The sequence below is a fragment of the Camarhynchus parvulus genome, chromosome 2 (assembly GCF_901933205.1).
Source record: "Camarhynchus parvulus chromosome 2, STF_HiC, whole genome shotgun sequence".
Classification (NCBI taxonomy): Eukaryota; Metazoa; Chordata; class Aves; order Passeriformes; family Thraupidae; genus Camarhynchus; species Camarhynchus parvulus.
Genome location: NC_044572.1, coordinates 32,753,215 through 32,895,317, shown reverse-complemented (window position 1 = coordinate 32,895,317; position 142,103 = coordinate 32,753,215). Strand labels below are relative to the sequence as shown.

Here is a 142,103-nt window from a genome sequence, read left to right as displayed (position 1 = left end):
GAGGGTCAATAATTTCTCTGAATATTAGCTTTTAGGTCTGTATTCCTTCCAGTGGTATGTTTACAGGAAAGGTACCACATTTTTGATTCCATAGTGAATAATTTTAGTTCTAATTCTCATGTACAAATTGTCACTGGTTAGCTTGCCCATCTGGTCTTCCTCTTCTTCATTTCATGTGTTACTGTCACAACATATACTTTTCATGTCTGAACTGTATGCAGCATCTTGTACTTTACTATTCAAATGTAGTCTTTATTTATACATCTCATAACTCTGCAGTGGACTCTAAAATGTACATCTCTAACTCTAATGTAGACTCTAAAGGTAAAGACTTTACTTGAAGAATCCTTCTACATTGTTTCAATTTTTTTTTTTCTTTAATTTCACTGAAAGAGTTTCAGTTTCAACTGGATACCTAAGAAAATCTTTGCTTGTGATTCTTAGAAACATGCTTCCAAATAACAATGATGGAAGTGCTGAGAAATGTCTTTAACTGGCTGCACTTGATCAGTTTCTTGCTTGCGCTCAATGAACAGGAGAGGGAGCCAATGTACAAAAAAGCTGCAGAGGAGTTGTATCATCCTCTTAAATGTAATTTTGAAAAAAACTCAGTTTGAAAGACAAATTTCATTTGTACACAAAGCAGTTTTAATGCAAGTACTCAGCAAAAAATGCTGAAGGTGACTATCCAGCTGAATACAGTGATATGTCTGCAATAATCCGTGGTATTCTGAAGTCTTAAACCGATTCATGTTTTATATTTCATCAGGCGTGTTCAAGTTTGAAATAGTCTATATTAAATTTCAGCTATTCAAATGGTGAAAGATTCAGCTAGGAAGAAAAATGTTTTTTTCTAACTTCTCAAAAGAATCTTAAATCAAAGGTGGCAATCTCTAATGTGTATTCTGGCTTTGTTCCTACTCTGGAACTCACTTTGATGTCATCAGTTGAAGTATTAAGCGTGAAATGGATATACAGGTAATATAGATTCTCCACTAGCTGTTAGGTAGAAACATTGTGACTTTTGTAAGCAAAAATGAACTTTTAAGTCTGTTTTTAATACTGCTTTATGGGTGGTGTTCGGTGATAGTCTCAAATTGCCCTGAAAACCATGATGTTTTACAATACATGTGTATCTAAATACTTGCATTGATTCTATATAAGATCCTAGGAAAACTAAGATTTCTAACATTTAGTTAAAATTTTACTTAGCAGGGATATTTTTATGAGGATGTCAATGCTAATTTAACTATCAGTATGGATTTTCTGTCACATACCTGATCATGAAGCCTTTGCAACTCTTCAAAAGACCATGCTGCCTTTTGTCCTGTCAGTTCATGGTCAATGTTTATGTTACAAGTTAAGCTTGTTTTGCAGTGCCTAACTCTATCAGGAGCAGTCTGATCAGACATTAAAAATTTAGCTCATATATGTTAGCTCTCACTCTGAATTCTCAGAAAGATGACATCTCTCTCTGCACCAGCATCCAGTGACACATCAGAAAAAACTCCTCAAAGGGAGACGCAATCAAAGACAGAGCTTTGCAGATAAAAGATACTTCCACATCAGAAAATCTATCAAAAACATAGGGTAGTCTTCTACAAATGAACTGGATCATAGGATAGAAATCAAGATGACACAAATGAAGCAAAGAAAGGGGAAGCAAAGTGGAAATTAAGGTTAGTGCAGGGTGACATGTTATGTGTTCAACAAGGACAAAGAATGCACCTGTGATTTCACCTATTGCAGAACGAAGAGAAAAGCAGTGGAAACCCAGAAACAACAAAACCCAAACTTGTGTATCTTCAGTTGAAGTTTTAGAGGGAGTGGGTGTGTGTGTTCAGTGAGTATCTCTTTGGTTGGATGCATTTAATTTTGCTTCAGCTAATTGAAGTCATCCAGTTGAGGCCACCTGGCTCCAGCAGTCTGCACTTCACTTCCACTGGTTTTACTGATATATGTCCCACGTTAGCAAATCAGCCAGCTGAGAAATGGTGTGATGTTTACTCAGTGCACATATCAAATGATGTTTTGTGGGGCTGTCAACTCTGATTCTTCAGGAACACCAAAGCCTAATGTCCCCACTCACACAATATGCTTGAGTTACACTGCAGTTGGTGGCATAGCTTTAAATTTTGCTCTAGCTTCAGATCTTACCTGAAAAGTACAGGTCAGTAATCTTTAGTAGATGCAGTGAACATTATGTTGATAAAAAGGTAACAAGATGAGCTCTAGCAGAGGAGAGAGTAGTTATACAGTAGAATCAGCATGAAAAAGAGCCTTTGTTCCTTAGCCAGAATATATAAAAGGTATTGATGGGGAGCTTGGCTTAAATCACATTTACATTGCCGATATATTTTATTTTAAATTTAAGGATGATAGTTCTCTGAGCTGCTCTGTGCCAATCCAGAATGCAGTTGAAAGTCAAGTCATCATGAAAGTCTCCAGAAGTGAAGATAAAAAGCCCAGTGAATCCGCATCTATTGCAGTGCCATCTGTCTGGCTCTTTGCCCGTCTGGCTCTTTAACAGCAGTTTTCAGTTTCTAGGTAGAGCAGGCTGATCTCTGACTGATCAGGTTAGCCAAATTTATGTTTTTCTCTCAGAAAATGGTTTCCAATAATCTTTTTTTATCATCTCAAGACTTCAAGAAAACTATTCCTTTGCTAAAGCAGTTAGTTTTATTTTTCTCATACAATCAATTCAGTGCTGTGTTTACAACTGGTGATGTTGCCAGGAAAGCAGGAGAGGGAAAGGTCCCCATGAAGGCTTCCCCTGCTGCCTGAGTGAGCTGGGATAATTCCCTGCCAGGGCTTCACACCATGACCCAAGGACAGCAGTCTCCCAAATTTTGCACCTGTGACATTTTGGCGTCTGGCAGCTGGAGGGTTTTTGCCACAGCTCTAGAAAGTCTTTCTGGGTGCCATGCCCTCTGCTACTGTGGCTAAAAGGGTGAGGGATGGAGGGAGAGATGGAAACTGTTGTCAGTCTCTGCACTGTGGTTGCAGTTTGGGATGGTGCGCCAAGAGATGCTTTTCCACCCAGATTTATCTTTAATCTTGACCTTCCCACTGCCCACTACCAATGATGTCTGCTACCGCTCACATCCTCTCAGTGCAGCTTCTTTTCCTGCATGGCTGCAGCAGGAACTTCCAGTAACCTGGTCACAGACACTGGTTTGACTTCTTCTTCCAAAGTGGGGGCAGTTTCCACTGGTCTTCCAGGTGTGGGGAATTTTCTTTCTACCGTATTAAAATTTCCAAACATCCTTTCTTTTTCATTTTAGGTTTGCAGATTTTGGTTCTTACTTTAAAGAAGAGCACAGGATCTCAGGATCACTAAGAACAGAAATCTTTACATTTCTCCAGGCCTTTGGAGCAATCCAGTCACTTATCTGCTTTAACTGAAAGTGTTGGGATCCTCACTTTCTGTAAGGTCTTCTAAGATTTGGGAGTGTTTTTAATTTCTTTTTCCTGGGTGGGTTGTTTGTTTCTTTGTTATTTGCTTGTTCATTTGTTTTGCAAGAGCTACTAATAGGTTTTAATTTAGAGAGTCTTTGAAAGGCCCAGCCAGTCCTTTCCACGTGGGAGAAGAATATAATACCTAAACTTGAGGGCTTTCCTTTTATTTTCCTATTTGTCTATGTGCTTGAATTTGACCCTGAGGGACTTCAAATACAGGGTAATTATTGGGTAAGTATTTCTTACTACTTCATCTGCACATATTCACTTTATTGGTGCACATCATGTGCTCAATTTCTCTTTATTTATGGACCTAATGTAATACAAGAGCTTGTAACTTCACTGGAAGTAATAGTAAATATAAAGTCTACATTTTATGACAGCACTTGATATGAAAAGGTTTCAGAGGCAGATTTCTTAACTTTCAGTAGCACAGGTGCTTACTTCTAAGCAAAAGCTTTAGAGTAGCACGATGAGAATCTTTAACTTGGATTTTCATATAAAACCAAGCAAATATTAATGAAATTCTGAAATGTTTGATCCTCTGGTGACACATCCTGTTTTCTTTTGCTGTCTACAGCTATTACAGCTACATTTTTCCAGAGAATCAAATATATGGTTGTAGTGACTGCTAAAACATTCAGCTAGCAAATGCTTGGTTTAAGCTGTTTTTAGGAGACATTCTGCATCAACACAATAGCTTGTTCATTTTTTCTTTTATTTTTATTTAATTGAGGGCCTTGTCTCTCTCTCACACACGTGGAGGGTAGAAGAGGAAAGAGGGGCTCATGAGCTCTGACTGCTGTATAGAGCTCTTTCCCTTAGCTGTAGATGTAATCCATATGGGTGGGACTTTCTTTTTGTCCTGTGACTTGTTCATGCCCGCAGTTTCTTTCCAGTCACAGAGAAGGAGACCTTCTCCCTCTTCATGAAGCCACCTTTTAAAGCAAGGCCTGTTATTTTGTTACCTAAGCCCATCTTTTCCAGTAAATGCAGATACAAGCAGTCTGAGTTTGTACAGTCTTGTGACTTTCTCTGTTTCTGTTGCAAGTTTTAAGTGGTGCAGGAGTTTTATTTTATAAATGGAAGAGTTTTCACTATTCTCAGGAGTGGTATCCACTTACAATTGTAAAATTATATGCTTTGAACTTCATAACTGTGGGAAAATATACATTTGTCTAAATTTTGCAAGTAGGTGAATTTTTTCTGTCTTGCCAAGCTTTGAAGGAATTACATAGCACTATAAGCATTTTCTAAGTATTTAAAAGACTTTGGTGAGTTCAGAAATGCTGGGGCTTTTTTCTTGTGCTTTAATGCATATATGAGACTGGGAACCTGCCAATACACAACTAATTCCAGAAAATGCAAGTGCCAGGAAGTCTACACAGCATAAGCATGTCAGACGTATGAACTTGACTGTTTATTTCTTGTCAGTCCCAGGGAAGCCAAGGTCTTAAAACATTGCAGGTGTTGACTATAAATCAGTGCGGATGTGTGTCCCACATCTACCTAAAATTTGGCTCCTACACTCAAACTTCATTGGATAGGATTTACTCTCCATGTCTGCCTTGGTTTTATTTCCCTGCCGCCATAAGCAAAATTAAAACCTCATCTGGGGTAATTTCACATGTAAACACCACTTATTAAGGCATCTCAATAGGGTCTTGCAAGGCTGGTGTGATGTATATTTATTTATTTGTTTGTTTATTTATTTATTTATAGGTTTGGGCTTTTGTCTTTCAGCATTGATTGCTTCTGTGATTCTGTGTCTTTTCCTGAATTGTTTCTCTGTAGCTTCAAAGTCTGTCTCAGAAAGGCTTAGAGGCCAATAGTTGTATTTCTTGCTAAAAGTCCATGTTATGGAACACATAGAGGAGGCAGCCCAATAATTACACAGAAGTGAATATTTTGCTGCTCTTGCATTGAATGTCATATAGCAAGAAAATCTAATTTAATAACTGAAGCAAAAACTTTGGTTAAAAAGACTTCCTATATGTGGAATCCTGGATTTATGTCCTTTATATCCCTAGAGGGATCAACCTTTCATCCTTAATTTATCCAGCATTAAATAGTCCATTCAGGAAGAGCTTGTCTACCATGAATGGATGCTGAACTTTCCACCATCCCCAGCCCAGCTCCTTCTGAAAAAGTTGTGGTTTCTCCATTCTCTTTGAATGAACTCTTGTTTTTGTTTTGCTCTGCTGTTTCCTCATTGATTACTATCTCAAATATATACATATATATATGTGTGTGTTCTGTAGTCTCTTGCTGCTTCACAGTTTATAGAAGATAAAGATATAGAAGATAATATTTAGATAATAAGGCATTTAATGTCTGCAGCATATAAATTATTTCAATAATGATTACATCAGTGCATCAGATTGGATGCAGTGGTGGATTTTTTCTTAAATAATGATCCCTAGTAATTCAGAACTCATAAATAGGATGTGGGATAAAGATATGTAGCCTAGGACAATGTTTTCAGCAATCCTGTTTTTGCAGTTCCTTTCTTCCTATTCAGATGCATTTTCTTGATTTGTGTCTGAAGCTCAGGAGGAAAATAATCAGCTTTTGTGGGATTTAGGCATTACAGTGCATCTCTGTTTCTAAGCACTCAAGTAATAAAGGCTTTGTGAATTATCTCCAGCATACAATATTACTATCTTTCCAAAATTGTCATTGCAGTTGAGTTTAATGGCTACTCTACAACTTAGAGGTAGCTATAAAAATCAGAAAGGATGGCACAACAGCTACAGACTGAAATGCAGAAAGCTCTAGTTCTCCCTCCAAGAAAAATATCAAATGCATTAGCAGAACATGACTTCATTAGCAGCATTAACAGTTATCATTTACGGGAAGGCAAGGTCTACTTTGGCAAATATTTCAGTGAATGACAACAGCTTCTTCAATATTTCAAATAAAATGCATTGACAGCTGCTTTAGGGCAGCAGGTCTAAAAGCATTTAAAATTACAGGAGTGTTCCTTAGTATAAAGAATTGCTACTGCACTAATTTTCTTCATTCTAAAAAGACAATTTCTTGAGTTTTAAGGTATACTAATGCTCATATGTAAGTAAAGGCGCAGATGTGTCTCCTAGCCAATTATGTTGCCCAGTATGTTTCTAAAATATAGTTTTCGGGTGGTGGGGGCTGAGGGAGTGTTTTGGTTTGGGGTTTTTTTTGTTGGTTTGTTGGATTTTGAATAGGAAGGTTTCAGGTTTTTGTGTCACCATAGAAAAGGAAAAATATTCTACATTTTGCTACTTTGTGACAAAGTTTTGCTTACAGTTGACTCAATTTTGGGACTGGGGAGGGTTGTGTTTTTTCCTTCTGCTTCTCCTCTATCTTCACCTCTCTACATGAAAACTAAAAATGCTCATAATTCCTTCCTTCAGCCCTGGCAGGATTTGTTGATGATCTCTTGTTTCTATGTAGCCTGCAGTGAGTCCTGCCCTAGGCTGCTGCCACTGCCATGCTGAGGTTTAGTTTTTGTGACATTATCCTTCTGGGAACAGTAGGATAGATTTCTTGGATTGCTGCAAGCCACCTATCTGAATAAGAATATACCACTCTGCAGTTCAAAGACTGGTATTGTTTCCTGAGCCAGCAAACCAATATTGATAATATTTCTTAGCTGTTTTGACAGTTATTTTCTTTCTCTTCAATCTCATGATTGTTAAAAAGATAGCTGCTGTAATTTTGATTTAGGGCAGCATCATTCAATGTTTCAGAAAATCAAGATCAATTGTAATTAGTCTTTTTAAATTATCTTTTACTTACAAGAAAAGAAAATTAAAGTGGGTAGAAATGCTATTGTGTCTTTGAGGATTTCTTGTTTACACATTTAAGGCTTGATTCTCTTCTTTTTTATAGTGACACAAATGAGGTATAAATGTTAGGCACAATGTAAATGTAGACTGGTGCAAACCAGGGCGGAGGAGAAAGAATTTGGGCTTAAGATGGGCGAAACAGAGAATATTTAGATGCAGGTGAAGAGCATGATCTTCAAAGCAGAGAAGGCAAAGACAGAAAGTCCATGAATCTGAAGTGGACAGGAATCTGAACTCAAATCCTGCAGGGAAGTGCAAGAGGTAGCTGGTTTGATGCCTCTTTCCAGTCCTGCAGCAATTGTTTGTTTCCAAATAGGCCTCTTCAGACAGCAAGATGTACAGATAAGACATTTGACAGACAGAAGAGGAACATAACCACATCATGCAAGCCTTCCCTGCAGCTCCAGGGGCTGGGACAGGAGAGGAAAGGCAGACACGCTGATCCCATGTCCTGTTTGGTTCTGCCCAGCTGCAGAGACCAAATGCACCTTGCCATACCTGAGAGTGCCCAGGGGGTTTCTGGAAAACAGGAGAGCCTCTCAGCAGCTGCCATGGCTGAGGTGCTGCAGAGCCACCAGGACCTGCCTTTGCTGGGACCAGGCCTGGGAGAGCTGGCATAAAGGAAATTTCTCTCCCAGACAGTTAGAGAAGTCATGCAAGCCTCATTTGCTGTCACCACATCTCAACAGAGCCACGAGCCTTTTTTGTAATGGAGCTGGACACTCTTGCTGTCATATGAAAGGGGATAAAAAAATGAAATTTAAAGAAATTTGAGGAGAAAGAAGGAAAGTAAGCAAAGTCAAGGTAAAATCAAGCCTGCTTCTCAGTGCATGACAGAAAAGAGTGGGGACAAGAAATCAGCGGGTTCTGGAGGGAAGGCAGAGGGCACTATGCCAGTTAACAGTGGGAACTGGAAGTGCATGGAATATTCACTTGTTTGCTCACATCTAAATTTCTACTGATGTTTTCAGGAAAAAATGGCCATTAAGCAGCAACACATATAATACACAAAAGCTGCATTGTGGAAATGGTCACTGTAGACCACCCTGTGGCACTAAAGAACTGCCTGAGCAATACAAGGAGCCGCTTCCTCTGGCCACCTACTGGCACTGGATGCTGTGTCTGTCCTGGCTGCCACTTACTAACAGGAGCTTTGGCATCCCTGGCCCAGCTGCCATGTCACCAAAACAAGCAAAGTCTCCCTGAGTCACTGAAAAATCGATTACATAACTCTCACTTGGCAAGTGTGTGGAGAGAAAAGAACAACTCATGCAAGTGTTTTTGGTGTGTTCCTTATCCAGCACCTAGATGCATGGGCACTTATATAAATGCATGAAAATGCAGTTGCAGAAGGGAGTAAGGGAAATGTGGAAGGGGCTGAGGAGATGGTGAAGAGGCTTTGTGGTAGAAAGAAAGTCCCCAGGATTCCCATTCTTTGGGAAGAAGGGAACAAAAGACTGGAGATAAACAAGGGAAATGAAAGCTGGTGACGTGCTCACACAAAAATTAGGGAGGCAATCATGATTACATTCATCAGAGAGACAGCACTGAAGGACAGTCATAGGAAAAGCAGGCAGCTTTAAGAAGGAGCAAAGCAAATGCCATTTAAAAGAATGAAAGAATTTCCATGGAAAGAGTGAGACATGAAGAAGACTACAGAAAATGTATCCAGACATAAAAGGATGGTGGTGGAGAAAAAGAAGGTAAGAATCAGAGCAGGACTAGGATGTTATTGACTCTGTTTTATTGAGTGCTTGGCCCATCAAGCATTCTGCCCTGTAAGTGACTAATAGCTTGCTTCCCTCCCTAGATTCTACTTTCAATACAGCCTACACCATCCTCTTTTTGCTTCCTTCTAAAAAGCTGCCTGATCATGCACTCATACAGCTGAAAGTCCATAAAAATTCAAAAAAAGTAATCTTACAGCCAAAAGCAATATTACAATAGCGAATCACTGTGCCTCCACAGGCAGCAGCTGCAGGAATGGGGTCGAATTTTCACTCTGATCAGCTCTTCAGCTGAGCATTTTCATATGCCTATGGTCTCATTCTGTGCAATAACTGAGAGGTAACAACTGAAAACTGTGGAGAAGCTTCAAGTTATTAATTATGTAGTTACTTCATTAGTAAGTAGAATATACATAACAGGACTACATCTACACTGAAACAATTATAAATTATTCAGTTGAAACCATACTTGCCAAAATGCCTAGGCAAACTGTGTTCTATTTCATATGGTTTAAAACTTTGTATCTTATTTGTCCATAAAGATATGAATCCTCTAATTTCTTTAATTTGTTCTTATACAGAAGAAAAAGAACACCCATGATTCCCATTTCTTTGGAGGAATTTCAGAGCATAGAGTAGCACTGGTAGCACTAAATAGCTCATTTAGCTAAGACTTATTTGCAAACTGATAAAATAATAGCAATTTGTGGAAGCTTCTTTCATTGCTGAAATTGATAGTCCTGTAGTGTCATCTTCTGATAAAAGTTGTTTTGGAAATATGGAGTAGGGAAAATTACTACCCAAGTTCTCTTGGTGTTTCTTTTAATAATATTGGCCTACAGTTCAGTAATAACCAAAATATTGATTATTTGTAAATACATAGAAAGTTTCTATCCTCTGATAATAAATAAAATCTTGGACCATCTGAAGCATAGGTTTAATTTCAACTGAAAATGACATTTTAAAGTGGTTTTTGTGCCTGACAGGCCAGGAACATTACTGGGTCTTTGACTAGAGTATTTTCATTTCTGATCAGCTTCCTCTCTTCTTAAATGTGTGCTTAGGAAATGGCCTGGTTAAAAGGATGTTTAGCAGTCAAGTAAAAGCTGCTTTAGGAAGCAACATTTCTGTATTCCCAGGTGGCAGCAGAGTTGGGGGCTTCTGCAATTCTCTTCCATTCTAAGCCTGCTCATCTTTTCACTCTCAGAGGTAGGTGCACCTGTGCTGTACAATGCAGCACAGTGTGCAGATTTCCAGGCTAATTTTTACAGAGCTATCACTGGCAGCAAAGAGAGCAGAGATGCATTACCAGAGCACTGCATCAGAGCCAAGTCCTCCAGCTGAGAAACAACCCTGGATGCCTCCACTTGTTTAGCACTTAGCATCACATGCAGGCACTGTGTGCAGGCATGGAAACATGGGCAGTGTTTCTGAGGGGGAGAGCACTGACCACTTCCCCCAGTGATTCACCAGCTCAGCCTGCTTCTTAACAATCCATGCCTGGAGTCCTGTGGCCTTCCCAAGGACCTATTCAGTCATGGGTGACGCACAGAGGCCAAGAGACCTTTGCACCTTTGGCCCCCAACCAAACTCCTCCAAGGGAGAAGAGGCAGCGGCTGGCTGGGAACATCGATCTGGCTATTGACTGGTTTCTCTCTCTCCAGCCTAAGCAGAGCAGGATCCCTCCTTTCTAAGGGAACTGGCTGTGCGAGGTCCTGAGGCAGCAGCATGTGTCAAGTGCCCCTGGGAATGCCTGGGAAGGCTCTTCAAAGCAGAGGAGGCAAAGACAAGTCCATGAATCTGAAGTAGACAGGAATCTGAACTCAAATGCTGCAGGGAATTACAAGAGATAGCTGGTTTGATGCCCCTTCCCAGTCCTGCAGCAATTATTTGTTTCCAAATGGGCCTCTTCAGACAGCAAGATGTACAGATAAGACATTTGAAGTCATTATAGGCAGTGTTTCATCCAGCACCAGGAACAGTGCTATTGATTTTGCTCTGTTCTCTTGTCTTCAAGCTGAGTCAAGGTTCTGTTCTTCTAAAAGCTGCATCAGAAAAGTGTCAGCAGAGGATCTGCTGCACCTCCACATAGTGTTCAGGGAGCTCATGGGTTTAGCTAGGCCTGATGTGGCAGGACAGTGTATCATCTTTCTGATTGATTGCTGGAAATCTGTTGTTATGCCAGGCTCTGTCTGTCCTGAGAAAGAGGTATTATCGTGCCAAGTTTCATACTGAGTGAGTGCAATTCTACAAATCAGCTTTAGTGCTTGGCTTATTAGAACCAGAGGCAAATGAGAGGCTAAATGAGCAATACTGGTATTTAACTATGCATGAGATATGATTCAAACAGCACAAGGCCTGCTTGTTGGATGCACTGTCAGTGGACTCAGTAATGAAGTTCTTTACTGGGGAACACTCACTTTCCTCTAGCCAAATGACAAGAAATGCTTTTTGGCATCATATGACTGTGATACTGCAAGTTTTGCAGTGCAGAAATAAACTCAAGAATCTAATTTAACACTGAGCTGATAACTTGCTGATCACAGGCTGTTAGATTTATCTTTAGGTAAATCACCTTCCTCTGGACAACAGCAATTAATGTTTAGACATAGTGGTATAATGGGCAGTTCAAAAAAAAGAGTGATGTCTTCATCCCCATGTCTCATAAACTCATTGTCCAAAATACATGTAGCTCTATTTAACCTTCACCAATGTCCTCTGCGGGACTTACTGCAAGTGTTCCAGGCATTTGCTGCTTAAAGAATGATCAGAAATATGAGATAAAAATGGTTGTGATTTATTCTTGAAGCTGTTTGTTGCAAGATTTGGACCCAGATTCAGCCCTCCTTAGGGCAGTTTTGTGCTGCACCCTGGGCAGAGTGCCCTTGAAAAGGGCAGAGCTAGCATTGTGTTTATGGACTACACTCCAAGGTGTATTAAGCAGCAAAGGTCAAATTCTGCTTGCTCTGTGAACTTTTTTCAAAAAGACAGAAAAAGCTAAAGGCAAAAAAAGAAAACTACTTAGTCTGTAAAGAATATGCTGTCTAAAACCTGTGTTGAGATCATGTTTGGTAAACAGTGCATTAACAAGAAATCAATGTGATTCCTCCAGTAAATCTGAAATCAGACCTTATTGTTGGGAAAAAAAGAAAACAACAAAAGAAGCAATAAGCCATTCAAGCAATGTTTGCACTTCGGTACTGATGCCAAAAGTGCCAAGCTGTCACTCAGAGTCCAGCTTTACAAACGCAACTCTACCTTTTACCTTTTGCTGAAGTGCTCTGTTACATAATAGCATTCTCTTTTTTTTTTTTTTTTTCCTGAGAGATGGAATTTTGTCATCCTAGTTCTGCTAACAAACAGAAAGACTCATAGGAAACACCATTATGTCCACTGGCTTTAGATCATACCTGAAACTCATTTTTCTTCTGCCAGTCTGTCCTGTCTGCATTCTCCTTCCTCCCATCCCATTCTCATTTGTCTTCTTCACCCTTCTCTGTCTCCTTGAGCAGGTATGACCAGACACCTCCATGACAGCTGGATTAGAAAGCTGTGCTTTAAAGAGGCTGAATGCTAATGCCAGCTCACCAGATTTCACAGGCTGTGGGTTTAACCTAGCTGCAAGGGTGCAAGGAGTGCTGCAGCAGCACAAGCCTCATCTGTATCTCCTGCAGTTTCGCATTGCTGTGTCTACATTATTTTGTTTATGCAGAAACGCAGCTAATTTCTCAACAACTCTCTCTTTGTTAGTTCTTCTTTTCTAGAGACTCTTTCCAGACATGCTTCAGCCACTGGGATGATCAGCTAAGGGCATCAGTAAGGATTTCTGTCTCACTGCAGCTAGACCAGAAAAATTCACCTTGATACCTAGCAAACAAAGTTTTCGTTCCTTTTGGTGCCTTACACACATGGACATTAATACATGTGTAGCCTCCTACCTGATGTTCCTCATCCCTTTGGTCCTGATTATCACACCAGCAGGCTATATAGAATGATGGAATGAAGTTTCCATTCCCATTTGATTACATTGGCCAAGAGACATCCCATCCCATGAAAAACAGACAAGACCCAGAGCATCCCTCACAAATTGTGGCTGAGGAGCCCCACTGTGCATTGGGACTGCCAGCAAATATTTTATTCTCCAGTCTGTAAAGAACCTGTACTTCAGTGTTTTGCCTGAATTGTCTCAGTATCTGTCTTAAGGACTGAGAAGACTGTGGTTGTTGAACTCAGCGCTCCAAACTGTGTGTAACTGTTACTGTCATTCAGAGATATGAATATGCTAGACCTGCTCGTTCACCTGGCCTCTTTTACCAACAAAGTTTGCCCAGCACTTTCCACACAAATATCTTTTACTGAGAAATCATTATATAGTTACATAAGAGCACTGATAGGACACTTTTGCATGTCTAATAGAGGAGGCCAGCACAGCTGATCTGCAGAGCCTGGGGCCAAATTCTTCAGCATGAATGAAGCTGAGATGGAAATATCTTCCCACACTTCAGCTCATGCAGAAGTCAGAATGCAGAAAACCTTTGCTGTGACTGATAGCACAAGTAGACCATAGACAATCCCAAGCTGCAGGAAATGCATGTTACAAGCATGTCAAAAGAGTCAAAGACTGAGGCAATCTGTATGGCTTCTATCAGTGTCAGACTTTTTGCTTTCCTCATTGGAAATACATGCTTTTGTATTTTCTTCAATGGAAGATTTTAAAACAAGAGTGAAGTAGGTGTGCACGTGTCAGGAATAATCCCCATGTTCTCCTTGCTGCCAGTGTCCTTGGAAGCTGAGATTGGATTGAGATTTTCCTCCCTGAATTATGTCAATTTTAATTTGCTGGCTGTTCATAAGAAGCTGCTTGCCTGGAACAGCTGCTGGGGCTGTGTAAAATTAACCTGAGCCATGTCCAGGGTCTAGCAGATGGATGCTGCTCTGCACAAGCTGACGCATTTGGTGCTGACATCCCACCCTATCTTGAAGCTGAATGCAGAAGGCTGAAAGCTGGATATGTCCTGGAGATCAGCATGTCCTGCCTTCCTCTGGCTTTATCTTCTTAGGCCTGGCAGAGATGGATTTGCAGGGGGAAATCAGGAGGAATGTAATTCTCCTCATCTCTAAGTACTGCAGTGTGTTTTGTGTCAGATGGGGAAGTGCCCATGGCAGGGACTGCTTTCTCCCTCAAAGTGTCATCATGACTCTCTTACAACTAACCCTGAGTGGTGAAATATCTTTGGGAAGCCCTAACTCCCTCCTTTCTACCCTAAAGGACATGGCAAAGTTTCTTGAACTAAGGCAAATCTGCCCTGGTTGGCTACCTGCAGCAAAAACACAACGTGATTCCTAGGGGGTAAAGGTGGTTTACCCTGGGATCAGTATCTTGTGTGCTGCTGGCCCAGAGTGGCTACCTCTGGGCTTTTGCCTAGAAATTTTTATTTCATGGCAAGTCAGGTTAGTGTTTTTGCCCTGGTTTTACCTGGAATTTTACCTCTGAATTACATTATTCAGCCTCCAGTGCTCCCAATAGAGTCCTTGGCTGCAATTTTCCCAAGACTAGTTCTGTCCTGTCACTCTAAATGTTCATGTTTCAAATTAAGCTTGTGTTTCATGGGGAAAATCAGCAACATCATGGTGAGTCAAGGAGAAGTATGAAGTCAGTTGACATGACTTGAAGAGAGAAACCTGCACATTGAAATTCTATTCTACAAAATGCCTTTGAATCAATTCAGAGCACTCTTTCATCAAGGACTAAATCCCCAAGGATTGAGGACCACTTTAGTCACATTAGGACCACTTTAATCCTAAACGAGGACAGCCATTTGGGGCTTTAATGCATGTTGATTTTCCACGGACAGATAAATTGGCCTAACTTGGTAAAATGTGTCCCTTTGCTAACAAACTCCAGGTCTCCTTTGTTTTGCACTTCTGCCGTGTCCTACAGGAAAGGAATGCTGCATCACGCCCGCTACCCCACGTGTGCACAATCCTCTTTCCTTCTCTAAGTCACTGACTCATCCCTTCCGGCAACTCCTGACTCTCTTTGCAGAGTTTTGTATGCTGCAAGCTATATAAAGAAACAAATTTTATTCAACTGTATTAGCAAGTAGCCTGGAGGAGTTTTTATTTTGGGAGGGGTGAGGGGGGCTCTGTACGGAAACCAATTTTCCCAAATCTCCAAACTTTCCGATACACTTGACTCACATTCCTGAGTTGTCAGGACTACTTTGTGGTTGTGTTTTACTTCTTCATTCACTGTGTTCTTTATTCAGAGCTGATAATGTTTTCCAAATTTATTTAAATGATGCTACAATTACCATATTTCACATAGAAATAACAAGTCCATCTATTCTCTCACTGTAATTATAGAGTAACATAATGCATTTGAAAATAAATAGCCCAGGCATGAGGTAGTTTTATGGAACAATGCAGAACAAGTGGGTGAACAGGAATGTGGAAATAAAGCCAGGATTTGAGTGGTAAAAATTGGCTCATCTCCATTAGCTTTCCAGAGCTACAATAGCTTGAACTCTTGCATTTGGCAGTGAGTGGTAAAATTATAAAAATATGTAGTATCAGGAGAAACATGTCCTTTTAAGCTTTCTTTCAGTGAACTTCTGCTGGCAGCAGTACAGCTTCAGAACAAATGATCTAAAGTTAGATTTCTGTAGTTGCACTCTTGGCTATAACTCGTGGAGTTACAGCAGAGATGCTGTGTAGAATGGGGGGGGTGTCTCTGTTATAGTTGGAATGATTGATAATATAAGATTATTCCATATTGTAGTGAACTGTATGACCAGGAAATACAACAGCACAGACCAACACTTCATGATTGGTAATTTTATGTCACTGAGCAATGGAGAGTAAGGAACATTGAAAAATTTCTTTGATTTCCCCCTCTTCTTGCTAGCATAGTGGCTTCTTTTCCTGGAGGGCTGTTTTTGAACAAGAGAAATAAAAGGCTATATACCTTTAATAAAAATCAGGATACAGGTTTCAAATCCAAGGTAAGGTGCTGCTGGATGTTGTATTCCCACCCTACCAGTCATCCCTAACTTCATATCGCGAGTCTCCTACACCACAGCTTCTGTTTATAGTTCCTTACAGGCACATTTCTGGTTTGTGTAGATTGGTTGGTCTCCCTTGGCATCTTTCAGGAGATCATAGCCAATGCTCAAAAAGAATGAAGCACCTAAAATCTGCTTCAGCCATCATTTTGTTAGCATTAGGAGGAGAAAATCAGATCTTTGTGGCCCAGCTTTCTGGTGCAGAATCTATGGATTGAAATGTGCATTGAAACAAGACCTTATCTACTTGCTTGTTGCTGGTTAAGGAAGTCAGATCATTAAATCCAGTTATTCATGTCAATCTTTACTTGAGAATTTTTTTTGTCTATTCTATTTTTTCTGTAAGTCAAAATATGACAGCTTAGAAACATCTGATCATAGCTGTGCTATATTTATTAGTTAGGAGTCTTGATAAGATGTGGCCTTATGACTCTCCAAATATACTCCTCTACTCTTTTCAAATAGCACATAAAGATCATGAATTTGCAAAATATGGAGCATCAAAGGGAAGAATTACATCATACTCTGTCCTCCCTTATTTCTCAGGCTAATATTAAATGTCATATGCTTGTGTTATTGAACACAAAACAAGTTGTTGCTTTTCTTAAAATTTAGGTTATGGTAAAAGGCTAAACTCCTACACACTTCCATGGGAAATATCATATTATATGAATAAACATCACGGCATTTTCCTCCTCCCTGATGCTAGCTGTAGGGTTTCTGATCTCTCCCAGCAATGAGATTGTGTTTGCTGTCCCATGCCTGCTCTGATGACTGGGGTTGTGACCAGTATGTGGCTTTCATAGTTGTTGGCTGAGTTTCACACTTACATTACTCCTATCCTGAAATTAGCAGAAGTATTAGTGCAGAGCTCTGGTGAGCTGTTACAGTGGCTATCTCAGGTTCCCTACAATGACTGATCCAACACTCCTCTGTATTGCCACCCATCATGCTGGAGTATTGGAGGACCAAAATTTGCTCAGAATTGTTAATACTGATAACAGTTGAGATATATGTGACCTTTTAGATGACATCTGCAGCTCGGGGAAGGCTGGGTAGGGAGAAGTCAGAATTGAGACTGAGAATTTGCTCGGTGCCTCCCTCGTCAGACGATAGCTGCCAGGGCCTGCCATCATCACTTATCTGCAGACAGAAGGACATGAGTAATGCTTTGGATGTCACCCATGCCTCCTCTGCTGCAGAACAGTGCTGCTGCTGCTGCTGCAGAACCACAATTGCCCCCTGGAATCCAGGGTGGCAGCAGGAATGCAGTCCCACTCATATTATATACCACTGGGCATAAATGACACTTTGGCCTTGGCTAGGAAGAAATACAGAGCTGAATCTGAATTTTCTTCCCTTGATTTTTGGTAGTTCTTCCCTTACTTGGAGCAGCACACACCTCCTATCCTTCACCAGGTTCTCACTTCTGTAGATTCCATTGTATAAGGATGCTCAGTGTGCACATTCTTCTTTGTGGGTTGTTTTTCTTAGACAGAGAAAGAAAGAGCAAGTTGGTTTGTATTTTTCACTGACACATCTTAAGAAAATAAAGTGTGTGTCAAAGAGGGACGGCTGAGCAGCAATCTCTGAGATGTGAAGGTCTGACAGATGACTGGATGGAAGCAGGAAAGAGGGAGTAGCAGAGGGAATTCAGATGAGATTTCTCTCTGACAGCAGATGGTTAACCAGTGACTGTGGTCTTCATGTGCTCTTCATACAATGTGTTAATTTGTCTTCATGTGCTCTTCATACAATGTGTTAATTTGTGCTCATTTGTGCTCAGCAGAAAGCCCAAAGGGTGTAAATAAGTAGATCTTGGGATGCTGTATGAATGGGACAAGGGACTGTAAGAGGAGTTTGAGGTGAGGAGAATTTAGGAGAGACAGAGACTGGGGACATGGTGATGGCAGTACTGCATGAAACATGGGTGAGAGATGTATTACTAATACATGTTAGGGCTCAGGACACATAACACACATTTGTAGTTTGGTAGACTTTGCTTTCCTGCTAGTGGAAGAAGTTATTTCCCTCTTTAGTCCCAATTGCCATAGCTTTGTCATTGTCTTAGCTCCCCCATCAGCAATGACTAGGAAGGCAGACACAAACTTCCACAGCAGCTTGGAATTTTTGTGCGGCAAAAAAAAAGAGTGTTTCCTAGCCAGGGAACATCTCCTGAATAACCATAGTTAGCAGATGGAAGAGCCACAGCTCTGAAGTGTGTGTGTGCTTGTGTCAGCACTGGTTTTCTCTTTTGGTGCAGCAATCTCTACAAATTAGAGGCAGAAGCCACTACAGAGCCAGCTCATGAAAGCAGAGCTTACCCAAAGTGTAGTGTTCAGCACCTTTTCCTACTCTTGCAGTTCTGATGGGTTTAGTGTGGGTGTTCTGCAAACATGGATAGGACTTATCAAGCTGTGACCTTGAAAGAACTGCTGCTGTGCAAGAAACCAGATTCTGCTGGATTCTACAATGCTTGTGGAAAAGTCACTAGCAGTCTACAACAGAGTAATCTGCCACTTCCTTGGTGACTGGATTTTTTTCACTTGGCAGCATGCCTAGTTCAGAGTTAGTACCAAATAGAGACTAAGTCTTGATCTGTTACCTACTTCCAAGAATACCACTTGCAGTAGATCTTATCACTGTTCCCTTTGTCAAGGTAATGGTATCACCCTTTAGCAGTTCACTATTATGTTCTTATATGACTTGAGTTTTGTTGAAGTCCTAAGGCAAAATACAACAGCAATAATATTTTTGTGAGCCTCCAAGGAAGTAGTGGGATACAAAAAAGTGAAAAGACTTGGGGTGATTACCCCCAGATTTCCAGGATCTGTGTTACTCCTCACGTATGTGATTTGATGTAAAGCATTGTGGAATTTTGCAGGACCTGTGAAAAAAAGTGTTGTGCCTTGTCAGGAAACCAATGGCCACTGGAAATCCTGGTGTCAGAGAGTAAACCAGAAGCTTTGCATGGTATTTTTTTCACCAGGCTGACAGATGCTGCAACAGTATTCTTTGTGGACAATGGGTCCAGTCTGCCGAAAAAAAACCCGTTTGTCCAAAACATAAAAAGATCACAAGTTTACTCTTCAAAAAATAAGACAGCCAGCATTTTTTATTTTCCTAATCTAGGCCTGTGAAGATCTAGCAATAAAAAGTGAAATGGAAATTGCATGCTAAACTGATGACACCATCTTTTTCCTTCCAAGAGTTCTATCACAGTCAGAGTTCTCACTACTTTGTCGTGCTGCCCTCACTAGTAAAGTTTCAGAAACTCTCTAAGAAGATAATTTTGCAGCTTTTATGTTTGCAGCTTTTATGATTACATCTCTGGAATGCTGTCAGAAGAAAATGCCTGCCCTGAGCAAGGTATTGAGCTGCCAAAGAAAGTGGCTCTTTGTAATCAAGGAACTAGAGATCTCTGACTTTTCTCAGCTCTGCTTACAAGACTTGGTTGAAAACAGTGAAAAAAATGGCTACATCCACATGGACAGCTTAACATGCCCTTAAAGCAAGTATCTGACCTTCAGAAAGAGTTGTCAAGACTTTGTTGTGGAGACAGAGGGGAGAAGAGAAGCAGATTGCTAATACAAGGCTAGTCCTTATTATCTAGATGAGCTTTAAACACAGGAAGACAGAGGATGTCATTGCAAATCTCCAGTGCTTCACACCACAAAAAGGACTTGGGCCTAGTCACTCAAGAATATTCATTGTTAGATGTGGGCAATTTCTTTGAAAAATAAATATTGCTATGACTCAGCCATACACTAGTTAATTTTATTGTATTGTAAATCAATTCAATTCCTGATACTTTAATTTTACTTGCACACATTTTAACAGTTTACAGACTTCTTCATATTGATGAGTTTCCATATTAGATTTTTTTAATTGCATCCAAAAAAGGCCCTTCCCATGCACACATATTTAAAATACCAGCATTTTTTTTAATCAGACCAGTGTCTACTTTTCATGCTGCATTACTTTGATTCAGGTGCCTGCTTTCAAGGTTAAAAGTGTCAGTGTTCCTTTCCCACTGAGAGGTGTGCTTTGGAGTGCTTTTGTACCAGCTGAGAAATTTTTGGAGGAAAACAGTAATTATATGACAATGTTCTTTTTTTGTCTTTTGTATTACAATAGCAAAGAAATGCACAAAAGTCACAAGATCTGACATCATCGCTAGCCCTGGAAATTCAGACTGCTTTAAATAAGGCAATGTCATGGATGAGACAGAGCAAATGACAACCCACCATCGATCCAGGAACTGAGCATTACTTAAAAACCAACAAGATAATAATTTTTGCCCTTTTTAATTATTTCATACACTCAGTCCTACTGTCACCTTGGTGTTATGTCCTCTAAGTCTCCACTTCCCAAGAGGATCATCGCTATTCAACCAGCAAGGCCATCCCCTGGCATTCACCCACACACAGCCCCCAGGTCTCCAGGATCTTCCTCCACATTCAGGATCTTTCCTCTAGTCAAGATCTCCACCTTTCTTTTTGCAGACCACCTACTTTTTATTGAGACCACTTCTTATTGAGAACCTCTCATTTTATCACCACCTCTTCTTTACAGAGTTCAAGGACCCTATTTTCCCTGGTCTCAGTAGTCTGAAGCACAATGAATATTATCAGCCTTGTAAATGGTGGCTCTGTCTCATGTCTCTTCATTAATTGCATGAATTCAGGATGTACCACTTCTGTTTACTCCAGGTGTTACCAAAATTTACTATTAGCCTGGACCAGTTGCAGTTAGTAGCTGGCTTCTAGGCTGAGCTTGATGGTGGAGAAGTTCAGCTTCAGACATTCTCCCCTGTACACATACACCCAAATATCTCTCCCCTACAGCTTTCACAATTTAAGTCTTTTCTTCACTTAGTGCAGACAGGACAGAGACTTTCTACCTTCCTCACCTGGTGTTAGCTTGGACTAGGATTAAAGTTCTTGGGGCAAATGCTTGAGGACAAACAGACACTGAAGTGTATTCTGGCTGGGGAAACACTGCTGAATCCTACCTGGGTTCTGCTGGAAGAAAGAGACTAGTTAGGAATAACTTGTACATTTCTATCATTCCTTGCAGTCGGTGAAGGTCACCCTCAAGTTGCCAAACCAGATTCAGCAGCACAATCCTGCAAAGTTAGTCAGCATAATCCTGCAAATTTAGTCATGAGGGAGGTGTTAGGATGAGTTAGACTAGACAATACCAGAGTTAATAAAAACACTGGTAAAAATTGACGTCAGCACACACAAAGAGTAGGCAACTCTGCATTACAAGGCTTTTCAAACTAGCATAAACTCAGTGCAATTAGTCCTCGAGTGCATCCTCATGAGACCATGGCTGTATTGCCTCCAGATTCAATCCAGCTCACATGGAGCCCCTGGGGACATCTCCACACTGAGCAGAGTCACCATGCCACCTAGTTAGCTCTCCCCCAGCTGATCAGGAGGAGATTGTCATTATTTTGGGTTTTATAAACTAAAGCCCACTTGCCTATATTTCATACAAGCTAAAAAAGACAAGAATTAATCTGGTGGCTAGGTTGATATTATTTTACTGCAAATCTGCCCCATATTCGCAGTACTTCAAGGCAGATTTTATTAGAGACCCTTCTACCTTTTTCTTCTTCTGCATTTCCAGGAGCTAATTTCCATTTGTGAAGTTATTTCAGCTGGATCAGATAGCTATGCTTCACTTCCTTTAAAATGGCTGAAAATTATTTAAGTCTGTTCATTGTGAAAAGAGGCCCAGAGTGTTGGGCATTCACAACAGAAAACTATTTTTAGACTGTTTTCTTAAGGAAGCAATGCCTGCTCAGCCAAGTTGTTTGTTCACCCATCTATCAATTTAGCTCTAATAACTATGAACATCAGACTGATTTCAGACAGATTTGGCAAATTTGCAACATTCCTGTAAATTGTATCAAAACCCTGTAGTTAGGTAGGAAAAGCCTATTATTTCCTTCATGATGCAGGAAAAGGAGGCACTCAGGCACTGTTCTTTTGGGTGAGAGCAGGCTGACCTGCTCATCTTGTTACTGATTGACCAGGTGCTGAGCTTGAATTCAGCTGCAGCACATCTGGCCTCTTCCCTGCCTGGTAATTAGAAGACTTGGAGTGAGGTGAGAGTGAGGTGACGTTATTGTAGGAGAGCTGAGGGACACAAAGGTGAACTTAGCAAGATGAAGGGAAATCCATGGTTATTGAGTCGAGCTTTGTGAGAAACATGTATAGAAACAAATCTGTAAGACAGCAAACTTCTTTCATTCTGCTGCCCATTTCATACTGTCTTCTCGTCCCCTCTTAAGTTTCTTACTCTGAATTTTTTTCTTCCATTTATGTTCAGCAATCTCACCTGAGTGATTCAGATCTTTTCAGCTGCCAGTTTGAAGATGTCTGTCATTGCCATTGAGCCTACATTTGCTGAATAAAAAGACAGTCACCTTTCTGGGCACCTCCTCCCTGAGCTGCTCAGGCTGACAGAAGCTCAACCAGCACATCCATTCTCTGCCAAACATTTTGTGTCACTTTCTTTCCTTTTATTTTTTGGGGAGTGGATGCTGAATATACAACTCACATTGACACGGGGGACCTTTTATGGTGACAGTTATGATTTGTCATGCTGGTTATGTCTGGATAATTTTCTTTTAGGTGGGAGATTTCGAGAATTGAAAGCATAGAGATTTTTAGCAAAAAGGGCTTTTCACATTCAGCCTCAAATATGGAAGTGATAGCATGGCCACCTGAGGAAGTGAGAGGGGGAAAAAAAGGAAAAATAGTAGAAGAATTGTTTGGATGTGCGCTTAATGCATGTGTGAGCCTGGTGAAGGAACAAAAGAGAAAAGAGAGTGATGAAATGAGGGAGTTGAAATGCAAAAAGCCACACAAAAAAAGCAATGTGGGATGTCTTTGAAAAATGCCTTTAAGTTTCAAGGGCTCTGATGCAGCCTGTTGTCAACTGGCAAAGTGAAGATCAAAAGAAGGCTGCATGGTATCATATTGTTTTGTCTATTACCTTTCATTTTCTGCTTTAAAATGTTAATACTTCCCTCACTTCCTGACAATTGCTGAACACTCAGCAGATGTCTTGGATTAACTGACAGCATGAATTTGCATCCTGAGCACCACAAATTGATTTGACAGCTAAACTGGACAATTTAAACAAAAAATGGTTACAATCAAGTCTGCAGTCTATCTTCTTGTCAAAAGAAACCCTTGGAAACACTGCTTCATTTGATGCAAATATTCCATTCAGCCTCCGAGAAATACTTTGCTATGAAGAAAAATAGAAGAAAATTTAGTCTAAGCCTCCAATTTCATTGTTCCTGCTCCTTCAGTGAGTGAGCGTGTAGTGGGAACCCTCACCTCCTGTCTAAAGCATTTTCTGAGAATCAAGCATTTCCTGACAGGAATCAAGGGGTTTTTTTGGGGTTTTTTTGGGTTTTTTTGGGGTTTTTTTTGTGGGGGAATTCCCCGAATTAAACACACTTGATTGGAAGCAACATTAAAACACTGTATCTTCTTAGGAATAGCTTAATCACTGCCAAGGTCAGGGATTCATTATTTTCCTTTTTATTCTACAAGGAAATGAAACAATTCAATCTGCACCCTCTGGCACAGCTTATGCTGTGGTAGCCCTGTGGCATTCCCCATGACATGAGGACTTCCCTTACAGGAAGGAAGGGGAACTGGTTCTCATGCATCTTTTCCAAGTGATCCAGTTACTACTTCACTTTTTGGAATCTGGCCCTTGACATTTTTTGGGTCTTTTCTTGCTGAAACTATTTGGCTAGTCAGGTCATATTTGCAAACAGTCTCAAGATAACAGCAACCACACTGGCAGTTCTACTGGTGCTGTTCGAATTAGCTTCTTGCCACTTGTGCTCAAGGAGGTTGCAGTTCAAGCAGAGCTCACTGCACACAAGAATGCGACAACGTGGATTGCTTCCACCAAGCCTGATCTTGAACTCGAACCCTGCCCTTGAGCACAGGCCAGGGGCAGCACAGAGCTGCCAGTGAGTGCCTGGGGCTCGCTGTGTCACTGCAGGGCACACCAGACATGACATGACACATGACACATGACACATGACACATGACACATGACACATGACACATGACACATGACATGACACATGACACATGACACATGACACATGACACATGCCACATGACACATGACACATGACACATGACACATGACACATGACAAATGACACATGACACATGACACATGACATGACACATGACATGACACATGACACATGACACACATGACACATGACACATGACACATGACACATGACACATGACACATGACATGACACATGACATTACACATGACATGACACATGACACATGACATGACACATGACACATGACACATGACATGACACTTGACATGACACATGACATGACACATGACACATGACACGTGACATGACACATGACACATGACACATGACACATGACACATGACATGACACATGACACATGACACATGACACATGACACATGACACATGACATGACACATGACACATGACACATGACACATGACACATGACACATGACACATGACACATGACACATGACACATGACACATGACATGACACATGACATGACACATGACACATGACACATGACACATGACACATGACATGACACATGACACATGACACATGACATGACACATGACACATGACACATGACATGACACATGACACATGACACATGACAAATTACATGACACATGACACATGACACATGACACGTGACATGACACATGACATGACACATGACACATGACACATGACACATGACACATGACACATGACACATGACACATGACACATGACACATGACAAATGACACATGACATGACACATGACATGACACATGACACATGACACATGACATGACACATGACATGACACATGACACATGACACATGACACATGACACATGACACATGACAAATGACACATGACACATGACACATGACACATGACACATGACATGACACATGACACATGACACATGACACATGACACATGACATGACACATGACACATGACACATGACACATGACACATGACATGACACATGACACATGACACATGACATGACACATGACACATGACACATGACACATAACACATGACATGACACATGACACATGACACATGACACATGACACATGACACATGACACATGACACATGACATGACACATGACACATGACACATGACACATGACACATGACACATGACACATGACACATGACACATGACACATGACACATGACATGACACATGACACATGACATGACACATGACACATGACACATGACATGACACATGACACATGACATGACACATGACATGACACATGACACATGACACATGACATGACACATGACATGACACATGACACATGACACATGACACATGACAAATTACATGCCACATGCCACATGACACATGACACATGACACATGACACATGACACATGACACATGACACATGACACATGACACATGACACATGACACATGACACATGACACATGACACATGACACATGACACATGACACATGACACATGACACATGACACATGACACATGACACATGACACATGACACATGACATGACACATGACATGACACATGACACATGACACATGACATGACACATGACACATGACACATGACACATGACACATGACACATGACACATGACACATGACACATGACACATGACATGATGACATGACACATGACATGACATGACACATGACACATGACACATGACACATGACACATGACACATGACACATGACATGACATGACATGACACATGACATGACACATGACACATGACATGACACATGACACATGACACATGACATGACACATGACATGACACATGACATGACACATGACACATGACACATGACATGACACATGACATGACACATGACACATGACACGACATGACACATGACACATGACACATGACACATGACACATGACATGACATGACACATGACATGACACATGACACATGACACATGACACATGACACATGACACATGACACATGACACATGACATGACATGACACATGACACATGACACATGACACATGACACATGACACATGACATGACACATGACACATGACACATGACACATGACACATGACACATGACAAATTACATGACACATGACACATGACACATGACACATGACATGACACATGACACATGACACATGACACATGACACATGACACATGACACATGACACATGACACATGACACATGACACATGACAAATGACACATGACATGACACATGACATGACACATGACACATGACACATGACATGACACTTGACATGACACATGACACATGACACATGACATGACACATGACACATGACACATGACATGACACATGACATGACACATGACACATGACACATGACACATGACACATGACACATGACACATGACACATGACACATGACATGACACATGACACATGACACATGACATGACACATGACACATGACACATGACACATGACACATGACATGACACATGACACATGACACATGACACATGACACATGACACATGACACATGACATGACACATGACACACATGACCACACATGACACATGACACATGACATGACATGACATGACACATGACATGACACATGACATGACACATGACACATGACACATGACACATGACACATGACATGACACATGACATGACACATGACACATGACACATGACATGACACATGACACATGACACATGACACATGACACATGACACATGACACATGACACATGACACATGACACATGACACATGACACATGACACATGACACATGACATGACATGACACATGACACATGACACATGACATGACACATGACACATGACACATGACACATGACACATGACATGACACATGACATGACACATGACACATGACATGACACATGACACATGACACATGACACATGACACATGACACATGACACATGACACATGACACATGACACATGACACATGACACATGACACATGACACATGACACATGACATGACACATGACACATGACATGACACATGACACATGACACATGACATGACACATGACATGACACATGACACATGACACATGACATGACACATGACACATGACATGACACATGACACATGACATGACACATGACACATGACACATGACATGACACATGACACATGACACATGACACATGACACATGACATGACACATGACACATGACACATGACATGACACATGACACATGACACATGACATGAACATGACACATGACACATGACACATGACACATGACACATGACATGACACATGACACATGACATGACACATGACACATGACACATGACACATGACATGACACATGACACATGACACATGACACATGACATGACACATGACACATGACACATGACATGACATGACACATGACATGACACATGAACATGACACATGACACATGACATGACATGACATGACACATGACACATGACACATGACATGACACATGACACATGACACATGACACATGACACATGACACATGACACGACACATGACACATGACACATGACACATGACACATGACACATGACATGACACATGACATGACACATGACACATGACATGACACATGACATGACACATGACATGACACATGACACATGACACATGACACATGACACATGACACACGACATGACATGACACATGACACATGACACATGACACATGACACATGACACATGACATGACACATGACACGACACATGACACATGACACATGACACATGACACATGACACATGACATGACACATGACACATGACACATGACATGACACATGACACATGACACATGACACATGACACATGACACATGACACATGACACATGACACATGACACATGACATGACACATGACACATGACATGACATGACACATGACCATGACACATGACACATGACACATGACATGACACATGACACATGACACATGACACATGACACATGACACATGACATGACACATGACACATGACACATGACACATGACACATGACACACATGACACATGACATGACATGACACATGACACATGACACATGACACATGACATGACATGACATGACACATGACACATGACACATGACATGACATGACACATGACATGACACATGACACATGACACATGACATGACACATGACACATGACACATGACATGACACATGACACATGACACATGACACATGACACATGACACATGACACATGACACATGACACATGACACATGACACATGACCACATGACACATGACACATGACACATGACACATGACACATGACACATGACACATGACACATGACACATGACACATGACACATGACACATGACATGACACATGACACATGACACATGACACATGACACATGACATGACACATGACACGACATGACACATGACACATGACACATGACATGACACATGACATGACACATGACACATGACATGACACATGACACATGACACATGACACATGACACATGACATGACACATGACATGACACATGACATGACACATGACATGACACATGACACATGACATGACACATGACACATGACACATGACATGACACATGACACATGACATGACACATGACACATGACACATGACATGACACATGACACATGACACATGACACATGACATGACACATGACACATGACATGACATGACACATGACATGACACATGACATGACATGACACATGACACATGACACACATGACACATGACACATGACACATGACACATGACACATGACACATGACACATGACATGACACATGACACATGACACATGACACATGACACATGACACATGACACATGACACATGACACATGACACATGACACATGACACATGACACATGACACATGACATGACACATGACACATGACACATGACACATGACATGACACATGACATGACACATGACATGACACATGACACATGACACATGACACATGACATGACACATGACGACACATGACACATGACATGACACATGACACATGACACATGACACATGACACATGACATGACACATGACACATGACACATGACATGACACATGACACATGACACATGACACATGACGACATGACACATGAACATGACACATGACACATGACACATGACATGACATGACATGACACATGACACATGACACATGACCTGACACATGACACATGACACATGACACATGACACATGACACATGACATGACACATGACACATGACACATGACACATGACACACATGACACATGACACATGACACATGACATGACACATGACACATGACACATGACATGACACATGACATGACACATGACACATGACACATGACACATGACATGACACATGACACATGACACATGACATGACACATGACACATGACATGACACATGACATGACATGACACATGACATGACATGACATGACATGACACATGACATGACACATGACACATGACACATGACACATGACACATGACATGACATGACATGACACATGACATGACACATGACATGACCATGACACGACATGACACATGACACATGACACATGACACATGACACATGACACATGACACATGACATGACACATGACACATGACATGACACATGACACATGACATGACACATGACATAACACATGACATGACATGACACATGACACATGACACATGACACATGACATGACACATGACATGACACATGACATGACACATGACACATGACACATGACACATGACACATGACACATGACACATGACATGACACATGACACATGACATGACACATGACATGACACATGACTTGACACATGACACATGACACATGACATGACACAGAACGACACATGACACATGACACATGACACATGACACATGACACATGACATGACACATGACATGACATGACACATGACATGACACACGACATGACACATGACATGACGACAGACATGACACATGACACATGACACACATGACATGACACATGACACATGACATGACACATGACACATGACATGACATGACACATGACACATGACACATGACACATGACATGACATGACACATGACATGACATGACACATGACATGACATGACATGACACATGACACATGACACATGACATGACATGACATGACACATGACACATGACACATGACATGACATGACATGACACATGACACATGACACATGACACATGACACATGACACATGACACATGACACATGACATGACACATGACACATGACACATGACATGACACATGACATGACACATGACACATGACACATGACACATGACACATGACACATGACATGACACATGACATGACACATGACACATGACACATGACACATGACACATGACACATGACACATGACATGACACATGACATGACACATGACACATGACACATGACACATGACACATGACATGACACATGAACATGACACATGACACATGACACATGACATGACACATGACACATGACACATGACACATGACACATGACACATGACACATGACACATGACACATGACACATGACACATGACACATGACACATGACATGACACATGACACATGACACATGACACATGACACATGACACATGACATGACATGACACATGACATGACACATGACACATGACACATGACACATGACACATGACACATGACACATGACACATGACACATGACACATGACACATGACATGACACATGACATGACACATGACACATGACATGACACATGACACATGACATGACACATGACACATGACACATGACACATGACATGACACATGACACAGACATGACACATGACATGACACATGACACATATGACATGACACATGACACATGACATGACACATGACATGACACATGACATGACACATGACACATGACACATGACACATGACACATGACATGACACATGACACATGACATGACAAGACATGACACATGACACATGAGATATGACACATGACATGACACATGACACATGACACATGACACATGACACATGACATGACATGACACATGACACATGACATGACACATGACACATGACACATGACACATGACACATGACACATGACACATGACACATGACACATGACATATGACACATGACACATGACATGACACATGACATGACACATGACATGACACATGACATGACATGACACATGACATATGACACATGACACATGACATGACACATGACATGACACATGACATGACACATGACATGACACATGAGACATGACACATGACATGACACATGACATGACACATGACACATGACATGACATATGACACATGATATGACATATGACATATGACACATGACACATGACACATGACACATGACACATGACATATGACATGACACATGACACATGACACATGACATGACACATGACACATGACACAGATGACACATGACATGACACATGACACATGACACATGACACATGATATGACATGACACATGACACATGACACATGACACATGACATGACACATGACATGACACATGACACATGACATGACACATGACATGACACATGACATGACACATGACACATGACATGACATGACACATGACACATGACATGACACATGACACATGACACATGACATGACACATGACATGACATGACACATGACATGACACATGACACATGACACATGACATGACATATGACATGACACATGACACATGACATGACACATGACACATGACACATGAACATGACACATGATATGACACATGACACATGACACATGACACATGACACATGACATGACACATGACAATGACACATGACACATGACACATGACACATGACACATGACATGACATGACATGACACATGACACATGACATGACATGACATGACACATGACACATGACACATGACATGACACATGACACATGACACATGACACATGACACATGACACATGACATGACATGACACATGACATGACATGACACATGACACATGACATGACACATGACATGACATGACACATGACATGACACATGACACATGACATGACACATGACATGACACATGAGACACATGACACATGACATGACACATGACATGACACATGACACATGACATATGACATGACACATGACATGACATGACATATGACATGACATGACATGACATATGACATGACATGACACATGACACATGACATGATAGACATGACACATGACACATGACATGACATGACACATGACACATGACATGACACATGACATGAACATGCATATGACACATGACATGCACATGACACATGACACATGACATGACATATGACATGACACATGACATATGATATGACACATGACACATGACATGACATGACATATGACATATGACACATGACATGCACATGACACATGACACATGACATGACATATGACACATGACATATGACACATGCACATGACACATGACACATGACATATGACACTTGACATGACACATGACATGACACATGACACATGACACATGACATGACATGACACATGCACATGACACATGACATGACACACGACATGACACATGACATGACATGACATGACATGACACATGACATGACACATGACACATGACATGACATATGACATGACACATGACACATGCACATGACAATGACATACACATGACATGACATATGACACATGACACATGACATGAATGACACATGACATGACATATGACATATGACACATGACACATGAACATGACATGACATGACACATGACACATGACACATGACAATGACATGACATGACACATGACATGACACATGACATGACATGACACATGACATGACATGACACATGCACATGACATGACAATGACATATGACACATGACACATGACACATGACATGACATGACACATGACACATGCATATGACAATGACATATGACACATGCACATGACACATGATATGACATACATGACATATGACATGCACATGACATGACATGACAATGACACATGACACATGACATGACATGACATATGACACATGACATGATATGACACATGACATGACATATGACATGACATATACATATGACATGCACATGACATATGACATATGAAATGACATGACAATGACATATGACACATGACACATACATGACATATGACACATGACATGACAATGACACATGACACATGACATGACATACAACATGACACATGACAATGACAATGACATACAAAACATGACAACATGACATATACATGACATATGCAATGACAATGACAATGACAATGACATGACATATGACACATGCACAATGACAATGACATGACATATGACACATGACATGACATGAAACATGACATATGACATATGAACATGACATGCACATGACATATGACATGACAATGACATGACACATGACAATGACATGATATGACACATGATGCATGACATGCAATGACATATGACATGACATATGCAATGCATGCATGACTGAAATGACACATGAAATAACACATGACATGACACATGACAATGACATATGACATATGACACATGACACATGATATGCATATGATATGACATGACACATGACATGATACACATGACATGACACATGACATGACAATGACATGACATGACAATGACATGACATGACACATGACACATGACATGACACATGACATATGACACATGACACATGACACATGACATGACACATGCACATGACATGACATATGACATATGACAATGACACATGATACATACATGACACATGACACATGACACATGACATATGACATGACATGACACATGACACATGACACATGACAATGACATAGACATGACACATGACATGACATGACATATGACATATGACATATGACATATGACATATGACATGACACATGACATATGACACATGACATGACACATGACATGACATATGACATATGACACATGACACATGACACATGATAGATGACACATGACACATGACATGACACATGACATGACACATGACATGACATATGACACATGACACATGACATGACATATGACACATGACATATGACATGACACATGAATATGACATGACACATGACATGACACATATGACTACATGACATATGACACATGACATGACACATGACATGACACATGACATGACATATGACACATGACATATATGACATGACACATGACATGATATGACATGACATGACATATGACATGACAATGACACATGATATGACATGACATGACATATGACATGACATGACATGACATATGACATGACATGACATATGACATATGACATATGACATATGACATATGACATGACACATGATATGACATATGATATGACATGACACATGACATGACACATGACACATGACATGACATGACATGACATATGACACATGACATGACACATGAACATGACACATGACACATGACATGACACATGACATGACACATGACATGACACACATGACATGACACATGACACATGACATATGACATGACACATGACATGACACATGACATGACATGACATGACATGACACATGACATGACACATGACATGACATGACATGACACATGACATGACATGACACATGACATGACATGACACATGACACATGACATGACACACATGACATGACACATGACACATGACATATGACATATGACATATGACATGACATATGACATGACACATGACATGACATATGACACATGACATATGACACTTGACATGACACATGACATGACACATGACATGACATGATATGACATGACATGACACATATGACATATGACACATGACATGACATGACACATGATATGACATGACACATGACACATGACATGACATGACATGACATATGACATGACATGACACATGACATGACATGACATGACACATGACATGACATGACATGACACATGACACATGACATGACACATGACACATGACATGACACATGACACATGACACATGACATGACACATGACATGACACACATGACACATGACACATGACATGACACATGACACATGACATGACACATGACACATGACATGACACATGACACATGACATGACACATCACACATGACATGACACATGACATGACACATGACACATGACACATGACATGACACATGACACATGACACATGACATGACACATGACACATGACACATGACACATGACATGACACATGACATGACACATACTAAAAAGAAAAAGAAAGGGAGACTTTTCAGAAGCTGCTAGCTACCTAAGAATAGAAAGTAAAGAAAGAATAACAAACCTTGCTCTGTCGGACTGTGTCCGAGAGAGCTCAGTTCCGGATTGGCCATTACCTCCAAACACTCAATCTGGGCCAATCCAGAACTGACCTGCTGCATTCCACAGCAGCAGATAACCTATTGTTTATGTCTGGTTGCTGAACTTCTCAGCTTCAGCAGGAAAATCCTAAGAGAGGATTTTTCATAAAAGAAATGTCTGTGACAAGTGTGAGAGGCAGTGTGGTACTTAGATTTCTTGCTAGGGTTAAACCATGGCAGTTGGTATTTCATTTACAATTATATTGCTTCCAAACGTTTACAGTAGCTTTATTAGATCCATCTGGTATTCTTCATGATCCTCCCAAACTGTGCCAAACCCAAATAATCTGTATCAGAAGCAAATTTTACTACCAGACCATGCATCCTGTCAGACTCGAATACTGCACAGAACACTGGCTCCAGACAGGGTCCTTGGGGCCTCCTGCCATTAACCTTTCTCCACTTTAAGAGGCAGTAATTTACTCTAGCTCTTTATAGTCTCTCAGATTGTTTTTAGCTCATGATGTGACTTTAACTTTGACGTCTGATTCTCAAGTTCCTTTACAGCCTCTTGGAAAAAGACTTTATTGACAGTGTTTCAAGGCTCTCAATTAATTTCAACTCTTCATCCTTCACTAGCCAATATTTTAATACTGAAAAAATGTTTACATCTTAGAAAATAAACGCTCTTCCTGCCATTAGTAAGTGACTTCAATTTGGCTTGTCAAAACCAGTGCATGGGAGGCATATTTGCTAGTTTTTCTCCCCCTATTGTTACAACTGTTTGCCTCCAGTCTATAATAGTCCCCCAGCTGCCTCAGAAATACACCTTTAATTCTTTACTACAACACTGATTAAGACTCTATCACCTGTGTGATTCCTAAAATCAACACGAGTTCCATTTTAGAGAGTGAATATTGTGTTTTTTCATTTTCTCCTTGCAAAGTAAATGTTTGCCATAACACATTGTCTTAGCTTTGTGAGGTCAGTTTAACAGCCCATTTAATTCAAAGGCCATTTTTCATTTTGTGGGATGGATTTTTTGAATTCAGATGTTTCTTATTTTAGTTCTTTCTAGACATTCTTATGTCACCTGCTCCCAGTTATGTAATATGATTTAATTCACCTTTTCAAAGATGTCTCCAGGAGTCTTTTGCCTGTATTACCTGTAAAAACCAAGAAAACCCTGAATTCCCCACAGGCAGTTATTTCCTGCCATTTGGTTTTACTAATTACTGTGATAATCATACAATCTTTAGGCTGGATAAGGCCTTTAAAATCAACCATTGACCCAGCACTGCCAGGCTCACCTCTAAACCATGTCCCAAAGTGCCATATCTGTGTGTTTTTGAAATACCTCCAGGAGTGGTGATTCCACCCCCTCCCTGGGCAGCCTGTTCCAATGCCTCACAACTCTTTTGGTGAAGAAATTTTTTCTAATGTCCAATCTAAACCTCCCCTGGTGCACCTTGAGGATGTTTCCTCTCATTCTACAGTTTGTTACTTGGGAGAAGGGGCTGACCCCAACCTGACTACACCCTTGTTTCAGGCAGTTGTAGAGAGTGATAGGGTCCCCCTGGAGCCTCCTTTTCTCCAGATTAAACTCCCCCAGCTCCCTCAGACACCCCTCACAGGACTTTTCTCCAGCCCCTTCACCAGCTCAGTCGCCCTTCTCTGGAGACTTTCCAGCACCTCAATGTTTTTCTTGTAGAAAGGAGTCCAAAACTGAGCACAGGATGTGAGGTGTGATCTCATCAGTGCTGTGTACAGGGGGACAATCTCTGCCCTGGTCCTGCTGGCCACACCATTGCTGATCCAGGCCAGGATGCCATTGGCCTTCTGGGCCACCTGGGCACACCCTGGCTCTTGTTCATCTTCTGTCAAGGTACATTTGACACTTCCAGGTTTTTTTCCCCTGGGCATTTTCCAGCCACTCTGCCCCCAGCCTGTAGCACTGTCTGGGGTTGCTGTGACCCAAGTGCAGGACTCAGCACTCCACCCTCTTATGTCACAGCCTTGGCCTTGGCCCATTGATCTAGCCTGTTCTGATCCCATTGCAGAGCCTTCCTACCCTCCTGCAGGTCAGCACTCCCACCCAGCCTGGTGTTGTCTGCAAGCTGACTGAGGGGGCAGCCCATGTCCTCACCCAGGTCATTGCTAATCATATTGAGCAGGACTGGCCCCAACACTGAGCCCTGGGGGATGATGAGTGTGCATAAACAGATCTGTGTCTCTGCCAAATGTTTTCCTTCTTCAGTTATGAATGGAGGACTTGGTGTTTTTAAAGATTACAGTATACACTTGTTCACCCTCAGCTCCTTGAAATGTGTACAGACCAATCACCTCAACATTTTTGGTGTAATATTTGCTAAACTTTTCAACAGGTTTGTTTTTATTTGGTTTTGTTGGTTTGGGTTTTTTTAAATTCTATTTTAAAATAACAGTTTATTAAAATAAAAATCTTGACAGCTGGCAAATATCTATCTATTTGTATTCAAAAATAAATTTTAGATGTGGCTGACTTTAAAACCTTATACAGATATCTCTTTCCAACACCTCTTCTGAAGGCAGAAAAGTGGAAAGGCAGCTGCATATTTCTGTCATGGCTGAGATTGAACTTGTGCTAAGTGTCTGAGCAGCAACTGAGTGGACTGAGATGACTGAAGAACTGGCTATACCTGGGCTGCAGCTGAGTAAACTTCCTTTCATACCTTTTGCTCGTGGCCTCTGTATTTGTATTTGCCCAAGGTGGACTGTGTGGGAGGTTTGCTTTTCCTCTATTTTACTTTGTCAGCCAGTTGTGTCAAATTGTGGCACTAGTGCCATAAATGCTCTTGTTCTTCTCTTTCTCAGCAATCACCTTTGAGTTCAGTTCTCATTGCTTTGTCATTGTCAAAACTTTCTTAACCACAGAGACCCATTCTCAGCAGTAAACCCTTAGAAAAACAGCATGGATGAAAGGATGGATGCATTGAGCAACAGCCTGTGTGCCCATCTTGCCTCAATTACCACAAGGCAATAGTGGGGGGAGGTGGGGGGGAGTACTTGCCTTCCCTGGATTCTCATCAATATCTTAAGATGCAAGGGAGAATCACAGCCACTCAACATTTTAATCCATTAGGTGAGGCATCTGACACATTGAATTTACAGGATGATTTTTCCATTGATTTTAACAGCTCTAGATATTGTCTGATGCTGCTGTCTGGAATGGTAATGTTACTTCAAATAAAGCAGAAGATTTGATTTCTTGGATGTTCCTTCTCCCTGGAACCATTGCTGACCTCTGGCAAATAAAAAAATAAAGTCTGCTTGGACTTATTGACTTGTTTTGTGTGGAGCCAGGGTTATGGTGTCTGGGAAGACATATTTTTCTGTCAAATAAGGTCTACTAGCAGCAGTAAAAGTGGGAAGTAAGCTTACTAGTATGCATCTGAGCTGTTTTAAAGCTCAGGCCATGACACCAATGGCTGCAGTACAGACAGAGGAGAGGCTGCTACTGTACCCCAGCAGAACTCGACCCATCTAGCTTCGTTTTTCCCTCAGCTAACAGTAGCTTGGCAGTCAGACTGCACAGTTTTCCTGATGGAAATCTCCAGATGCAAATGAGCAGTTCATTCCCAGCAGAAACAGGCATGCTTTCTACAGTCATCTGGTGAATTCTGACCCATGTACATGTGTCTAGCAGCTGTGACAGTGGATAGCTTTGCTACATTAAGTGTTAATGAGGTGCAGGTCTGGGGGGTTGTGCTTGTTTTAGCTGGGGTAGTGCTAATTTTCTTCACAGTAGCTAGACTTGGGCGGTCTTTTGAATTTGTGCTGTACACAGTGATGACAGAAATATGTTTTTGTTATTGCTGAGAAGGGCTTGCACACAGCCAAGGCCTTTTCTGCTTTTTATACTGTAATGGAGGTGAGGGGATTGGGGGTGCATGACAGGTTGGGAGGCAACACAGACTGGGGACTCCAACTGACCAAAGGGATATTCCAGACTGTGTGACATCATGTATATAAAGTGGGGGGAAGAAGGAAGAAGAGGGGGGCATTTGGAGTTTGTCTTCCCAAGTACATGTTGGGCATGATGGGGCCCTGCTCTGCCGAAGATGGCTGAACACCTGGCTGCCTTGTGAAGCAGTGAATTCCTTGTTCTGCTCTGCTTGTGTGTGCAGCTTTTTCCTTGCCTATTAAACTGTCTCTATCTCAACCTTTTATCCTTCTGATTCTCTCCCTGATCTCACTGGTGGGGCAGTGAGGGAGTGACTGTGTGGGGCTTGGCTGCTGGCTGGGGTTAAACCTCGGCAGGGTGAGAAGTATCAACAGGCACAAACTGGGTGTAACTATGCCCAGTCTGAGAGCCAGGAGACTGTCTGATCACTGGAGCAGGAAGGCTCTGGAACAGCTCTTTGGTTGGAGGCCAGAAGCCTAATTTTCAAGTGAGTATGAGGAGAGTTGGTTCTCTGTTCTTCGGCTCTGACGCCAGTCAGGAATAACTGTTTGCTAAGTTTAGTGTCTGTCAAGCTGGTCTTGCACACATTGTCAAGGTCATGCTTGTTACTGCCATTATTGACACTTGGTGAGTATCACATGCACTCAAATGAAGTACGAGCAATTTCAGGGAGTTCACACAATGGAAAACATTGTTCATGCTGGCAGGAAATGTACCTTGTAGATCCAGTTTACAAGATTTGAGCAATATAATTTATTTTCCTTTGAAGCTAAATGTAAAGGTATCTATCCCATGGTCTTCCAGATAATAACTCGGTGTCTTATCTTACCTTCTGTGTTCATGGTCCCAAAAGAATTAAATAACTTGGCATCAGCAGTTTGTGTGCACTAGTGTTTCTGCATTTTTTCCTCTTGTGTGTATTCAAAGGAAAGGAACAGCAAAGCTAATACTAATAAGAGAAACTGGGATCCTACTCTCAGAGCAGAAAGCATGACAGTCATCAAAGATTAAAGAATCTGTGTGCAGATCCTCTGAGAAAAGAACAGGGACCTAACCTCTGGATTTGAAGCGCTCCATGCTGTGTGCAATACTTGAAGGAGAAAGAAGAACACAAGAGGTATGCCTGGGCCTCACCCAGAGCCCAGAAAGTAAGTAGAAACTTTGGTTGCAATAGACAATCTATTAAGTCTTCCATCTGCATCTAGGTGAGACTAAAAAGCTGAAGGACCCATGGGCATGGAGTATTTTACTAATCCTTTGTGCTCCACAGGAGGTTTCTGTCTCTCCTAGTCCAGGCAGAACCCCTCAGCAGCAATCTGAATAACCAGGCCTGCATCAGCAGGGAGGAATAATCTCGCCTGCAGTGCACTGAATTCCAGAGTTGCCCAATGGCTGCATTGCCCTCTGCCAGCTGAACAGCATCTGGCTGCCAGATTCTGCAGAGACCTGTATCACATCTCTGTAAACATGCTTTCTAAATATGGTAAACCTCCATGTACTCTGACGGTTTTTGCCTTAAGTAATTAAAAAAAAAATAGGACTAATTTTTTTTCCATCTGACTGCCTTTTAGATAAATACTAAAATCCCAGAATGCTGGGACAAATGAGTAATAGTCACCAATGAGGGGGAGGAGGACAAATGTTATAAAACAGCATCTGGTATGTATGAAACCAGCACAACACTGAGAAATCCAGAATCTCCAATTGCCAGTTTGTTTAACTTCTCTTCTTAAGGGAAAATGCTACTATAAAAAAAAAAATCAGAATAACTTTCTCTTGAAAACCTTGAAATTTCCTCTCATTTCTGAGGCAGTATTAAGTTACTACTTGAAAATTGTCCTCATCTGTGTGAAGAAGAAACTCAGTGATTCTTTATTCCCTGTTTCTCTGGAGGTCTCAATGTTAATTTTACTCATCCACCACACAGTGACCACTTGACATTCGAAATTGGCTCTCAAATGCAGTAAGCCCAGGAGCCAGACCAAATGCAAGTGCGCCCTCACAGTTTCCCTGGAGCTAAGTAAAATAGCAAATAAAACTCAAATCAACAGCAAGAGAAGTACTTTTAATACTCATGATGAACATTACTATTTGGAATTCAGTGACTGCCAAGTCCACAGATCCTACTGTGGCAGGTAATACACAAAACCACACACACTCACAAAAGACAGGGTTCCTGAGAGTCTGCATTTTTGGCTTTTGGGTCTTTTTTGAGCAACATATGTTGCATGCCTTCTCTATTTCTTTGGTGTGCACTGGTGCCTTCTGGGACAGATCTTTCTGTGGAAAGAGGCTGTGAAGCCATGTTATGTTATCATGTTGTGTTATGTATGTCATGTTGTGTTGTGTGTATCATGTCATGTTACACAGCTATACACTATGCATGGTCATTCATGGCAGCCACAGTAAATCTGTGCATCTTTTTAATGTTTGCTGCCTGGTTCATCCTATCCAGCTTTGTACATTTTAGACCAGGTCAAACTTCTTTTGACCATTTGGCACAGGAACTCTCTTCCTGAGGGTCCAGCTGGTGGATATTAATTCCTTTTCAGTTTTTCATCTTCCCATTTTGACTTCCTTCTGCCCACCCACCTGCTTTGACAACATGGAAAGACTACAAGCCTTCCTGCTCTCTCTCTGCCCTCATCTGAATAAGTAAACAAAAATCAATATAGCAGTTTGTAAGAAGAAAAAGAGTAAAGCGTGCTGTGACAGCAGGTCTGCTTTCCCCCACAGCTGTAGAGCTTTTATCACCATACAAATGGTAAGGCACAGTCAAGTTTGCTAAAAGTGTTGCAAAAATTAATGGATTTTATAACACATATGATATGCTTTTACCTCAGAGGTATCCAGAAGGGCTCCTAAGGGAATCTAACAAGGCTAATTCTAGCTGGGAAGCCAGACAAGTCATGGAAGACCCAGTAACCATGGTCATGTGAAAAGAGGCCTGGGCAGCCTAGGGAGGTAAGAATTTAGAAGTACCAGCAAGAAAGTCACATGAAAGGTGGTGCCAAGAGCTTCCATAGCACCAGCCAGTAAGTGCAACAGGACAACAGCGACGTTTGCCAAAGCACGGTCAGTGGGATAGAGGCTCCTCAGTGGTGACCAAGAATAACATAGAAGGTACTGGCATAAGGACAGAAATTACATCATGGGGAGGGCTGGTGGAAAGAAGAAAGCTCTCAAGGACAGATTTATTTTTGTGCATGAAGAAAGATGTTTCTGAATTTCAAGATAGATAACTCCTGCCCACGACTGAAGATATATGTGCATAGTCATCAGAAGAGTTAGACAGATGAATCCAATAACTTTGCAATGTGTACAACTTGTGCCGCTCACACCTCAGCCACACAAATACAGATAAATATATCCATCTGCTGTAAATGTAGAAACTCTTTGCAAAACTTGTTTGTCAGTTCTTCAGCTCAAACCGCAGGACAAAACTTGTGTCTCATAATGAGCCTTTCTCTTTGTGGTCCTTATACATGGAATGGAAACTGGCTCACTCACCAGACTAAGATTGCTTAAACATGAGACATCATTGCTTGTCTTTGAGGTCAATAGGGATGCAATAATTATTTTTACCTAATAATTAAAGGAAAAAAAATCAAGCTGGAAATCAAAAGACGATCACTTTCATTGCACCACTGGAAACATTATTATGAATTGTCTTTACAAAACCACAGGAAAGAGCAAGCCGAAAGAGCACACATTTCGGTAGAGTTTTAATTCAGACCATTAATTTAATTCTGAATTACAATAGATCAAAGGGAAATTGAATTAAAAAAAATACCTGTTGGATTATGCAGAATGGAGTTCCTCTTCTTAATAGCTCTGAAAAGATTACTGTGTCATGAGGCTCCATCAATCAGAAAACCCAAAGAGCAAGGATAAATCGAAGGTTAAGTGCATGTTGCTGAGGAACACCCTAACCACCTTCCTTTTATGATTATAAACCGGATGAGTTTGTGTTGATGGATCTATTAAGAACAAAAAACCAGCAATCTATATGCACACAGAAGCTTTCTGCCCATACATTTCCTCCAATGTGTACGACCACATTGTATCTTGCCATCTCAGATAATGAACTGTCACTATTTCTCTGTGTGTTGCTTTTCTAACAGAAAGAATGACCTTACTCTCAAAAGGCTGGTTATTACTTTATTTCCAAACTTTTTTTAGCACAGGAAAACAGAGCACTCTGATATTTTTTCATTGTTTCTGTGTAACAGAAGGAAAGAACAAAAGGAAAGGAAATGAAGCCCTAAATCCGTAAGAAGATCAAACTCCTTCCTGATGTAACTCCAGTGAAATAATGTAATACAGCCCATGGATGTACCCAGGCCATATTTTTTACACAGGAACAACAGAAGTCCTAAATATTTCAGGAATCTCAAATAGGGCAGCATCTATACAGCAGGATTCAAGATGGAGATTTTGGTCTGGAAGAGAATTTTATTTTTGCAGTTTGTGTCTTTTTTATTGCAGGGTCTGGGGTTTGTACATTTTCAGGTAGACACACAGTCACTTTCTAAATAAAGAGGTGGTCTGAGTTTGATTTCAGTGGAAACTGGAAGAAGCCACACATGCATAGAAAACATGCTGTAACATAACAATGTGCATCATTGTGCATCCTAACATCATGGGAACACTAGAAAGGTATACAATCAACATATTCCAGGTGTCTAATTTTTCCTTAACTGAATTGATGCTGCAGGCTGTTTCGTGCCTTTAGTTCAAAAATTGTGCTCTTTAAAATGACAGGCGTTGCTAATTTTGTCCTAAAACTGGGATTTATAAAATCAAACTTACATAAAATCTGAAACCGAAGGAATTGCTAAACATTATTGTTAAACTCTACTTGCTTGCAAACTGATGTATACCCTCTGGCAATGCCTGAACTCCCATACAGCAGCAACTTGGAGCTACATTAAACAATACTGTGAAAACTAAAACTACTTCTGTTGCTTTTCATTGACTTTGATGCTAAAAAATCGTTGTTTGAGCTTTCATTGTGTAGGCAGCATCTCCTTAAGCCACAGTCAGTCTGTATAGCTGCAGTCAACAGCAGAGGCATCAGGAGCCCTCCCTGCTGTAGCCCCACACAGGCCAGCTCTGAAAGCAGCTTTGATGGTTTGGGAAGCCTACAGTGGATGCTGTCCTTACTAAAAGTGATGTTCTGCAGCGTCTCTCACGCCCTTGCAAGACTTTGTTCAAGGTGCTATGTACTACTCTGCTCAGTTATGCTGCCTCAAATTCCAATCTGTAAATACCATTCCTAATTTTCGGGATGTCACTTGAGCTTGCTCTTACAAATGCTTCTGCTCTTTTTTAATGCTGTATGAATGGTATTCATGAAGAAAAAGGTTTCTGTTTCCCTCCAGTCGAGAAATCACCAAATTCTGAATGGAATTGAGAAGCAGCTGATCAGTTTTGGGCATGTGAGTCTGAGTAAAGAAACCGGGGTGGTTCTTCCCGCCCCCCTCCGTTTCCCCTAAGTGTGAATTAAATCGCACTTTGTAAGTAAAGACGGTGTGAATGGTGTGCCTGGTCACATCCCGTCTACCTCCTCGCAAGCAGTAACAATTTCTGAAAGATTTAGTGCACACATTAAGGGTTCATGGAAGCCGTCCAGCGCGCTTCTAACGGCTTGGATCTAATTAGTCATTCAAGATGTTTATTTTTAAATAAGGTACAGAGAAACACGATAATTTTAGGATGCCGGTGCAGGGAAGGAGTAGCGGGGGAAGGCGGGGAGGGGTGGTTCTCCCACGGAGGAGCTCCTCCCGAGGCGGATGGCGAGGTGGGGCGCGGGAAGCGCTCGCCGTGAGCGGGAAGTGATGCCCACAGGCTGCTGTGGATGCGGCGATCCCCCGGCAAACCCTCTCGGCCGGCGCTGGCTCGCACTTCGCCCCTGCGGCGCGGGAAGCCGCTCCCTCGGGACCAGGCGGCTCCGGGAGCCATCGCTCCGGTCGCTGCGGGATCAGCTCCGCGCCTGCCCTGCCCCGCCCCAGCTGCTTAAGGCGAGCTCGGGGGCTCAGCTGCGGCTTAGCCCGGGGCTCCTGTCCCCGTGTCCCCTCGGGTCCGCTCCCCACCTGTCCGCGGGCGCTGCCCCTGACGTCATGGAAACACCCCCCTGCCCCCGCCCCGCCGCCCGGGAAGGCGGGCACCGGCAGCGGCGGCCCCGGGCGGCGGCGGGGCGGGGGCAGCGCAGGCTCCTCCCGTTGGCCGGCGCGGCCGTCAGTCGAGCGCGGCGGTCCCGCCGCCGGTCCCGCTCGTGGGTGTTCCCCGGCAGCCGGAGCGAGCGCTCAGCCGGACCGGCCCTGTATGCTGGCAATCGCTCCTGCCGGGCTCCTTCCTTCCTCGCTCCTGCCTGCGGGGCGCCGCTGCCCGGGGGCCATGGCGGGGGCGCCCGGCGGGCCGTAGGTGTGGAGCTCAGGTCAGTGTCCGCCGTAGGGATGCGATGGGATGCGATGGGACGGGTGGCGGGGCGCAGCGGGAGCGCTGCGGACGAGCCGGGGCTCTGCGGGACGGGACGGCGCGGGCCGGGGGGCGGCAGCCGGCGAACTCGGCACACGAGGAAAGTGTCGCTTCGGCGGCCAGCAAGCGCCTTTCACGCCCGGCTGGCAGCGAGGGCGCCCGCGGCTGCCGGCCGGGGCGCGGGCGGGCGGGCAGGCGGCTGCTGCCGGTGCAGCGCTCATCCCGCCGAGCCCCCCCAGCCTCCTCCCGCCGCCCTCGGGGTCTCCGGCCGCGCTGTCACAGCCCCACGAGGCTGTTCCGGAGCGACAGCCAACTTAGACACCTTCCCTGCTCCGGGAGGGTGCTGCTGATGGGTTCGTGTTCCCGGAGCGAATTCCCGGTGAGCCGGGACGCACCGGACAGCCGCTGCCCCGGGGATGGGCTGGAGCAGTTCTCCCCGCGGCTGCGGGCTCCGGGGCATCGGCTGGCTGTGAAATCCCTGGAACTTCAGAAATCTTGGGCGTGTTTGCAAAGCCATCGATCTCTGCTCAATCTGTGGCTCTCTGTGCTCATGTAAAATATAGAAGAAAAAAATGCCACCATTATTATTATTATTATTATTGCCTCTATCTTAAATAGGTTAATTAAATCCAGCTTGTTTCTAGGTTGATTTAATTTCCATTTGAGGACCAATTAGGCAATATAAGCTGTTAGATAATCCATTATTTGAAAACTGTTTGGTGTACAGTACTTCACAGCTCAGTGAAGTACTCTTCATTGAGACTGTTTCGTTTTTACTAGGAGGATATCTAGAACAGCTAGAGAGAAGGATATTTAATAAATGTAAGCTAATTTTCTGGTGTATGTTTTCATCCTAGGCTGCTAATGATGGTAACTGTGTTTTTCTTTCTCTGTTTTCTTGAGAAGGCACAAAGGGAACAGTTGCTTCATCCCTTGACTTTCATCGATTAATCATAGAGTTCAGAGTGTTTCACTCATAGAGTTCAGAGTGTTTCACTCTACTTAATTTCAACAGAGCTTGTAAGTCCGGTTTGGGTATTTAAAGCCTGTGTGTTCATGGACATTTTCTGTAAAGCCCTGGGTAGCGACAATTTTAATTTCCATGCGCTTTGTTTTTTTATTGTTTAAAATGTTTTTTAAAAATACATCTTTAAATAATGCTCCCCAGTCTGCACTCCCAATAGATTCAAACTAGTTAATAGATTAATAGATTAGCTAGTTTTCCATTGTGGCTCCTGTCCAATTTCAGAGCAACAGCATTCACAAGTCTTAATTCTCTTTCTCTTTACTCTTATACTGCCTTCCCCACACAGTGCATTAGGCCCACTTATGTCATCTCTTTTATGATTTTGTGTAGTATCTGAGTTTGCATGCAGGAAAGGTGGGAGGGGACTTTTAGGTGTTGGAGATGCTCTCTGTGTGTGCACTGAACAGTTGTGGTTGTGCTGAAATTATTGGTGTGTTCACCAAGGACAGGAAATGATGGTAAGGCTCTGCTGGAGTCTGCCTGTTGCAACACTCTGTGTGTGGCTAGCTCATTCACTGTTGCAAATGAAAGTATGCTGTATTTTATACAAACCTTATTTGGGTTTTTTAAGTAGATGTGTGTACATTGTTGTAAAGATTTGGGTCTTGTTCAAACCACATCTGTTATAAACAGATGCGTGTCAGTTTAATTCCCGCGTTTGTTGCATTCTCTAGATCTTGTTACATACTGAGGAGAAAACAGAGTCAAACATGGCATTTCCTGGACCTTATGGTTTCTAACTGTAAAGCTGAGTTTTCAGTTTCTACAAATGATGCTCTTAGCTACCAAATGAGAAAAGCCTCTCTACAGAAAAGTTGATTCATATCTAAAGTACTAATATGTTTTAGATTTAAATTGGATTTGCTGCAAAGTGCATTTCAAAACCATGCAGTGATGAACGAGGCAACAGAATGAGTATGTTACCATGCATGGGGTACTTTTTTATGTCAGAAGCAGTGTACTATCTGTATCAGCATATTTTGATCTCCTTAAATTTAATCTACTTTAGTGCAGGTAAGATTTGACCTACTGAATTAGCAAAGTTTTGCTGGTAAAAGGCTGTGGTATAGATACTGTGATGCACTGCTACTAAGGTAGCAAAGAAACTTCTAGGAGAATCTAATTGCTTTCTTTCTGTATCAAGTTTCAGATAATAGGATGCAGATACACTGAGATCTGACAAACAACTCTCTGGACCGGGACTAATATGTTTCCAAATTTACCCTGCTCTGCTGTTTGAGATGCTGGATTTGCATGTCTGTCTTCTGCATTAGTGATTATGTTCACACATTATATTTTGGGGGGCAGACAGTGTTTTTAGGCTCCTGCAGCTGTCACTTGTGCAGCGTCCTTGAATACTGTGCCTTGAAATACATATTTCATTCCTTAAGATTGTCATTTATCTGAAGGACAAGGAGGTTTTGGGTATTGTAACATTCTGTCCTGTTGTGGGTGGGTACTTGTCTTTATTCTACTAACACAAAATGTATCTCCTCCACGTTAATTTCTAATTACCTTACAGGGAGGTTTTCTGTCTGCCTTCAAGGTTGAGTGATGTGGGTGTTCATGCTAATGACTATGATAGCCTGGGTAAAGCTGTAGGCATGATAGTTAAGAAAAGCACAGCTCTGGGTCTGACCCTGGGAGGCAGGTAATCTGTAACTCCTTCCTTAAATCTGTTTTAGCTTGTGGCTCGTGCAGAGTTCTTGAAGATGCTTGTGGTTTTCACATAGGGTGTATGTTCAGAAATATATTCTATTATATATGAAGTTATGACATGAATGAACAGCGTTGGGGTTTTGGAACTCTGACAGCATGGAGCTCATGCACGTTGTTGCAAGTCACTTGAAACATTTAAAAATAAAGTTGAGGACAGCCTCAGCTGGGGAAGAAAACGGCAAACTTGAACAAATTCTTTCTGATTTTCTGTGTTCAGCTGTTGCAACTAAGATAATTTTTAAATGGTCAGAGCTGTTGTGGCTGCTGGGTTGGTTTGTTTGTTCGGGGGGGTTTGGTTTTGTTTTGTTTTTTTCTAAAATACAAATTCAATGGCAAGTCTGGTACCTACCTTGCTGCTAAAAGCAGCCAGGACTCTAGGAATGCTAGCTGAAACTGGGAAATGTACTTGGCCATTGCAGCTCAGCCTCTAGTGTCCTGCCTGTCTGGTGTGCCTGACTCAGTGCAAGCTCCTTAGGGTAGAAGTCACGTGTTGGTGTGAGGCACTGAGCACAGCAGGGCCTAATCCTATTTCAGTGTCTGGGCACTCCATGATGTTAACCATGAAAGTAAAGAAATAGAGCTGCTTTCAATCTGGCAGGTGCTGAGCAGGTTTTGCAATGTCTGTTTGCTATTTGCTAATGATTCTCAGTCTTTGAATGCAGGCCATTCTAGACATGCCTCTTGAATTGTGGAAAATACGTGCTGATAAGCAAGACTTGACAGGAATCCCTGCCATGTGCAACAGGAGGAACAAATAGAGAGAACTGACTTTCACTGACATCTAAGCCCTAAGCTTAGGGAGTACACTGAGAGTTGCTATGTGCATCTAGCTCTTAGAGATATCTCTAAACTAAATAATTGTACATCTGGCTGTGAGACAGACATCCTGACAAAAAGATAGTGGCTGCCTAATAGCATCTGGTAAGTTACAGCAGAAAGGCTGCAGATAGGATGTTTTATGTGTCTCTATTGTTTGTCAATATTGTAACTGCTTAGACTGAATGTGAAAGCTTGTCCTTTGAAGTCATTGAAAAGCATACTAGACAAGCTCTGCATTCCTTGTGCAGCCATGAGGTGTGTGTATATATCTGTGGTTTTAGATTTGTCATTTTCAAGTCCAGTTGTTAAACTACAAGTACCTGAACGGAACATTTCCTTTCTAGTCTTCAAGTTGTGGGGGTTTGATACCTGAATCATATTTAGTTTGGCAAACACAGCTGCTGCCATGTCAACACTTAATTATTTCCTTCTGAACATTTTCTTTGGCAATTATATTAACAGGAGTGTGCAAACAAATCTCCCTTTCCTCTGCTTTCCAATGTGATGCATAGGCTGAGAATTAATGACATTTTTCTTTTGATTCATCTTTACATATTAGCAACTTTTAAATTGAATCTTCAATCCAGAATCTTCAGATTCTGCCTCCATGCTAGTTGAACTTAATCCTGAAAAAATCATAGCAAAACCACGGTAGTATGTGGTGCTACAGTTGTCATGCAGCAGTTGCATGTAATTATTGTACTAGAACAAAGACTGTAACAATACAAAGCAGTAAAGGTGAGAAACTCATCTGTGTTTCTGTGTTTACTATAGTGGTATCTATTGAATTTCAGTAGTGACTTTTTTATTATCATTAGGGGGAAAAGTAGTATTGGGCTTTTTGGCCATTCTGTGTATCCTCTGATGAATGTTTTCAGGCTAAAAATCTAAAATATTTCCCTTACTGAATGTAGTCATACTTTTCTCCCATCTTAGTTGCAGCCAATTTTTTTATTATTGCTAATGATGATACTGCAGAGTCTGTTATCACACTGTAATCTCCTATCTCTTGTGCCAGTCACTTAGGTCACTTTTAGGTCACTCCTGTCTTATCTGGTGCCACTTACTCTCGTGATTCTGGAGGCTTTTCCTAGTCATAGTGAACACTTTTTTACTGCTCCAATTTTAGTCTGTTCCACTTTCATAGAGCTGTTGGTGAAAATGAATGAAGCTCCTGGTGTTCATGGTTCTGCTGAGGAGCAGCTGTGTGGATATACTCCATTTGCCTCCCATGTACACTCTGCCCAGAGAGTAGCTGAAACCCCTGGAGAGACAATTTCTGAACAGCCTGGCAGTCACGGAAGGAACCATGTGTGCTGGAGACTTTATCCTTCTCAGTGCACAAGCCCATCTGTGTCACTGTTAATTCTGCTTGTTACAGAAGGTCAAGTCCTGCCCTTCAAGTTTTCATGTCAGCAGGGTAGGATATAGGTCTCTGGTACTACTTTCTTCCATCTTGCCAGTCACACATGTTAAAAACATTTTGTTGCAACCTCTCCCTCTTCTCCAAGATAATTACTTTGTCAGTGTGCCTAGAAAAATAGCCTTGAGGAGGGATAGAGTTACTTCATGCTCATAGTAGCTGAAGTGAAATATACAATTCTTATTTTTACAGGACTTTTTCCATCCTGTCTGCAGTGACAACATACAACTTTGAGACCAGTCTTGCTAAGTGTGTCTGTCAAAAAGGTTCTGGTGCTACTTCAGGCTGTGAGGCATAGTCGTGGCAGCTGCCCTGAATATGATGTGGAATGCATCCTGCTCATACTGGCAGCTGAGACTACTTTAACTGTAACTGTGCTGCCAAAAAAGAGGTTTGTTTAATAGTCTGATAACATACTGTATTCTGAAGGAGGGTAAATGATTCTATCATTTTTCAATAACTCTTTCTTGTGACAAATACGAGTGCTGAGATGCCCTACAAAGCTTTGACTGCATAAAATCTGAATTCAAGTGCAATTTGTGATGGGAGGAAGGGAGGAAGTTTCACTATGAACGTGATTCAGTCACTGACAGTCTCGTATACCTCAAAAAAGGAAACAGCAAGTGTCTGTTAATCTTCTGTGGTAGTGCTTGAGTGGTTTAAAATAACAATGTGTAAATCATCAGTAGCAACAGCGATCCTGAAGACAGGCAAGTGATTATGCTCTGTGTGTCTGGGGGCAGATGAAGTGAGCTCCAAAGGAAGTGGGCTACTGAGTGACTGTGGTTAGGAGTTTGAGGTGGCTCTCTCAGGTTCACTCCCTGATACCTTGCTGCTTGCCAGAGGAAGGCAGGCTGGTACTTGCTGAGAGATGCCTTTCCACAATTCGATAGCTGCGTGGGGTTTTCCCCCCTAATTGCATGTGTCTGTGTCTGTGCAGCATAGAGGCATGTGAGCTCTTAGTTCATGGGAGCTGTGCAGCCATTTAGCTTGCAGGTCCATCTTTTTAGCAATGATTCAACACCTCCAAAGAAGGTAGGCCACCTAGAATGCACCAGGCTGTTTGGAGCTGACATTTTTGCTGAAAGTTTGAAGGTATTTGCTTATTAAATAAGTAATATTGGAATAAAAAAAAAAAAAAAAAAAAAAAGAAAAGGTGTTTAAGACTATGCCTAAAAAGAAGGCTTCTCCCTAACTTTTTTTTTTGCTAATGAGAGTAATTAATGGGACTCCGTGGTCTACCCTGGGAACTTGTCAGAACTCCATCTTACTTGCTGTTACTGTTAAATAGGGTTAGCTGAATCATTCAGAACAGCCGTGTTCAGTTTCCTTAAAAGATAACATTCTGATAACAGCTTTGTCACTTCTTGAGATATGTGAGAGGACCAGAGACAATGGGCATTGAAACAGGGGAGGTTCCATATGAACATCAGGAAGTTTTTCCTTCACTGGGAGGGTGAATGAGCACTGGCACAGGTTGCCCAGAGAAGATGGAGTCTCTCCTTGTAGATGCTCAAAAGCTTCCTGGATGTGATCCTGGATAACCCATTTCGGTGATTCTGCTTGAGCAGGGGGTTGTTGGACCAGATGCCCTCCAACTGAGGGGATCTCTTCCACCTTGAACCATTCTATGATAATTTTACTAGGGTATTTTGAAGCTCAGTGTGGTTCAATTCTGCTTTTCAAAATCTTAGATGAACAAATTAATTTTTAAAAGCCAGCCATGGTCTTGGTCTTTTTTTCTACTTTGGCTGTGCCTTAAAGTCAATAAGCAACCTTGTGGTTGGGGAACAGGTCATCTCTCATACAGCAGGGTGCATCCATTGTTGGAGTAGATTTCCTGTGGAGGATTGGTAATGTCTGTCTGAGACAATTTGAGTTTTAAAAAGAGCTAGAGCTACTGGGGCTTTCTAATTTCCTTGACACTGAAGTCAAGTAACAGCAATTTGTGTATGAAGAGAGGAGAATCTCAGCTAGATCTCGTCTTGTTATGGAACTCTAACAACCCTGTTAGGAAAGAAGAGTTAATATTTCTTGTTTGCTTTCTGATTAAGGTCAAACAATGGAAGGAAAAGAGTTTAGGTGTTGGTCTGCAGGATTTTGTCATGTCTTGGCAAGAAAGATGCTGGTTTTTAATATGTGAATTCAGTAGGTGTGCTCTTACTAGTGTCAACAAGTACTATTTAGTGACTAGAATGATGGACAACAAAGATGTACCATGGACCCTCAACAAAGATGTATCATGGACCCTCATTTGCCTACAGCTGTGGTATCTGTGCCACTTCTAGGCTGAGAAAGCAGCCAGTTGGGTTTAGATTCCAGGAAAATTTCTGTGCCAAAAATATCGAGTCAAAGTATTATGATTGATTCTTGTCTTCCTTAACTGAATGGCACTGATATTGTTTTACTGAGTGACCTAACTAGGAAGTTAACAATTCATAGTTCTTACACTACTGCCACAGCTGCTGAAATTCAGGAAGTATAAAACACATTCATTCTTTCCTGTTGTTTAAAAAGGGAAAAAAAAAAAAAACAAGGTATATCAGTGAGTTCACTTGAAGATTTCTTACTGTCTTTCAAATCCACCAATTTTAACTGTAAGATATTAAACCAGAAGCACTCATAACTTTATAAACCTTATAAAACTAAGGCTTACTTTATTAAATATCTCCCAGTGCTTAGAGAGTGTCAAATTGTTAAGGAAGGAGAACTTGCTGAGGGAGGGAAGTGCTGCTGTGGCTAAAGTTCTTGCCTTTTAGCTGATAGCCAGTTTGTTTTGTTGAAACAAGCTTTTCTAACATCCTATTTCTTAGAACAAGAATACAAATGCTTTGCTGAAATCATGTTTTTTCACTCACTAGATAAATATGGAACTTCAGATTCAGAGATAAGAGATTAGAATTTTCCACAGGATGGCTGAATCACAGTCTTCTCTCCACACATGGACACAATTTTACAGCTTATTTTCCTGTTTGTAATACTATATTGCACTTTACTACTTGAAGTTCAGCAGGATCAATGCTTGCACTTGAAAATCAAGAGCAGAGCTATTGCCAGGATAACACTTTCACAGATGACACTTGCTGTTTGTTTGCTTGTTTCTGAAAGAAGAAAAAGGAAGTAATGTCAGGCTTTGGCAAAATGGCATATTTGATAAGTGTGGTTTATAATTTTTTTTCCTTTATTGCCAGAACACTTAAGTATACAATATCACTTTCTTCTGCCATGTCATGTGTGTGCAATTGTTGGTGTACTGAAGATCCCTTACAGATAATATTACATTTTAAAAGATCAGGTTTCAAGTAATGGGACACCTTTGAGTATTTTTAGATGCATGCAAGTAATTGTTTCCACCAGAAAAGTTTAATAATCTGCTTTTAGTCCTAGTTGATTACATTGATAAGCTGAGTAGGGAAAATGCAACTTTCCATTTATTTCTAGTTGTAGTATCAGCCACCTCTGTTTTTAAAGTGGATTTCTTAATCTCATAGTAATTTGGTGCTAGAACAGAGGCTGTATCTCAGTAACACCAAGTGACTGTTCTCAGTTTGGGAGATAACAGCTTCCTATTTGAAGAGACTTGGGAAATCTTGGTTTCTGGGGCACAGCTCAGCATTTGAAAATATTGGTGTTTTCCTAACTGTGGATGCCATTTCAGTCCTGGCATTCCAGACATGAAAGGTCACATGAAACTACCAAAGACTCCTTGTCAAGTGAGTTTGCATTATTTACTTTAATATGACTAGAATGCATGGTTAGCATAAACACACCCTTCTATTCAGTGCAGGATGAGAGTTGTTTGCTCAAATTTAAATAGCAGCTCAGTCTCCAGAGCCCTTCTACAAAAGGATCATCTTTGCTTGCTGTTAAGTGAATTTTATGTTCTAAGCTAAAAAAATAAAAAAAGTTTGTCTCTTGACCATTGGAAAGATGCAATGCCTTTCTCACCACGGCCTGTCTCCCAGCCCTCACATCTTGCAGAACTAGAATTCTTGAGGGATTTTCTTTCTTAATATCATTACTCAACACTCTGCAAGTGCATTGCTTCTTGATCTACCTTGTGATGGCTTACTTAAGAAGAGAGATGGTATAGGCTGTGCATTTGTTGTACATTAGTTTATTGATAAAATCATGTCTTATATTAGCCCAGCATAATGCACTTAAAGCTGAGAGGAACGGTGGTATTCAGTAATGGAACTAAGGATGAAGGGCAGGGAAACATGATTTTCTAATTTTGCTTAGATATTAATGTACAAAACTTAATTTCTTCTCTTTTGATTCTGGTTTACCAACTTCTTTTTTATTTCCTTGTGGGTTTTTTTTGGCCTCTGAAAATCATGAGGGTGTTTTGAGTAAATAGAGCCAAGTCATCTTATGAAGCTGTTTTGCCCAGTCTTTGAATGCCACTGACACATTTGCATGCAAAAATGCTTTGTGAAATGTAGGAGGAGTGCAAAAAAAATTGCAAGGCATAGATGGGTTAGATTTGTGCTCGGATTCACTTTGAAGAAGGGAATTGTTCTATAATCTCCTACTTCCTCCTTGCATTGAGATTCTGAAGTGCTTGTTTCTCTGTGTCTGGGGAGGGTAGCTGTCTTTGGAAAGGCAAGGACATGCAAAGCATTGACATCAAATCAAGAAAATATGCATAACTTTCATTGTCAGAATTGATGTAATTGAAGCCACCTATTACTGGTAGTCTAAACATAGATTATAAAATCTAAACATAGATTCTAAAATCATTTCCATGATCTACCACTTTAAAAAATTATATTCCTTAAAAAAAACCTATAAAGACACACAAAAACTTTGCACAGAAGAAATACGTGTAAGTGAGTAAAGATGAAGTAATTTCTTTTTATTAATGGAAACCTAAGAGTATTAAGGCAAGGTCAGTTTTCAGCCCAGATTAAATCAGCCATAATAACATTGGCAAGTGATATATAAAGACTTCCTTGCTGAAGGTGGCTGTACTGGCACATAATACAACTGGAAGAGAGTTCCTGGGTTCTCATGTTCAGTATTTGTTGCGGTCAATGCATTTGTATATTCTCTTTTGCAAAGTTCCCAAGCATCATCTTAAAGTAGTCAAAGCTTGTCTCATTTAGAAATTATTTCAAAGCTTATGTGTTTGGACTACAATTTTTTTCCAGGATTCTGGCTAAAAGTACCCACAACCAGCTTGTATGTCCAGTTGAATAAAATTGGTATTTTCTCTCAGTATTTATAAGAGCATTTGCACTCTTTGTAAAGCGGTTTTCTCTCTGTTTGTGTAGGGGTGACTCTCTTTCTCCCAATCAGTGTAGGAGACTTGCATTTAGACTTGAAGAGATGCAGGGAATCTTGTGATATGGCTGATTAGGTATGCTTATGGTACTCATTTCAGAACAATATTATGCTGTCAATCTTCCTTGTATAAACTTACATATATCTCACCTGTGTCTTAGGTGCTATTTTTAAATCTTCTGACCAGATTAGATACTGGCAGTGCCTTTTTTTGATGTTTACCTTCACAGCTCTGAAGGAAATGCCTTAATTTATGTAATGGGTAGCTCTTTTCTCTTTTCATACCTTCATTAATGTGGTAATGTTCATCAGACACGTATTCCATGCATGTGAGTGCCTTCCTCTCCTTGGTCACTTCCCAGAGTCTCAGCAGAACTTGTGCTTGGCCTACTTCTTGGACCCTGACTGTGAAAAACACCAATCACTTGTTTTTAAAATTTTAAAAGTTTAATAGTAATAAAATGGTTATAAAATAGTAATACAATTAGAGTAATAATAATCTGGACAATTTGAATTAGGACAATATGAGACAACAGAACCAAAGAGTTACGGACATCCAGGTACATTTTTCTGGGCAGCACAAGCCTGAAAAAGGACATCCGTTAACAAAGGATTAACCCTTAAAAACAACAGCTTGTTGCATATTCATGCACTTCGTACATGATGCATAAATTCCATTCAAACACAGAATTGTGTCTGGTCAGTGTCAGCTTCTTCCTCTGAATCCTGACAGTGTCGTCCTGGCTGTGTGAGGTGGGAAGAAGTTCGTTTCTTCTGATAAGAGGGCAATAAATTCTCTTTCTCTGAAAGATTTAGGTGTCCTGTTGCTGCTATCTCAGTGCGAGTCCTTTCTTTAGGAAAAAAAAAGTATCCTACATAGCATAGTTTCTATTTTAACATTTTTAATAACCTAAAACTATATTTAACACACTACTTAAGAGAATTAATACAGCATTACTTTCTAACACAACATGTATAATATTATTTTTAATATTTGCGAAAAGCCAATCATAAAATACACATTTTTCACGCTGACCTTGCCTCCAGGGCTGATAAACTGCATTCCCTGTCACTGCTTGTGTTCATGTGGCTCCTCTCACCTGGTGTCCTAGTTGTTCAGTGCATCAGATGTGCCTCTATAGCTTTTGTCAGCAGCAATTCTTGGTAGACACCTCAATTCCCTTGCCATTAGTAGGACTATTAAATAAAACTAGCTCCCAGACAATTCTTGGCAACTTCTTCTGGTGATCCATGTCCAGCCTGATAATTTTTTATTGTCTGTGGCCGGTCAGTCACTTTGCAATTCTTCTACCAAATAAGATCCTTACTAACTTTTTGTAATTCAGCTGTTGTCGAGTCCAGACGTGATCTAAGATTTCTCCTGTCTGTTTTTAACCTTTTACAAAAAGTTACTCTGTTACTATTGACTGTGTGGTACTGATTGTAGTAGGGCTGATGTCTTTTTGCTTTTCTCCCCTCTGTTTCAATTCTAAAGACAGGTATTCTGTTTGTTGTCCTGCCATCAGAGAATATCTCCAACTGGGTTTTTTTTGTGTGCTTTAGAAATACAGATTGTAGGTTTTAAATTATTTCATTGGCTCAATGTGAAGTAGACACAAATGCTTGAGAATACATCGAAGTTTTATTTGCAACTCTATGTACAATCTGCCTTTTTGCAGAAATCTGCAGTGGTTTTACCTGTTTTTCTTCACACATGCTCAGGAAGATGTTACTTTTAATTTTGTGCTATTTTCATGTAGTTTCCAGGTCTGTTTCATAGTAGACATTCTATATTTATTTCTTTACTAAGAAATTTTCCCTTCCAGATTACTACTTCACATAATTTTTATGATGTGTTGAAGAATTTAGTTTCTAATCTTTTAAATAATTTTTTTTAAGCTGTAACTTTATTCCTGTACTTTAACATCTGAGGTGTAACTTCTTTAATCAACTTGTTCTCTGCCTTTTGGGAGCTGTGGTGAAGTGCTTATCTAGTTGGGGCTATTTCATCTTCCAAGTTATCTACTGCATGCTGCATCCCATGAGGCATTTCCAGATTTGTTTATGCACATTTAATGAAGCAGCAACTCAGCATTTTCAGTTTAGAGAGTCTGAACTCCTCAATCTACATGACTACTTAAACTTCATATGAGTCAGAAGTTAATCTCTTGTAATGCCCAACTCACTGGGATATTTTTCATTCTAATAAAATAAAGTCTGTAGCAGTGCTGGTTTCTTTGAATCTACTGCAGACTCTGAGCAAGGCTGTCCTTTTTAAGTGTGCTTGGTTTTGGTTTAGTGTTTTTTGTTTTATTTTTGTTTTTACTCAGATTCTGTAAGTTCTTTTGCAGTGGTGTGTTTGGGGTATTTTGTTTTTTTAAAACCTATCACAATATTAAGGGGTGTATATTTGAACACCCCCTGCCTCTATGGGCTTTTTTTGAATAGCATATGCATTTCATTATGTTTTAGCCACTAAGACGCTGTTGTCCCTATGATATTTAATCTTGTATTTAATTCAGGTGCGTTAGTTTTGTAGAGGAGGCCTTTTTTTTTGTAAGTACACAAATGCTTGAGAATGTTTTATCTCGTCACGCCTGTTTACCCGGGCAGACTGCTTGTCTGCCTGAACCCTGTTCTAATCTGTGCTAGGACTTTCAGCCCTTTATCAAACAATCAGAGATAAAAGTCCTTCTTGGTCACATTCTCATTTTCCTTTACTTGTGCCTTGAGGTTGGATGTGAGGTTGTGTGGGTGCCCAAGAACTCCCACTTCTCACTTTCATCTGTAACTCCCTGCCTGGGCGTGCCACCTTGCCCTTCATGGTCAGTGTCCTTGTCTCATAACTGAGTCCTTGAGCAGGAGAGTCCTGCTGAGTGACTCTGAAATGCTGTAATGTTTCACCCATCTTTCTCTCTGCTCATTATTTTAATGCCTCTTTATCAAGTCACTTGAGATATAGCTGGATCAATTGTTTGAAGTCCTGCCATATAAATAATCTCCAGAGTCTGTCCCCCCTCCTTAAGTAACCTTGTACACCCAGATAGAATATAGCTTTGAATCAGCAAGGAAATACATAAAGAGCAAGGGAGAAGGGGAAAGTCAATATATGTGAAACTGTTCACTTAAATGTGACTTTTTATATTTTATAAACATAAAAAGTGCCTCATGTTGCATTTAAGTGAGTATAAATAATTAACTGAAAATTATTATATGTCATTTTCTTCCAGTCACAAATACAGTAGTAGGTGTTGCCAAGGTTGCTATTGCTACAGCTAAGGCAAATTTGCAGGTCATCAGATGCAGAGGAAAACATCTGGTAAATAAATAGATTCTGGAATTTGTCGACATCTGGACTGGTCACATCTGTTTGATTTTTTTTTTTTCTCTTTTTGTTCAAGAAAATGTCTCTGAATAAACTTACTGTGATTAGGTTGAAGCTTCTGCAGGATGGTATTTATTTATTCTGGTGGATGTCAAATATTTACTCTGATGGATCTTCTTGTTTTAACATAATTGCTTTTGAATTAATGCTTTCATGAAAATTTGGTGAATATTTAGGCCACAATTGTCCTGACCTGAAGCTGATAATGCCTTTTTTTTTTTGTGGCTTTTTTTATGTACACGTGACTCTTAAGAGGGGAAGGAGTTACACTGTACATGTTCCAATTTTGGAGAGGAGAGCAAAATCTCTTCAGTATTACGGATGATGAGAAAACAAATTACCTTTTTGTGGTATCTTTTCTCTCCTGCTAATCCCCAGATCCAGATTTAGAGGCATTGTGTGTCTGTGCACCGTAGCTGCATGCTTCCTTTCCGCTCTGGTGCTGCAGTTGCCTTGGCTGATCTCCTCTGTTCCTCCCTCCTTTCGCTTGCGTGGGTTTGTTGCCTTTTTTCTTCAAAGGCAGCATGTGGTGTGTCCCTGCTCTCCGCACCTCACACGGTGGTTTCAGATGTGGGGAGAGGCTGTTTGGTGCTCAGGACCTGTGCAGCCCTGGCTGTCAGGCTGCCTGCCCTGCCTCTGTCTGGTTGGCGCTGCCTGAGAGCAGAACGGCTCAGCTCGGACGAGCCCCATGGAGTTCTGGGGCACTGAGCTCTGATTCATGGCAGCTAACACAGAGCTGCTCTAAGACTATATTTATCCACAGTACAGGCGTGATGTTTTGTACACTTTGGGATTTTTTAACCTTCATTTGTTCCAAATAGTCTGTTGTGATCAGCAGAGTTTTAAAATAAAAACGTATTCTGTAAGAGTAGCCAGATCTAGTACACAAAGTGCCTCCAGTACTCATCCCTATTTTTGATGCTATTTATCCACACTTTGATTTGTTACTTCAGGAGGAAGAATCTTAATGGGAATGAGTGCCATGATTCTGTGCTTTACCAGAGCTTGGTAAATGAAGTCTGTGCCTGCACTGACAGTAGGGAGCCTTTCTGTTCTGGGGCAGTTCAGCTAGCAGCAGAGCACAGATTGCCCAGTGCAGAGCAGTGTCAGGGAGGCAACATGTCAGGAGGCTTGCTTTAAAACCTCTCCTAAACAGCAAACAGACATAATTTCTTTAACCTGTTCTATTCAGCCTGGTCTGCACCGCACAAATGGTAGGTCAGAGGGCAGAAAATCAGTGGCATTCTACCTTTGGTCTTGTTCAGTGTTGTAGGTACTTCTTGGCAGCCCTCCAGGCAGTGTTTCTAAAGTGCTTGCACTGCTCTAACACAGCCAGTCCTGGAGTTTTACAGCTCAAGTGAAGGGCCAGGTAATGTGGCATTTCGTGATTCATATGGTCTGGTAAATACTTTATTTTCCATGAGTAGCATTATTCTTCTTTTCCCCACTCAGTAAAGGAGAAAGGGATGGATGAACCAGAGAGAAAATAGTAAGATGGTCAGATGACAGTTTGGGGGAGAGAACAAAGTTTGGAGTTCTGGCCTGAGGGAAAGTGGGAAGACTTGTCATTGCAGCAGTGGTTACTTTTAATTTAACTCCATGGATTGTAGAAAAACTGTGAGCACTTTAATTACATAATGACCTCTAAAATGAAGGTGAACAGAAATGCTGAATTCATAGAACACATTTCTAAGCTGTCAGCCAAATTTTCTGAGTGAAACCCATTATCAGCACAGAGAGAGGAAAATGAAGCTTGCTATATGGAACTTTTCATTACATTTTTTGAGCTCTTTATTGAGTATTAGAAGGCAGAAGAGAGAATTTGTTTCATGCCTTTATCAGGGTGCTACAGTCTCAGCTGTTCCAGCAGATTTTGGACCCTCTCATGCAGGCTGTGCCAATCCAGTGGCTGCAGGGAAGGGGCAGGCTGTGTGTGAGTTTGTAGCCTTGCTCCTCTCCCTGCCCCGTGGTCCCAGCGAGGTGGCACAGGAAGAAGTGTGTGGACACCACAAAAGCTTGCTGGCAAAGGCATCATCTTTGACTGGAAGCACAGGGCAAGCAAGATTTGCAATCTGCTAATAAAGCAGCAAATGGCTTAGTTTGAGAAGGTATGCATGCTTCCATCACCTGCTGTAAGTGGAAGCAGGGTGGTGGAACAGGGAAACATTTGGTCTCTGGAAAAACAGGAGTTCTGAATGAGTGTTGGAGACTAATGTAATCATCCAAATGGTTTGCTTCCTGCCTTGCTGTGCTAACATGCCACTCTGTATGCCTGGCTGCTTTTTCTAACAAGAAGGTTTTTCCCTCCTTGAAAGACAGAAAAGCTGAGGGAGAGCTATTAAATTCTGAAAGCTATATTTAGCTGGGAGCAATTAAAGCTAGCACTGTATAATGACACTTGAGATTAGCTTATCCATCAGGCAAACAGTAAGATTTTAATGTTTGGTTTCAGTCAGACTTGGCATTTCTGTTAACTTCTGCTTACATTCATTAAATTACACATTTTAGAAGGTGTGTCTGGTGCAGGTTGTTCTGGAGAAGTTATTTGCTTGCTTACTGTTCCCACTTCGTTCCTACTTCCATTTTCAGTGTAAACCCTGTAGTCCCATGTTGCTTTTGAAAGAGATAGTTCTGCTCTACTCTCCAGTCAGCAGATGCCTGGTTTGCTCTTTTCATCATCTTTATGCTTGCAGCATGTTGGTGCAGTGAAATGACTCTGCAAATGCTATGGCTAAAAATTTGGTGTTTTCCTTCTTCAGTTATTAATGGAATTAATTTTCTACTCTAATTTCTCTCTGTAGTCATGTTGCTACCAGCTTTAGTAGAACATGCTGAGGGCATAAATGGCTAACTTTGAGAAGGGGGGGAATTGGCTGGTTCCTGCCCAAGAGCCCAGTTGTGCTTGATGCAGACTTACACCAAATTGCAGTCTATTGCCAGACTGAGTCTTTGTTACACTCCTGGTAGGCTCTTCTGGAAACAGTTAGAAATATTAGTCCTTCCTTAGGACTAATACACTACAAACCAGCTTAATTAATTGCTGTAGATTTGTTAAAAGGTCACTTATTGCATGTTCATTCTTTTTTTTCTCTTGGGTACCAAATAATTAATTTTCTCCGTTATGCATTAAATGAACATCCCTCTGTGATGCTCACATGATCTATGGCCATCCACTGCAAGACCTGTTTATTGCTCAGTTTGTTCTTCTATCCCAGTGCATCAGGCTCTAGAATTTTTCATTTTTGAGAATGTCTCTGTAACTATGTGTTACTTTTTTATTACACAGGCACAGAAAAAGTTAAAAATCAATTAACAGTGCATTAAGCTGATCTGGATTTCCCAGATGGTTTTAGAATTTGTGTACCTGTGTTGCAAAATATTCAGAAACAAAATCATAGGAATGCTTCTTTATGCTCACTGGTCAGAAAAGATCTCTTGAGTACAGTGGTTTGGGAACCAAGGGGGAACATGGAGCCTTTTTTGGACCAGCAAACTGTTGGGGAAATTTCATTTTGGAAGGAGGAAAACTTGATGTCTATGCAAAAATGGGGAAAGATTGTGGAACAGCAAAGGCATCACTTGGCTTTATGGGGTGCCTACGTGGTTGGTACCTTGGCTTCCTGAGCTGCTGATGGCCTAAGGTGCCCAGTGAAGGATGCTTAGGCTGTCTCCTTATGTCTGTCACTTTCCTTTAGGGTCCTTCTAGGGACCCTGTTACTTCAATATGATATGTAATATACTCCTAGTAACTAACATAGTTCTTTGTAACCAGTATCAGGTTTTTTTTTAAATAATTTTTTAATTGTTTTAACATAATTGTAATCCTGTTTTTTTTTACAGTGTTCATGCAAATAGCACAGAACATTAAAGGCACAAATTTTTCAGATCTAGCTTGTTGGGGTTTTTTTTGAAGGCCTTTTATAAGGTTATTCTGTTGCCTTAACCATGAGAAGTTTTTAATATATGATTAGTTGGAAGTTTTGAATGTAGAACAGCTTAATTTTTGAGTTACTGGGAAAAATGCCAGCCATAGATTTGGGAAAGTCTGAGTAATAAAATCATAAAGCTGGTTCATCGCTCAAATATGTTGTTATTTCAGCTGCCTCTGCCCACTGCATGTTCCTACAGGCTAAAAATGTCAATAGGCTCTTATATTAATAGCTATTTTAGGACTCTAATCTTAAAAGGCAGTACAATGAAAGAACCTTAGATTAATCAAAAATATCAAAGTTGACACATCAAGTGTTCTTTCTTACTCTAGTTTAAAAAACTTCCACCCTTAATACTTAGATTATTAAAAATACACAAGTTCATGTGTTGAATTATCCTAAAATTAAATCACAGATGTTTAAGCTACAAACCAGATGGGGACAGTGGCATTTTTAGGAATCGATATAGAAGAAGCAAGAAATTGAGTGTAAAATGTGAAATTAGGAGATATTAAATATAGACAGATGATAGGAGAAGGCAAAAGTATAGCTCAAAACTCTGAGCTGAAAACAGGGAAAATAATTTCCTTTTTTCTTGGAAAATATGCGAAGACTGTAAGAATAATATTAAATAAGGGCGGTAATGTAAATTCAAGAAATGCAGAAGAATTTAATTTCATTACTGAATTAAAGCTGTAGTCTATGACAACATGTAGAAGTAATAGCTAAGAAAAAGTTAAATTGTAACAGTAACTCAAATTCAAAACTGTTATCACAACTAATTTGAAGAATTCTCTTTTCTCATACTCTCATTCTCTCATTCTATTTTCTCATACATGATTTTGAAGAAAGATCAGGAAAGACAGCCTCAGAGAAAGCTTAACAATGTGCTAGTTTTTATAAACAGTATGTGGTAGTCAGACACTGGTTTGTCTGGGGCTGATTGATTGCAGACTTTTGGAAAATTTATCATCAAGCTGATATGGGAACTGACTCGGGGCAATAGAAATTCAAATCTAATAATTGGAATGAAGGACCATGCAGTCCATGAAAATAAAGGCAGACTAAACCATTGTTCCTTTTTAGCTGAAATGGAGCACGTTAAACTTTGTCATAATGTCTTTTTGGTAGTGTTCATGTTGTACAGAGAAGTCTTGCAGGCTGCTAAAACTGTAAAATTGGATGGTCTTCAGAAAAAGTGCATTTGACTAAACATCAAAGCCCTGTGTTATTTGCTTCAAAGCAATGGCTGAATAATGTCACAAGTTTGTAAAGAGTAGTACCCTGGCATCTATTTCTGTTCAGGATTCTTCTTTCTCGTTTTTGTGTTGACAAGATGTTTAGGTGGGTTCCTCACAGCCTCAGTAGAGTTACACACTTGTGCAGAGTTCTGCATCTTTGGAGAAAGGAGGGTTTCTGTTACAAAATGCCTTGCTCTCACTCTGTATTAGTAGACTAAAATTCAACTTGCTTAGTTATATGGGAGAATGTGGGTAACCTGAATTTTTAATGCATATCTTTCAGGAAAAAGTCAGTTGTAGATGCTGTATCTTAAGGAAATGTTTTGGGAGGGGAGAATACACAAAAATCAAAGCAGAAAAATTTTCAACTATTCATATATCCTACTTGTTACTTCCCTTGTGCTTCTTGGGTATGAAAGGACAATGCAGCAGGAAGTTTTATTTCTCATCTAATTTTTTTGGTTTGTTTTTCAGATCCAACACAAGACTTATGTGAGCTTGCCACACCTTGCCTAATGGAATAGCTCATCCTTTCACTTCTGTGAGAGAAGAGATTTGGATTCTTCCTGGTGGCAGTGATCCTACCCACTCACTGTAAGTCAGTCATCCTTCTCTCACAGCTGTGTTGCCCTCCTTCTGGGAAAGAAGAGGTTAAATTGGTGTGGAGCCTTCTAGCCTAGAGAGAGCATGATCAAATGATCAAAGAAACTGTGTAAGAAGCTTCCTGGTATGGAGAATCTCTTGGTCAATGGAGAATGGGAGAGGTCTGCAGTATAGCTGAGAAGGGGCAGCAGTTCATCCCCTTTTGGGATAAGGCATGGTGCTTAATTAGATGTCTAGAAGAACAGACAAAAGTAACAAAGAAATAGAATAGGGAAACCTCAAGTTGTGCTAATGTAACCTTTTATTCTGCTGAGACAAGGGTAATTGTTCAAAAATACCTCAAAGTTCTGTTACTTTTGAGGGAAATGGGGAAAAAATACCATTGGTTGGGTTGTACTGTGTTTGTGCTCCCTTCAGTCCAAGGCTTTGGGGTTTCCACTGATCACCCACTGAGTCAGGAAGGGGAACTCTCACCCACTGCAGCACTGGACTGTGTGGTTTGTGTCTCATTCTGAAATGCTCTCTCTAGACTGCAGCCAAACTTGGGCAAGGTTAAGATTATGTTATCGGTGACATTGAAAAACTTCTTGTCCTGCTGGTGGGATTTTTTTGCCTGAGTGTTCACTAATTGTGAGATTTAGCATTGGGAGAAAATTCTGTCCTGAGTCATAATTCCAGTCATGGCACTTGTGGCATTTTATCTTCTCTAATAGTATGTAAATGTAGTCACAATGCATTCTGAATACTTATTTCTCTTTTGGTGTAGGAACGTTGATAATGTATTTGAACTTTCTGGCTAGCTGCTTGGGCTGCATTTCAACTTTTAATGTTTGTATTTGTGCATGTGTTTATAAATATATCTATTCTTGTCCTTTTAAACCTGTAGGGACTACATTAGTATTTTAGAGCACATAAGCTGGTTAGGATGTTTTAGGCCTTATGTGCCTGTAATTTACAGGTTTGATTGCAGTTTTGGAAGGCTGGGTGTTCTGAACTTTGCAGTTCTTATAGTCATGTGTATAAATTGATGTTTTTAAAGTCAGTCTTGATAGACTTACGTGGATCTCATAAACCAGAATAGAGCACTGCTGTTTGCACTAATTTCTTACTTTATTTGCACCTGTGTTTGTGTAGGCTTAATCACTGTTTAAACTTGGTGATTTTTTAGGCAGAATCTCTGTTTCTCTTGTGAGCATGTAAAAGGTATCACCGGCTCTGTGATGCCCAGGAGGAACTTGCTTTCCTCTGGAAAGCTGGAGATGAGTCATGAGAACTGAAGTACAGAGCAGGCACAAGGACTGAATCTTTGCTACATGTGACTGCTGTAAGGCACATTAAAAACCACATATGTTTTCAGCTTCTCTAAATTAGAGGCTGTAAAGGTGTCACTGGAGGAGAGCAAGGAGTGGAAAATACTTTCACTTGGTTGTTTCTATTGGTAGGTACTGCCATACTGCTCCAATGGGAGGTGCCCAGTTGCTGTAGGATCCTTTTATCTATGAAGATAGTGGAGTTTATCAACGCTATTACAAAACAGCTCACTGATAAAGTTGGGAAGTTTTATGTTTAAGTAGCAAACCAAAGTTTTTTTTTATTGCCTAATGACTTTCAAAACATTTCTGTACGAGACAGAAATGAACACAGACCTGCCCCACCCCAATGTGCAACATGTGAGAATTTTATTTACAGAGGGGGCTCCTGTGAGATAGGTTTGTGACTTCACATGAAGTCATGCAGGAAAACTGTGAAAAACTCTGGTCAAGACCTTATCTGCTTGTCCTAATCTTTCCAGTGTTCCCCATTGTAAGGCAACTTGGATAGCAAGGGTGGTAGATTTACAGGGATATAGAACTGACAGCATTTGAACAGTTACAAAAAGGGAATTTTTCATTGCTCCTCTAACAGGGGCAGCAGAAATGAGAATTAGGATTTACTTTAACAGTAATACTTCCATTTCCATACTGATGCAGTGCAATCCTGTCGGTGTATGTTCTTGGAATGCATTAATACTTTGTAACACTCTCTTTTTAGATACATTAAATCTCACATTAACACATGGAATAATTTCACTAAATAGCTCTGTGTCTTTTGAAAAAGGAAAGAAACAGCAGCTGGTGCTCAAAGTGAATTCACCTTTAAGTGGCTATCTTAAATTCATTTTTACAAGCTTGAAAATTGAATCTATGGCTGTTACAGAAGCAACTTCCATATGTCACTGAGCCTTTAGAGGAATTCTTTACTGCTCTCCTGAATATAGGAAAATATAGTGAAAGAAGTGATCCTCAGTCCACATAATTTTTTTTTTTAAACTTCATGGAAACATTGTGTATTCTGGTCTTTGTTTGTATTTTCTGTTAGTTTTGCCAACCTAAAATTCCAAGCTGAGTTCTTTGGTACAATATTATGTACATTGACTATTTGGTTTTATCTCACTTGTGAGAAGTATTTGATTTTACTGTTTAAGCTGAGTATCAGCAACTCAGTGCTGTCTGCTGCTCTTTAGTAATATATGAAAAACCCTTCATACAGAACAAAATTCTGTGTTAAAATACATCATTTAGTACTTCCTCTGAAGGAAAAAGAGGCCAAATCTTAGCATGCATATGCTTGTAAATGTAAAAATAATGTATGTACAACCCTAGCTTTTGTATACAAGCTCAAGACTATAAATTTAAGCCACTTCTCTCAGATGTGTTTCTTTTGGAATTAGCTATGAATATTTGTACTAACTTGTCCAGTGAATAGTAGCATAGGTAAACCCCCTGCAAAAAAAAAGTGAAGGGAAGAAAAAGGCTCTTTGTTCACTTCTTGTCTCACTAGTGGCTATTGAAACAAATTAGTTTTGTTATTTTTTAAGACCAAAACAAACTGTTACATCTGAGTATCATGGATTGCATCTATGGTTGGGAGGGGTGAATAAGTTACCAACCTCATAGAAGCATAATTTGTATCTTTTAGTTTTATTCATAGATACTTTGGTCTAAAACAGTAAACACCTGCTTAGACAGAGGAACTGTTTGAAACAAGCAGACTGCTGATTTCCTACAATCTCAGAATAAAGTAATTTTTTAAGACTTGTTTCAGTAGAAAATAAGTGTGAAATTACAAAAAGGTGAAGGAAATGTACATCACAATTTCATTAAGACAGCAGGATATTATTAATCATTTAAATGCATCTTTTAGGGCAAATCGTTCCTTGTGCCAAACGTGTCAAGCTGATGTTTGGCTTGAGGTGGTGTGACAAGGTTGTGAGCTCCTCAGCCCTGTGGTGCCAAGGTGACAGACCATTCTCCCTGGATTAAGGGCAGAGTATGCCACACACATGCAAATTCAGGTCTTTTTAATAGTTACTGCTTCCTACTTTGGCAGAGACTATGAACTTTAAGTGCTTGAAATAGCTAATTAGCATAGCCAAAATAACTTAGGAGATCATGAGTCTTGTCTCCTGTTATGGAAACTTTAGATTCCTTAAGCTTAAATGCAGAGAAAAGTAGCAACTACTGTGTGTCAGGTTGTCCCAGAGACAATCAGCTGGGTCACCCTTCCCATTTTAGCAGTGGGAACAAGTTGCCTTCTTACAGTGACATTACGGTGAGAATTTTATGAAGTGAGATTCTGCATTTTGCTTACAGAAAGTGATACAGATAGTCCATGTTCCTACACCAGTGAAAATGTTTTCATCACACCCTCACTGAGCAGAAGCATGCACTTTTCATGAACTCAATCCTCTGATGTACATAATTTTTTGCTTGGAAAAGCCAAAAGCACTTGCCTCTTCTTTTAAGAGTAGTTTTAACAGACCATCTCTGTCTTTTAGTATATGCTGGAACACACGCTTCTGCCAGCCCTATCTTTTTGAAAAAAGATGAGGTACATTTTTCCTCTCTTTGCTTATGTAGACTCTGGTAATTTATTTGTCCACCAGCTGAAGAAGAAAATAAAGAAATAATAATAAAGAAATAATAGAAGTAAAGGCACAGATACATCAGAATGCAGAAGATTTGTCATGTTTCAAAGGTGGCCTTTGAAATTAATTATGACCAACAGCTGTATAGCTGTGTAGCTTCAGGGCTGTTGTGTGCAAGAGAAATGCAGGAGGGTGGAAGAGAAGGTTGCAGTGCTTGGTGGGCTCCTCTAGTGTGGTAATGAGGATGTGAGACTGAATCCCCAATGCTGCCATGTGTAACAGTGAATGAGGGATGGCTTTGGCCTCTAGTCACTGCTGCTTATTCACTGATTCCTAGTTTGTATGCCTTGTACTCACATTTGCTTCAGGGAAAAGGTCATATTCTTGTTTTAGTTCTTAAGGCAGGTGCTCATAGCACCAGGTACTTGAAGACAAAATGAAAATGAAATTGTTACCTTAGGTTGGAAAAGGCTTCCTACTAAGCAGAAAAATATTATGATTATTGAAGTAGTCACTTCTCAAGGAGAAATAAAGATTATAGACGGAGTAAAATGTTAACAGTATAATTTTTTTGAGCTACATGTATAAAGCTGAGTGGCTTTTTCAGTTTCAATCAGTGGGCTTCTCTTACATTAATGTGTTTAAATTTTATCCTTGTGTGCTTGCCCAAGAATGTAATGTTGTAGATTTTTTTTGTTGCACTTCTTATCAAACCATATAAGAGGGATGAAAAATGGTAAAACCTGGTGAAGTATAATTATCAATAGTGATGAATAAACAGATGCTGTTAGGCAAATGTAAAATCTGCAGTGTTTGCTTAAGGAGTTTCTTTAACTTACCCAACTTTATGCATCTCACAAAACGTCTGTTGTGGAGACATGTGCATAGCAAGAACTTTTCAGAATAGAAGTACATTCTCACATCAGCTTATGTTTCAAGAACATTAACATTCTGAGAGAAAACCAGGAAAGGCGTTACCTCATAGGGAGTAAAACACACTGTCTGGTATCTTGGAGACACAATAGTGAGCATCAGAGTAAGGATGAAAATAAACTGATGATAAAATAATGGTGATAAAATGATGAAAAAGCTTTAAGAAGCTTTCAGTGCAGCAGCATGTTTTACTGTGACTTTCACTGCTCTTCCCTTTAGAGAAGTCCAGGTGACTTCTCTGTCTTCAGGTCTGGAGGAGACCTGGGCTCTGCTGCTGTATTTTTGAAGGATGGCAAGTTATTAAAGAAAGGACAAGTTTTTAATCTAAGACCAGATTTCATATGCTCCTTTACCTTGAAAAGTAGCAAAAAATTTAAAAAATATTCTTTTTTTTCCCCCTTAAGTTCTGCCCATGGTATGTTTGTCCTCTGGGGTTTTTTACTTCCCGTGCTTAAATATCTGAACAATTTGATGACTGTCCACAGGTGTGCTTGAATATACTTCAAGCTGAACTTTATTTTTAACAGCAGGAATTATGCTTTCAGAAAAATCAAAGAAACTCAAGTTATTATTCTACTATAGAAGTCTAATAATAAAGGATTAATCAAAATGTTGACACTAGTCTTTCTGTAGCACAGCATTTGTTTGGAACTTCTAACAAGCTGTCAAATGCTCCAAAAAGAAATTATTTTAATCCCTGGGGACACTTACATTAGCTAAAAGGCAGAAACTCTCAGCTGCTTGAATGGTCCCGAGGCAGCAGTACTCACTGTGGTGACAGTGAAAAAGCTGTGTGTTTCTGGCTGAGGGACAGCAATGGAATTTGGTGTTGTTGGTGAGAAGGAGGTCTGGAGAATGGCCCAATGCCTTTGTGTGTGATTTTTTTTTTAATGCCAACTTTTATTGGGCAACAACTCTTTGCTTCTAAAGATTTCAACTGTTAATGTTGTTTCTAACACATTGTGATGAGTCACAGGCCACTACCTGCTTGCTTTTTTTTTGTTGTTGTTGGTTTTTTTTGCCAGCAGTGGACAAGATGATAGTAACAGGTGGTTAGCAAAGTAAAATGTACCCTAAGAAAAGCTTAGTTTATAGTTTTACCCTTAATACCATTCAGCATCTGGCTTGCAGCTTTTGAGGGAAAACCTTTGTTTCAGGAGAAATAGGAAAAGCATTCATTGTTTAGTTCAAGCTTTGGGACTCCAAAGAAAATTGGATTTTCCACTCTATGGAGTGAGACAGGCTGCAAAATCTAGAACTTAAAAGTTCAATGGATTTTGATTTGTCATGAGGGTAGTATAAAATAAACATTTTCTATGCCTGTAATTGGCTGTTTGTTTTATCTTATACAAATTATAGTTTGTACTTCACCTTTAACATTTTTACATGTGGTTTATGTTTTGAGCTAGAATTGTCTGTTTTTTGTTTGCTGGGTTGCCTTTTTTTCCTCTTTTTGTTGTTTTGTGGTTTTTTTTGGTGCCATATAGCTATTGAGGAAATCTAAAAGAAGCCACTAATTAAGAGGTGGTGCTAGCTAAGTGACAGCTGTTAAAGGCATGATTCAGCATCTCCTGCTGCAACTAGCTTCCCCTGCAAGTTGTGAATTCTCAAGCTATCCTGTCTTTGCAAAATCCTTGGTAAAGAAGCGCAGGTAAGCAGGGTGCAGGGACTGCCACCATGGCTGTGTGGTGGGTTGGCACCACCTAAGCCACCCTGTCACTCCCCTCAGCTGGATGGGACAGAGAAAATATAGTGGAAGGCTCAGGGGTTAAGATAAGAGCACAGAGAGATTGCTGACATGGGCAAAACAGTTTTGACTGAGGGAAATGAATGTAATTGAATGCCTGTCAAATATGGGATCATGAGAAATAAACCCAAATCTTAAAACACCTTCCCTTCACTCCTCCCTTCTTTCTGGGCTCAACCTCCAAATCTGCTTCCTTCCATCCCGGTGAGCAGGGAGTGGGGAATGAGGGCTGGAGTCACATCATCACACGTTGTCTCTGCTGCTCTTTTCTTCTCAGGGGAAGGACTCCTGGCTGTCTTGTCCTGCTCCAAGGTGGGGTCCCTCCCATGGGAGCCACTCCTCCAGGAGTTCCTCCTTTCCACGCGCTGCAGTTCATCCTCAGCCGCTGCAGCGAGCGTCCCCTGTGGGCTCACAGAACTTGTGCAGTACTTCTGAAATGGGATAGTGGCTCTAGGCTGGAGGCCCTTTTAACAGTACCTTGTAAGAAATAAGGAGCCACTAATGCCATCTTTTGCCTGGGTGGCTGGCTCTGTGTGGGATGCTCCAGCTGTGCTGTACAGGCTATTCACTGCAGACTTGGACTCGATGATCCTTGTGGGTCCCTTCCAACTCAGAGTATTCTGTGATTCAGAAGTTGTCACTTGTGGGAAGATAAATTCATGGTTTTTTTTCAGTTACATAACCATGCATCACATTTCATTTAACTTATAGCCCAGAAATCTGACTGTAATGCACCCGATATGATGTGTGCATTTAAAACACAAAGGCATTGTCATAGAGAAAAATAAATGTGCATATTAAGACGATTAAAAAGGGATGATTAACATTTGAACAAGGTGCTAGTATCACTTCAGATGCATATATAGAAAACATGAATATCAATATGCAATATACCAATGTATCAATATGCCTATACTTTGCATTGGTATTGGAAATGAAACCGTTTTATGATCACCAACAATTTTGGGGTTTGCCATGGAAAGTGCAGCAGAAGTTCTTAGCCTGATGGATGGAACAGAGCTGGTGAAGGTGTATTTGGAAGAGAGGAAGGCTGCAGTCCCCCTGAGTGCCCACCTGAGGCAGATGGCAGGCTGATTGACCTGGGTACAGGGGCCAGCTCAGAAGGCCCAGCCCTGCAGGTGCTGGGCAAAATGTCCAGATCTGAGTCTCTGCAGTGAGTCAGAGCTCAGGGGCTTCTGCCTTTGCTTCCAAATGTGCTGCCATCAGTCTGGTGTAATCTAATAGGCAGTGACCTTTAATTGCCTTTTGGCCTTGTGGCATCAAGCTGCTACTGCCACAAATGACAATTAGTAAAATTCCTCTCATTAGAGAGCAGTGAACAAGGGTTAACATGATAGAAAGTGCAGGGTAAGGAAGATGTATTTTCCTTTATAAAGAATATTTTATTGCTATCGCAAAAGCATCCATATGACTGCATGTGTTTGAATTTCAGAGTATTCTGAAATTGTGAAAACTAGCATTGTTGCTACTTACTTATTTAAGTTTGCAGTTGCAAAGAAGTTCTGGTTCATTATGTTAAAAGGAAGATCAAATGGAAGACTGCTTAGTGGTTTTGGATAAATTGTGGCAACTCAGTTTGGATTGTTTGCTTTCACCTGATTTATTTAATTTGCTACCTGTGAAATACCCTGTTTCTGTCCATGGGCACATGAAGGTTCATTTATGTTGTTAGAATAATGTCTCTCTGTTTGCTCAGCTGAAGAAAAATCAGGCCTGCAGCATCCCTGAAAGTGGTTCTGAATCTAAAAAACAGTGGTTGCTTATGTACAAAATGTTAATTGTCACTCTGCTCTCTTCAGACATAACTAATGTGTACCTTAATTTAGATATGTTAACTGAGAATCATTATGTTCACAGGGGAAGTAACGCATTTGTCACATGTATTTACTTTCTCATGCTTAATGCATGACATCCAACTTGACAATTCCTGCACTTGTTGGTGAGTTTAAGCTCCTTAGATTTACTGTGTAAGGTGGTTAAGCTGCTGGTTTTAACTTCCAAATGCCTAATGCTTTTTCCATGTCCTCACCTAGCTCCAGAAAAGTATCCCTGGCATGGGCAATGGGACAGGGAGGAAGACAGAGAGAAATTGAGCTGTTCAGAATGGTAAAAGGAGATGTGAACTCTGAGCAATCAGTGAAGTCCCCAGGCAAAATTAATATAAAGTCAGATTCCTGTGCACAAGGCAGCAGCATTTATTGGAAGCTTTAAATTATTTTAAAGCACTGTATGCTGGATTTGTATGGACAATCTGTAAGAACAAATAACAGACTTGTCAAAATTAGTTGCTGAATGCCATGGGGAGCAGAAGCAAATTTATATTCCAATTTTGGGAATAATACTGAAATTTTGATTAGATTGGCAGTTGGTAATAGGTCAAAATTTGTATTTCTGGGAATGCTATCATTTATGTGAAAGAAAAATGTGAAGTGTGAAAGCTTTTACTGCAGGTTTGGGTCTAAATGAACTTCACCTTAGGGTGGCTGTTTTAGGAAGCACGAAGATGCAATCAGCTTTCATTGGATGCTGTTCAGAGCCTGGCATGTGGCTACCATTTGTCCTATTTTCAAAATCCTTTTTAAAAAACCCAATGTGCTAAAAGGAGAAAAACATAAGGAGAGGGACCAGAGTATCCTTCCCTGAATAATTGTTGTGGGTTTACAGGAAGCAGGTTTTCTGGGAATGGAGTGGCCAGACGCCAATAGGTGTTCAGATTTTAAATTGACACCAGGCTTGGCCACTGAGGGTGGATGCGCCTCTGAGAGCACAGGGGTTAGAAGCAGAGCACTCCCTTGGGCTCCCTCTTTGATTTCCGGCCAGCAAAGAGGCAAGGCCTCCCCTGCCCGGCTTCGAGCTGGGCGGGGGAGGAGAACACCTGCAGCCCGGCAGAGGTAGGCCTGACCCCTCAGGATGGAAGGGTGGTGGGGGCACCAGGAGGCGTTGGGCAGCCCCCCCAGGTGAGACAGAGAGAGAGAGGCCCCGAGAAGATTTGGGCAGCCCCCCCCCAGAAGAAGAGAGAGAGAAAGCTGGTACAGGCCTGTGGCCTTGAAGTGATATCGGCCTGTGAAGAAGGAGGGCGAAGGGGGGAGTGCAGCAGGGAAGGAGCCTGGCCGCATGCAGAAGTTTGTTAACCCCTTTCTGGACAATGAAGACCTCACAGAGCATTTGGACCTTTCCTGGAGGGGAGATGGAGTGGATGATAAAGAGGAAATGGGCAAGAGAATGACAGTCGGAGCAGTGAGTGAGGCTGGGAGAGTAAAGAAGAGGCCGGAAAGAGATGATGGAGTAGCTGGTTGCTGGACTCTTTTTGGTACAGCCATGGACAGAACCATGCTTCCTCGCGACACAGAAGCTGCTTGCAGGGGGGAGGCGATGGCTCAGAACTGAGAGGGTTCAGTTTTGGAGACCCCCCGGCCCCAGGGGGTAGACAAGTATGGGGGGGACAAGAGGTCCCGAGATGAGAGAAAACTGTGCTTTTTTTGGAACTGGTCAAAGCACCCTTAAAAGGATAACCCTTGAAGCAGCTCTGTTCTTTGTCCAGTGGTGAGAGCGCTGGGCATGCAAGGAAGAGGTCACCATGGCCCCAAGAAGGACTCCTCTCCTCTTGATGGACTGGAATTGAGTATTTACAGGGTGATGGATGGAGACTTGAAATTTGGAAGATGTATTGGAAATGTGGTGGGGGGAGGAGGAAATGCTTTTTTTGTGGAGTTTTCATTTTCCAGGTGTGTGTGTGTGTGTGTGTGTGTGTGTGTGTGTGTGGTTTTTTTCCTTTTGTAGTTTAGTTAATAAACTTTTTTTTTCTAAGGTAGAGGCCTGCTTTGCTTATTTCCTGGTCACATCTCACAGCAAACACCAGGGAAGTATATTTTCATGGGGCACTGGCATTGTGCCAGTGTCAAACCATGACAATAATTCAGTAACTTTTTTTGTACTTGACACAAATATAGATTATTTACATTTTTTTGTATGCACTTCAAAAATGAACTGTCGTGTGGCTCTAGTAGTATTTTAATTCAATTGGCCAAAATGACCAGTTGGAATACAGCATCAGGTCCCCAAGAAATGCTTTGTGTTGTACTGTATTTTCTTTCACCTTTTAAAAGTGTGATACCCATTCAACATGGGAAACAACCTATTCCCAAAATCATCTCTTGTGACGCTGGAGGGTGGCAGGAGATCCTGCTTGTTTTGTCCCTGTGTTTTATAGTTTAATAGTGACTTGGAGCAGTCATCACCCTCACTGTGATCTGCCTAACTGGTATTGTAAAATCACTCTAGAGAACAAATTTTTGCTCTCTCACCCTGGGAACCATATGGGAAGAGTTTCAACAACACCTCTTTTATTATTCCCACTGTTAGTGTGAGTGTCCTACTCTGGCAGATGATTATAATGAGGGATATCATGGGGCTGGTGAGCAGTCAGATGAGTCAAAAGGTTTGAGAAGAGTCTGAAATAGGATCTGGGGCACTGCCAGCTCCCGTGGCCACCTTGTTTGTTTGCAGCTAGAACAGACAGTGGATTGATTTTCTTATTTTTTGAGTACAGAAGAGAAGACTGTCAAACTTCAAATACTGATAATGTAACTTCTCCAAATGCCACACTTCCAACTGCCATTGGCCATTCCCAGATTTATTTTTGATGTGATGCTGCATGTAAATCCTTGTTATTTTGGTGTAACAACACTACAGATTTTTGGGGTTTTGGACATATTTTATGATGTGATCGCAAAACTAGCATAGCATGTTAGGAGAAATAATTTGGTGCATTTTTGTATGGAAATCTTAGGGGCTTTTTACTTAAATTACCATTCACTGTAAATTTTTTCACATTTCTCCTCCTGCTCCTCCTTTTCTACATACATTTAATTTTTCTACGTTTTCACAATTAAACATGTAGAACAAAAGAATGAAAATGAGTTCAATGGTTTGGTTTAACTGCCTGTATTGCACAGGTGTGTTTTTTTCTACAAGACAATGTGACAATGCTTTAATGTCTCCAAAATGTCATGTTTTCCAGTCAAGGCTGGATGAAAACTTTGTGAATAGAGTTTCAATACTGAACAGCCTTTGAGAAGACAATTTTATGTTAGAAGTGTAATTTTATGTCTTGAGCTTTGTAAAGGTTTTTTCCTCCTTTATGCATTCTCTATTTTATATTGTTAGAAATATGTTCTTGAATAATTTTCTCTAACCTTTAATGCTAAAAGTATTACTTGGTGGCAAAATTGTAAAAAAACATATTCAATGAAAGATTAATATTAGTAAAAGTTAAGGAAAAAATGTAGGTCAGCATGGGTGAAGTAGGCGAGAATGCCATCTGTTAGGAAAATAGCTTGCAGTATTATGTTTCCTGCAACTTCATATGTTGATGCTTTAGTCATTTTAGACATTTTTATTAAAAAACTCTGCACCTTTTAATGTCTTCCTCTAAGAAATTGCTTTTTCTACTTTCCTTTTCAGAAATTCATCAAGAGAGTTGTATGAAATAAGACTTGTTAAGTCGCTCACTTTATGCACTATCCATAATTAACCACAGCTTTGATTTGTTTTTGTGTTGCAAGTCCTGATGGTCTAGCAAAGCCAGCGCCATATGTCAGCAGTTTAAAGACTAACACAAAAATGATGAAGGATTGGAAGGAGAGTAGAGAGAGAGAAGGCAATGACTGGTGGAACTCTAATATTTAGCTGTTTAAGGAGAATCTACATCGCTTGTGAAAACTTATGTTTATTTCTGGTTTTATAGCCTATAATTAAAATCTAGCTTGCTGGTTGCTGTTCAAGTATAACCAACCTCAAGAATGCTATGAAGCAACCAAAATGTTGGACTGTACACATTACAAAACTCCTAATGTTGTTGTCTGCCATCTCTGTGGCCTGCTTGCAGTGACTGGAGCTGAACTAAAAAATTATGTACTACTTAGAAATAAAAAATATGAATAGTTTAGTTGTACCACTCTTTCACTGAGCTCAAATAAATTTTTGTGTAAATTATTCATTCTCTCATTGCTGAGGCATCCTAATTAAAACCTTCCATCTTTTAAACCTCTAAAAATACTTGAGAATCAGAGCATAGCTAAAGCTTTTTTTAATCACGGAGTGTTTAATTTGTATTTAATTAAATTCAAATAGATAGTTGCTAGCTTGCACTAACCAGAATCTAAATGTAAAACTGGTGGCAGAACTGTCTGGATCAATTGAAAATAACACTACTTCCACTTTCTTGGCCACCAGCTGGTGATCACCATCCCAAAGCAAAGTGTGTGAACTACTTGCTGTGACAAAAATCTTGCTCTACTGCAGTGGAGAAGGGAGGGTTCCTGTGATTTTTTATTTTTGTATTTGTTTATTTTTTGTCAGGGGAACTACTGATCTCCAGGAAAGGACAGTAACAAATTGCTTGGGAGCAAGAATTTCTTTAATTACTTTGGCAGATTTGAAAGTTAATATGATTTTGAGCTCCAACCTGTCAAGGGAGGCACTCTGAGCTGCTGCTGACACCCACAAAAGTTTTCAGCAGCTTTGTGTTAACTCTGGGCTCTATTGCTGGAGGCAGGCTATATTTTTACATTGGGATGTCATATTGTAGTAGACTTGTATAAACAAATTTAGTGCATTAAAAGTGTTTGGGTCTTCCGTATTCTGGGCTGTCTGTAATAGTTACATTACTACTTGTTTTTTGGCTAATCTCTGAACTTGCTTTTAGATTTTGCACCCTTGTAGCTAGGCAGGGCAGGGCAAGATCTGACATGAAGTCACTCACTCTGAGATTGACCTTCTGATCTTCCCAAATACAGGTTTGCAACTTCTGCAACTTCGTGTTTAGTTTCTTCCCTTTTTGAGGGCAGAAGTTCCCTTACCAGCTCAATCCAAGTTGAGCCTTTGTGGTAACCCTAGCTGGATTTGTCTTCCCCTGCAGCATTTCAGAACTTGAGGACATGGTGGTGGGATTGCATCATTTGAGGTGGGGAAAGGATCCCCTGTGTGGTTCTTTCCTGTTCAAGAGCTGCCCTGTTAACCAGTCAGAGACCCTCACTTCTTGCCTGCATCATTTTTGTCTGACCCAGCTGTTGTGATTGATACTTTCCCATTTCTTATTAATTAGGCAAAACATTGCATGGAGTCACTCAGATTTATAATCTGGATTCCCACATCTCGCATCTCTCTGCTTCTTGGTCTCTTTCAGTTCATCTTTTCCCTATGCCATGAAGATAGTGTTGCAGAAAACTTGATCCATGGAACCACTTTCCTGGTTCCCATTGTCAAGGTGTTCATTACAGGCATAAATATGAATGGATTTAAGAGCAGATATGATGCAGAATCTTCCAAGAGTGTGGTTCTGGCATCTGTGACTCATGGTTCCTGTCACCTGCATACATGTATGTGTGTGATGTGTGTTTCCAGGGAAAAGAACAGCTGCAGGCATCCTTCTGTCTGTCCTGGAAGGAGCTCCTGCTAAAGCCTTAACAGTTCTAATTTGTATTTAAAATGAACACATTTCTCTGAGAGATGTAGATTAGATATTCAGAAGAAATTCTGCTAGGGTGGTGAGGCACTGGCACAGGTTGCCCTGAGAAACTGTGTGTGTTCCAACCCTGGCAGTGTTCAAAGCCAAGTTGGATGAAGCTCTGAGCAACCTGGTCTAGAGGAAGATGTCCCTGCCCATGGCAGGGGGGGCTGAAACTGGGTGATCTTTAAGGTCCCTTCAAGCCTAAGCCATTTGATTCTATGATTTTCTGTGTACTTTTTTCCTTCATGCTGGCTTTTGGTTTGTTTCTTTTTCTTAATTTAAAACTTGGAATTAGTAAGCTCCTGCCTTTTGGCATTAATAATAAAATTACTTAGCACTTGTAGTACTAATTGTTATCAGGATACTTTATATGTTATTATTTCCCACAATGCATTTCTAAAGCGTTGACATTTGTTTGCACATTGTGTCTTTAGAAACACGGTATTAGGAAATTAGTGGCCTCTCACCTAAGGTGGTGTTAGAGTTAACACTGATCTGCTAACAACTACCTGCCCTTGTTCAGAACACCACACACCTCTTTTGTGGTTTCCAGCTCTCTTAATATGAAAGACCTTCTGAAAAAAAAAAATAAAAACCTACATAATATTTAAAAGAAAGCTGTAGTGCTACATGTATAAATGCTAATGTTGTGAAGTACACTGAAAAAGGTGTCCTGGAGTGGACTTAGAGAAAGAAGCTGTGATGGTGATCACAGGGGTATTAGGATGAGGGAAGAGACAAGGATTTGACTCTATATTTCAGAAGGCTTGATTTATTATTTTATGATATATATTACATTAAAACGATACTAAAAGAATAGAAGAAAAGGTTCTCAGAAGGCTAGCTAAGCTAAGAATAGAAAAGAATGAAACAACAAAGGTTTGTGGCTTGGACTGAGAGAGAGCCAGCTGTGCTGTGATTGGCCATTAATTCCGAACATCCACATGAGACCAATCACAGATGCACCTGTTGCATTCCACAGCAGCAGATAACCATTGTTTGCATTTTGTCTTTGAGGCCTTTCAGCTTCTCAGGAGGAAAAAAAATCCTAAGTAAAGGATTTTACATGAAAAGATGTCTGTGACAAGAAGCCTCTAAAGTTACATTAAGTTGATCAAGAGGAAATACAAGATTTTTATAGCTCGTCATCATTGCACTTTATAAAAAGTGTAAACAAATTTCCATGCATCCTAGGAAGAACTGAATCTTGTTACCACAGTTATTAAAGTTAATAAGATTTAAATTTTGAGGTAATAGGCCTGCTTACAAAGGAAAAATATGAAACATTCTCAAGGAGATGTGCTGGTTCCTTTGTGCCTTTTTTCTTTTAGCAATTAGTGATATACAGGACAAATGACAATTCCCATGTATCATAGAAAAACAGGTTTCTTAGTGGAGGATTAAAATTTTTGTTTGGTTCATTTGGTGGTTTTTTGTTTGATGTTTTTCGTGGTTTGTTTTGTGGGTTTTTTTATTTAGAAAGTAGATGATGCCAAAGTTTGAAAGGTAAAAGAGCACATCAAAGAGGACAAAACAGGATCCTGCTTTGTTGGATCCTGCCACTCTTTAATGAACATGTCTAGCTCTCCTGCATGAGATAAAGGATAGGTAGTGTGTGTGCTGGTCATAGCACCCTCATGATATTTTCCTTCAGACTTTGGTGAGGATCATGCCTGGGCCACCAAAACTCTTCAGTATTTCTATTTGCTGTTCCACTTGAAACCAGAGGGGACTGGGTTTGTGTTTCTTTCTCCATAGTTAAACCAATTAATGTCAGCTGGTTTCATAAAATATATTGTTTTTTGTTGGCCTTGATGGATTTATGGACCTCACAGCATTATGCAGTTCATGAGGTCACAAAGAGCCAGTCTGATTCAAAGTTACACTGATGCCTTCAATGATTTGACAGAAAAGTGGTGTCTTTTCCTTGATGTGCAGACAGTTCTGTCTCAAGATCTTGATCTACTACATGCTGGCAGACTGACAGATAGTTCCAGAGCTAACACTGTGCCTATCAAAACTGAATCCAGGACAACAAACAGTGTGTATTTCAGTAACGCTTTAGCAATAATGACTGCAGTTTTGAAAAGGAATAAGCCTCGGGGCACAGTGAAATATCTTTGTTTCGGTGAACAAAGCAAAGCTTTAAGTAGTAAGAGCAGAAAAATGAAAGACAACCAAGTTCCTGCCAAATGTTTCCCACTCAGGGATGTTATCGCTAAGCGATGGGCCTTTCCAAGGTTTTTAGTACAGGCTGTAAAGTGATACCATGTGCCTGTTCTTTTCCTTACTGAAGCTGATGATAAGCTTGTCTCTCTCTCTTCTATAGCCTGATCATCTTTTGTGAGGTGTCTCTAGCTGAGCAGCAGTTGAGTGCAAACAGACCTGCTCCTGGTGTGTAGTTTGAGCAGAGGGAGGGCTGTACCCTGTTAGCCCTGCGGTGTGCAGTGCGCCTGATCCCAGCTCAGGGTCTGATCCCAGCTCAGGAGCTGCTGTTTTGTGCTCCACCCTCTTGGCAGGGAGACTGTGGAGGCCTCTTTTAGTGGGTGACAAATTGTTTCTGGTGGTCCCCCAGCTTTTGGCTGACTGGTGAGGTGTTGAGCCCTGCCAAGAGCTGGACGGGCCGCGTGCGGCTCCCTCGGTCCCGCTGCTGAGCCCTGAGCTGCCAGGCAAGCCCTGGGCAGGACTCCTTCTGAAAGGGACAGAGAGAGAAGAAGAATTTTAATCATTTAGGACCTGACTGGGGGCTAGGTTAGACCTGTTAGTTCTGATTCTCAACTGTGATTGAAAGTTGGGTGGAAAAGGTAGTAAGACAGCTGACTAATTACTGTAAAAATACTGCTATTACCGCGTGTATTTTCTGTATCGCTTGTCATCAAGACTTTTTAACATGTCTACCTAGTTTATATACCCAGTAAGTTTGGGTTTTTGGTACAAGTGCAATCTATCACAGATCTCCTGGGGGGATGGAAACAGTGTCAAGAGTATGCATTTAAAATGAATCATGTCATGTGCAATATCATAGTCAATTTCTGTGGCGGATGTGAGGAAAAGGTGGTATTTTTATATGTACTCATATTTGAGGATGCTGAATGACCTGTTTCTAAATTTAAATAGGATTTTTATAATGCAAGGATTGAATTATCTTGGATATCTATAATGCAAGAGTTGACTTATTAGTGAAACAGCAAATATTTGCTTTGCTTCCAGAAGGTGTAATTAGACTTGACATTGAAGCATGTTCTTTGATGTCTTTCTTGGGATGTATTCTACTGGATTGTTTTGGGGGTTTTGTTTTGTGGTTTGTTTTCTATTTCTGTGGTTTTGGAGTTTTTTTGCTTTCTGTTCACTGGAACATACAGGATTTTCTTTCATCAAGTGATGAACATTATACATGATAAGCAATCTCTTGTTAAATGCAGTATGTTTGTTGTTTGTCTAGCTTTTTCCCTTTCCCTCTCTGTCTGTCTCTCTTGATTAGACAATTAGGAGAGTTTTCTTTGAACTAAATTTTCCTCTTTTAGGTCAGTGACACAGCATGATTAAATGACTACAAAAGCCTCCTTAAGGAGACAGGATAGATGGAACTGTTTCTTTGCATCACAGACTGCTTCCAAGTAGCATTTTTTCATGGCTGAGGAAAACTTCTGCTCAAGAGAAGTTGTGATTTGGGTGATCACTTATCTGAGGGAAGGCAGTTCTGAAGTGCTTCCTGTTATTGTTAGTCTCCCTAAGCTGTTTGAACCTTTGCTTTCAAAGATAGGTTTAATAACCTGTCAGTAAGAGTTGTTTTAAACTGCTTTGTGTTTGTCTCTGCAAGTTTTCTTCAGTAAAGAGAATAGCCAGTAACAGAACAGGATTCATGTGCTTTGACCTCCAGTAGTGTGAATCTTACAGTAATTGAGGAACAGCAAATACCTGTCTTGGAAAGACATCTCCCATAATTGTACGTGGTGTATCTGTAGCCTATAAATAATTCTTTCCTATCTTGAGCCAGATAAGACACTGGGATAGATTAAAGCTGGCAAACTGAACTATAACTGAGAGAGACTTGAAAGCAATACTAGGAAAAGACTATTGCTTTGTTTATCCAGGCAGATGTGAGTGAATGTAATTTAATAATGGCTGCAGAGCAAAGGTTTCAGCACAAAGTCTTTGTTAATTCTGTGAAAAGTCACTCAACGTTGCTTGCAACTCTGATTTGGATTGCTCAGTTCCATGCTTGCTGTATCCACCTGACTCTCACCAGGCTTTATGTTGTTACTATTCTTCTATCCAAAAAACCTTAATTGACTACAGAATGAGATGTACACTTCCAGTTTTGCTTCTCAAAGTCTCTAGTGTTCCTTCACTGCTGAATCAGCTTTGAAGCAGCTGTTAAGGCTTTACTTTTCCTCCAGAACCATGGCAAAAATAATTGCATAATGTTGATTTTTTTTTTATAGCAGTTTTACATAATTTTTTTTCTGAGTTTCCCTTCTCTTCTTTTGTGAGATGTGAAAAATCTTTGATTTTGCTGTAAGCTCATTGTTTTCAGAGTTGTGAGAGATCAAATGATCTGCAAGGCTGCTTTGAACCTGTGCAATTTTAAAGGTTTGAGGACAACCTGGGATGGTACTTAAAAAAAAAAAAAGAATTGTATTCCTGTTGTACATATTATCATATGTTTTCATCATTTTAAATTGTTATAGAATGATAAGGCTCTTAGTAGCAGATGATAAGTAGAAATAAGTGCTGTTTATCATCTTATGGTGTAGTAGCTCTAACCAATATTTGATACTCATGTATTTTTAATTCTTCAAAATGCACCTGGTGAGGTCATTTGCAGAGGTACTCTTGGCCTACTTTTGCAGCTGTTGGCTTTATAGAAAAGAATTAGGCCAATACTTAGCACTTGTGAAAATTACTGTCCTAAATTTATTTGGATTTGCCTCAGCCTCACACCTTTGAGTTGTCTTTTTGGAGTAGACAAAAGTAAGTGGCCCTGTGTGCTCCAGAGAAATGTGGGAACAAATACGGTTCTGAGGCCATCCTGTGGCATGGAAAGAAGCAAATTTTGATGAATCTGAAGCAGTTGTATTATGATGACCTTAAAAATCAATTCTTGTTGCAATCTTTGCTTCATTAGCATAACACTGCTTTTTATGCTTGCCTCAAAGTTGTAATTGCTTTTACACTTGATGACCTTAATTTCCACAGGTATTGCAAAATACCATTTGCCCTAGAGAGGCCCAGTCACTACTGCTAAAAGCCAGTCAAGTTGGGATGTAGGATCAGCGTTTTCTCACCTTCCCAGAAGAGTGAGTTATTGTTCAAGGGCAGCCACAGTTTTCTTTTTTCTCTTCTAAACTTGAAGAGAATTTTTAAAAAGGAGCACAAATTTGTTGCTGGAATACACAGCAGTTTTTGCAGAGGAGTTGGGGCCATGATTGTTATTCACATACACTTTTTCATGCTCAAATCTGGAAGTCTCAAGGTAATAAGTTAAATGATTACCTTGGGAAACACCTATAGAAGAAAGCACTTTGGAGAGAGGACACATTTTTCACTCCTGAATTTTTCAGGGCTGGTAAGAAAAGCCTTTCATCCAGCCCATGCAGTAACTCATTTGAAGGAATAAAGGAAAATTCCAAAACCCCACTTTAGAAGTAGACTGACAAAATACTTCAGGTGCACTCTGCTGGATTTACCTCACCTGTCACCTGCTCCTTGTTCAAGCACTTCTTGTTAGGTAGTGAGTCATCTTCAGCTCATTTGAATTCTGGAAACCTGCCCATCGCACTCTTTTTGATTCCAAAAGGACAAATGACATTGCTGTAGGAGATCTTAAGTACTTTCTTAGTGTCTCTGACGTCAATGTTAGCAAGTGCAGCAGCACAGTAAAGCTGGATCCTTATAGTCAATCACTTAGGAAGACCTAACATCAGCCCCTGTGTAAGGCTCCTCTGCACTAGCTCTAGTCTGGTGTTGTGGACTCAATGCTTTGAGCACTGAATGCAGTTCTGGAGCACATTTAATCCAAAAGGGATTTGGCCTCCATGTTCCAAGACTGCCCTGCAGTGCAGACCTTGTTATTACAGGAGATTTGCAGAGGAAGCCCCCCTCTGCTCTGCCCTAAAACATTGGTGCAGCCAAACCTTGAGTTCATTTACACTCCACACCAGAAACATGATAATAGAAAGATTCCTATGATTATATGGCCTCTCTCTGTGCTGAAGTCCAAGAGACCTCTAGGGTTTTTTTGGGTTATTTGACACTTCTAGGACATCACAACTATTGTGCTGTGTGTTTGAACAAGCAAAGGACATTGTATATTTTAAATTTAGTGTGTCCTGGAGATATACCCAGTGCTTTTTGCTGCAAAAGTTTCTGGTAGTTTTTGCTGCAAAGCCTGTTTCTTGCCATGAACTCTGCCAATCACTGCCAAAATGCCAGATAGTCACCAGTGAAAGCTGAAGATGCTCATTCTGAACAAGAGCAGTGAAGAGAACAGGGATTTATCTAAGCAAAGTGTGTTTGCTCAGAAGCAGAACACTTGCTGCCTGGTTTCAAGGGGGTATCTGAACAATGAGTTTGCAGGAAGAGTGTTTCTGGTCCCGTTGAGAGCATTTGACCTCTTCTTGTAAATACAGACATTACCATTAAACTCTTTTGCTGAATGGAGCTTGCAAGCAAGGAAAAAATTATCTTTTATATTTACTCCATAGTAAAAAACCTGAGATGCTTCTATTCTAATCTGCTTTAAAAAGAAAATGGAAATAAATCTAAACCTGTTAAAAGTATTTGTTCTTAATGAAATGCCACACAAACTTATCTTCCAGATGGAAAATGACCATACCTTCTCCAAAATGCACTGCTCCTAATCTCAGTCATAACTTCAGTCTCCAGTCCATGTGTTGGGCCCAAATCACAGAGACCTTGCTTGCCACGTTGCTGTTCTGGGATTTATTTTGGCCTTCACTGTGCTCACTGTCTTTGTAGCTCTGCGATGGTTCCTGGAATATTTACCAAGCTGACTCATCTTCACTCCTGGAAGAACCCCAGGAGAGTTCATTTCTCACCTCACTTGTGGAGGTTGGGGCTGTAGAACAGATTTGTTCTGGAGGTTACAGAGTATTTCTAACTAGGTAAAGTAAATGCCACGAGGAGAGATTGTGTTTCAGGTGAAAAGAGGGCATGTTGATTGAAATGTTACAGCAAACTGTATTGCCAGAAAGCACTGTAGATTGGAAAAAGGTTTCTGTTCAGAAGATGGATGCTTCAGACTACAGCTGCAGGGAGAGAGGTTTTCTGCTGCAGAGTGCTGTCTTCATGTTAAATATAGCACCTGGTTTTAATTTTGCGTTCTGGTTGGTTTTCCTTGTCTGCGGCTTTTGACGTTTCGTTCTGTTTTTAAGGAAAATGAATTCTTAAAATGCACAAAATGTTTTACTAGGGATCTGAGATTACTGCTTCTCTCAGAATAGAATTTAAGGCTCTTCAAGGAAAAAATGAATGGCAAACTTCAATAATCACTGATCCCAGCTCAGGACTGTTGTGACAGTTAAAGTGAGGGAATTGTGAAGTAGTGCCTCCCTGTTTCAGCAATAAAATCTCTCTTCTCTCTGTGGAAACTTCCTTACCTTTATCACTGATTGTTCTTGGACTCTTCCTAATTCTGAATTCTTTGCCTGAGGCAATAAAATTTGAAGTGATACACAATTTATACAGCCACCTCAAGTTTTGGAAGGCATCACTCTTTTGTAATGTTCTCTGTTTGTTTGTGTTTTGGTTTTTGTTTTTTTTTTTAAAGTATTCAGTTACCATGACAGCTTTTACCCACACTGGAACTTGGTTACTGGGAGTTCCTGGCATGGCTTGTATTTGCATGTGCTGCAGGGAGCACTGTTATTAAACAGAGTGTTAATTATTCTTCCAGTCACTTGCTGAGACAACTGATGTGACAGTAGATAGAGCTTTCTGATTCCAGGTAGAAGTGCTCATGCACAGCTCTAGGCAGCTAAGTTTTCATGCTCACTACTTTTAGGAATTACTCTTTTATGTAGAGGGGGTTTTTTCCATATAACATGAAGCCATGCTTAGTTGTTTAAATTATCAAGGAACAGAGAAAAAGAGACATTTATTTAATTACACCATCATTTTTTGGTGGCATTTTATTGGATGTTTGCCTCTTAGTTTGGATCTATTTTGGGCCAATTCATTTAGATATTTATGACTTTCTTTGAGTTTTTATTAATTTTTAAAATTAATTTAAATCTGTAAAAATATGCTTGATACTGTACTTTGTCCTCTGAATAAATAGCAACAATTAAAATGCTTTTAGGATTCAAAATTTATATCATTCCTTTTTGAGACTTTCACTTTATTTAAAGTGGTTGTTCAATTTATTTCCTATAAAATACAGTTCTGTGCTCAGCTTGTGTTAACCAAAGGCTTTATTATCATTCATGCTAGAATGTGGCAGCAGGAGACAGCATCTGACAACTTGGCTTTTTTTTTTCTTTTCCCTTTTAGGAGTTTCCATGGGGTACAGATCATGCCACTGGACTGCATTTGGATAAAGGATGAGTTTGGTGTTTCATTGAGGAGTCTTCCAACACATTTTCCAAATTACCTTTTAATGGTGTTCTAAGTGAGCTTATGTGACACAAATAGCATTGGATCATGAGCGAAGAAAAAAACTTTGGTGCATCCCAGAAGATGTTGTCTCCTTCAAGAAGTACTAGCAGCTGCTCCTCCAAGCAGGGAAGTCGACAGGTACTTTTTTCACCAAGCTGAAAGCATTGCTAAGATTGGCTGTTTTTTTCTTGGATATCTGCAAATCTTTTAAACCTTGTTTTCCTGTTGCTTGCTTGTTTTATTTCATCACTTCTTTGCTTTCCTCTCTCTTTTTTTTTTTTTTTTGTTGATAGCATCTTGTTTTGAGTCAAATACATTAAACACATATTACTGAACAGCAGGCATGTGTAAAACTGGAATGCTTACAGTGAATTTTGATTTCTATCTTATTGTATGTATGGTGTCTTTATAGTGAAATAGAGCTGCTGTAGCATCTTGGTCTCAGTGGTTTGATCCTGAAATACCAAATCTTTTCTGTTAGGCACTACTTTTGGAGTAGAATATTGTGTAACTGCTCTGTTTATTTCAAGTTTCCAAGGAAAGGTGTGCATGGATGTGTGAAAGATAATTCATTTTTCATGAACCTGACACAGGGCTTCTTTGAATGCCCATTTGTGCTGGGTGTTGCTGTAGAACTGTAGATAGCAAAATGACCGTTTGTGTAACACGATGCTTCTGCATGCCAAATGTGAAGGTTGCTTTGTTTCCTGCTAAGAAGTTTGCTTCTGTTTTCTGTAAACCTCTCAGTTCAAAAGACCTGTCTACAAGTGTTTGCACCTGACAGGTGAGGCTGCTGAAGAAGGTTTCGTTTGTGGGCAAGAAATGCTGACCTGCAGCTGCACTGAGAATTAAACTTAAATGTGCTCAATCCATGTTTGCAAAGTCATGAACAAAGTGCTCAGCATAAACTTACATCTGTACAAGTGCTGGCTTAGTGGAGCTCTTGGAAGCTGCCTCAGGCAGATATTTTAATTGGAATTGAGCATCCCAATCCCCCAAAAACTTTGGAGCCCTCAGCTGTGTTTTGAAACAGCACCTGCTCTTCTAGGACTTCTGGCCCTGCTCATGCAGTTGGCAAGGCAGACAAGTGTCTGAACAATTTATGACTTTTAAAGTGCTGCACTTGTGAGAAGTGCTGTGCATTACTGAACAATAAAATCCTTGCTCTCAGGATGTCTTTTTTGTTTTCCTGCAATACTATTTTTTTATATCTTCCATATGAGATTACCTTTGGAAAGTATAATTTAAAAGATTTGGTATTGTCTGTTCAACAGTTCGTGTCTATCAAGTGTTATCATTTATTATTTAAATAATAGGATTTACATGAGTAAGACTAAATTCACTGGTGTGTAGTACAGCCAATATAAGGAACCATGATAATGCCATTTATTTGCCCTTTCCATCTGCATATTAGTTTAAATGACAATCATTTAGGTGTTCCATTAAGACAACAACAACCACCTAAAGTTGTATGAAATGGTTAAGAATCCCTTAATCAAAAAAGGACCACATGAACAATAACCTTCAGGAGCTTTTGTTCATTTGTTTGGATTTGTTTTGGTGTTTGTTTCAAAATCCTTATAGAATAGTGGGATGTAACACTCTTACTGATAGTTTTTGATTAATAGTATCCTGAAAGTTTAAATGATGTTGCCAGGTGCTGTGCAGGTTAGGGAGTGACATGCTATGATTTTGATATTCTTTTCTTCATGTGCCAGCTCCATGGAGGGCTTCTTATTCCTCCTTCAAACACTTGCATCCCTTGTGCTCATGGCTCGTGGGTTAGTGACAGATCTTCCTGAGGGGAGCTTTTCTCTGTGCTGCTGCTCTGATGCAGTACTTCTTTGAATCTGATTAAGTAGAAATATGATCTGAAAATTGTGGGGGGGAAAGAAGAGTTGGAGCAGGGTGAAATTTGCCCAAAAAATAGCAGGATCTGAATTCTGAGCCTCTCTGGATTTCCTACATGCAGACTTTATTGCTAGGGTATGCCAGCATCAAATAAGTGACCTGAGGCTGGGATGTGGAAGCACAGTAGTGCCAGGCTGCTGTGTCTGCTAAAGTTTAGTTCCATGTTGGAGGGCTGTTTGTGGGACTCCTGTGATGCAGAAAATGAGCCACAGTGCTAGAAAGGAGTTGACTTAAGCAGGGCTGCAGGACTTTGAGGGATCCACTCCTTCCTTTGCTACATTTGGTGCCCATTTCCAGCCTGATGTAGTGCATTGCTGTGTGAACTGAACAGGTGAACACTTAATCCTCTTCCACTAAATTCACCTTCACTTTGAAGCCCCGTAGAAAGTTGGAGGCTACTGCCACTTCCCACCTCTTTGCTTTTCTGTTCCCCTCTCCTTCAGTTATGGAAAGGGATCTCTTCCACAGAGACAAAACTCAAATTCAGTTTTGTGAGGAAAGAAAACTGGTGTTGACCTTCCTTAAATTTAAATTGACCTGTGATCAAAAGAAGGTATGTTGTGCTAGTTATTTTTAAATCTAATATGTTAATTAACTTTTAAAATAGATCCACTGGGGAAAAGCTTTGTGACAGGAGAACTGTTTTAAAAAAACCTCACGTTCCATAAAAGAAAATGAAATCATTTCTGCCAATTTTATGAACCGTAACAAATGCCTTAGTTGCAGCTGATGCCAACCCTTATCCTCCACAAAGTAAGTTTCTATTTTTGGCAGTTTAAAATATTTGGTACAACTGACTGCATTTTGCACTGAAAGAGAGTGTGACACTGTCATCTGTTTTGCTCAGGGAGCTGCAACTGCAAGCATCAGTCTGAGGGCCATTCAGAATCATTACTTCATACTTTTCCCTGAAATAATTTGCCTTAAGGAGCAGTATGGTGCAGAATGTTGCAGAAAATGAGAAGGCTTTCATTATATTAAACAAAGAAAATTAATACATTTACCTAATAATGGACTTATCTCTGAAGACCAAAATCTTACGGGCTTTTTCCTCAGCCGTAGACTGAGTATGCACCAAAGAATGTGTACAGGGGAATTTTTCAGTGCCTATCTGAAATGAGCACCTCTAGACCTAAGAAAAGTAAAGATTTTGTTCCTCCCTTAGCCCCAAGTGAAATTTCTTCCTGGGCAGCAAATACAGTGTTGATAATTTTGTGTAGATTTTGGCCCAGATAATGATGCAAAAATCTTTTGTAGTGTCATAATCTTAAAACACAACCAATCTAGACAGGAGATTTATGCTAGAATTGTTAATGCCATTCATATGGGAGTTTTGGGGTGGTTTTTTGGGGGGTGCGTTGTTTTTTTTGAAGTTAGTGCCATATTTTGGGCTATCTCTTTCAGTTCCCTATTGTGGGGTAAGAATAAGCAAAAGGGAGTATAATGTGAATGCTTTCAGGAAATCCTTTGTCTCCAGTTTGCTCCTCTGCTATTTCAGAGGGATGAGTAGAGATGATAATCGACCAGGCTGATTCATTTGCCTTCATTTTAGAGAGTAAGCAGTTTTCTTTCACTTCTGCAGCTGCTCCCAGGAATAGCCAGCTGATGCTTTTTCCTCATTCAGTGAGGTGTCAAATCCCTCACAAAACAAAAAACCTGGTCAAGATCAGTAGGGTCTGGTGGAAAATCAAAACCAGTCACAGCAGCAGTGTTCTTGAAAAATGTGAGAGTTTGTTCAGGTGGGAAAGGTTGGATTCATCTGGAAGGATGTATATGGAAGAGGAACAGGTTCTCTTAATCCATCATGCCACCTTGCATGTATCCAGCAGGTCCCCAAACTGTTAATTCTGTGAGCTTTTAAGAAGATCCATTTCTAATTCAACTCAGGCACCTTTATGTACAGCTGACAATTGGAGTGTGAGGTTCCCAGGGTAGAGAGATGAGTAGCAGACTTGCCTTCTACCTGAGATTTGGCAGGTTGTCAAGCCTGCTTGAGGGGAAGCAGTGCTTCCACTTCAGATTTTCTTCCCATTTTCACACTTTGTATTTGAGAAGGCACACTCTAGGACACATTGCTCACCTGGAGAACTGTGATAAATACGACTTTCCTGAAGGGATGTGAGAGACACCTTGTGTCTGGACTGCAGGAGAGATCCAGGCAAAATTGGAGTTCTAGTGCAGGGAACATTGTATTCTGTACTAAAAAGAATTAAAGAACATTGTATTTTGATCAAAACTATTAACACTGTGTTTATGCCAGATGAGTGTAATTGGCTGAGCTATTTCTCAGCTGATTCTTTTCACCTCACACATCCACTATCATGGTTCTGTCTCATTTCAGAAATCCCTTTCTTCCTAAGCTTATCCTTACAGAAAGATGAGGCTCTGTGGTAACTCATTGCAGCCTTTTTGAATACTTCATGGAGCATATAAAAAAGAATGAAGGATTTTTTACATAGTGATTGGAGAGGGAGGAACGGTCTTAAACTGAAAGAAAGAAGATTTAGATTAGCTGTTAGGAGATTTTTTACTGTGAAAGTTGTGAGACCACTGAAGCAGGCTGCTCAGAGAACTTGTGGATGCCCCAGCCCTGGAAGTGTTCAATGCCAGGTTGAATGGGGCTCTGAGCAACCTGGTCTAGAGGAAGGGGGGTTGGAACTAGATGATCTCGTAAGGTCCCTTCCAAACCAAGATGATCTATGATACTGCAAAAGTTCCTTGATTGAGATGAAATTTCTGCTTGTCTCCTGCAATCAATGATAGACTGTGTTTATGCTTAACCAAACTCTGTGAAAATTTGATCCCAAAACTGGAGAAAGTTCTTTGGTTAGGTACAATACTAGAATATTGAAAAAGATCCACTGTTCACCATTACCAGATTAATTCTCAGTGGAAAAATTATGTGCTTGGGTACAGCAGTTTAATATATTTTGGCATGACAAGGGAAATAGCTTGCTTGGTATTTGGGCAAAGCAGCTTCTAAGTTTTTCTGGATACTTCCAAGAAGAAAGAAACAAAACCATTAACACAACATTTTTCTTAATCTCACAGCTGTAGCTGTTAGTTCTTAATTAGAACTATATGACAAAATGTATTCCCTTGTAAAAACTTTGGTTAGGACAAATGCACTTCTGACTTGTGTTGAGGTAGTACAACATCATTGGATGGTCTGTAGGGTGTTGGCTGACAGGAGCTGCTCAGCCCCACATTTCCACTGCTTGTGGCTCATTGTGTGGTGAGTGTTGGCAGACTAAACTCAAAGCAGGAAAGCAGAGCAGCTTACCAGTTTGTTCTATTAAATGAGGCACAAGGAAAATAACAGAAATAACGGAGTGCCACCAATAGTGTGGTGGAATTATTAGATGCTTTTTCAAAGTTGACTTGCTTGTAATGCCTTATTACATAAGTAATGAGCATATTACCTGATGTAATTTTTTTCTGGGTTTATAGAGATTAACTTTAAGGATTCTGAAAATGAATAAATGAGGACAGCTAGCACACTTGCTGATTTTTTTTTGTAATTTTTTTTTCATTTTTCTTTTTAAGTTTGGTTTGGTTTTTTTTTTAGCCAGCCAAGCTCTTTTTGGGAATAATTCACTATGTATCTTACAGGGAGCACCATGAGTACTTATCTACCTAGAATAGTTCTCTTCTCCCTAATGTGCTTCATACTAGTCCTTTTCTCTTATTATACTCTGTACATTAAAGTATTCTTTATCTTTTTCAAATATAAGGGGATGGTACTAGCACATACCATTTCCTCTCTGTTATTTATAATGCTGCATCTGCCAAGTCCGGGCAATAAATAATTCATGAGATCTCTCATCAGAAACCTTGAAACTCATGTTACATTGTCATTTGTAGTTGTTCCATAAATAAAAGCTATAAAAATACTGTGAGATTTAGACTCTTCTCTGGTTTGTTGCTGAAAGGTCTTTCATTTAAGAGTTCCTGGTGGCAAAAAAGAGAGATTTGCTTTTAATTAGTTTTATCTGATGAAGGGTGACTTCTGTTTTTCTTGTAATTTCCATTTATGTCATATTCCTCACAGTACTTTCCTGGCTTTTTATATTTTTTTTTAGTTTAGTTATCTTATTATTTTTACTTTAGGGAGGCTGTGATTTACACCAAACACAAAACCTTGAGTTACTGAGTAACAAAAGAGTTTCATATAAAAGATCTTCATTTTTAATGTCTTATTTTTTGCTTCATAACCTGCAAAATCTATCCTTTTAACATAGAACATTTTCTGTCTCTGATGACAGAAGGTTTTTTGCTAAATTGTGACTATGCTATGGTTATGTACTGTGTGCATGTATGTACAGGAAGAGATACATAAAAAATTCAATGAAGGATGGTGTCATAAAAATTGTGGTTTTTTAAATGGTATTGTTTCTATCAAAATTAAAAAGAACCTTGTGTCTCTGATGATACATAACAAAGTGTCAAGATGGAACCTTGGTTATATTTCAACATCAATTGGGTTTTGTCTTTTTTTCTTATAGCCTTCTTCTTCTTGAATCTCTCTTAAAAATTCAGTTATTTGGAAGAAATAAGATCTACATTTGGATTTTCTGTTTAAGCAGGACAGCTGGGAAATTGTAGAAGGACTCCGGGGAGCAATGAATTGTACCCAGGAGCCACAGAAGCAGGAGGGCTGCTTGCTGAAAAAGAGGAAATGGCCTCTGAAAGGCTGGCACAAGGTAGGAAAGGAATGTGCATCTGAAAGCTTGAGTGGGGCTTATTTGGTGTGGTTTTCTGACAAAAAGGTTACATAAAAGCAGAGAAAGTGTTCTCCAGAGAAATGGAAGCAGAGAGGATGTGTTTGTGCTATTTTTCTGATTGTGGCTTTTTCTTTTTGTGTGTGTTTTGTTTGGTTTTAATTCTCTGCATTTCTGTTATAGAGATACTTCTTTTTGGACAGAGGGATTTTGAAGTATTCCAAATGCCGAGCTGATGTAAGTGATCTGAATGATCTTTAAGGCCATTATAAAGTAACAAATATCCAAAATAACAAAAATTCCCTACTGTTGGCAATGACAAATAGAGTTTTCAGTAGTTCTAAACAGTAGGTTGAGAGGGGAAGAAATGCTGATTTCAGAAGGTAATATTTATCCTCTTGCTTTCATCTGGAGTGATTGTGGGTTTTACCTTTTACTTTTTTGCAGATAGAGAGAGGAAAACTTCATGGCTGTATTGATGTTGGACTTTCTGTCATGTCTGTAAAGAAATCAACAAAATGTATAGATTTGGACACAGAGGAGCAGATATACCACCTGAAGGTAGGTCTCAAGATTGTTATAACCTTGCTCCCAAACTACTGCCATTAGCTGTGTAGGTTGGAGCACTTTTTTTTTATAGCAAGAGGTTTGTCAGTTGCACTAATAACTTTTTAGTCTCATCAGATTAGTTTGCACTTAATAACAGGAGAGGTCTTATTGTACTCTTTTAGGGCCCAGAATCAGTAACCCTGTTCTGAACAGAAGCCTCATGTTTAGCAGTGCTTTTTTCATTTCTTGCATAAGTGCTTTTATTTTCAGTATCTTCATCCTTGTCTTATCTGTAAGACATGTTTTCCGTGGTCAAGTATGAGGATTTATAATTGCAGAATAAATTGTTTTGAAATACACCAAGAAAATCAAATTTCTGTTTGTAATTAATCAAACACTGACCTAGCTTTAACTATGGCAATTAAGAAATTATAAATATGAGGGGCTTTATTCAAACTTTAAGGGTTTTTTTTAAATCTGTAAGTTGCTCTAGTATTGTGTTCTGCTTTGGAAGGCATAATTATTAACTGTAGTTTCTTTTTTCTTTTTTCCTTGACTTTATCTTGTCATGCCTAAGCTCATATAATGTGCATTTTGGTGGGAGCATCCTTAGAAAAAACTTTCCTGATACTTTGCCAGTAAAGGTCAGCCAGGCTAGCTGTCTGATGAGCACAAAATTCCGTAATTTCTTTGTTAGTTTTTTCGAATGTGAATGTCATCCCCCCTGAAATTTTGTGCAGGTGAAGTCTCAGGAGCTGTTTGATGAATGGGTAGCAAAGCTCCGCCACCACAGAATGTACCGCCAGAACGAGATCTCCATGTTTCCTCACGACACCAATAACATTTTCTTCCCTGCGTCTACTACCACGGACTCTGTCCCAGGTTTCTGTGATTCTGCACCAGGTAGAAAGGTAATAGTTTTTATGTATAAATAATGAGCTTCCATAAGGAAGTAAATTAGTCTAATTTGTGTTCATTAAATAAAGAGCGTAATGGAAGTTGGTGGTGGCACTTAAGTTATGTTCTAAAATGTCAAGAGGAAAATTTATTATTTATTGATTTACACCTGAGCAGTTTCCTTTATGATGTTGTTAAATTTTTAGTAGTTTTTCACTATTTTAATCCAGTAAATTGTACTTTCACAGTGAATTTCAAAACTGTATATTGAGTTAGAATTTTTGGGACATATATCACTATTTGTCTGATGTGTGCTGGTGAATATTAGTCACAGAAGAGTACTCAGCTAAGTATTTTTTTCCCTTTAGCATTTTGCTGTACATCCTTCTTATGAACCCTCTCCCCTTTGACATGAATGAAGCTGACTACTTAACTAAGGAGTATGTAGGAATTATACAAGAATTCACTATTATACAAGAAATTATATATATAAGGAATATATATTATACATATGTTATATTATTTATATATTTATATCATATAACATATAATATTTATATATGATCATATACATTAATATTTATATTTATATATTTATATTATATTACTTTATATAATATATTATATATTTTAATATATTATATATACTAGGAATTATACAGGAAGACCATTTATATTTTAACTGAGGCAGAAGCATTACTCAGACCAATCCAAGGGCTGTGCTGTGGGTGGATAAGGGGTCTGGATGAGTCCAGTCAGAAATGTACTTCTCTTTTGGTAAAGTCTGTGAATTCGTTTCACAAATGGCCTGACAAATACTCAGTCCAACCCCATAAATGACCTCTTTGCAGTTTCATGGAAGATGGTGCGTGTTCTGTGCCTGAACACAGCCTCTGTGCCTTGAGCTGTCTGTACATTGGCTGGCTGACCTTCACCCAAAGCAGCTCTTCTGCTCCAGTGTAGAATCACTGGTTGCTTTAGAGAACCAAAAAAAAAAAAAAAACTGTTCTATGTTACTACAACTAAGATGTAGTAACTGTTTCTGTCAGCTCCAGAATGACTCCTAAGCAGCAATGCCCTTCTTGTTCTCCTTCCACCCAAGGCTTGCTTTTCCCTGGTGTAATTGCTTCATGATCTGAGCAGGCTTGTTCCCCAATACCTGCAGTCCCTCACTGTATCCTGTGACTGAGAATGAGTTGTAGCAAACACAGACGTGTGTCAGAACAGCTTTTTGCTTGTGGTGGAGCAGGAGGGGGTCTGTGTGAGTGGGCAGCTGAAGGAACAATAACTCACCCTGCAGTAACCAGGCCGTTCTGCAGAGAATTGTCTGCAGCACCTCGTGTGCCAGCAGCAGCTCCAGGGCTCTGACAGCCTGCTCTCCTGACAGCCTGCTCTCCTGAGGCACTGCCTGCAAGGGAAGGGCAAGTCTCCCGTGGACATTCAGTTATTTTCTCCTGAAAGACAGCAGGGATAGAAGGGGGGGAGAATATCAAGGACAGAAGTGGAACATAGCAAAGTCCGTGGTATATTTATATATTTATTTATTTATATATATTTATATATTTTTTGAGGGCTGGTGCCCTCAAAAAAATAAAACTCCAAAAACCCAAACCAAAGAAACCTATGTGATCAGCATATCTAAAATCTATTGCTTACTGTCAGGAAACTAACCATTTCTTCTTTGGCATGAAAGACTTTAATTCAGACTATTAATCCAGATTTGCACTGCAAAGAAGCCCTACTTATTTTCATGTGAAAAATAGAAGGGGATCGTTCTTAAGCTGCAGTTAATCACCTTAGCTGTGCTCAAGCTAAATGGAAGTCTGCCAATTTACACCAGCCTTAGCTTGGTGTTAGTTGATATCACTCCAGCACTTAGGTTATTTTGAGAAATATATATCAAGTGAAATTTGAGTTGCATTTTCTTTGCTTTTAGCAGCACCTGATTGGTTTCCACATTTTTTTGTTGTTGTTGAGAGACAGGTGTAGTTATCTACGCATGTTTATGTGGAATTCCTGGATTCTAAAGCTTAACTGTGCTGATCCAAAGCAAAACTATGAAAACTGGAGCTACACAAGCTCTCTCTTGTCTGCTTCTTGGTAATCCCTACTTCCTTCTTTCCTCATGCTCACCTCACTTATGTATTTGAGTTCTGGAAAAACTGGTTAGGTGAGGCCAATTAATGAAGAGATAAATGTGAAATTGGTTCACAAAATGCCAATATAATTGCCTATCATTAAATTCAGTTTACTTGTGCTTTTAAAGATGCTGAGATTATTATTTGGATATATATATATGTGTGTGTGTATGTATATGTCTAAATATATAACTAAAGCTGGGACAGCTTTATGTAGGAATAAGCCACCTAAGCTGCACTGATTAATTTAAAAACAAGTGTGCTCACTGATCCTTACTGCTATTGCATACTGACAAAATACCAAATGGCATCACGTGGATGGTGCATTTATTTTATTCTGAAACTCAGGTTGGTGCTTATGCTGTAAACTTGAAAAGGCCAACTAAGGAAGCTGCAGCTGAGTGAGATGTAGATGAAGTTTCTTATTAATAGATTTAAAATTAGTGCTACTGGAGTTCTGATGTAAGGTGAGCAGGAGGTTGCAACAAAGTTTGTAAATTGTATGCTTCAGAGAAGAGCCAAACAATTTAGTCAGCTTTTCTCATAACCATAAGTAAAATGGCTGTGTAAAGGCACTAGGATGAAACAGATTAAAACTGATTATTAACAAGATGTTGACAAAGCATGTGATTTGTGCATCTTCTTACCTGGGTTTTGTTGAAAATGAAAGGCTTAGTAAGATGTATAAATAATTAGGCATTTGAGTGGCCATTATTTGTAGTTAGGTTAGAGAAGAAAACAGCATAGTAATAGTACTAGTACTGGCTAAAAATTTCTTTCTGTTGGAAGCTACATAATTATACTCCTCAGTTAACGCTTATGCAGAATTTCCATCACCTCTTGAAGCATCTGATGATGGGCACAGCTGAAATTGAACTAAGTGTGGAAATGTTTACTGAGGTGTTGTCAAAGGGTAGCCTTTACCCAGATAAGGTGTATGACCATCCCTGTATTAAAGGACTGCTGAGCCAAATCCATGCTGAAGTCTTTCAGACTTGTGTAAAATTTTAAATGACATCTAGCGTCAAAATTTTAAATGATATCTTGTTTTTACACTGAAAAAATAGCATTAACAAATGTGTGTGTTACATCTTAGCTACTTTTGGGGCTTCTTTGGGAAGTGTGAAGAAGGAACAGAATCTCTGAATTTGGTCCTCTTCAGATATGGTACTTTAATTATTTTGCACAATCACTGGGTTGGAAGAGACCTTCCTAATAACCAACCTATATTTCCCTTGGCGCAACTTAAGACTGTGTTGAGTTGACTTAATTTATGCATAACTTTGCCCTTCCTCAAAATTTAGTTTTCAGCAAATTTTCGTGGTTCCTTGAGTTTTTCTGCTGTTTGTGGACAGCAGTTACATTAGTTATCATGCCATTGTGCTCAATGACTATATACCTAATCTAGATCATACGCTTCTTCCCCCTCCATGCAATTGATGCCTTCAGTCCTTGTCCATGACATGGTCCTCAACTGCTGGTTGTCAGAATTTGTGCATAAAACATTAAAATATTGTGTGTTAATACTTCACTTGTTCTTCTTTGGAACAGGCAGGCAGCTTGACCAAACAGAATTCAACGTCAACTGGAGGTAATTTGTCATTTTCTTTTTCGAGTAATGAGTCAAGGATTTCATCTTGGCTACAGTCTTCTGAAGACATGGAAAAATGCTCAAGAGGTAATTATATTTGAAGAAAATTGAAAGTAGCCTAATATTTTCCCTAGTTTTCCCTTAACAATGACAGTATTATACACTAAGTAGTCATTACTGTTAGAATTTTCTCTGAAACTGGAGGAAGGAAAGATGTGGTTGTCGATTAAGTGGTTACTCACTTTTTTTTTCAAAAGAACTGGTAATTTTGGATGTGGGGGTATCAATTGCAGGCAGCTCTTCAAGAAGCCAATGCATTTCAGTACATTTTCTTTTATATAGGAACATCATGTTCAGTAGTAAGATTTGAACATCCAAAACCTAGTAACTTAAAAAGCACTAAGTCTTTGTACTTCAAGGTCACCTTCTGCTTTCATGCTTTACTAAGAGCAGGAAGATCTTTCTCATGTTGGCAATGTCTATGTGATATTTGTTTTTTAAATTTCTACCTACCAGTGAGCTTCATCTCTATTGCAGAGGAGCCTCACCTCTAGGTCTGAATGTACAATTCAGTGTTGATGCCTGTGGCATTGTTACCCTCACCATGAGGAGCTCTGACAAATCTCAAACTGCAGAATTTATCACATTATTCTCATTTTTCTGCATCCAGCTAGGAGAAGATATCATGATCATTATACACACCATATAGATGCATTTCAATATTTTGAATTTAAACTTGACTATAGGATACAATCATTTTATCCAGCTGTCTAATGCTTTTAGTCAATGAATAACTTAAGCTAGCTGCAATCAAAATAGGATTAATCTACAAAGAAAGAAAACTGTCAGTGTGTCTGTTACTTTAGGGCAACTGAAAATATTCCCTTGTTCCAAACAGACCTCTCCAACTGTCACACATATTTACTGGAAATGAACCAGCTGTTACAGAGCATGGATGTTCTTCACAGGACGTATTCAGCGCCTGCTATAAATGCTATGCAGGTTTGTTGTTTAAAAACAAAACCAAAAACTATTTTCCCTTACAATTCCAAAAAATAACCCCAAATCCTAAAGAATCGAGGTGTTTCTTAGCGTTATTGGATTTATGGCAGTCTCTATTGCTTTTGTCCTGTGTGTTGTTAAAAGGTTGGACCTTTTGAAAGCCCAAAGAAGGAAAAGAGAACACACAGGAGGTGGCGATCCAGAGTTGTGGGGAAAGAGGCTAAAGGAATGTTACAGGTAACTTTGGTCCTTTCAGAGCCCACCTTCCTCCAAACCTTAGTTATTGATTGCTTCTTGGCATGACCAGTTAAGGAAATATGAATCCTTTTTAATAGAGTCCTGTGTTAGCTCATTTTAAGTGGTAATATATCAGACAAAACACAAATGTGATGTCATTGATATCTGCAGTAGAACCTGTTACCTTCAGGACACTGGTCATGTTTTTTACCCATTGTCAATCTTCTCTAATTTGTTGGGGTTTTTTGGTTTGTTGTTTTTTGTTTTTTTTTTTATGAGTACAGATTTTTGCAAATTCCCTAGATAGTTTTGTGCACATTTGCCCCCAGAAGGCATGTGATTAGATACTTATAAGTGGGGGAAATAACCTAGCATATGGAACAGCTCTCAATGGGCTTGTTTTTTTGAGTTTGGCAATCTCCCATTATGGCACCTTGGGTGAAGTTATATCTCTGGTTTCATTTGCCAGGTGTCATCCATTCAAAGTTTCAATTGATAATTGACAGTAATTTTTTTCATTTTTGGTGTCTCCAACATGGAATCCAAGCGGATACAATAAAACAAGATTTTCTTTTGTTTATAAAAACATCACAAATTACTATCACACTTACAGGTGCCTTCAGTATTTTCTGCCCCTATGAGACTGCATGCTTCCAATCCAAACTTATCTACAATAGATTTTGTAGAGGAGAAAAATTACTCTGATGGCTCTGAAACATCATCAGAATTTACTAAAATGCAAGAGGACTTATTTCACGTTGCACATAAAGGTAAATGAAATTGTCTTGTATAAATGCTTTTATATCATCCCAGTTTAGATAATTATATGACTTCTGAGAATGCTTCCTGTTTATTGTTTAGAGAACACTCTTCCTTTAATTTCCTTTAGGAATTACAAGTGTTGAGATCTTGAGTAGTTTGAAAAGGGTGGCTTAATCACCACTTTTTACAGTTTTTATTTCATAGAAAACTACCCCTTGTTTTATGTGCTAAAAGCCTAGATTGTTCTATTTGTTGCCAAAAGGTAAAATACGTAAAATGAGCTGCTAGAAATACAGCAGACTTTACTCTCTTGTGCTTGCACGCATATTTGTGCATATGGGCACATTTATGTTTCTATATTCTGTGTGCTTCACTGTGGTTCAGAGTCAACATTTGTTGGTGATGCAAGGGTTGCTATGGTAGTAACCTATTTTTAGTGAATACAGAAGAGTAAATCATGCAAAGCAGCCAGAGGGGGAGCTTGACTAGAAATATTTCTTCCCTCAAAATCATTTTTCATTAGCAAGTGCTTTGTTCCATCACCCTCGCACCAGAAACATTTTTATTGTTTAAGTGATCTTGTTGAGGGAGGCACTTAAGCATTTATAGCTGAAAGGCTTTTGGGAGGATTGGCTTTGTCCCCTTTGGCACAGATAATGGTTGATGGTATCAATAAGCATTCTTTGCTTGCTGCTCTCCTTTGGTGCTGATGTATCTTGATTCTGTTATGTAAGGAATGTATGTAAGCAGTAAACTTCATAAAGCCAATTACAGTCAAAACTGACGTATGTTTTCCAGAAGAAGAGAAGAAGTGAGGGTGGGATGCAGTGGGAAAGGCTGCTGTTAAGCAGAGCAAAGAAATCACCTACTCAAGATCATCTTACTGGAATTGCCCATGACAGAAATTTTGGTTAGATTGATCCACACATTTGAAGGGACAATTAACTTTGTAGTAATGACAGAATCATTTTACTAAGAGGACAAAGGATTTTTTTCTAAAGTTACTTCATAGCACCCCTGTTCCAAGAAAAAGTAGTGGAGAAACCTCTTGTGTCACCTCTTTGATACAAATTGCATAAAATGTAACACTAGTCATTTAGTAGGCATTGGTTCTTGAAAAGTAAAGTTGGTATACAAAGTATTAAATGTCATTGAAGGTCACTGAAGATTCTAGTCATCTTATCTACTTATAAAAGAAAGCCTAACAGAATAGATCACAGTGGATATCTTTCCCTCCCTACCCTGTGATGCTGTTAAAGATTTCTTTGGATAGTATAAGAATTAGCTTTGGTAATGGTTTGAAGTATTGGAATATTCCTTAAGAATAATTTTTCAGAATACTAAATTGGCTTACATAACTACTCAGTGAAATGATGAAGATTCAGGTTAACTCAGAGTGGATGATTAGGAGAGAGAAGTGTTAGGAATTTCTTGTTGTTTGCCCTTCTCATGCATCCATGCTCAGATTTTCTATCTTCATTTCCCTGTAAATGGATTCATTTTTGCATTGGCAAGTCTCATGGCTGTATTACAGGGCTCAGTTAGGTCCTCAGAAGTCCTCTAATGCTCCAGTCAGATGAGTGTTAAAAACCTACACCGACAAGTACTGCTCAAATAAATTTTTATTCCTTGTGGTTAAAGAGAAGATGCAATGTCACAGTGGTGAAAAAATTCTAAAAGTGCATTTCCCCTATAAACCCCCCTGTAGTGATGTTAAAATTACATGATCTGTTGTCTGATTTAAATGTATTGGGCTGGTGATAGTGCCTCAGGAAGGAGCAGAAGTAGCAGCACAGCATGCACATCATTCAGGATCTGACCCTTTGAGTCACTAAATCATCTAACAAGCTGTAATTTCTCTATCATGGAAAGAAATAACAAAACATAACACCACAGTTGACTTAATTGTGGGGAAACCCTATAGCTGTGGCACAATATGTATTATAGCTGCCCTTTTTTTGATTTTTTTTCCTATTTGATTTTTTTTTCCCTTGTCTCTTCTTCTCCTCCCACTGGAATTTATAGAGGAATATGGAATAGATTCAAGAGATTCAAGAAGATTCAAGCTAATTGGGAAACAAAATCAAGTGAAGAGCAGATGTTGTTAGTTAGCTTTGTTGCCATCTGTCACAAAGAATCAGAGTAATTTTGACTGTGGCTAATGTAGTCAACACAGTAGCCTTCACCATAAACATGTCTCCTACAAAAAATCTACCCTATAACCTTGATTAATATTACTTGGTTTTAGTAACCCACCCTGGATCCCTCAACCTAAATTCTTGTTTCTGTCACCATAAATGATGCTTTATTGGAGTTTTATGTAATTGGTGTGTATACAATTGGCTATTGCTGTTTTTAACTGTCCCTTTTTGTGAAATGCTTCTAGTTTACTTCACCTTGAGGTCAGCTTTCAGCACCATATCTACAGAGAGAGAAAAGCTGAAGCAGATGCTGGAGTACGATGCATCCTCATCTCCCTCTGCACAAATAGTGGGCTTGAAGAATGCCTTAACATCTGTAAGTGACATGCTGAAGCTCACCAAGCTTCATTGTCATCAGATACTACTTTTAAATTTTGGAGTAGTTAATTTCTGTTTCTTGAGTGTCAGCTGCGTGCTAAAATTTGCAGAATTTAATCATAGTAAGTTATTCTAGATCATGTTTTTCAGTGACTTTGCTAAATGTTAAAGGTATTGTCAAATCATTGGAGTTTGATAGATGGATTGATTTAGGTATGTAGTCTAATTGTATCATTTGAGATGGAGAATCAGAGAGCTGCTCTGTGACTATGAGTCTGCTTTCTTTCTGAACATGCTGCTACTCACTTCTGATGGGTTGCAGGTTTCCTTTTCCTTTTCTTTACCTAAACAGCACTCAAATATTCTGTGTATGACTTGGCATAAAACAAAGGTGAGGGTGGCTGAATGCACTCAGCTGTCCCTTCTAATGCACTAGAGCTTCACCATGCTACACCAAGACACTGCAAAGCAAATTCAAGTACAACTTGTTTATATTGTCTTTCAGCCTCAATTATCTCTCAGTCCTCTAAAAGCAGCAATGGAGCTATTAGGGCAGAGTTCTAAATGACAAAAGCTTGTGCTCTTTAAAAAGGTGGGGATTTGGTTGGTATGCTTTATGTAATTGGTAGAGATCAGAACTTTTCAGCTTGGTCATGTTTAAAAATGTCAACCAGACTGGTCTGATTCCAGGGCAATGACAGCAATCATTACTAGGGCCTTATAATTTCAGAGTTTATTGCAAACACCAAATCAGGGGCAGGGGAGACTCTCTGGCACTGATCAGTGTGATATAGATTCTCTTAGAATTATTTCAGTATGAAAACTTCCCTTTGCTTTACAAAAGCTGGATGTGATCACAGTTTTTAAGAGTATGACATGCCTGTTTGCCTGGACCTGTAGAGACTGTGATGTCTCCACAGTGTTTAGAAAAAGTTGAAGTTGTGTAATAACTCATTCACTTACACTTCTTTTGTTTTTGGCTTTCAGATGTTCCACTTCTGATATTTGAATAGGTGACTCTTATTTTTTCAGTGTTACTTGTCTACCATTTTGTATCAGAAAATCACTTTTAAGATTGCTGAACTTAGTGAACACTCAGCTTAGCATGAATTATTTTGTTTTCTGGGCAGTGAAATGTGGTTGTCCATCTTCAACCTGTTCATGTCTAAAAAATAATTCTGTTAGGTTTTATCTGATGCTTGATCAGTCTTGTAGCCCATCCAGAAGTCATCTGTGAACCGTGGCTGTTTCAGCAAGGTAATCACCTATGAGGGCTCTTTTTAATCTGCAGATCTGTAAAGTCTGTTTTGCTCCCATCAGCCTGGCAGTGGCAGAAAAATGAGCAGATTTAAAGTGAATAAACCACCACAAAACTAGCATATCTGCCTCTGCTTCCCCTCATTAAGATAGTGTCCTTGACCTACACACATTCTAAGGAAAGGAAATACAGAATGGAAAAAGATACAATATTTCTGGTTTGGGGGGAGGAATAGGACAGCAGGAAGAAGAAAACATTTTGTAGCAAATAATGAAAATGGGAAATTGTCATTACAGGAGAGGTATTTTGCACTTGCCTGATGAGGATTTAACACAATGCTGAGCATTTGGCACAGTAGGGATATATATACCTTTATGGCAAATTCAGACCACATATAGCTAAAGCCAGAAATGAGTTTTCTCCCCTGCATCATCACATTGAGCTTTCTGGCTTTCCTGCACCCAAGAGTATTTCCAACACAAGTTACTGCCCGAAGCAGAAGCATTTGTGGGATAAAGCGAATGTGTAAACAGCAGGGTTCTCCACATCCTGCTATTGATTCAGATCACCAAAATGGGATGTAAGTCTTCCATACTGTTCCAAAATTAATAATACAGTCTTTTATTTCAGAGACATTTTCATTGCAGGTTAGGCTCTCTTCCTATAAGTCTACTGTAACTGACATCTGTCTATCAGATGCACCCAGAATAAGTAAATAACATGTAACAAACATGAGTCTGCAGTAGAGGCTTTTTATTCTGACCATTGCCATTATAATCTGATAGGACACGAGTTGTACCTGTTACCTTGTGTGAATTTATGTCTTGTTTCTCTGTCATTGAAAGGCAAAGGAAACTGCCGGTATGGGAAAATCAAAGGGGTTTGGATGTGGCAAGAACTAACGTTGAGAGAGGCTGTTTTGGAGATGAGGGTGAAGGAAGGGAGCTTGAAAAGAAAAATATCCCTGCCATCTTTGACTTTTTTCCTCCACTGTGTCTCTGTTACGTCACACTGGAAAAAACCAGTTTTAATTTGACAGATAAGGAGTAAGGTTTGAAGCATTTATAATAAAGGATTCTTTGAACCAGTCAAAAAAGTCTATGGTGGTGTTTTATATTACACTTTAAATAGTCTTTGCCCCTTTATATACAATAAAGCCCCATTCGAGTTAGTTGAGAGAACTTTATATCCCCAATATTTTTGTTAAATGTTCCAGGCAATAGCACAAAACACAGATCTTAAAGACCGGTTACGCAGAATACATGCCGAATCTAAGATCATTGATTCAGCATCTAATGCAAAATCAAGCCCAGATTTGGTGAAGGTGGGTATGGATTTCCTCTTTCAGCGATGTCCTGTTCCTCCAGCCCCTACATCTAGACAGTGCTGCATAGCTGCCTCTTGTCTGTTCTCGGTGTCTCCCCCGTGGTGTGGTGTGTTAGCAAAGCCAGTCTGCCTTCCTGGCTGTGAGTCATTTCTGGTGATGCATTGTGTGGTGTTTGGTTTCAAAGACTTGCCTTGTGAGCAGGTCTCCTGAGCACATCATCCATTGCTTTCTGCTACTGGTTCCTGGTGTTCTCCCTCGCCTGCTTCTTGTTCAGCATGTACAGAGCTGCCGCCTGTCCCCCTTGTGCCACTGTTTCTCTTGCCTTTTAATCCTGTGTTAAGTTATGTAGATCTTTTGTCACCCATCTAAGTGCTGTTACCCCAGAATGTTGGCTACCAGTGTGGATCATGTAAGGTTTAGAACGATTATCAGACATTTCCCTTAAAGGATCAAAGTTAATGGGACATAGAAGAGCCCTTTCAGCCATTTAATCTTCTTTGTGTGAAGCCAGGGACTCTTCTACATCCAGTTAGCTGGTTTGAGATTCCACTGATGTTCAGACAGCTTTTTGGCTCACTGCAGAATGCATGTGAAAATGGTGTAATTATAGGTCATAAGATGTGGGTGCTAATGGTGTTAGTGAGGGAAGCCAGAACTGTGTTATATCTGATGGATTTTCCTAAATGTTAACTTATACAGAAACCTCTGCTATGCTTGTAGTATAAATCTTTCATTAGAACTTGAGTGCATGTAATGCTGGGGCTTTTATGTAACTAATTATTTCCTTTTATTTTTAAAGACAGTTTAGTCATTCCAGAACAGATTCCATCTGTTCACTTCTGGTTCAGTTCTGGTGTAGTGGAGCTGTGTTTTGGTCATATTTAGCTGTTCAGTTTTGGGGTTTTTTCCTTAGGTAGTTGATCATTCTAATGCCTTTTGCTTTAAAACCCATGAGAATTTGGAGCAGCCCTTAAACTGCTATCCAGAAAAGCATTAATGCATTGTTACTTCGTTTCAGGAGTTATTTTCTTTTTTAGTGGAGGTCCTTGCAATGACAATGGGTTATTTTTGAATCTTGTGCTATGCGCTATACACACACAAAGAGACACACATGACAAAAATAGCTTTCAGAAGGTCCTTTGGAGGTTGCAGTCACAAATTCCCTCTGGCATGGCTTGGGCTGGAACTTAAGGATGAAATCACTTATATTGGAGAAGCTTCATTCTAAGACTGTGTGAGGACTGTGATACAGCAGTGCTGCTTTGAGGAAGGCAGGACACAAAACTTGTCACTAAATGATACATTGGGTGCTGTGATCCACCTGTGACAATTGAAGCAGTATAAAATAGTAGCTCAAGCCTTTGCATAAGGGAAAAGTTTTGTTTGTCTGTTGGGTAATTTAACTGTAGTTCATCATGCCAAAGTGGGAATATGGAACAAGAAAAACCGAAGCTTATGTGTTAGATATATAAACCTGATGCTCTTTTATGAGTCTTTCCTGCTCACTTTCCTTCTCAGATTCAAAATAGTATTGGAAATAATCCCAGTAGCAATGCTTATGTGTGTAAGGTTGTTGGTTTTTTTTTTACTTGTAGGCTAGTATAACTGTCTTCCTCCAGGAGGAACAATGTTGAGGTTCTGTTTTATCCTTGCTGTAAAAGGAGGGGTTTTTCAAGTCTTTTTTATAGCAGTTTGTTTTGTTTCCATGTCACCATTATCAGCGTGTACCAAATAACATTCCATACCACAACACAACCTACCAACAGAAAAGCTTTGAAAGAAGGTTTGTCAGCTCGATTGTGGGCTTGTCAGGTTGTTCATTATGTTGTTCTGAAAATAAAATACTACAATTCCTGCAAAATTATGATGTGGAAGTGATGGTTATAAGCTAGTAAAGCACCTCATGCAGAAAATCTTGAGAGCAGCTAACACACTCATTTGGGCCAGCATAGCTCATTTTCTTTGCATTGGTGGAGTTATCAGGGAAAACAGTAGCACACAAGCTTCTCCAGCTTCTGTACTGCCACCACAGAATGAGAAGTCTCACTGGTCACCCCACCTTTGCCAGGCCACCTCTTGGAGCTCTGCTTACACCAGTGATCTGTAGTGCTCCCATGGGAGGGGCCATCAGGCTCCCTGTGGCAGTCAAATGTGCCTCCAGCAGCAAAAGCAATTCCTGTTATGTGGCCTTAATAATATGTTGGTTTTGGGTAACATGGAGATATCTCAGGTGTGGATATGAAGGAATGATTTCCAAAGCACAACATAGAAAATTAGGGAATAAAAAGAGCTAGGAAAACATACTGTTATAAACAAAGCAACTTTACCCCTCTGAATTTTGTAGACTACTCTGTGGCAGGCTTTGCATTAAGCAAGGCTTGAGCAGGAAAAGATTAATTAATTTGCTAAGATCAGGAAGGAATGTGAATCTAGGGTGTAATATAAAGAGATGGGAGTTTTGTTCTTTTGTGGGCTTTTTGATGATACACCTTGGATATATCTCACTAAATCATTCAAATAGCAAAGCATTTTTATATACAGCACCTTAGGTGATTTACTCAATATGCATTGCTTTATTTTCCTTCTTTTTCCTTCTCTTTGGTCTGTTTTACTTTGGTTTTAAATCCCACTTTGAAACACATGCTATCTTTCACATAAATTGAAGAGGAGCATGTGCAATCTTCTCTCAGTGTTTTATAGCCCTTCAAGTTAGGAGACTGTGGAATTGCATGCCTGAATGTTGTTTGTGCTACTTCCCTGCTCAAAACTTTTTTTCTTTTAAATAGGAAAATTCAAGAGAGGAAGGCAGAGGTCTGGTTCACCAGGTCTCCAATGAAAGCAGACTGTCTATCGCTGACTCTCTCACAGAATTCTTTGATGCACAGGAAGTCCTGCTGTCTGCTAGTTCTTCAGAAAATGAGGTCTGAGCAAGGAGATTGACAGCATTCAGACGTATTTTCTTATCTGCTTATTGACTGGCAATCTTTCTGAGCACTAACTGTACATCAGAAGATTGCCAGAAAATTTAAATTTTCAAAACATTTAGAAATTAAGATGCCATTTATATTTATTTGTTGTCATTGTCTCTTCACTGTAAAGGGTAGCAAGTATTATGAAGAAGTCTTACATACACAGTGAGGGAGATGGCAATTAAGTAGCTTGTATGCAGATACTGCAGACATCGTAGGCTGCCTTGAGTCATTATACAAGTGCCCAGGGAATTACACCACAAAAATACTTATTCACACCTGTCCTTGTGGTACCTGTAGATACCTTGAGGCTGATGCCATACATATTGAAATTTATTAGATCTTTGTTTCCTCTCTTGGGTTCCATAAAAACCTTGGCTTCTGATATGAGGAAAGCCTTCTTACTTGTGAAGGCAAGGAGAGGAAGCGTGTCTCCACTCAAGGTAAAATTTTAATTATAGCCATCTCTCCCAAACTCAAATGTGTCGTCTTAGGACTTTGTAGTACTTTTCTATAGTACTGAGAGACAGCTTGAACAGTTCAATTATATTAAAACAATAATTGCAGCTGAAAGTAATAATGTCCACATGCTTTTGGGATTATTTTAATGAGTGATGTATCTTGCTTTTATCCCCACCCCACACTCAGGTATCAGATGATGACTCATATGTAAGTGATATCAGTGATAATGCCTCAGAAGATAACCTAAGCAATGACATGGAGAATGAAAGACAAACTTTAGGTAAGTTCAGTGAGTTTTTTCTGCTATGTTTTGAGAATTTTGTTACTGCTTGTTTTGGATATTTTCTTCTTCTCTTACTAGATAATTTGATATTACAGATTTTGCGAAGTAAAAAGCCTGTGTTTTTTCTCATATAGACTGAGACTGGTTTGAAACAGCAGATTCCAGCTAATTTGCTTATCTGGGCACTGTTGATTAAGCAGGATGGGGGTTCTGTATCAGCAGGGAAACACCTCTTTCCCTGGCTTCTTTGAGTGACTCCCACTCTCTCTGTTTCTCATGGCCGCAGGATTTTTTCGAAGTAGTAAGGACCAACTGCTTTCATTTTTTCAAAAAAGTTATTTTTTCCTCGTCACACTGTTTTTTCAGTCTGCAATTTAGCAACTGCATTCAGAAGTCCTGTTGTTTTAGAAGAACTTAGTGTTTAAAGGAACGTGAGAATAATTACTCACTGGCAGCTCTGGTGCATGACCATAAGAATTTCTTTCTTGCATGTATTAATCATGATAGTCTTGTTAGTACCTATGCTCATTTGTCCTCCTAATGGAAAGAGACTCAAAAAAAGAATTGGTCATTACAACCTAATTGGCTTTGTGCCTTCAACTCATTTCAGCTAACCACAATGTTCTTCCCAGTCTAACAATATATTTTTATTTTCAAAAATGCTGAACAGTGATTTCTCACCAGCAGCTGTTTCCTGATCATCTCCAAGAACCAGCAAATTCCTATGAACTTGGGTAGTTTGATATGTATTCTATAACTGGTCAAAATGAAGAAATTTCAAATTTTTCCTTTAAGATAGGAAAGAATACAAATGAATTTATCTCATGATCTGGACCTTAGAAAGTTGTATTAATGTGGCAGTTCATCTTTTTTTAACAAAGGCTGTCACTGAAGCTCTTCAGTATAAGAAGCACCTCTGCATGCTTCTGGTACCTGCTATTTCTGTGCTTTGGGCAGCCTGCCACTGCCATTAATAGAAAACTGGATGTCGTTTTCCTACAGGCTTTAGCTGCACCATAAATTGTGGGATTATGACAAAATCCTCTGGCCACTGTAATGTAGAAGGTCAGATCAGATGTTGATAATGGTCCAGTTTGGCCTCAGAAGTCATTGACTCTGACTGGAGGTCAGATGTGTAAACCTCCTTTGGCATTCATCCTGTCTGTCACAGGTCCTACAAACCAGAACTGCCTGGGCCTTTCTGTAATGGAGACTAGGCAAACTTCACTGCTTAGAAAATTTGGTACCTGAGCACTGAAGTTCTTGCTCCACTCTGTTTTTTCAGCAGCTTACTTCAATTAGTGGATTGGTCCAGAATATGTAAATGAGCCAATTTGCATTCTGATTTTAATCAGAAGCTGTCAAAAGACATAGCCCAATCCCATTTCTGGGAGCCCTTTTAAACAAGGATAAGTTTTTAGCATTTACCTCATTCCTGAGGTATCTAAGGGAACATCCTTCTTTTTGGCCTCTTCTGATATTAAACAAATTCTTCCAATAGGGAAGTAAAGAAGTGAGCTCCTTAACTCTCAACAGTATAATTGTTTCAGGTAGGTTATTGGATCCCTAGTGCCCATGCCATCTTTAAGTAAAAAGAAAGATACAGGCAAGGAACTGCAAATGGTCCACCTGACCTTGTTAGAGTAACTCAGTCATATGAGGTATTAGGACTTGGAGTTTGCCAGTGGTAGGAAAGATGGAAACTCCTTCCTCAAAACTCTGAGGCTACTGAGTACCCTTTAAATATTCCACATGAGGCATGGGCTGGGAGGCATGGCAGGCATGGAGAAGTTTGTCCTTGTGGTCACCTGTCCCTGCTGTAAGCACTGCTGATACCCTGCTTATGTCAGTGGCAGAGAAGAGGAAGGACTAGTTAAGTGCATTTAAGGGCAGGGATTCTTCAGGCATGTGTAGCTCAGAAGGAGATATGCAGCCCCGTGTGGGTTTAATTCCTTTGAGACAGAGCTGTGTGAGGAAAGCCAGAAAGGGACAGGGCTTGACAGACTGAAGCTATGCCTGGGTGTCTTCAAATAGTAACTGATCCTAAGGCAGGAGCTTCCTAGGTGCTCCTGAGGATGTGGAAAGATAAAATATGTTCTTGTAGTGGCAAACACATTCCCCTCTGAAACAAAAGTGATTTACAGCTAAGCAATATAATCACTTCAGACTAGTGCCTGTTGTGGAAGCTTGTAGCTCTATTTGGATTTTGCTACAAATCCTGTCATGGCACACTTAGAGCTATTTATCCTGGTTGCTTTGATATAGGAACACAGACTTCAGATATTCATGTCAAGGACTCTTGACTTGAGTCCTTTTTTTTTTAATCTTCAGCAAGCCCAGAGCTCTACAGTTGCTTCAGCTTTTGCAACCTTACAACAGATCAGTTCTCCATCAATATATGGGGGGTATATCTCAAAGTAACATCGCCAAGTTTAAATGCTATGGGGAGCAATGTGGAAAGGCCTGAATGTAAATTCATGGTACAGTAAATTTCCCTGGTAGGAGTATGCAAAGTAGGAAGAGATCAGTAGGAGTAGTTATTATCCTTGCATCTGTAAGTTACATCTTGCCTTCTGAGAAGTGTCAACTTAATTGAAGCTTTGTCAAGGAAGGAGGTTTTATATCCCCTAAACAGATAGGAATCCATCTCTGTTACAAATAAAATAGTTATAATATTTACTCTTTCAAATTCAGTGCAAAGTCTGAGCCTTTTCTTGCAGACTTTAAGGGAAAAGGTCATTTTATGCATCTCTTGTACTTGGCATTTTACTTCTGTTAATGTACATAAAATGTGATTCTTAATTTTGTCATTTTTATAACAGGCTATCTTTAAACCACAAGTGAAATACTTAAATGATTCGTGGGTGGAAGGAAGTTTTGACAGAAGGAAAGACAGTTGCATTTTAATGTATGTTTGCAGAGGGGGATGAAACTAAGAAAATGTGAATTTAATTGTTCTGCCACTTCCTTCCTTTTCAGATTGTATTTCTGAAAGTGGAATCGGATGCAATTCTAAACGCAGAACGTGTTTACCAGCTCCATGCCCTAACACAAGTAACATCAGCCTGTGGAATATCCTGAGGAATAACATAGGGAAGGATCTCTCCAAAGTGGCCATGCCTGTTGAGTTAAACGAGCCCCTGAACACGCTGCAGCGCCTCTGCGAGGAGCTGGAGTACAGCGAGCTCCTGGATACGGCGGCGCACACGCCAAACCCCTTCGAGCGGATGGTAACCTGATTCCAAACACTCAGAAACACTCAACAGAATGAGAATTAACATAAAAGCAGTGCTGAAGAAGTGAAGATGTTCTATTCCATTGTTCTGTTTCTCTCAGCTGAGAGGCAAACTCTCCAAATGTCTGTACATACTCACACAGCCGCTATTTTTGACTTGTCTGTTTCATTTCTGTTGCTTTTTCAGAAAGTCTCTCTCTCCTCAAGTATCTTGCTGTACTGCAAGTTTAAACAAAAAAGGAGCTTAGTTCTGTTTTGCAGCTCTTGCTCTCTAATATTAAAAATTTACAGCAAAAAGGGAGGAGGGGGTTGAGCTTAGCTCCCTCTCAAAGATGAAAGTTACAGTAGTTCTTTTTCAAGGGTGTCTGATGTGGTAACACATTTCTTCAGAGAGATGCTGGATCTTCCAGCCCTACATGACTGTGATATCTTTATATTAACTAAATGAGCTCCATGGGTTTTATTAACTGGTTTTTTGAAGTTTTTGTGTTTATCCAAAATGTTCAGGATCTCAAAACCAGACTGTATGCTGTATGTTGGGTACAATAATGATGTCATCCTCTTCCAGTGCAGAACCCTGAATTCTGCATTTGGCAAAAGAACAAGAGAGAAATGCATTTGTTGTTCTGCTTCCAGGTGTACAAGAGCTACTTAATATGCAAGCCCATAAATAAAGGATTAGAAGCTCCTGAAATTCTCTTAAATGGGAGATACAGATTTTCCCACAAACTGAATTAAGCCCTTTCAACTCAATGTATCTTATCTCAAAATGAGGTTATTAATGAGAGTAGGTAATCGTGTTGAAAACACTGCTTGAAAAGTCTCTTTCCTCATTCTGACACTTTCAAGGGTTACAATTTAGGGCCTATTCCCAGGGTGTGGTCATTCACTGGGGGTTTCAGTCCATAGCATTTTGTGTTCTCTTGAGAACATATGCTAAAAGGAAAAGGAAATGAGCAGTAGCTGTTCAAAAGGGAGGGAAAAGAAGCCTTTTCCCTCCTCCCCACACCCAAGCATCTGGAAATTACCTCAGACTGGTGTATTCTTTGCCTTTGAGAAATTCCTGAAGCAAAATCTAATGCTAGCTGTTGCATGGTAATTGCAATAGTTCATAAAAGAGCCTATCCTCAGTGGATTTGTTTTCTGAAACTGTGAAAAGAGAGTATCTACACTTTCACAAGATGAGGAAAAGGGAATGAAGAGAGGAAAAGAAGTGTTACAAAAAATACTTGAATCCAACAACCCTGAATTCTAATTTCTCATGTTATGCTTGAGTTGACAGCAAAAATTTGGAAGGGCTACCTGTGTGTCAGTCATGATCAACAGTTTCATGATTAGGTAATAGCACCCAGTAGATAAAAAGCAATTTAAGTCAAACACCATTAGAAATAGCAAAGTTGGTGAAAAATCATCCAATACTTCCTGTGCCATGTTTATGCAAAGGATAGTTGGTACATTTATGGAGTCACAGATGTAACTATAAAAACCAGTTATTATACGAAATTTAACAGTGACTTTAAGGATACTTCTTTGAACTGTGTTGCAGAATGCTAAACTGTTTCAAACACTTTTCAGAAATGCTGTTTTCAGTTGATGAAATTTGCAGTATCTGACCCTAGCAATTCTATCCCTGACCTATTGAATGACTCTGAAAATTGAATAATCCTCTAATGTGTGAACGAGGGCTTAGCTTGCAGGAGGCGTGCATGTTTGTAGCCTGCAAATGAAGGGGAAAATACAGAATCAGGATAAAGCTTGCTTTTATTTGTTTTGTGTCTGTTGTAAATTAATTAATCTAAGTCTCAAATATGTACTTCCCAGGTGTACATAGCTGCCTTTGCAGTCTCTGCCTATGCATCCAGTTACTACCGAGCTGGAAGTAAGCCATTTAATCCTGTGCTTGGAGAAACCTATGAATGTATCCGTGAAGATAAGGGTTTCCAGTTCTTTGCAGAACAGGTATTGTATGCTGCAGCCCTTAGAATTGCTACTTGATACACTGCTGAATTCTAAATGTGTGGCTGGAATTCTCCAGAATTACTGGCAAAATACAAGATTACCTTACCCGAGCCCAGCAAAACCCAAGGGACTTTGCTGAATTATAAACAAAGGGAATTGTTTTTTGAGGAAAGTCTGCTAATTTTGGTGTGGAACATCACAACCAGCAGCTGACACTGGAGGAGCACAGGCTGGCAGGCTGCCTGCTCCAGTAACAAGAGAACTTGGTTAAGTAGAGTGCAATTCCCCATGCTGAAATCTGATCACAACTGCTACAAAAGTTTACATTCTTGTCATTTTCTTTTGTATGTGATCATTAAAAATACTGTATCTTCAGCTGTTTAATGCCTTCTTTTATAAAAAATGTATCCCTCGTGTAAGTCAATCAACCACAAGTATTTCCAATGGCACCATGACTCTTTCTGTTTCCTGTCCAAACGCTTAGGAAGATAAACCTTGAGAATTTGCTACCACAGCTGAATAGGTGAAGGATGTATACAGCACATCATGGTCTGAGTGTTTACAAAGATAATGCCCCGGTAGGAGAATAATTATTAAGCATGAGTGAAAAATACTAAATTCTAAATTTAAACCAGCCAAGCTACCAAAATTGCTAAACTTGAAGTATATGTTAAAAAGAGATAAAACTCAAATACCTGGTGCCTGGTAGCAAACTAAGAATGACTGAAAACTGTCTCATTCTGTCTAGACATAAAAAAAAAATACAAAATGTGCAAGTGGGCAAAGGTGTGCAACCTAGAAATTCGATCAGAGAAAGACTTCTCAGAGGCTTCCTTTAGGAAATGAAAAGTGCTTTTGACTGCCTGTGAAGGTACAGCATTTTGCACATTATGTTTTAGAATTGGCAAAAAAGAATGTTATGTGATCTTACCTTAGTTTCAAGAAATGTCACAGGCAAGAGTAAAAATGAGGGGAAAAAAAACCAACAGAAAGTAATGCAGTCCAAGCAAGAATCAAATTTAAAGTTCACGTATCTGGTTCATCACTGTGCTACTTCAGTACTAAAATGATGTGTATGGAGCACTGCAAGTACCAGCACAGCATCAAATTGGAGTAACAAAGTGTTGAATAAAAGTTAGCACTGAGTTTGATGTTACACAGAATTAAAGGAAGATATTTTCACTTAAATATTGGGTAAACCACTACAATGGTTAGTTTTTATAAAGAAGAATTTTACTACTTGGGTGGGCTTGTGCTATGAACAGCTGTTGTTCTAATATGAGAAATAAGTGAGGTGAGTTTAGAGTGGTAAATTTACTGTAAGAATATGGGGTGGAGAAATATTAGGAACAGAGGGCAGTATGGGAAGAAAGAAATTTAATGCAGCTTGCAAGCATTAAATATTTCACTTTACATCAGGAACTGTGGCTTATTGCTTGCCACTAGCATTTTGATGCTTACTCCAGATACCTTGTTAATGCAGGCAGAATGTAATTAATGGATAGACTCACAGAAGATAAAAAGTAACAAAGATTCTGTTTTATCACTAGAGGGAGCTTAGAATAACTCCTGTTAGCCCCTGGAATTATAAATTTAAGTTAGCTCTGGAATTATAAGTTTAAGTGAGAGCTAAGTTTAACTCATGTATTATAATGACATCTGGGGTTAATCTGGGTACAGTATGTAAGAGGGAGAGAGAGAGTGTTGCTCTTGCTGAATTAGGCCATAGCTGAAAGTAATTAGTACTTCTTTTTTTTTTTTTTTTTAACCAAGTAGAGTATGTTCAATAAATAACTGGATACCTGTGGAAAAAAATGCTTAGTGAGAGATTTGAGTAATAAAGAGTAAGAAAAAAAAAGTCAAAGTTGACTTACTTTTTTGAATTGATTTTTCATCGTGAAAAATAGCAATCTGACTTGAAAATAAAGTTGCCCAAGGAACAGCAGGAATTACACATCTTAAGAGCTGGTCCTGGTCAGTTGTTAGTTGTGTTCACCCAGAAGGGAGAATTCAGGTTGAGGAGGAATGGCTGCTCCTCCTTTCACTTTGTGCTTTTTTTATTTGCTGTTGCATTTTAATAGTCTGAATTGTTTATTTGCTCACAGTCCTTGCTTTGCTAGTTTGGTGGTTGCCCTAATTTCTGCACGTGCTGTTGCCCAAAGCTGATGAAATGCAGTGCATGTGGTTAGAGTTTCACCTAGAAACACCTGGGGTGTCACTGCTGCAGTGTTTGGGATTGCTGGATGGAATTTCCTGGCTTGATTTCTTCACCCCTGGCCCACTTAGAGATGCTGATAACTATCTCCTCCCTCATACTCAGGGCTTTGTGGTCATTCACTGTACAGAAGCTTTTGGCCCTTTGTTGTGTTTTTGGTTTTTTGAAAATTTTTGTCTGTGCACTCAAAGTGTGGATTTTGTTCATCTGTTAAGAGGTCCTAAGGGTAAATTTAATTATTACCTTAGAGACAATGTACCAAGTATATTGCTAGATTTTCACTGGAACAAAATATCAGGCCTTTTAAAATAATTGTTTGTCATTTCTTTCAAGGTTTCTTGGGTCTGAGAACCTTTATTAATCTCACTGCCTCCCCCTTCAGGACACAACTGCGAAGTGAAAACTAAAGTTCAAATTGTAAATGCCATATGGGAATGAAGGAGAAAACGAAACAAAAGAAGCCAAACCAAAAGGACTGTTCAAGTGTTCATATGTTAATCTTTTTTCCCCCTTCTTTTCATGTCTTGCTATTAGGTCAGTCACCACCCACCTATTTCTGCATGCCATGCTGAATCTGTGAATTTTGCTTTTTGGCAAGGTAACTCTTCAGTCTATCATTTACTTTTACAGTGTTCATAATGTTTTCATTGTATGTCTAACACAAAGTATCCAGAAATTAGGAAAAGTTGAAATTCCTTGCTTAAATTTGTATTAGAATGGTTTTATGAAATCTTAGCCTATCCTTACTTGCATGCTTCTTACTTGGATCCTCTACTATTATAAAAATTCTGAAGAGATTTTGCTTTGTTTGGATTTTTTTTCATGTAACATTAATTGATTATTTTTTTTATATTGATATTTATGTACAAATATCTGTTCTTTAAAATCAGGTTTGTTTGGGGTGTTGGGGGGGGATGTTGTTTGTTAGTAAAAAAGAATTCTGTGTCAAGCTATTTAGAAAGCAAACAAACAGCATGAAAACACTACAAGTTAAATCCTGAACCTTGGCAAATCTTGGAAACCTGTTCTGAAAGCAATTTTCAAAAATGAGCATAACAGCAAGGGTAAATACATTTACCTTCTTTTTCTCTGCTGGCATTATTACAGTATGTAAGATTTTGTGCTATTTGACTACTGGTTTTTTCCCAAAGATGTGTGTTGGAGCTTTGTTTGCTGTGTGCTGCTAGTGAAGGTGTCAGCCAGTAACAGCACCTGTGTGATTAGATAATTTTGGAGTGCACACAAAACATAACCATGTCTTTTAACTCACTTAAAATCCTTCACCCAGGGGTTTGTCAAATCACAATGTGGCCATATTGTAATCTTTTTTTTTTCCTGATTGGCTCTGCTGACTTGATTATAGTTATTACAGATGGAGCCATACTGAACAGATATTGGAACCCATTAGTCTGGGCTTTATTATTCTGTGTGATTCTTTGCTTTGTAAACAAATACAGGGACACAAGAATCCTTTTGTTCATAGCCCAAAAACTAAGATGACCAAAAATTTATTCAGTAACTTGAACACTGTATAAATAAGATCAGATAGCAGCCTGTCTTAATAAAGATAGATGAGACTGATTTGTTTAACAGATTTTTACAGCTGTTATCATTCAAATATTTTAACACTTCCATTTAGAGAATTAAGTTCTTCTAATATGAGCTGAGAATCTGATTAATGTGAGAGTCTTGATATTTGGTCTTGATGGGCACAGGACATTCAGTCAGGGTGCAGCAGGGCTTGGGGATTTTTGTTTGCTTTGTTTTTAAATATGGCTGGCTGAGCTTTATGGGAGGGCTAGACAGTGACTTTTTTCCATTGTAAAGGCAATTTTAAAATGGTGTGACCTCTTGTAATAAGGCTATATTAACTTAGATGGAAAGATTAACACCAATTTAATCATAAAGGCAGCTTGTCAGTGAGTTCAGTTCTTACTGTGTGCAAAGACCTTTCCAGTTACTGTGTCACCTTCTCAGCTGGAAAGGAGACAGCAACATTGCCAGGGTAGTGCTGTCATCCCACCAGGCACTGACCTTAGTTCATGTGTTCCATCACCAAGAAATCTCCTGATCACATCTTGTGAACTGAAGACTGGGCTCTCACAGCGACCAATAGTTTGGAAATAGCTTTCCATGACTTATGAAGCTGGCTCTGCTTTTGCAGAGGAGTGTCAACACATGAGCAGTGGAAATGAAGGAAGTTTCAGCTATTCCAGCATCTGTGCATGAATTAGTGTGAGCATAGCTTTGAAATAACACTTTGCTTTTTCTCTTCTGTCCTAAAATTACTGCGTGATCAAGTTGCACCCTGGCTCCCAAGATGTTTCTCACATCAGCTGATCTCTGTGGGACAGCTTTGCCATTTATGAGAGCATAGAATTTGGCACAATCTGGTGATGCATTTTAACTGTTGAACTTGGTAGGGTGTACCTTTGCCCTTTCTCTTCCATCCCACTGCAGAAGAGAGAAAGCCAGGACAGAATTTGCCTCAACAACATCACACTGGAAGTAGCTTTGGAGCACTTGTGCAGTATAGGAATCACAAGAGAATCACTGTCACTGAAGATGCTGACTTAGCACCAGACTTCAAAACCAAAAAACCCAAAAGGTCCTTTTCTCACATGATAAGAAAAGTAACTTCTTTGTGTGCAGAATTCTGCCCTATATCCCAATCTAGTCTTTGCAATGGTAGGCAGCTCAGTGTGGCTCACTCCTCACTTGCACACACATACTCAGGAGATACCTGAGTAATTTCTTAGGTGTGGTTTGAGCACCCATCTCACAACCAGTGTAAGACTTTCCCCCAGAATTGCACGGGAAATGGTGTTTTGTTTTCCTTCTGTTAGAGCTAGCATCTTTTTGAGACTAGAGTTGAAGTTTCCCCTCTTTTTAGGGTTGGGCAGGGAATGGAGTTCCTAGAGTCTAAAATAGGAAGGGTACTATGAACTCTGAAGTTACTGTGGAAGTTACTGCCTGCTTATCTAGCCCAATTTAACTGTACATGCATTTTGCCATGCTCCTCTCTGTTTCTTTCTCTTCCAGGTGCTTTAGCTCAAATAATTTGGCTAGTCTTGCATTGAGTTTTCTTATCTTTTTTATATTTTTGAAGAAAAGGCATGAGACTTGGACATGTCTTTCTGTAATTCAAACAAGAATTCAAAAGACCAGTTAAACTTACAGAGGAAGTTGGACTAAAACCCTCTGCCATTTTATGCCATTTGAAACCTTCTTTAGCCTCTTGACTGTGAATTTTCTTGTTATATTTTTGTATTTGAAATTCTGCTTTTGTTTTTGAAAATGTCTGCATTCATTGAATAGCAACTGAATTTCAGACAAGTATATGCTGCCTATGGCTTATTCAAATGTCTTTATTTTGAAAAAGTTTTTGAGAGGACTGTTAAACATCTGTTACTTTGCTATTTAAATAACCAATACTATGATGAAAGTCAAACAAAGCAAACAGCAACAACACCAAACCCACCAACATGTATTTGAAGGTCCCACAACATTCTTTGAACGCTTCTGTTGAACTTTGTTATTTTGAATTTCTTGAAAATAATGCCCAGAAACAGCATGATTCACCTACCTGTGACTAAACCTGTCTTTTTTTTTTTTACTTCTTGTTCCAGATGTCAGATGGAAAAACAAATTCTGGGGGAAGTCCATGGAGATTGTTCCAGTTGGCACAACACATGTAACTCTTCCAGCGTAAGTGCTGCCACTGGGCACTGCTGTTCCTGTACAGGCACAGATGCTTGCACACACTGCAGCCACGTTCATTCAGAGGACAGCCAGCTCTGCTCTGCCCTTTGGAAGGACTGATGGCTTTGAATTCATTTAAAGAGAAAAGGGGATGAAGAAAGACCCCACCAAACCAAAACCAGAAGCATAAATCAGAAGCACTGACTCTTTCAAAAGTTATGAAAAACAAACAATAAAAAAAAAAACCTTTACTTCTGTGTACCTTGAAAAAAGAAAAGTATTTTTTCTTTTTGAAAGTATGAAAAGGTATTTTCATACTTCAGTTGAATTTCAACCTTAATGCATTTTAAACTCACAGGGAAAAACTGTAGGGTAAAGGAAGCTATGAATTTTTTTGCTCGAGTATGGGTTTGGGGAAGAGGTGGTGGTGTTCTTGTCTTTTTAAACTATATTTGTAGGGACCCTGACACCATGGGGTGTTCTGGGCTGTAGGCAAGGGCAACAACCATCATCACTGCAGAAATAATGACTGTAAGTGATAAGTAGAAACAGATATTTTATATCTGGTGTTCATTATCCAAGGAAGCAGCCACTGTAGTGAAGTGTTGAATATAGTTGGTTTGTTTCCTTTTTTTTTTAATAAAAATCTGCCATGTTTCAATGCTGGCTTGTCAGAGTGCCCATTATTGATGAGCAATTAAAATCCCTTAAAATTTGGCCTATATCCATCATGTTTGCAGAACCAGAGGTCTAAAGGTTGCGTATTGTTCCAATTCAATCTGTTTTCCAGTGAGAGCGTACAAAATTAATTAATCTGCCATCCTTCCATCTGAAAAAAAAAACCAAAACCAACAGAGAATTCAAGTACCTAGCACTCATCAAATCAAGCATGCCTTTTTTTTCAAATGGGTAAAATTGTAGTCTAGTAAGATAGTATCCAAAAGGTAATGTAGAAACCATGTTCTGTTCATAGCACCTGCCCTAAGCTTTGAAATGAAAGGATGTGAATGAGTCCTCAGAGCCAAAATAATTAATATATTAGGGCCTATGATGGGCTGAGGAACTGGGAAGCAATCTGATTCATATGTGATCTCCATGTGTTGGTTTGTATCCCTGTGTATTTGATACAGAATTGGGTACAAAAAAGGTGACAAGGCTATAGGGAAAATTAAACATTAGTATCAAGGTTCATTTTGAAACAAATGATTTTTTTGAAGTGGATTTTTTTAGCATTTATGATAACATGTGACATGCACAGGTAAGGGCAGAAAAACAAGTTACTGTGGGATAAATTGGCTGCATATCTGCAAGTCTGTACAAACTGTCCTTGTTTGTGCACTTAGAAAGCAGCAAGTGAAAGCAAGTGATTAAGGGGAGGAAGAGAAAGATTCCAGTAACTTCACAGGATGTTTGAAGGCACTTGCTGTGGGGAAACTGGTACTTTGTAAGTTTATATTTTACCTTACCAGTAATGAGTTGGCCATCCATATTCAGAACAAATTTATGTCTTCATGAGACTTTCCTTTCCTTGATGCTTTATAAAGCTGTTTTATGAGAGCATCTACTTCTTTCGTAAAAGGTGAAATGTTGCATTCCCTATTGGTATTTGTTTATCTCTCCCCATCTGCTGTTTCCCAATGTGCAGCTGCATCTTGAAGTGTCTGGTGAGAACTTTGGCTCTTGCCTAAAGCACACATATTAGGCTCAGCCTTGAGAGCTTGAGCCAAGCTTATTCCTCTCAGTACATGTCAGATCACTCTGGTTGCCCATGTCCTTGTGTCTCCATTGTCCATTACAAGCTTGGATGGGCATCTCAGACTGTAGAAGATACCAGAATGATTACTTCTGGAAACTTAAAACTGGTTAGAAGGACAAGTAAATTGAGAGAAAAGTGAATTCAAGACTGAAGTATCTAGCAGAAGTCAAAAGGATTTTCTGGGAGGTAGGATTGTTGTCATAGGGTTTGTTTTTGAGAAGGTTTGGAACAAGAAGATGAAGCATTCTAGTAAAAAAAAAAAGTTTATTTGGTTTCTCTAATCATGTTGTCTGCAAATGTTTTTCCTCAAGCTTCACTTGGACATGGCATGACAATTTTCTTGTGTGTAATTTTCCTTACAGTTTTAAAGACCATTTTGCATGGAACAAGGTGACATCCTGCATCCATAACATCTTGAGTGGGCAAAGATGGATTGAACACTATGGAGAGATCATCATAAAAAATCTTAATGATGACACGTGCCACTGCAAACTGACTTTCATAAAGGTAACCACAGCAGTGTTGACTCTCCTTTTTCTATCAGGCACAGCAGTGGGAGGATGCTCCCTGCTGAAGCTCAGTACTTCTGCTTACAAGCTGTAATTACCTGTGATTCCTTGAAAACTGTAACTTTGAAGGAACTGCCAGTCACTAGACACAAAAGAGAAGCAACAGCTTTGAGTGATTCCACTGGAAATGCGGGAATTATGGGGAAAAGAATATCGTGGAAAACCTACTCTGGGTTTGATGAGAGACACAGGCACAAGGTGGCTACTGACCGTGGTTTAGCACGTCTCCTACTGGCCCACTGGCACATGCTGTGGTTGCAGTCATTCAGCAGCTGTAGGACCAGTGCTTATGCAGGGTGATTCTCCTGATGCTCTTTTCTAGCCCTTTGCAGGTACTCAGAGGAGTTTAAGTAAGAAGTTGGGGTGTTACTCAAAGCTTTTACTTCAGTACAAGTACCATATATATGACTTCTTCAGGAATTGTCCTTATAACTGAAAATGAATTCAGTTTTTGGCAATAGATGACTTTGTAGTAAATGAAAATCAATGAAAATGTAAAGCAATGCCAAAATTTCTAACCTGAGAAATACTTTTATAAATCATCCTAAGAGACTTACCTTTACCTGCATTTTGATGGAGAAAGGCTCTGCTGGACATAGAACAGGCCATACAGATACAGGGGATACAGTACTTCAGTGTACCCATGCAGCATGGCATGCTCCCCAGCAAGTTTGGGGTTTTTAAATTTGTTTTCCTGAATACTTTGTGCTTTCTAAGAAGCATTAGGATGATTTTTTTTTCCAAATACTTACTTGAAAGTACTTGAAGGTATTTTGAGAGTTGCACTGGATGTTTAAAGTTCAAATATTTAAGGCTGAGAGCCTGCAAATCTCACCCCTTTACAATAGCAAAGTGTTTAAAGTGGAGATTAACGTATGAATTCCTTCTCTTCCTCTTCTGCAAATCTGGGAGAGATGTAGATAACCAAATCAGGAGTCAGGGTCAACTGTCCGTGGGCAAAATTCAGGGTCAGCTGCACTTTACCTCAAACTGCCCCTAAAAAAAGGCAAACAAATGCAATTCTCAACATTAGTATTTTAAGAAGCTAACATACTAATGAGTTTGTATTTTAAGGGTACTAACAGCAGTTGTTTGCATTTGGTGTTGTGATGCACACCTAAATGAACAGTCCTCATTGCTCTACAGCCTGGTGCTACTGGCATGGCAAACTGGCCTGCACTCGAGCTCTTATGCACCTCCTTTCCCCTTGTTCCTTTTAATTCTAGGCAAAGTATTGGAGTCCAAATGCACATGAGATTGAAGGCAGTGTCGTGGATAAATCTGGGAAAGTTGTGCATCGACTCTATGGGAAGTGGCATGAAAGTTTATACTGTGGGACAACTTCATCTTCAAACTGCATATGGAGAGCAAGTTAGTGATCAGAATTGCTCATGTACACAAACTGAGATCTTCAGTATAAGCTTACTATTTTCATATCTTTATTAGGCCCCAATTTCTTGTTATTCTTCTGTAGAATATTAGATTTTTGTCAAGCATTTAAAAGCTACATCAGATGAATATATAATTTAAATAATATGAGAACTTAATCCCATGGCTTCTTGAATTTTCTCCATTCTCCCTTATTTTCATATTTGGGAATGAAGTGAGTATTGAGAACTCTAGCAGCAAGGAAAAAAAAGGAACAAACTCCTACTGCTCATGCAGAGAAATGTTGTTTATTTCATGTGTTGAACACTGGAGGATAGCCCACAAAGCTCAGTTCTGTAATGACAGTGATAGCTGAATTTCTCCCAAGCTTGTGGGGTTTTGTCTGCTGTGTTTTGAAAAAACATTATGATAATAGCATGGCCTTCATCACAGTTGTGCTGTGATTCAGCTGAGAGAGCAGAAATTTGTCTTGTTGCAGTGCAATTATCAAAGGGGATGTTCTCTTTTGTCACATTATTAAAAACCTCTTGTTCCCCCAGAACTGACACTATGGATCAAGCATAAACAAATGACTGGAGGGAGGTTGAAATTTTCTTTCTCAATATAATAGCATTTAATTGAAATTCTGAATGTACTCTTTTCTTCTGTAGATCCAATGCCTAAAGATTATGAACAGTGGTATGGATTTACACAATTTGCACTGGAGTTAAATGAACTGGACCCACAAACTAGGTCATTACTCCCATCCACTGACACACGTTTTAGGCCAGACCAAAGGTAAGAAGCTTTAACTCTGAAATATTTTCCTTAAATAGTTCTTAATCTTCTGTACACTCACTTTACCCTGAACTCAGACTATTTTCTGTGGATAACTGCAGTGTGTTTCTATTTTTACATTAATGTGCATCTGAAACAGACATTGTAATCACTTATTGAGAAATGGTCTAGTTATTATGGAAGTCTGTCCTAAAATTGCCTCTTGGATGCTTCTAGATAACTGCCTTTCCAAGGATGTTAAAACCTCAGTACTTCAGGTACTGGATGTTGAGCATACAGTATTTGCGTAACCTAAAACTGAGACACTTGAAACTCCTTTCTGCAGTGAAATTTTAGCTTTTGCAAAGTAGAAGAATCTAATTTAACTGTGACTCTGAGCTTGTTACAAGTGTTAGTTTTCCTTAAGTGCTTTTTCCTAGTGCAGTCATCTGCAGAGGTAGCTGTTTACCTTTCAAACACTGTGAAATACCTGCTGGAAAGATTAGATTTTTCTTGGGGCAGGAGACCAGTTGTCTCATATCACTGCTGCTGCAGGTTTCTAGAAGAAGGGAATATTGAAGGAGCTGAAATGCAAAAGCAGAGGATCGAGCAGCTACAGCGAGAACGACGGAAGGTGCTAGAAGAAAACAATCTAGAGCATCAGCCTAGATTTTTCAGGTACTAGATAGCATAATAATTAGCATATACTATCATTTATTGAAATTCTTATTATAGATCTGATTCTAAATTGCCATGTGATAGGCTCCAGTTTTTTCCAGAGCTCCCCTATATACTTTGGGTTTGTACTTTGGTGATGTAGAATACTCCTGACTTGGTTAAAACTTACAGTTATGTATTAGTTTTTTATTAGTGCATCCCTGAGGGTTTTTTTTTTGCCTTGATGGGAATTGATATTTGGTCTACATTTGTTTTTGGCTGATTGAATGTAGCACCTCTGATTCTTTGAAGCAAGCTGAAGTAGCTGGATTTAGCTCAATTACCTCTGCTGAAGTTCTGCTGAATTCAGTGGGATTGCCTGGCAGGGAAGTGTGCAGAGTTGGAGCCTTTTGCTTCCAGGGCTATTTTTGAACATGCTTCCCCTATTTTATGGGGAGAGAATTATCGTTCTGAGGGCACTTTATCTCTTCCTGTTGTAAATCAGTTAAACAGGAGATCTGAGGCACCAAAAGACAAAAAGGAATGGTCTTTTGCCCTCCAGCTTCTCTGTCCTCCTGCAGTGAAAGAGTTGGAGCTAAGATGAAAGTTGTATGGGCCTATTAGCAGATCTGGGATCCTATGTTTTCTGGATATATCTGTACTGTACTTCTGAGAAACACTGGAATGTTTTAAATAGGTGCAAAAGGGAATGGCTTACACTACTACATCTCTGACAAGCTGGTGAGCTAACTTATCACATGCCAATCACATCTACTAACGGGAAGCAGGATAAAGGCAAAGTCTAATACTTTGTGATTGTATATTCACAATGAGAACTGTGAATAAGAATGAGGATTTGAATCCTTACAATGAGGATTTGAAAGCTGAGATTTATCCTGTAGATTTAAATGGTGGAATAAAAAATTTAATTATTATGTAGCAAAAGCATTAGAGCAGATAGAAGTTAATGCATTTGGCTCTTTAATAGTGATGTTCTCTGGTGAACATGAGATTGAGATGCCTCTCCATGGCCCAGTACAGACACACACATTCAGCTCTCCAAGCTGTACTGCCTTGTTTGCAGGCTGCAATGAGCTGCACTGCTCCTGGTGGGCTGGATTTGGTATCTGTGCATGGTGCTACACTGCATCACACAGCATATGGATGGAAAATATAAGCTTACATTTGTTTAATCTTTGATAGGAAATCCAGCGATGACTCTTGGGTGAGCAATGGAACCTACATGGACCTTAGGAAAGAACCTGGTTTTTCCAAACTGGACAATCCTGTCCTCTGGTGAAAAAGGAGCTAAGTGAAGATATTCTGTGCTGTATTCTTGGATCTGATTTAAAAGACATATATATAAAATATAACTATGTATCTATATATACACACACACACATACAGAATATGTGTGGTGTGTGCATATGTGCAAATGTGCATATCTCCAGAATCATGCTTAATTTAGAATCTGATAATTCATTTGTTTCCTTTACTCAACTATTGCAGTGATTGTTTGAATGTATAAATACCCTAACTTCCTTTTATAAAATATTTAATAAATAGTACTGAATGTTAACAGATGGAAAAGAGAGGAGCTTTTACACTACTTTTTCAATGTGTAATAATGTCAGTTCTGAGTTAAATTATGCCTTACTGAATTGCATTGGAGACAGTAGCATCAGCATCTCCTAGCTGTGCTGAGGAGGAGTGCAAGCCTTAGTAACTCAAACTGTAGGTAGGCTTCCACAGTGCAATGAGTAGTTCAGCCATCTCTGGGCTGGTATTAATTGCTAAAACAGATTATCAGCTGGTGCTGGAATCTGACTGTGATCTTTTGCTGTCTGCAGGAAAAGATTTAAGTAAGCTTTTGTTTCTATTAACTTTCTTGTGAGCTTTATGGAAGAGGTAGTTCTGAGCTTATGTCGGTGGTTCTACTGCCTTATACATAAGCTGTACCCGGTTAAATGTAGTGCTAGAAAGTCAGGAATCGCCAAAATTTTCCACTGGGAAAAATTTTCACTTCAAATTTATAGCCCCCAAAAGGGCAAAAAGAGGAGATCATTTGTATATACTGCTTGAGCACTGACTAGATGAAGAAGCTCTCTCTTTTTCCAGTAAGTGAGATCTTATACAGAGCACGAAATCCTGTGCTTCCATAGCTTCATTTGTTTTTATTCACCTAAAAATTGCAACAGTAAGACTTTTTAAAAAGTAAGCAAACTGATTATTTTAAGCTAGAAATTTTTTCCTAGTATTTTGATATTTTCTACCTCTTAAGAAATAACGTATTTAAAATCTTATATTTAAAAAATTACCATCTGCCTTATGGAGAAGTGTATGGAGTCTTTGATCTTCCTGTGCTTGTTTGTTAAGTTCAGACAAATATTTAAACGTCTTGCACTAAATCAATTGCATCCCTTTCCTGTAATTTTATATGTATGATTCAATTTGTGAAGCTACTAAATCATAGGTCAGAAATTTAACAGGAAGCAAATGTAGCAGAAGCCTCACTTTTGAATGAAGATGATAGAGATGGGCAGTATTGTTCGTTTTTTCCCCATCGAATCACAATGCCATAGTCATTGACAGACTAATTTGCATTCCCACATATCTGCAACCCAAGCCTGATCCATGGTTCTTCAAATCTGCTCCGTGTGTCTGCAACTCTCTGGCAGCAATGCAGTTTTCTATGTGATAGACCTGCATCCTGTCATCACACCCTTTTCTTTTCTTTACATGCCACTGTAAAGACACAAATCAAATGCTGGCATGTTAAATTGGCTTATGGCTGGAACAACTGGACATGGTATGGATAAAGTAGACTCCTAGGAGGACAGACTAATAGCTTAGAAAAGCTGGCACTTTACTGCAATTGTGCTGCATTGTTCTAGCGAAAATCTATTAAAAATGGATCTTTGTATTATATGTATCATGAAGGAAATACTATGAAGGTTTTAAATTTTAAACAAAATCTGTGGTGTCAGATTAGATGTATATTTGAACTTTGCTTTCTATTACCTTGAAGCCTCATTGTCTCAGAGGCAGATGAATGCTTTTCCACCATTTTTCATTTTGCCCAGGATCTCTGCCTCACCATCATTTCCATAATTTATTACCAAAGAAGTTAGCAAAATTATATCTAATTAATATGTCTGCAAAAAACTTGACTACTATGCCAGCACCTTTAAACAGGGCAAGTTCACACTTATATGAAGACAAAATCTGGGCTTTGATTCCAAAGGAAGTCTTAAACTTTGGGGGCTGTTTGGCTTTTCAAGAAAAATGAGGTTCTCTTCATGCCTTGTTCCCTTCCTGTCTTTTATTCTTGTATTAACTGTCAAAACCTGGCACAGAAATGAGTTGATAATTGCAATTATCCTTGCTGTTGGTAATTACAATTTATACTAAAATTAAGGTTCATTTAAAAACAAAAGAGGGTAGAGGAAATAAAAGCTTTTAAGAAAAGGAGCAAAATTTGTGGAGGCTGCATTAAGCTTGCTCATTGTCATATTTGGCAGCTACTGTGATACTGCCTGATCTGATTGCTGGGTTTGTGTATTCTGTGTGTGCAGGGGATTCCCCCACGCAGGTATTAAACAAAACAAGTCTCATATGGGGTATTTGAGTCATGATTTTTGAGAAATCAGACTGGCAGTGCCAAGTCTGATTTCTCTAACACTCCAAACTGTCTGAAATACAGACATGGGATGAATGACAAGAAGCATTGGGCTGAGCAGTGCCTTATATAAAAATTTCTTCATCAAAATTTCTGTATCAAGAAAGTAAACTCCAGAGTTTTAGCACTGTCTCCATAAAAATGCCTGAGAATAATCCAGGGTGTTTCTTAAATGCATGAAGCAAAATCATTGAACAATTGCTCCTTTTGTAACTCTCTAATACACACCTCCAAACACAATGTAACCAGTTGTGAATGATCCTCTGACCCCACATTTCCAACTGCAGTATAGTTTTCCCCGCTTACTTTTGTATAAAACAATTGGGTTTAGTTGTTAAACTTCTGTCAACTGTATATTAAGAAATGGAAGAAATTTGTCTTGATGTTAGTTCTGTGTATTTCTGCATGTAAATATATTCAACATTCACAAAGTTAATATATTCTATAAAGTTATTCTTGGTAAAATATGTAATTTTGGTAATTTTCTTCCCCAAAACCTCAGCTGTGTTAATGGCTTCCTGCAGTATAACTAAGACAACTGTTATTCTTAATAACTGACACTGAGGGACTTTTTACCCACTATTTCTACCCTGAATGGTAAACAAGAATGCATCAGGGAACTTAACTGCTTCCTTTCATACACAGCTGTGATCCCCAAGGTGTGTAGCTCAATGGACCAGTCTTAAAATTTCCTGATGACCTTTGCCTGCTGTTATGGCTGTCTTATTTCATGACTTTATAAACATTGCTTAATATGAATTTGGAGGCCAGATTGAGAAGCACACGTGCAGCTCTGCCTTTCTGTGTGTGTCTCTTCATAAAGTAAAACCCTCACTATAAACTTCCATCAAGGTGATGGAGCAGCTCAGGCCTTTGGGTGTCAAAACCCTGCTTCGTTTTTGAAGTTGTAAAGCATAGAAAGAAAAAAAAATCCAGGGAAACATAGGAACAGAAACCCACAGCTCTACTTTTAGATTTGCAGGCTTGATGCTTAGTTTCTGATTTTGTGTAGATTTGTAAATTTGGGATTACAAAACAGCATCACTTGTTCAGGAGGCAACTCTGGGTAGTGTAAAGTGCCCTTTAGACCAAGTGGAACTAGAATGCACCATTAATCACTGCTTTCCTTTCTGGATCTCTGTTCTCTGAGATATGCTTGATGTGATAGTTTGCCAGCACTGAAGTACTTTTTTAGGCATTTTTTGAAGTACATATCCAGCAGTCTGTATTTAGGTTCTTTATGCAGAGCTTGGAAAGTTAGATGCCTGGAAGAAGGACCAAAACCAGCCCAAATTTTGATATGGAAACATCCTGGAGATCCGTTCTTGCACCAACCAGTTTTCTTTGAAGGACTGGAAACAGGATTGCTGCTTTCTTTTAAGATCTGGCCTCTGAAGGATGTAATAGTTGCAAACACATTCACCTGTATCTCCTGGCAGCTTAGTGTTGAGTCCAGATCGTGGTACAGAAAGAACCCCAATGCATGGGACCAGAAATTAGGGCCCAACCAGGGACAGCTTTCACATTGCACAACAGTCCAGAGCTGTTCTTAAAACAAACAACAAAGACCTCACCACTTTCCATGCCCCCCACTTTCCCTCAGCTGTTTACTGTCAGTCCTGCTCAAGTTTTCTTTGTGGTCCCTTATTCAGTGTCCCATTTTTCTCTTTATTAAAAAAAATGATTAATAGGAATACAGTCCATAGCAGCAAATGATAAATCATATGTAGAGGCTGTAGTTAAATTCTTTTCCCCATAAATTCCTTCTGTATCTTTTCTTTGATTGTGAATAAGACTTTCTTATGCTCTGGAGTCAGACCTGGTAATGGTAGTGTGCTATGGAAATATGCATCTGTACCTGCTCAGCAGATCCTAATTACAAATGTCCTTGCATCTGCTTTTGTGTAAATCTCTTGTGCTGTCTCTCCAAATGACCAGCAGGAAACTTGCAGCAGATCCTGCTTTGTTCAGGATGGCTTCTTTTTTGTGCACAACTCATGCAGAGGGGGCAAGCTGAAGAGAAGTGCAAAACTTGGCCCATGGTGCATTTTAATGGAGAGAAGGATGACACCCAACTCGTCCACATATCTGAATACATCTTGCAAGGGCTAGAATGAGATGGTGCTATTCAAAGGAGTGACATTAAAATGACAGGGTTTTTTTGGTTGAGTGTGTTTTCCTTCCTGAATTATTCCTACAATAAATAAAATTCACAGTGTTCAATAACTCATCCTTTGTATTTTCTAGCTACTGGTGGGTGCAACTTATTCCAGCAGCCGTGGGCTCATAAGAAACTGCACATTATCTGGCTTACCTTTTGAAACATAGTAAATGCTGTAACCTACCACCAAATGTATTGCTGTACTGCTCAGTTCTTAGCTACTGCTCTTGCTGCAGCTTTTTGAAAGCAATAAGAGAAATTTTCCACGTAAGTAGTTGCCATATGTTAAAGAATTATTTTAAATGGTTCATTTTTTTAAAATACAAATTGTTGTTTTGGTGTTTTAATGTGTAAAACAAAACTGTATTAAAGCTTATGAGAATGTTTGGGATGCTGATCCACAAGAGTGATGATGTCCATCAGCTCCACATGCTGGAGATGGTTGGCATCCCTGAGAATCTGAAAGTCTTTGTGTTAACAGTATTTTCCTAGTTCCAGTATTGGAAAACCATCCCACATGTATGAGGTATTACATAAACAAAGCTGCTAAATGCTGAATTTGTTGTTTGCTTTGATAGGGCATTAGTGATTTCAGAATCAGGAAAGGTATCTTCTGTATTAGAATTATTGCTGACTTTCAGACATTTGAGAAGTCTCTCTGTAGTCAGGACCATCCCTGTTTTCTGCTTCACTCCAAATATTTGTAATAACATTGGAGTACCTTGATGCACAACTTGATTTATTATTTTTGTCTCTGTAACCAATTTTGTTGGATGTTAATAAATCATACTTGCAAAAGGTCACAGAGCGCCCTGACTTTTTCCCAGGGATTGTGAGCATCTTTCTTCAAAGGTTGTTAGTGGCAGCTGAAAAAAATCTCACTGCTGTAGTGATCTGTGCTTTTTACACTTTGCAAAATGGCAAGTAGGAAAGAGCTTCCATCTGCTAGAACCCTTATTTATCACTCTAACAATCTGTCTGGAAGTTGTGCAATGTTCCAGTTGTACTGCTCTGCACAGCTCTGCTGCACAGCTAATGTGCCAGACACCAGGGCAGGAAAAGGGGTAAGCTGATGGAATCCATTTACAGCTGGAAGTTTATTCTTAAAAGCAGTTTTTAGTACAGACGTCCAGCATAAATATTATGTTTTATTATAAGTGTAGAAACCACAAACTAAATGTTTTCCATACAACAACTTTTAAAAAACAAGGAAACATGGTATTTACTGGGTAAAATAGCTGGAAAGAAATGATAGAAATGTGGTGGTTTTTCCCTTAGAGATGGTGATTTAGGACAGCTCTGCCAATCAGACCTCAGTGATGTTTCACATCCCACCATATGTGTATAAGATGCAATATGGATGGACTAGGATCTTGAAAAATGTGGGAATACAGTGAGTGTAACTCCTGACCAACACAAAATCCCTGACTGCAGTTCTGCAGCACTTTGCAGCCTCAGTGTCTGCAAAGATTTGGTGGGAGGGAGGATGGAGAATTCGGAAAGAGCTGGGAAAACTGGATCTATATATTTGTTACCATGCCAAATATCCTCAACTGTGGTACATGGCAGAATCAGGATAAAAGCCAAAAGCAAAACAGTCTTTACAGTGGGCCAGAATCAGCTCCTGGATTTTTGAAATCCAGCCATTTTGGTTCTGTTGGGTTAAGAACTTTGGAACTTTGTCATCCTGTCAGGGGGAATTACTTCATTGCTGATTTATTTCATAGAGATCTGATACTGTTTCATTGGTATCTGAAATAACTAGCATTTAGTTCAAGTTGCTGGCAAAGTTCTGGTTTATAGAAGCAGTAGTATTTTTTCCATAATTATAAAAGGGAGAGGAAGATTGCAAGGGATGCTCATTATTGGTGACCCACTCATGAGCACCCAGGGCAGCAGGAATTTCTCTTGCAGAGTGAATTTCTCGTGACTGCCCCACAAGCTAATACCATGCCAAGTGCTCACAGTGTGGTCAGTTTTACCCAGACAAACCAGGCTGTTCTCCTCTACAAAAGTGCAAGATAAACTTGGCGAGTGCAGAACTTGCATCCAATTTGTATTTAAGATCAGTTGTCTTTTCATTTACAGTAATCTCTATTTTAAAGTAATTTTGCTTACTGCAAAATTATTCAGACCTTCATAGGGTGATGAAAAACACTGAGAGCTGAGCAAAGCTTGCTCTACATAGTAACCAACACGTCTTGGCTTTTTGTTGTTGTTTTTTTATGGTCTATAAATTCTATATTATATGTAGAATATATAGTTATATGTTCCTTATATTGCTTTCATGTTGCAAATGTTGCTCTCTCTGCTTGGTTTATTGATTTTTAATTTAGACCTCTCCATTTTATGCATAAGAATTTGTAGGGTTACTGTTTTTAAATGGGGTTAAAAGCTGGCCAGAATCGAAATTCTGATGTATGCTTAGGAATTTGTATCTTTGCTTACTCTGTACCAAGGGAAATATTTGAAATTACTTTGTGCAAACTCTCATTTGAGGTAAATCAACATTGCTCTACTGAGCTGACTGTAGCTGAGGCTTGAGTTAACTGAGAATTTGTCTCTGTGGGCTCACTGATGTAAGTTTTTACAGGCTCTTGAACCAGTAATAAATTCCTGGAACACAAGATGTTGTGTATTAACATCCGCTGTTTCTGACTGTAATTTCAGACTCCAGGAATTATTGTCTTTCTCTAAATATTAGGGTACTACTTATCCTTGAGGATTTTATGTGCTGATGTTTCACATGCTATTCTAGTAAAATCAGCTATTAAAATTCAAAAGTAATTTTTTTTTTGCTTGCTTAACAGTGTTTGTCTTTATTAAAACTTCATGATAAAAATTGTTTTACAAAGTTACAAATTCCTTACTTTTCAGCTTGTGTCAAAAAAAAAAAAGAAATAAAGGTTGCAGTAAGGCAACTTTGAATTACTGCACTACATGCCTTGAAAAATCCTCTCCTCCTTAGGTTTTTATGAGGATATGTCTGCAATGCCTAGATTGCTGCCTGAGGCAAGGAAGATTATGTAGATTTATCAATAGATGAGAATCTGTCTAATAGCTGAAAGAGATTTACAGTTTTGTTTACTGCAAGTTTTGTTATAGTTTTGGCAATTGACAGACTGAAGATGAAGTCAAGAGGTCATCCTACTTGTATTCATTGTTTGCTACTTGCACTTTGGTCAATGAAGCAAACCCTGTAAAGGCAACACGAGCTATATAGGTTTTTTGGATGGAAAAATCAATTTTTCTTATAAGGCTTAAAAATAGTGCACCAAATTACAAAATTCTTTGGTGGGGAAAATATTTTACTAAGGACTTGCCTAAGAGAGACACTGCAAATAGGTCAGTTAGGGCAAGCATGACTTTTTTCTGAGTTTTCTAGTTACTAAGGAATGGTGAGCCTAGCCCTTCCTTAACATGTCTTCTTTCATTTTGGAGACAGACTAAAGCTTCAGTTAAAGGTGATGTAGGGTAGAGAACCCCAGGATATTATATTCTCACCATTTGTGAATATCAGGAACTGAAAAAGAGCATGTGCCACATCACAGGGGAAAAAAAAGCCCTAGTAGGAGTTCCATTGTACTTTATGTAGGTGCAAAACTTCCTAAAGCTGATGCTCATGTGAATGCTTTGGTCTTGAAATGTTATTTAACATTTACTCTTTCCTCTCATTCCTTTCTCCCATCATGTCAAACAAATAATTCATGTTGGTTGTTTGACATGATGGGAGAAAGGAATGAGAGGAAAGAGTAAATGTTGAAATATGATTCTCAGTATTGAAGTGTGCAGTCATGAGGTCCTAGGAAAAAGGAGTAACTGCAGTTCATGCTTTCCCTGTACCAGCTGCTCATTGTTTCCTTTCCTGATAATGCTTCCTCTCAGGACACAGCTGGTCTTCCTTCTCTTTTAGAAGCTGTATTGCTCACACTGTGGTATGTTGGCATTGGTGAGGCTGGACAGTAACTTAAATAAGCTCCATCTCAAGCTGACAGCAACCGGTTCTGCAGGAGAAGCACAATCCCATCTCCCAGCTGCAATGAGCTGTCTCTGGCAGTAAGAAAGCCACCCACCCCAGGATACTTGCATCATCTGTTACAGATGCCATTCACCCAAATCAGTGCACCATTCAGATAAACAAGGGCAGTACAAGCAGCAAGGACACCAGTTTTAGTCCTGTGATGAAGCAAATAAATTACATTTTTAATTGTCAGAGAAGAGGCCAGCACTTCATTTCATACATGAGGTTCTTTTCCAGCATAGTGAAGACCTGGTCTGCATGTGGAACTGCAATGTAACAAATAGTGTCAACAACCTGAAGTTGAGTGACTCTGTCCCAGGCCACCATCAGTATAAATCTGCAGGACAATGACTGCTCTTTAGTTCCCACTCTGTTCTGAAGGATAGCTGCAGCCTTTTCACAGAATCAGTCAGGTTGGAAGGGACGACATCTGATCATCTGGTCCAACCTCTCTGCTCAAGCAGCGTCATCCTAGAGCACATGGCACAGGATTGCACCCAGACAGTTCTTGAGTGTCTGCAGCAAGAGACACTCCACAGCCCCTCTGATCCACTGTCAGGTCACTCACACAGTAAAGAGCTTCTTCCTCACGTTCAGGTGGAACTTCCTGTGCAGCAGTTTCTGCCTATCACCTCTTGTCCTATTGCTCAGCACCCCTGAGAACAGCCTGGCTCCAGCCTCTTGGCTCTCTCCCTTCAGACACTGGTGAGGTTCCCTCTCAGTCATCTCTTCCAGAGGCTGAAGAGGCCCAGCTCCCACAGCCTTTCCTTGAAACAGAGATGCTCCAATCCTTTAATGATCTTTGTAGCCCTCTGCCGGACCTGCTCCAGGAGCTCCATGTCTCTTGTGCTGAGAAGCCCAGACTGGGACACACTGCTTTTATATCTACCAATCTGTTTTGACCCAAAGCATCCTCTTTATGGTACTTGCTGTCCTTTAGGGCAACACTGTTGCATAATATTAAAAGAGCTCCCATGGAATTACCAGCCCACACACTTTTTAGCTGCTTGCCAGCCCTTGCTCCTCGTTTCAAAAAGAACCGTGTTCCTTTTTCATCCTGTTCTCTTTTGTGGGAAAAACCCAGGTATGTTCTTACCACTGCCTGTAGGACATTGAAAAGCAAACACTTCACATGCTGAAATTAGGAGGAGCAATAGCAAGCTGAAGAATGAAGTGACTTTAGGAAGAAAAATGAGGCCTTCTTCTTGGTACCCAATGGGGCTGTCACCCCTGTGGGAAATGGGATGGGGTTTTAACTTCTGTCCTCCTCTGCAGTGTGTGTTTCTACAGCAGAAGATGCAGACAGCTCCTGTCAGCTCCTGCTGCAGAGCCCCTGGGAAGCTGCAGGAGTCCTGACTCATTTGTAGGAGCAATGCAGCCTCACCACTCCTCAGGACCCTCTGTAGCCACTGACTTCTTTGCTGTTTGTGGTCTTCTCCTCAATGCATCTGCCACTTTTATGGGGCATGGCTTGCTTCAAAGACTGCTAAACAAAATTCTCAATTTCTATCTTTGTGGGCACTTGAAACTACTTTTTAATTTTTTTCCTTTTTGTTCTGGAGAAACCCCTTTCACATTGTCCCGGAACAGGAATTTCTGCTGTTGTTCCTGCAAGAGAGACTGAGCTGACAACAGGTAATCAGAAGAGGGATTATGGAGTTGCAAAACAACTAGAAAAGAAAACAAAGCAGACACAAAAACCAAAAGGGAGAGGGAAAATTTGTTTTAAATCACAATAAAGCTATTGCTACAAATGTAGTACATGACATGCATTTGGTGTTACTCCATGAAATATTAATGCTAGCTTCTGAACATTTTGCAAGGTTTGACTATGGCCATGCTCCAGTTCTGCAGCAGCACAACACAAACACCATCCAGCTGGCTGCCCCGTGAAGGACTGCAATCGCATACTGCCCGTTCTTCAGAAAATTCTTCCCAAATCTTTTGCTCCCACAGGTGGATAATGAGGTTTTTTGAGGATGCTTGTGCATACACATTCAGAGGATGCAAAAGGAATTGCATGAAACACAACAAATCTGGAGAGCTGATCAAAAGAAAACAGCCAGTTTTTCTCTCTACAGGCAGCTTCAGCCATGGGCTCTTTCCCAGGGATCTTCTAACTCCTGTTGCTTTGCCAATTTTGTCCTAAATCTTCTATGTGTTCTTTAGATATGCTTTCCTTAATTCTTCCAGTAACTTTAAGGCTGTCTATAAATAGCAAAATCACTAGGAACTGCCCTAATTTTAGGGTGACATTTTTTAATGATCTGAAAATGTAACAGTAAAATAATTATGAGTGGAAGTATAATTTATTAAAACAATGTATATTATGTAAGCATTTACAATCAGTTACCTAGCTGCCCATAGTAGTAGGCACTGTACAACTCTGGATGGTGCCCTGTGCTGCTGTACAGTTAGGTTTCAGAGCAGTGCCAGAAACCCTGACAGAGTGCTTACAGTCTGAAAAGTGTACATATGCAGAGATTAAGGACTTCATTTTTTGGAGGCATGGTGACAGGTATTCTCTGAATTTTTGAAAAACAAAACTCTAGTAATTTCTACTTAAATACAGTTTGTCATTTTGACTTTGTCACTCCTGTTCCAACTGGCCAAGAATTAAACATGTAGAAAAGAGAAAAAAAAAAAGAAGCCTGAGGAAGAAGCTAAATTTCAGATTTTATTACTGATACATTTTCTAGGCTTTTGAAGCTTAATGTTGAAGTTTAGTGTAGTCTAATACTTTTTAAATAACTGTTTATATAGGACCTATATGAAAGTTGTTTGGGGCTCCTACACAACAGTTTGAAAGCCATTCTTTTTGGCTAATTTATGAGCAAGTTTTACTACTAAATAGCTTGAACAATACAGCAGCCAGATGGTATTTGATAAAACATTAATGAAACCAGATGGTTTCTAATAAATTATTATGGAAGGCTTTTGAGATGTGCAAGAAATGTGATCTATTCCTAAGTCTTCATTTATCACTGTTGTAAAGAAATAAAGTTCTGTGGCTGCCATCTAATCTACAATTTAAAGTTAGAAGCACCAAGTTTATACAAATTCATGCAAATTGTTCTCCATATTATTATTGGAGACATCACAGAATGATCACATGGTTGGACAGAATGACAGAGGGGAGCCCTGTGCCACAACCTGTGCACTACAGAAAGGAGGTGTGGCACTACTTCCCCCCATGCCAACATGAGAGCTGAAGGCAGAGCTCTGACTGAGCTGCAGCAAACAGGTTGTACTGAACCTGTCTGTCTCCTTCTGCATCTCACCATGGCACTCTCCAGTGGTCCTTCCAAGGGACTGGAAGGTCCAGAAGTGAACTCTGTTTTCCTCATACTGGTCTGTAAAGGTAACAGAGTTGAACCTGGCAATACAAGATAGCCTCTCCAAGAGTGGTCAAACTCATCTCACAGCAAAATCTTAAAATCTTCATATGGGTAAAGATGTCACCTTCCCATCGTCAAGAGCAGAATGCACAGAAGCTCACAGGAACGGGTAGGGAAGCACAGCAGAATGAATGTTCTGGCTGTTCTGAACTCACACAGCCCCTCCTGGCTCACATCACCCTCCCACTCATCTCCCCTTCTCAGGACACCGTCCCTTGCTGAGCCTGTCACTTGCTGCTGGCACAGTGGCAGGGCTGTGACAGCCGTAACAGCAGGAGAGGGTGAAAGCTGTTGTGTGCAACAGGAAATGTTTCAGAGGACACAATGGTAGAGGCAAAAAGTACAGAGCATCCCAGCAAAACAGGACATGAATTTCAATGTGCAAGAAAAATGAGGCTGGTTAGCTGATTTTAAAGAAATGCAGAAACAAACAAAAACTGTTGCTCAGATCTTTTATTCTTACAAAAGGAAGTGGAGGAAAAAAAAAGAAATTAATTCTTTTGCTGGTGATTTGGCTTATGTTGCTGGACACCTTTTAAAAGATTTGCTACCCCAAATATTCTCCTCTTGTAAACAGAAACCCAAAATAGCTTCACACTTTCTTCCTACTTCCTCCACTAAAGTCAGCAGAGCCTTCTCCAGCCAGCATGAGGGTTTTATAAAGGCCTAGCATGCAGCAGCAGAGAGCTCTGGATGACCTCTGGACACCTCAATACACAGGCACAATTTTAGTGAGCGCTTTCTTGCTAGGCTGGATGCAGCCTGAAACAACACATTGATGGCTACAAGGTATTATTGGCCATTAGTAGTGCTGTTCATGCTGAGAAAGCATTTTTTAAAGTTTTTAAGATAGAGTTAATTTTAAAAAGGCATTTAAGAAATTCTCCCTTGCAACTAAATTTGGACTGACATCATAATGTCAATGGTTAAAAAAATAAGGCCAGATTATGCCATCATACAAAAACAATTAAATCTAATACTAAATGCATTTAGGATGCAAAAACCTTTTCTGTGTCTGGCAAGAATAACCATTCTGCAATGCTGACATCTTGTGGTGGCATGCTCAGTGATTTTTTTAAATGTCATACCTGAGGTATTTCACACAGCCATACTCAAAAAGCATACAGCTATTTTGCTGGGGTCTTTTTTCCCTTTCAGATTACTGTCTTTTGTGTTATTACTCACTTCTTATGTGCATTACTCATTTTTAAAGTTGTGGCTGTGAAGCCAATTGCCTCAGTTCACTTATTTAAGAGGTAGCCAGAACTTGTCCCATACCAAGAGCACTTTGTTCCAGAGGCAAGTTTCTGGTTTTCTGCCCTCTGCTCCTTCTCCAAGATGATGTTCTCAGGCAGGAGCAATGCAGAAGGATCTTCTAAGACAGCAGTGATGCACTTCATGCTTCAGCTCAGGAGATGGAGTCTGTGGCTGACAGACCACACCAAGACTGTGTATTCCTCTGACTCAACATTCTACCTGCTGGCATCCCAGCTGGTCACGGAGTAACCACGGGCTGGGAATTTTGACTGTGCAGTGCATTTCCACTGAAGAGCATTTCCGCAAAGACTGAATGCTCAAGGTGGGTGTTCAGTCCTAAATGTCTCTCATTTGCAAGCCAGTTTCTATGACAGACTTTGAAGCCTCAAAGTTATTTGCTGCATAGCCCCAAAACTGTTTGCTAACAACCTGTGTTTCTGTTTCTTCTAGTCAATGAGATGCACCTGAAAATCACCCTGTATCAGCTGGTGCCATTCAGATGGATA

At 39.8% G+C, this 142,103-nt stretch overlaps 1 protein-coding gene across 5 annotated transcripts; it reads left to right on the top strand.

Moving 5' to 3' along the window:
- The first annotated feature begins 45,806 nt into the window (after positions 1-45,806).
- OSBPL3 (oxysterol binding protein like 3) lies at positions 45,807-133,647 on the top strand. Of its 5 annotated transcripts, none has more exons than XM_030970114.1 (24): positions 45,807-46,007; positions 65,352-65,471; positions 88,113-88,355; positions 94,720-94,831; positions 95,033-95,086; positions 95,297-95,410; positions 96,139-96,309; positions 99,985-100,111; positions 100,923-101,026; positions 101,171-101,263; positions 101,877-102,033; positions 104,412-104,542; positions 107,019-107,126; positions 109,916-110,050; positions 110,747-110,840; positions 113,823-114,073; positions 115,900-116,037; positions 118,787-118,850; positions 121,882-121,960; positions 124,073-124,217; positions 125,506-125,650; positions 126,319-126,445; positions 126,980-127,102; positions 128,285-133,647. In XM_030970114.1, the coding sequence occupies exons 4-24, from the start codon at positions 94,751-94,753 to the stop codon at positions 128,379-128,381; spliced, it is 2,538 nt and encodes an 845-aa protein (XP_030825974.1). In that variant the 5' UTR covers positions 45,807-46,007; positions 65,352-65,471; positions 88,113-88,355; positions 94,720-94,750; the 3' UTR covers positions 128,382-133,647. The 5 variants fall into 5 exon arrangements, with proteins under 5 accessions (XP_030825974.1, XP_030825951.1, XP_030825943.1 ...); XM_030970091.1 differs by having other exon boundaries at positions 94,715-94,831; XM_030970083.1 differs by having other exon boundaries at positions 94,712-94,831.
- The last annotated feature ends 8,456 nt before the right edge of the window (positions 133,648-142,103 follow it).

What these genes read in the sequence shown, in the direction of transcription:
- OSBPL3 (XM_030970083.1), top strand. Translation starts at nt 88,263, where the DNA reads ATGAGCGAAGAAAAAAACTTTGGTGCATCCCAGAAGATGTTGTCTCCT. An exon ending in ATTCCAAATGCCGAGCTGAT is followed by an intron (nt 95,087 to 95,296) that starts GTAAGTGATCTG and finishes ACTTTTTTGCAG; the next exon opens with ATAGAGAGAGGAAAACTTCA. An exon ending in GCAAACTGACTTTCATAAAG is followed by an intron (nt 124,218 to 125,505) that starts GTAACCACAGCA and finishes TTTTAATTCTAG; the next exon opens with GCAAAGTATTGGAGTCCAAA.